Raw genomic sequence first — 144179 nt, 5'->3', positions numbered from 1 at the left:
ATTTTAAATCATAATAAAAAATAATTTTTTAAAAAAAATCAGCAGAAAAATATTTGCTATTGATCCACCAAACAAACATATCATAAGTATCAAAAAAATCATTAACATTGTTGGCTGAGAACAAAAGAAATATTATTTAAGAACAAACCAAATTATATTAATATTATTAATACACAACAATAAGACATTACAATACCTTTTATTACAAATTATTATTTCACCAATTAAAGAAGCTGCAAATAATATCCATTACATTTTCATATATATATTCTAACAAAAAGAAAATGTTAAATTTTTAATAAAACATAAAATAAAAAATACTGACTATAATTTTAAAATAAATTATCAAAAAATATAAATAAAATGCAAGATGTATCAGGATCTTCGTAGACTCTATTGGTGGCCATGTATGAAGAAAGATATTGCCATGTTTATTTCTCAGTGCCTAACTTGTCAGCAGGTGAAGATCGAGCACCAGAGACCTGCTGGGACATTGCTATCATTGCCGAATTCTCAATGGAAATGAGAACATATTACGATGGATTTCGTGACTGGTCTTCCCAGAACGCAGAAAGGTTTTAACTCTATTTGGGTTATTGTTGATCGGTTGACCAAGTCAGCTCATTTTCTTCCAGTCAAGACGACGTATTCTATGAACCAGTATGCCGAAGAGTACATAGCAGAGATTGTTAGACTTCATGGTGTTCCTGTGTCGATCGTGTCTGATCGTGACCCTAGATTTACTTCAGAGTTTTGGAAGAGTTTGCACAGAGCCTTGGGTACACGGTTAGCATTCAGTACAACATATCACCCCCAGAGTGACGGTCAATCAGAGAGAGTTATTCAGATTTTAGAGGATATGCTCAGAACTTGTACTATTGATTATCCTGGTAGCTGGGATTCCAAATTGCCTCTTGTTGAGTTCACGTACAATAACAGTTATCAAGCGACGATTGGCATGGCACCGTATGAAGCACTTTATGGCAGGAAGTGTAGATCTCACTTGTATTGAGACGAGATTGGTGAGAGGAAGATGTTGGGTCCAGAGTTGGTCCAACAGACAACTGATATTGTTGCTGTTATTCGAGAGAGAATGAAGACAGCACAGTCGAGACAGAAGAGTTATGCTGATGTGCGTCGTAGACCATTGCAGTTTGAGGTTGGCGACCATGTGTTCTTGAATATAGCACTTCTTAAGGGTGTGATGTGGTTTGGCAAGAAGAGGAAGTTGAGTCCAAGATTTATTGGCCCATTTGAGATTTTGGATAGAGTTAGTGATCGAGCTTACAGGTTAGCCCTACCGCCAGATCTTGACAGAGTTCATAATGTTTTCCATGCTCAGGAAGTATATTGCGAATCCTTCCCATGTTCTTCGCCACGAGCCATTGGATTTGACGCCGAATTTGACGTACCAAGAACAGTTCAGATTCTGGATCGCAAAGTTAAAGTGTTGAGAAACGAAGAGATCGGCATTGTTAAAGTCCTTTGGAGGAATCATTTGATTGAAGAGGCCACGTGGGAACCAGAAGATGAAATGAAAGAGAAGTATCCTGAGTTTTTTGCGCAGTGACGTCAATTTCGAGGACGAAATTCCTCTAAGGAGAGAATATTATAATAGCCAAGCCTGATGAACGGTACGGTTTAAGATTTCATATGATTATTGACTATTTGGTTAAGTTTAAGTATACTTTGATGTTAAGAGTTGCGATTTATGGTTTATAGTATTGTTGGTGTGAGAGCAAGGTTCTTGTGAGTTCAAGGAGCTAAGGTAAGCTTGTGGGTTGTTATTTCTTGGTTTTTGGTGTTGGGAGAAGTCATGTGTATTTTGATTGTATTGGTTTTATGGACTTTATGATATGGGTTTTTGATTAATAGGTTGTTGATGGTGCAATTTATGGTTTATTGTTGTAGGACTTCATCCAAAAGTTTAGAATCAAGTGCTCCAAGTGTAGTAAGTAGAATTCATTTCCTTGTACTCACATAATAATATATGTATTGTATTTCAATGGTTTTAACATGTTATTCCATTCCATTTGATTCATGCTATGTATTAATACACTTTGTTGTATATTAGAGACATTTTATGTCTCAATTATGTCAAAAGAGAATACAAAAGAAAAAAGTATGCAAAGTGTTTGGTTTAATGCCTAAAAGAGAGTTCAAATGATTTATTGGATTGATAGATACATAGTCAGAGATTGCATGCAATTAGTTGATCAACGACCATATACTTATATCCTAACAGAGTATCGATTCAATATCAAACTTTTCACTTTTTAATGTAATTAACATAAATCAAATTTAAAAAATAAAATAAAATGATTAAATATTACTCATTGTTATACAATATTTTAATAAAAATAATTTTAATAGTTTGTAAAGAATGATATTTAAAAAGTTAAACAATCAAAAAATGAATTCATGGAAGAGATCGAGTAGATTTTTTAATAGAAATTAAACGTAAGTACTATACATTTATATTATTTTTTCATGATTTTATTTTTTATATAATTTTAAAAATAATAAACCGAGAGGACACTGCTTGTGATCTTTGAAGAGGGAAAAAGAATGATCTACAGTTTTTTTATTATTATTAAAAACCTCTACAAATCTTGAGTGGGGAAGAATTTTTAAATTTTCATAGTCGTACCTAAGTTTTCAAAATTTGTTCTAAAGAATTCCATAAGTCATTGGAGATTTATTGAAAGTCATTTACTTTATTTAAATGATAATCAAAACGTAATTACAAAAAATAGTGATAAAATACATTTTAATTTTGATATATGAATTTAAAAAAATAAATAAGAAAAAGAAAAAAAACCAAAGAATCAAACCTACTTGATACTTAAGAAAGCAAGACTCTATCCGTTAAGCTACATGTGATTTGTATTAAAATTTTAATATTTTATTAATATATATATATATATATATATATATATATATATATATATATATATATATATATTAAAACAGACTATAACACCAAAAAATTAATTACTTTAAAAACCTCAATAATATAATATTGATTTTAGATAATTATAGGCTTTTATAAAATTTTAAAAATTCAAATTTGATCCACATGATTTTTAAAACTCTATAAAATTCCATATTGAATAACACTATTTTTCTATATACTATATAAAAATCTAGATTGAATACCTTTAAAATTTTAAACTTTATAAAAATCCAAATTCTAAGGATTTTTTCATTAAAATTTTGACATGCTCAAGCAATTGTATAAATAAATATTCACATACTATACGCTAAAATTTCATAAAATAAAAAAGAACTAAGAAATTTAGAAATAATTTGATTCAGAGATCTCGCACTTTTGCATAAACTTGTCGAGCACCCCTTCCAACCTCCAACATAAAAGATGATAACTCGATACAATTATAATAAAAAAAAATCATTTTAATTAATGTGAAAGAAACTAATCTAAAAAATTTAATTATTTTAATTAAAGTGTTAAACAATGGATTAATGACAGAAAGAAATAAAATAAATAATGCTCAAGAAAGGAAAAAAAAAACGCTGACACTTTTTAGGGTTGACGTCCTTTTCATTTCCAGTAAAATGAAAAACAGTTTGATTCCAACAATGGCTCGTTCGGTGTGTGCCTTTTTTGGTTCAAAATTTACTTTTAAATAATACACCACTTGATGTTCCATGAGAACTCAAAGGACGTACCTAGCTAAATATTTAATCAATAAATCTTGATGCGCATATGAGAGGAATTAATAAATATTTTATAAATGGTTGTATATATCGGCCATTTACGTGTAATATATCCTAACAAATTGAAGTGCATGTACAAAATCAACCTCCATCATATATACACATCATTATAGCACAAATACAGACTCTAGTATCATCACTATCTCGAAAAATTAGTAAAAATGAAAATTAGATTCAATTAAATTAATGGCCGGATTAAAACCCGAATTGAACATGAAGGCATATAAGGACCCCCCACCCCACCCCCACCCCAAAACCAGTCCACCACCCACACAAGTACAACACTTGAACAAAGAATCACGTGTAAATATGAATTACATTAATCAATACCAACCATATTAAAGAAAGTAGTTTTAACTTGGGACCAACTATCCCACGTGAAAGTTCGATACTCAGGATCAGGAACGTATACTTTATTATTCATAAAATGCTTATGAAAGATGGCTTCATAGCCTTCGGGAAATTTAATTTAGCCTCTCAATTTTGGCATGACAAGTCTTGCAAAACTGAAGTATCATCCCAAATCCTACGTTCTCATTAGGACAACAGGTAAGAAAACAACCAGGCAGTCCGGAGTAAAAAACATAAGCTGTACACAGTTTTGATCAAGAATATAAAAGAAACCACCATGGACTTGTACCTTAACATAATGGTTATTACGACGCCATTGACTGCTAACCTCAACTTCAGTAACCAAGTTATATATCAAACCTTATGAACACCGGACACAAGATAAAACGGTATCTTTGACTTCTTCTTTAACAGTATAAGTCAGTGCTCTCCTCTTCTCTGTTCATGTGTTAATTTCGGTATTGACTTCAAGAAACTAGCCTGAAAACCAACCATAGCTTTTAAAACCACTATTATCCTAGATTCGATCTCAACCCCGTTTGGTTCGAGAATTCTTAAACACCTTGCAACTGCCTCCATTGTACTCATACACCCAGAAAACGGTTCTTTTCTAAGAATCAAACCTGAGTTGAAAATACTATCACCCTCAAGCCTTCTATCGAAACCTAGACAAACTTGAATGGCAAACTTGGATAAAAACGGTAGACTTGCCAGCAGCATCTCCTTGGCATGCTTCCAAGTTCCATCAAAAACAATCAAAACATGACTATTTTCATCAGCATAGTCAAGAGAGGGTTGTACCTGACTGACGTCAGCTAAAGCCAAGGCATCTGAACCTGTAAAGTACAATTTATGCAATCAAAACATGTAATTGTTGAGGGAAAAAATAAGAACGATATAGGTAATAACTTCTCATTTGTCCATGATAACTTAGAACCAAAAGATTCACCCACGTATTCATCTCTCAAGGTTAAAGAGAGCACAAATAACTAGAGCTCGAGCTCTTTAGGTAAGTAGAATTCGAAAGACTTTGAAGGAAAAAAATCATTTTTGCTCATCCTTTAAAACTTCTAATTACCATGAACATTTTGCATTCAGACATTCAATTTCCACGCTAATCCATCCCCACCTCTACCGAATGTTCTCAAAACACTAGTTTATACTAAAAAATTCTTCAAGTCACATACTTTAGCCAGATGAGAATTAATTATTCTTTCAAAATTTCCAGAATACAAGGTAATATTGAAAAAAATTAACGAATTGGCAGAGGCGCATAAAAATTTAGTCGTACCAGGGAACAGAAAAAGGGCCCGGCGAAAGGGCTGCGAATGAAGATTTTGATCGTGAAGAGTATCTAGCAGACTGGAGTCTCCATACCTCAATTTTCGTCCCACGATGATGTGGCAGTTGGCTAGGCATTTGGAGAGGAGAGGGACTGTGGCAAGTTTGTGACTTTGCTCGTGTGGGTGATGGAGGATGACGATTTGCGTGACCGTCTCGATGGGACTCGAAGGGAGACTGCGGCAGAGACATACGTTGGCCGGTCTGCCGCACCCGCTGCCGCAGATTCGCCGCCGTGCAGGTGCGATTTTCCCCTCCGATTCCATCAATTAATAATTTTTGGAGTGGTCCGGTCCGTAAAGTAAAATTGAGATGAATTGGGCCTTGTAAGAGGAGAAGCCCATTAATTACCCCTCATTCAGCGAATCATATTTGACCGATCACAACCCCAGCCAGCTATCTGCGGAAGATGGCGGCAAGACAAAGAGCGGTGGCGGCGCTACAGACCCTGATTCAAGCTTTACGAAAAGAAGCACTACCGCACATGCATCGTGATACTCATTTGAAATATAGAGTTCGGTCTCAGTCGTGTATATTCGGAATACAAATCTCGAATTTATTTTAATCCTAAAATCACAAATAAGATGAAATCACAAATAAGATCATTAGAAGAAGACCGAGAGAGTATCTCGACGTAGCCCCTCTGATGATCAAGCTAGATATTGAGAATAGAATGAGAGAGCTAATATAGTGAATGAACGAATTTCAAACATGGTATTTATAGAAGCGTACATGAGATCCATCACGAGCCACTTACCCAGAGTAGGAATGAGCCGGGGGTCCAAAGTCTTTTTTAGGACCTGATCTGGATGGACCCATTCATAGGGTATCACCAGTCTCCCCCTTCCAAGTCGAACTGAATCACAGGTTCGAAGTTCAATTAATTGAGCTACCCGCATCCCTGGGCGTACCTTCCATCAATCACTCTTCGCTCATTAGCTCTCCATTTCGCTTCTTCCTCTAACGCGGTTGCCTTCGCCAGCTCCTCATCCACGACTTCACAACCTTGCACCTACGCCCTTGCAGCCTCATCCAACTTCGCAGCTCCTCCCTCGCCCATGCTACTCGTTCTCGTCTCATCCCCTGGCCTCGCCCTTTCAGCCTTGCCTAGCCTCTCTCCATTTCGCTTCTTCCTCTAACGTGCTTGCCCTCGCCAGCTCTTCATCCACGCCTTCGCAACCTCGCACCCACGCTGCTCGTTCTCACCCCATCCCCTGGCCTCGCCCTTGCAGCCTCGTCAAACTTCGCAGCTCTTCCCTCGCCCACGCAACTCGTCCTCACCTCATCCCCTGGCATCGCCTGGCTTCTCTCCATTTTGCTTCTTCCTCTAATGCGCTTGCCCTCGCCAGCTCCTCATCCACGCCTTCGCAACCTCGCACCCATGCTGCTCATTCTCACCCCATCCCCTGGCCTCGCCCTTGCAGCCTCGCCTGGCCCCACTCTCCTCGCCTTCTCCCCTCGCCTCGCCCTCCATGCCTGCAGCCTCGTCCTCGCCCTATTGCCCTTGCCTCGCCCTCCACGCTTGCAGCCTCGCCCTCACCCTCGCCCTTCCACGCCCACACATCTTTCTCCCCTCGCCTTGCCTACGTTTTTCTCTTCTTCTCCCTCGCCAGCACTTCCGCGAGCCTTACTTTTCTTATACTATACTCAAGATGTTCATCGAAATATTATATTTCAATATTAAAATCCCAAAAGCATCATTTCCTAAATATATTGAACTCAAAGTATGCTAAGCCTTTAAATCCAAATATTAACATTTATGCAGTTCAACTTAAGAGATCTTAGCACCAAAATTTACTACTCGACTTCTGTCCTGGGTAATATACTTAATAGTTAAACCTTATCTCAACCCCATAACAATATTAGCCTAAGATCCTTGAATCGAATGTTTATCTTACTGCGCCAAAATAACGTAACTTAACTATTTACAAGTACATCCCAAATATAATTTTTTTTGCAAATCTTAAATTTCGTGTAACGTTAATCCATAAAACTCCTATAGCATCAATAACATACATAAACTATTTTTCTTCCCAGTTACAAACTTAGTTGAAGCCTAAGACACCCAGACTTTCATCATTGGAACAAATGTCATAATCTGACGTATCTTTAATGTTTAATTAACACTAGGGTATAAAACTTAATAAGTTATTCCATGTTAATGTTAGACTAACTCTAATAATTCGGCTTAACTTAAAATCCGTAGAATTCTAGAATCTACATATCAAGATTTTAGATTATTTACTCGATAAAAAACTTAATATTTATTCATGGGTAACCTATATTGAACACAACTAATTCCTTTTTATTTTTAATTCACCCAAAATCTTCATATGAACAACTATCTCATAAACATAAAATTCAAACTTACCCAACCCAAATAGTCTTAGATAACATAATTCCAACACAAATATCCGCTAAATCTCAAGTTTCTTAATGACTTTAAAAAATTCTCAAGTGCTTTTATTCCTTATAAAACATAACATTTAAATATTCATGAGTATACCATATATATTTACTTCCAAATATCATGATATTACTAGACTTTTAAGAACAAACATTTTTAATTTCCCCTAGACATGATGTCTATCTCACTTCTTACATACGTATTTCAAGTAACCTAACCCTCAATCATACTTAACTTTTTTTTTTTAAAAAAATCTAACAAAGGTAAGATCATGAATAAAACTTATGATACATGTGAATCAAACATTAAGTTTCCGAAAATATGTTCTTAATGTCTAATCTTATAACTTAACTAATTGATCAATTTTATCTTAAATTGTCATCACTATAAATTTTAAATTTGCCACAATATTATTGCACTAATGCTTAGATTTTCAAGTCCAATATTGATTCATTCTACAATATCCTTGATTATCATTCCTTATAGCATTATAATCAAGGTATTACAAGGTTCTAAATATCTCTTCAAGCCTAAATCATCGAAAATTCTTATCATTTAAATCATTCAATTATCACTTATCGCTAAATCAGTCCCCAAATTTCTCAATCATTGCAAGATTAATTCCTAATTTCTTTGAAAATTATCCAACTGGTCCTTAATTTCGAAAATTCTACACTTAACCCATAAGTTCTTGGTATTCCTAATTTCATTCTATAGGTTTTTCGTAGCATAAAGTTCGATAATTTTATGCTTATTAAACTCGAAATCAATTCTCATAACCAATCTTACATTTCCATCAAAACCTAAAATCCAAATTATACATTTTTACACTTCTAAAGACCAGTCGCAGTCTTCGAATTATTATTCCTTATATGTAATTCTAAAAAATTAACTCAATTAGTGTGACGTACAGTATTTTGAACTACTTAAAATTTGCGGAAAATAAAAAAATTCCTTAAATAAGAAATCATCATTCAAAATGCCACATAATAAAAATGTTTGAACAAATATTTGAAATTGTAAACAACTTGCAACAAGTACTTGTTTAAAATATCATAAAGTAAATTCCTTAAAAATCAGAGTAAATGAAACAACATGCATAAAAATCCTTAAAACTAAGGCGATCCTCGGGTTAGTCCACTGCGCAGTCCGAGCCAGCTCACTGATCACCACCTCTCGTCTCCTCATACTCGTCCTCACCTGCATCGATCAAGTCTAGTGAGTTTAAAGACTCGATATGGATAAACTGAGAATAACAAGTAACATATAATAAAACCACATGCATTTTAAAGTAGCGCATACGTAACTTAACTTTGAACATACTTACACAAACATACTTACATAAGCATTGACGTGCCATCATTTCAAACATGCATAGTCATCATCATTTTGCATAGAGATATATTTCAAAGCAAGTGACTCATACATAAATGCGCTTGATCAGACTAAACCACAGTACTAGGCTAGCATGGATGTCCACTACCACATATATAAGATCCCCGGTCATACTTTACCGGGTGGATTGGTCTCTGGTCATACTTTACTGATTTCCAATCCTGATCAAAATTCGGTCATACTTTACCGGCATGTAGAGGTCCTCGACCACGTTCACCGACTTCCAAACCCGTTCATAATTTGGTCACAAGAAAATTAGCATACCTCAAAAATATAAAATATTTTCTTTGCACGTCGAACATACTAATACATTATGTATGCCTGCCCAAGACAATTTTTTCTTTACCACGAATCTATTGTCAAATCAATGGTATTGAAAATTACTACTTTTTATATGTTGAAAACTTTTCCAGAAAATGGACAAAAAAGTACAGTACACGAAATGACAACAATATCCGTTTTTGAGATCTAAAGACTTTCGAGAATCGTTCCAAACGTTTTTGCTCAAACTTTTGCCTAACAAACATGTACTTTTTACACACAATAAACATCAAAACATATATTATGACAAGATCGATGCAAAAATGAAAGAATATACATGCCTTTGCGTCTAAACGCTCGAAGATGACGAATACCGATGCGGTGGACTGTGGGAGATGACCAGGAGACGATGATGCACGATTTTCTTGCACGAAAATGAGCAGAAATCTACAGAACTTAGAAAAAAATGGGGTGGCTGCTGTTGAAAACTCTAAGAACCCTAGTTTTCTCACAAAATAAAGAATTGAAAAGACAATGAAATGTGTGGGTGTGTGTATCGTGAATGTGTGCGTGAGTGTGATAGTGTGTGTGCGTGTGTTTTAAAAATAAATTAAGGATATTTTGGGTCTAATTAGCTTAATTAAATAAATACTAAGCAATTACATGATAGTTAGAATGCTAATACCCCAAATGTAATAAAATACACATGTCACAATTTCAAAGTTTAAAATCTCCAAGAAATCAACTTAATATTTTGAAAGGCTCCAAATCTTAAAATTACATAACAATTAAATTAGGATTTAAACTACTAAAACTAAATAAATCGTTTAAAATGACATTTTCTTGACTTGAAATAAAATACCACATTTTACAAATCGCCCAAATCGTCGTCAGTCTCATTTCCCCGATCCCGCATCGAAAAATCGCCTGAAGCATGAAACTCAACAAAACATTTTAACGTGCATCAAATAAACGTAAATAATTAAAGTAATTAAATTTCATAAATCACGCATCGCTAAAATAATTTTAAAATTAAATAAATGCTTTAACAAGTTAAACGAATGCATGAGTTTCACTTGTCTTGATTTTGGGCTCTACAATTTCTCACCTATTTAAATAAATTTCGTCCTCGAAATTAAATGTTACCAAACAACTCCGGGTAGCGATTCCTCATATCTGCTTCGGCCTCCCAAGTAGCCTCCTTCACTGATTGATTCAGCCACCAGACTTGAACAACTTGGTCACTTTGTTCTGAAGCCTCTGCTTCTGTCTGTCTAGGATTTGGACATGTCTTTTCTTATACGACAGATCTGGAGCCAACTGCAATTGCTCAAAACTCAAAACGTGCGAAGGGTTTGCTATATACTTCCTCAGCGTCGAGACGTGGAATACGTTGTGTACTCCGGCCAGATTCGGTGATAGGGCTACACGTTAAGCAAGTGTCTCAACTCTATCAAGAATCTCGAACAACCCAATAAATATCAGGACTGAGCTTGCCTCTCTTCCCAAACCTCATAATACCCTTCATAGGTGCTATCTTCACGAATACGCGATCTCATACGGCAAATTCAAGATCCCTTCTCCTCTTGTCCGCATAACTCTTTTGATGACTCTGGGCAGTCTTCATCCTGTCTCGAATCTTGACCACCACATCTGTAGTCTGCTGAACAATCTCTGGGCCAAGTTCTGATCTCTCACCGAATTCATCACAGTGAATCGGAGATCTACACTCCTTTCCATACAGTGCCACGTAGGGAGCCATACCTATGGATGATTGGAAACTGCTGTTGTAGGTAAACTCCACTAGGGATAGTTTCGATTCCCAATTCCCATGGAAATCGATCACACAAGCTCGCCAAAAATCTTCCAATATCTGAATCACTAGCTCAAACTTGCCATATGTCTGAGGGTGGAATGCCGTACTGAATAGCAACTTCGTCCCCGTGACTACATGTAAACTCTTCCAAAAAGACAATGTAAATTTCGGGTATCACCAAATTAGTTTCTCTGGGTCCTCCTCTCATTTATTATGTATCATGAGATAGTGGATACTTTTATGTCATCAGATAGTGGATAATTTTATGTTTTTAGTGTTTGCTACATGCATATTGTAGCAGAAACTTGATTTGGTTGGATAATAATTGGAGTCTATGCTTTTGTTTACCCTATTTTCATATTTTTCGTTCTTGTAATGTAGATAAAGGAAGCATCAACTTATAATATATTTAATGATGAAGGAATAATAGTAGACACAACTTTTCTTCTATGTGTATTTTTTTCTCGAAGCTTCACTGTGTAAGTTATATGCACTCATGATTGAAAAATAGTCCAAATAAAAGAAATTGAATAGTTCTTTTAGTGTCCTTGTGATGTGTTAGTAAAGTCAAGAGTTTGAGAAAATAGATATGAGATAAAATGGCTATATTGTTTGGGAGTCACCATCCGTGACATGACTTATTTCAACTGTGGGAAGACTGGTCACTTTATTGCCGATTTTCATGAGCCCAAGAAAGATGATTACAAGAAAAAAAGATGTAAGTGCATTGACAAGAAATCTCGAAAAGATCACATGGCGACGATTGTTGAAGAAAGCAAAAGTACGTGGTCAGATTCTAGTTATGAGTCTTCTTACTCAGAGAGCCAATCCAGTTAAAGTGATGCTGAAAAAGTTCAGTATCTCATTGCAGATACTGATTCAACCTCGACTACTGATGACGTTTTTGATTTTGATTAGGAAGAATTTACACCTAATGACTTAGTTAAAGCATTGTATGACATGGTTGAAGAGTACTCAAAGCTATCTCAATCATTCAAAGAAGTTAAACTGAAAACCAAGGTTTGTTAGATCAAATCAATCAGTTCACATGTTCACAAGAAAGCAGTTGCAATGATCAGAAATCCGAAATGAATAGGTTGAAAATTGAGAGTGAATGAGTGAATGCTGATTACCAAGCACTACTAATTGAGAATAAAAAGTTGTCGCTACTTATAAATGCATATAATAAGTCTTCTGTTTCATTAGAGAAGATGCAAGAGCTACAGAAACAATCTAGAGACAACTGTTCTTGGATTCAGTAGCCATGAAAGCCTTTCCATATCTAATACTCAGTAAAAACTGAATATGCTCAAAGGAAAATGCAATCACTTTGTTAAATTAAGTATTGTATATGAACACAACAAACCTAATGTTCAAGGTGAGAAAATTATAAATCACATAAACAAATGTAGACATGTTGGTCTCAGTTATGTTGAACATGAGAAGAAAGCCCATCTGAACACTAGATCAAGTAAAGTATCTGTTTTAGTAGAACAATCCTCAATGAAGGTTAAAAACAACGATACTATAATTGTATGTTGGTTCAGAAGAGATATAGACTAGAAAACAAGAACAATATGTGAGAACAAAATCCTAAAATTCATTTTGTTAAGAATAAATCATCTGTTGCACACACCCCTAAGGCTACTTGACGTGTAAATTTTTTTAGGATTGTACAAATATGGGTTCCTAATGGACTAACTAGTTTTGAACTCAAATAGATTGTGTACCATTCACTGAACTTTGTGATTACATGAAATGAAGAAAAGAATTACAAACAGTAGCTGCATCTGGTATATGGACATCTGCTGTTCTAGGAATATGACTAGCAATGAAATCTATTTTAAGAAATAATTTGAAACGTCCCATGTTCTTTTGAATTAAAATGTACTAGATTTTTTTTTTCGGTCCTTGAAAAATATTTTAATAAAATATTTTTGTCCATGACCTAGAACATTCTCTAGCTAGCATTTGAAAATCAATTGCAATCGTCATAAAATAAAATAATCGCATGAGTTACCAAACCTAAAACGCAATAATCGTGAAACGTATTTTCCTCTCCAAAACCACTCTAAAGCATAAATAAATGGTTTTAAAAATCTTTTAACGTGAAATCATAATCCATAATCATGAGTGCGGAAAAACAGTAGAAGCGCTGGTCCTCGGGTTGTGTGCACCTTCAGTCCAGTCATCTCATGCGTCAAGTCCTCCCTCAACCTCACCTGCATCCAACACACCTAGTGAGTCTAAAGACTCAACACACCAAATCTTTGTAACGAGTAATACATGTATAAAATCACATGCAACAGTGAAATTACATGTACTTAAAATAACATTTCATGAAAATGCATAAACTTGAGCATGAACATTTTCGTAAATATTTTCATGAAATGCATAACATGAACATGAACCTTTACCTTTTTCCGTGATCATAACATGACATGATAACATGATATAATAACATGACGTGATAACATGACGTGATTCTTTTCATGATCATAACATTATCTTTCTCTTGATTGAATTCAGATCGTTAATTGTGACTTTCCTGACGTGACATTACATGACATGACGATGGTACCATCTACATGAAACCACAGTACTGGACGGCGGGGACATCAGCGACACAAGATCGTCAACTGAGCCTTGGCCTATTCTTGATCATAACCTCAAATCCTCAATTCCTGACATGACATGACATGACGATGGTACCATCTACATGAAACCACAGTACTGGGCGGCGGGGACATCAGCGACACAAGATCGTCAACTGAGCCTTGGCCTATTCTTGATCATAACCTCAAATCCTCGTAGTCACAATTACTTCACTTTCATCAATATTTTCATGTTTTCATCATCTTATAAAATCATGCATGAATGTATTTTCTTTTGAAACCAAACGTGCACCATGTATTTTAAATGTCAATTTTAATCATAAAATTTCATGGACATTTAAAATAAATCATAAATAAATCATGAACATTTCATAAGCATTTAAAAATGCACATAATATCATAAAAACAACATTTAGGGCACTGCCATGACCGTTACTAAGTTTAGGTGTAAAAAGACCGTTTTACCCCTAATCGTGACATTTTACGCTCTTGACCTTTTTCTTGATTTCTTGACTCTAACTTGTCCCAGATAATTATTTAAGCTTACATGAATTTTCTCATATTTTTATTTAGCCTAAATCGAGGACTTTTTAATTTAATCTTGAAACGTGACGCATTAAAGCGTTTAAACCCCGAATTAAACCAAACCTTAGCATAAAATTCCCAAATTAGAAATTTGGACTTATAATAATTATTTAAGATTAAATATAATTTTTCATGATTTTATAAAGCTTAAAAATTATACTTTTCTCAATTATCTTTAAATAACTGTTTTGACGGTGTTTTAATTCCGAAAAATACCAAACTTTAATATAAAATTCCTAAATTCAAAATTTAGTCTTTTTATATTATTTTAGCTTTTATGGACTGCGACCCGACCCCCGTGAGCCATTTTCCAATTTTCTTTACTTTTAAAACTCAAATTGACACCTAAACTTCGACCCCGAGCCATCTCTTAATTTTTGCGAGTTACCCCCAAACCATATCGAGCCAAAAGGTGCCCAACATGTTAATTTAGCCTACTGGACACTTAATTTGCCAAGACCCTGCCCCACACCATAAAAACGTGAACCTCCAATTATACACTATGCTGGCCGAGAGTTCTAAGAGTGGCAGATTTCTTTCTTTTGCTTCCAGGACCCAGCCGACGAGCCCAGGCCCCGAACCAGTCACCCCCACACCTTCCTAAGACTCTAAAGACTCGTCCTAGCCTAGCCCCTGAACCCTGGACCGAGCCCTCACCCCTGGACAGATTCACGACACCTGCACAGATTTGTGCACTTTCTCGGGTGGGAGTCCTTGCTTGCAAGGACTGCTCCCTGCCGTTCCAGACCGAGCCCTAGCATGGCTAGGGTCCTCCCCCTGACACCACCTGACCCTAGGTTAGCCATGAACCACATCCCAGGCCAGCCCTCCGTTCAAATCATGGGACCCGAAACCTTAAAGTTCATGACAGCAAACAAGTTTCCGAAGACAGCTTGCGGTGTAACGTTTTGGGTGTGTTTAGGACTCTCTAAATTCGTGTAAAAACCTCTCTCGATCATGTTCTAACGTCATGGCAGCCCCTTGCATGCAAGAACAATTTATTAGATCCAAAAATCATGAATTAACCACATGTAAGTGCATAAACTCGAAAGTTTCAGAAAGTTTCTTGATGATCTTTATGCATTCAATATTTAAACAATAATATGATATGGTGGATGAGAAAAGGAAGATTTAGGCATGCCTTTGCGTCGTAAACGCACGAAATACCGATGGCGACGAAGAACGGAGAGAACCAAGGCTAGTTTCCCTCAAAACTTGAAAGAAAAGCTGTTGTTTTCTCATGGCCGAAGCCTGCTGCCAGCGCCGAGGAAAGCTTCTGTTTTTTTTTTGTTTCTTTTGAGCGGCGAGAGAATGGGCGCTTAGCATAGGGTTTTACTTGTTTTTATATGCTTAATAATTTGTTAAATAGGCTTAAGGCCTAATAAACTTTTAATTAAGCCCACTAGTGCAAGCTAGGCTTAAATGAACTTAGAAAAATGTTTTCAAAAAAAATAGCTAGTGAATTAAATAGCCGGACCGCTTAAAAGATCGAATTTTAGTTGAAAATCCAACATCGCTAAAAACTAGTCCCGGTGTATAAAATCACCTCGAAATTCCTTGTTTTCAAAAAAAATAAGAAAAGCATTACCCATATTTAAAATAGTTAAAAACAACAATTATTTAATAAAATCATTTTCTATTTTTCATCCATCGGTCTCCGTTCCTCGATCGTCATTTGAATATCTTTTTTTTTTTAAAAATACAGTTTAATGCAACCATGCAGAAAATATATTTTAAACATGTCAAAATGCACCACATAAATAATTCATGCAATTAAAACATTTAATTAAAAATACAAAAGAATTTAATAATTGCATGCACATGGTTTGCGTGGACTTTAAATTTTCGGGGCGTTACAATCTTCCCCCCTTAAATTGAATTTCGTCCTCGAAATTCGCTTATCCTTAATAACCCAAAGATTAGATTTAGTATTAGTGTCTCAAAAATCCACGCTTCCGCTGCGCTACTCTGATAAAACTTATATTCTAGAATGTCCTTACGTCTCTTTGATCCCAATTAATTTATCATCTAAATCCTTATTTGCAAATTGCAACTTAAAAAGACCCATGTTGACTTAGTTCTGTTATTAATATAACCTCGACTTTTAATTTTTCTTAAAATCTCCAATATTAAAATATGAATTCCACACTTATCGTATATTACTTTCCTTAATTTATACCCAAAATTTTCGTTAACTTATCTTACTTTTCATCAACTTAAAACCCCAATTTATATATTTTCTCATTCCCAAAGTCATTGCAATCCTCGAATATTTATTCCTTATGTCAAATTTCCAAAAATTAATTCGACTAGTAAGCATGAAGCATAAATAATTTTCTTTAGAAAATCTACGCGTCCCAAAAAGCTTTCATAATATTCACGATTAACTTATAGCCCAAAAGTAGAACGTCAATAATAAAACCTAAAAATCAAGAGCGTCCAATTCCACCACAAAACCAACATGCGTTAAAATCAAATAATTTTCCATTTCAAAACGTAACACAAATAAAAATTCTAAAGCATATAAATCGTGTATCCTCATAGAGCTAATAAACATGTGACGTAAACATATAATTCATATATCCTCATAAACTTATTAAACATGTGACGTAAACAATTAATTCATGTACTTATGCAGGTAATATCATGAAATCATATAAAGCATGTAGACTTACAAGTTTGAGGCTTGACGACTGATCTTCCCGGCGCTGATGGTGGCACAACCCTTTACAGGACCAAGGCTCTGATACCAACTGAAACGTCCCATGTTCTTTTGAATTAAAATGTACTAGATTTTTTTTTTTCGGTCCTTGAAAAATATTTTAATAAAATATTTTTGTCCATGACCTAGAACATTCTCTAGCTAGCATTTGAAAATCAATTGCAATCGTCATAAAATAAAATAATCGCATGAGTTACCAAACCTAAAACGCAATAATCGTGAAACGTATTTTCCTCTCCAAAACCACTCTAAAGCATAAATAAATGGTTTTAAAAATCTTTTAACGTGAAATCATAATCCATAATCATGAGTGCGGAAAAACAGTAGAAGCGCTGGTCCTCGGGTTGTGTGCACCTTCAGTCCAGTCATCTCATGCGTCAAGTCCTCCCTCAACCTCACCTGCATCCAACACACCTAGTGAGTCTAAAGACTCAACACACCAAATCTTTGTAACGAGTAATACATGTATAAAATCACATGCAACAGTGAAATTACATGTACTTAAAATAACATTTCATGAAAATGCATAAACTTGAGCATGAACATTTTCGTAAATATTTTCATGAAATGCATAACATGAACATGAACCTTTACCTTTTTCCGTGATCATAACATGACATGATAACATGATATAATAACATGACGTGATAACATGACGTGATTCTTTTCATGATCATAACATTATCTTTCTCTTGATTGAATTCAGATCGTTAATTGTGACTTTCCTGACGTGACATTACATGACATGACGATGGTACCATCTACATGAAACCACAGTACTGGGCGGCGGGGACATCAGCGACACAAGATCGTCAACTGAGCCTTGGCCTATTCTTGATCATAACCTCAAATCCTCAATTCCTGACATGACATGACATGACGATGGTACCATCTACATGAAACCACAGTACTGGGCGGCGGGGACATCAGCGACACAAGATCGTCAACTGAGCCTTGGCCTATTCTTGATCATAACCTCAAATCCTCGTAGTCACAATTACTTCACTTTCATCAATATTTTCATGTTTTCATCATCTTATAAAATCATGCATGAATGTATTTTCTTTTGAAACCAAACGTGCACCATGTATTTTAAATGTCAATTTTAATCATAAAATTTCATGGACATTTAAAATAAATCATAAATAAATCATGAACATTTCATAAGCATTTAAAAATGCACATAATATCATAAAAACAACATTTAGGGCACTGCCATGACCGTTACTAAGTTTAGGTGTAAAAAGACCGTTTTACCCCTAATCGTGACATTTTACGCTCTTGACCTTTTTCTTGATTTCTTGACTCTAACTTGTCCCAGATAATTATTTAAGCTTACATGAATTTTCTCATATTTTTATTTAGCCTAAATCGAGGACTTTTTAATTTAATCTTGAAACGTGACGCATTAAAGCGTTTAAACCCCGAATTAAACCAAACCTTAGCATAAAATTCCCAAATTAGAAATTTGGACTTATAATAATTATTTAAGATTAAATATAATTTTTCATGATTTTATAAAGCTTAAAAATTATACTTTTCTCAATTATCTTTAAATAACTGTTTTGACGGTGTTTTAATTCCGAAAAATACCAAACTTTAATATAAAATTCCTAAATTCAAAATTTAGTCTTTTTATATTATTTTAGCTTTTATGGACTGCGACCCGACCCCCGTGAGCCATTTTCCAATTTTCTTTACTTTTAAAACTCAAATTGACACCTAAATTTCGACCCCGAGCCATCTCTTAATTTTTGCGAGTTACCCCCAAACCATATCGAGCCAAAAGGTGCCCAACATGTTAATTTAGCCTACTGGACACTTAATTTGCCAAGACCCTGCCCCACACCATAAAAACGTGAACCTCCAATTATACACTATGCTGGCCGAGAGTTCTAAGAGTGGCAGATTTCTTTCTTTTGCTTCCAGGACCCAGCCGACGAGCCCAGGCCCCGAACCAGTCACCCCCACACCTTCCTAAGACTCTAAAGACTCGTCCTAGCCTAGCCCCTGAACCCTGGACCGAGCCCTCACCCCTGGACAGATTCACGACACCTGCACAGATTTGTGCACTTTCTCGGGTGGGAGTCCTTGCTTGCAAGGACTGCTCCCTGCCGTTCCAGACCGAGCCCTAGCATGGCTAGGGTCCTCCCCCTGACACCACCTGACCCTAGGTTAGCCATGAACCACATCCCAGGCCAGCCCTCCGTTCAAATCATGGGACCCGAAACCTTAAAGTTCATGACAGCAAACAAGTTTCCGAAGACAGCTTGCGGTGTAACGTTTTGGGTGTGTTTAGGACTCTCTAAATTCGTGTAAAAACCTCTCTCGATCATGTTCTAACGTCATGGCAGCCCCTTGCATGCAAGAACAATTTATTAGATCCAAAAATCATGAATTAACCACATGTAAGTGCATAAACTCGAAAGTTTCAGAAAGTTTCTTGATGATCTTTATGCATTCAATATTTAAACAATAATATGATATGGTGGATGAGAAAAGGAAGATTTAGGCGTGCCTTTGCGTCGTAAACGCACGAAATACCGATGGCGACGAAGGACGGAGAGAACCAAGGCTAGTTTCCCTCAAAACTTGAAAGAAAAGCTGTTGTTTTCTCATGGCCGAAGCCTGCTGCCAGCGCCGAGGAAAGCTTCTGTTTTTTTTTTTTTGTTTCTTTTGAGCGGCGAGAGAATGGGCGCTTAGCATAGGGTTTTACTTGTTTTTATATGCTTAATAATTTGTTAAATAGGCTTAAGGCCTAATAAACTTTTAATTAAGCCCACTAGTGCAAGCTAGGCTTAAATGAACTTAGAAAAATGTTTTCAAAAAAAATAGCTAGTGAATTAAATAGCCGGACCGCTTAAAAGATCGAATTTTAGTTGAAAATCCAACATCGCTAAAAACTAGTCCCGGTGTATAAAATCACCTCGAAATTCCTTGTTTTCAAAAAAAATAAGAAAAGCATTACCCATATTTAAAATAGTTAAAAACAACAATTATTTAATAAAATCATTTTCTATTTTTCATCCATCGGTCTCCGTTCCTCGATCGTCATTTGAATATCTTTTTTTTTTTAAAAATTACAGTTTAATGCAACCATGCAGAAAATATATTTTAAACATGTCAAAATGCACCACATAAATAATTCATGCAATTAAAACATTTAATTAAAAATACAAAAGAATTTAATAATTGCATGCACATGGTTTGCGTGGACTTTAAATTTTCGGGGCGTTACATAATTAGTTGCATTGGACCAAAAATAACTTTTGGGGAAACCTCAAAAGGCAAAACTATAGGTAAGGTTAAGACTAACCACAGAAATGTCGTTATCAATGATGTACTTTTGGTAGAGAATCATTGCTATAACCTAATAAGCATTAGTCAGCTATGTGACAATAAATACTTAATAGCTTTCCAAAAGCACTCATGTGCAGTTAAAATATTCATGGTTCTACTGTTTTGCAAAGAACTATACATGGAAACACTTACAAAGTTGATTGGAATATCGGTCTAACTTATCATCCTATATGATTGATGGCATGTCAGAGTGACAAACATTATTTATGGCACAAACGATTAAATCACTTGAATTTCAAATATATCAACAATCTTATAAAAATAACATACTTACCGGTTTACCTGATATTAACTTCATTAAGAATCATGTTTGTTCTACATGTCAGCTAGCTAAATAGGTAAGATCAAGCTTCAAGAACAAAAGAAATAAGTCATCAAGATGCTTAGAACTATTGCATTGGACCTCTTCAGACCTATATCTTTAATGATTTTAGGGGTAATGAACTATACTTTATTTATTATTGATGACTTCTCAAGATTTACTTGAGATGTATTTCTCAATGGTAAAGATCATAATAGTATGCATCTGATCAAGCTTCTAAAATGAATTCAAAATGAAAAATTTGTTCATGTCAATAGAATGAGAAGCGATCGAGGTACTGAGTTTTCTAACCAAACTCTTGAGATATATTTGACTGAACATGTAATACAACATGAATTTTCAGCATCTAGGACTCCCCATCAAAATGGAGTAGTTGATCGAGATTTTCTTGCATTATAAGTTCCCAGTAAAAATTGTTGAAAGATTCAAGTTCAAAATGATCGCAAGTGCATGATGAAACAATTAAATATCTTTAATTAATTATCAATGGTGAATTGCATACACGATCTATGGAATCTCATAGCTTACGAACTATCAAACTATGATTATCAACATGCATTCAATTTCACATATCTATTCAAATTGTAAACCGATTATATTACTAGTTCTTGTTGCAAATTATATTCTCGAACTCACTTGCAATATAAAATATTATCAGAGTTAGTTATACTTCAATAATTCAAGTAAAAGTGATAATATAATTAAGAACGAAGCACAATCGAATATTAAATTAGTTCAAACAATACTTCGGGGTCGGATTCCCTCGATTCCCAACAAAAACAAAATTTAGTTATTAGAATTCATAATAAAAAAGGCAACACACAATTAAATAAAGGTTCGTAAACTAAAAATACTAGCATAGATGAAGAACGATCGACACGCTGCTCGAAAATCCCAAGTCCTCAAGTTTCCTCAACTCCAACTTTCTCTCTTTGCGTGCTGCTGCTCCTCCACATCTCTAAAACTGATGATAAATCTCCAAAATATGTGTGCTAGGGTTTCTATCTAGGCAATCTTCAGAATACATGGAAGGAAATCGAGGGACATATTTTTCTTCTATATCGTGCTGGGGCGGATGAAATTTTCCGACCCCGCACGAGTTTCTCGCAACAAATTTCATCCGGACGCACTAAGGCAGGAAAAATCTTCCGCCCCAGCGCACTTGCCTCGGCTCCGGTGCATTTTTCTTCATATGCATGCTGTGAAGTATGTTTTCACCCGCCCTAGTGCGCATCTCTCAACTTTTGTCTTCCATCCCTCATTTTTTCCTCACACACCTTACAAATCAACCCACACACATGCAAAACACTTTTTAGACATAAATGAAATCTCATGAAATATACATGTCAGTTGACTTGAAATGACATAATAAAAAAACACAAAAGAACGACACCTATCAGTAGCCGAGACAAGAAAAGAAACTCTTAAAAAATCAGCAAGAACAGTGCTTGCAGATGCAAATATATCTCAGTGTTTCTAGGAAAAAGCAATCAACAATGCTTGTTATACACAAAACAGAACGATGATCAACAAAAGACATAGAAAGAATCCATATGAGATATGAAAAAGAATTAAGCCTAATGTATCTTACTTTTATATATTTGGACGCAGATGTTATGTGCATGATAATGGAAAAAATAATCTGTCTGCTTTTGATTCAAAATCAGATGATGAAATTTTCTTGGTTATTCAGCAGTTAGAAAATACTTAAGAATATTTAATAACAGAACTCTTAATGTTGAAGAATCTATACATGGTTTTTTTTATTAAATTAATACTTCTCCTGAAAATTATGATATTTTAACTTTAAGTAACATACTATATATGATTCATCTGGATAAATAGTGAAAACGAAACAACACCAAGAGGAAATGATTCTCAAAATCCAAAACCGCAAGTTCCCGAGAAGGAACCAGTAGCTGAGACTCAAGTTAGTCCATAACATGTTCTAGAAGATCTAGAACTTGCTCGTGACGATGAAATTCCAGAGCAACATGTTGTCCAAACACATCAAGAGACCAATTTTTTAGAACCTAGTTATAAATGGAGCAAGACCCATACGCTCTCATTATTTATTGGTAATCCATGAGCACCTCTCAAAACAGAAAACAAATGATAAATGAATAAGTGCATGCTTCTTTAATCTCTTAGATGGAACCAAAGAAGATTGATAAGCTCTAAATGATCCAAGTTGGATTGAAGAAATGGAACAAGAGTTCAATCAATTCAAAATAAATGAAGTATGACTTCTGGTACCTAGACCAAATCATCAGTCTATTATTGAAACTTGATGAGTTCAAAAACAAGCTAAATGAGGAAGGGATAATAGTTAGAAACAAAACAAGACTAGCGGCTCAAGGATTCAGACAAGAAGAAAGAATAGATTATGATGAAACCTTTGCTCCAATAGCCAGACTTATAACCATCAAAATTTTGCTAGCATATGCAACATTCAAGAACTTTATATTTTTGCAAATGGATGTGAAGAGTGCTTTTCTGAATTGTCTACTATAAGAAGATGTCTGTGTAGAACAACCCTCTGGTTTTGTAGATCATTTATCTCCAAATCATGTTTTTAAAACACAGAAAACTTTGTATGGTCTCAAACAAGTACCAAGGGCGTGATATAATACTCTCTCACAATTTCTTGTCAATCACGACTTCAGTATTGAAATCGTTGATGAAACACTATTTACTTTTGTCAAAAATCAAAATATCATCTTTGTGAGAAATTTTTAAAATGATGAGAGATCATTTTGAAATAAGCATGATGGAGAACTAACATTCTTCCTATGATTACAAGTTAGACAACTCAAGTCTGAAATTTTCATAAACCAAATAAAACACATTAAAGAGCCACCGAAAAGATTTGGCATGGAAACATGCACTGCTGCCTTAATTCCAATGAGTTCTTCATCTAAGCTTGATAAATATGAAAGAGAAATTTCAGTAGAGGTAACCTTGTATCAGGGTTTAACAGGTTCTCTATTGTATTTTATTTCTACTTGATCAGATATATGTTTGCAGCATGCTTCTATGCTAGATTTCAATATGATCCCTAGCAATCTTATTGTATAGCTGCTAATCTTATATTAAAATATTTAAAGGATACTCAAAATGTTGATTTATGGTATCAATAAGACTCTACATTTAATCTTTTGGGTTATTCAGATATAGATTATGCAGATTGCAAGTTGGATAAAAAAAGTACTGCTGGGTGATAGGCAAATCTCCTGGTTTAGTAAAAAATAGACTTCTATTTCCACTTCTACTGTAGAAGTCGAATACTTATGTTAGAATTTATGAGTTTCAGAGTTCGACAAACAAATCTGTAAAAAAACTGAAGAACCAAACTGAATTGACGCAAATGAGAGGTCGAAACTGAAAGAAGACTTATCGGACTTAAATCGATTAATAACTGAAATTAATAAACTAAAGTTTTTATAAGAATAAATAAGTATTAAAACTGATGATCGAAGCTCATTAAACATATTGAAGATCAAAACTGAAGACTTATCAAAACTGAACTGAAAAGGACCTAACTCAACTGAAGTGTTCAAATTGAGAAGACATAAGTTAGAAGTTAGAACTAATGTAGTCCAACTGAACTGATTAATCGACCAGTCTGACTCCTGATCAGTTAGGCACATCATCAGCTGCATTTTGAAATACTCACCAGAAAAATTGACAGTCTGTATCAAAATGGAACAGATGAAACATAACAGTCTGATACATTGTACCTCTATCAGAATAAAGTTGTCTACTTGAACTAGAAGACGATTCAACAGATATTAACCGTTAAATGCATTCAATGTGATTGTTGGAATCGAAGACTATTTATAGCTAATGAGTTCAGTTGAAGAAAGGTTACGAGACGAAACGAAATATTATGAGAATAACTATCAGTTATCTGTGATTTACTTTCAAGTTTATTCAGTTTACAAATCTCAAAATTTAGCTCTTACTTCATTATTGTATTTGTAGCATTCATGATGCTTATTATAGCTATCAATTATCAAACTGATAAGTAAGAAAATAAGCTAAGCGTTTCAGTTTGACATTGTATAAGTCCAACTGAAGTGGGTCATTACAAATTTTTGTAATCAATCACAGTCTTTTAGTGAAATCATATCTTTGAGATAGAAGGGGTGACGTAGTAGTAGTTGAAGACTCCAAACATCCATAAAATTCTCCAACATATTAAATTTATCTTTCAGTTTATTTTTGCACTATAATAATTAGTATTAGTTACTGATTCATATCGACACACAAGATTTCTGAATCAGTTCCTTAAAGAACTGATTTATTCGAAAAAGATTACATAAATCGAATTGTTTATTCAACCCCTCTTCTCTAAACAACTCATTATCCTTAATCGATCCTAAAAATTTAGCTGCTGAAAGTTACTGCTCTCAAATGCTTTGGATTCATCAACATTTGAAATACTATGTGATAAATGCATCTAAGTCACCTTATCTTCTGTGATAATACAAGTGCAATAGTCATAACTTATAATTCAGTATTGCCTCCATAACCAAGCATATTGAAATCAAACACCACTTCATCAGAGATCATGTGCATAAGATGAACATTCGTCTAGAATACGTATTTGCTGATCAACAAACAGTAGACATCTTGCCAAACCATGACCTAACGCTAAATTTTCTTATTTATGTAATATGTTAGGCCTAATTGATTTATCATAAGCATCAGTTCAGAGGGAATATTATTTAGTATGGTTAAGATTATATAAAATCTTTGTATAGTGAATTAAGAATTTATATTGATAAGACAATGTCTCTGATAATTTAACATTGCTATTGGATTTGTTCCATTAGTCTTTTTTTTATACCTTATCATGTAATATCTCAAATTTGTCCTCTCTTATGTTTTTAATAATAACGTTCGTTTGAACATCTTACAAATTTTATAATAAAACAAATTTTACATTATTAGTCACCGCAAACATACCGACACATGTCATAATGTTTCAACCTATGACTGTACATATTTTTCTAAACCGTCGTTTCTTTGTTTTTTTAACTTTGTAACCCTTGCATTCTCGAGCTTTCTGTGTTCTATCTGCAAATCTTAAGATTTTCTGCAAACATCTTTTTTGATTTGAAGGAATGGCCAATACATACACCTTGAATGCTTATCAGGTTTTCTTTGCTTGAGTATACACTGTTCAAAACTATCATCTGGTAGCCATGTTCAAAACCTTGGAGACATATGGTATTCGTACCTTTTCGGAATCACCTATTGTAATCTACAAGACACCATTATTGGAATTCTATGCGACTGCCTCTCTTATAGAGGATAGAAAGATTATCTTCTCTCAATACGACATAACTCTTCTTATTGATGCCAATCTGCTCTGTTCCACCTTCTCTCTTCCCACTTTTGGGATCACTGACTTCTCTACCATCTCCAAAGAAGATATGGTTGCTGCTTTTGAGTCTTTTTATGCTTCAGGGGAAAAGTTATCTAAATATTTTTTCAATTTTCATTCACCTCCCATCTAAACATATTTTCGATCCCAAAAAGTGGTATCAAAATTTTTTTTTCTTGAACTTTAACAACTATATTTTTAAATGACACCGTTTAACAAAATTCCTACATTTTCCAAAGAAAATTATGGCGACTGAAAATACGTATGTAGACACATCTAGCTGCTTAGGATGATGACACGTGGTATGTCATCATTGACAGCTAATGAAGATACTTGAAGCAAATACCATTACAGTATCTGATGGTGCTCACAAGTGATCGAGAAACACCTATCAAAGTGGACAACTGGTGACAAAAAAAACAATATTGACGACATGACCAATGACATCTTATACTAAACTCTGAACGAAAACATATTCAGCAAGTTCAAAACTTATGCAACAACCAAAGAGATATGAGAGAAGCTAACCCAACTATGCGAAGACAATGATCAAATCAAGGAGAACAAGCTGAACCGTTGAAATCCAGAAATTCGACAATGCCAAGATGAAGTCCGACGAGACTCTTAATGAGTTCGATGAGCGGTTTAGTAATATAATTATTGAACTTACTTTTCTTTATAAAGAATATTCTAATCGTGAGAACACATTAAAGATTATGAAAGCACTGCCGAGAGTGCAATGCATGCATTTTAAGTACTCACCCACGAATTCTGTCAAAGCAACCCTCTTCAATCAGGGGTTACTTTCTTGTTCTACGAAGAGCAACGGATTTGGATATTCGGCCAGTCGAGAGTTAGCGAAGAAGCATATGAATTGGTTCACAGCAGCGCCAGATATCAGCCGCTGTTGTCCAGGTGGTGGTGCTCTGCGAAGAGGGTATTGCCTCAAGTACGACCGATATTTAAGAATCAACTGCATTCCATCTCCCAAAATCCACCGTATCGCTCTTCATCCCCAATTCTGTAATTTTGAGCACAGCTGACATAAATCTGGAACCCATCTACAATAACCCACTCAGTGGGATGTGTCTTGAACCCATCAACAATAACCCACAATGGTTGAAATAAAATACTTATCAAAGCCTCAGCACAAATATATGTAAACATTTTTTATCCAAATAAAAACCAAATGGAAATATATAGGATAGTAATTCGATCGCCTTCTTCTGGCAGCATATTTAATCCACAGAAAATAAGCTAAAAAATACACATGTCAAATTCAAGTCGCACTTACAAAAGCAAACTGTCTAAAATATCAATAAAACATGCATAATTTAATTTTGAATCCGTGAAGTAAGTTAATGTAATGTCAACAAATGACAAATCTCTGGAGCCGTTGTTTGCTGAAATTGTAATCTAAATTTCACTTTCCCCTTTCTTTCCCCTCACAAGCAGGTTTGATCAATCTTGTCTCACAACTTCACATGGCCTAAGCCTCCTTTAAATGAACCATAAAGAGGTCGAGATCTTCTGAAACTAAAAATATCTTCTATCTGAACAACGTTTGATTCAGTAGATTGAGAATTATCTGCCTTGTACTCAGAAGAATGCGGGCTCCCATAAACTCGAATGCTCAAACCCTTTTTTTGGGGCGCACCAACTTTGATATATTCGTTAAAGAAATCTATCAGGTCCTTCTGAGTCAGTTGCTTCAGTGCTGCAGCCTATTTTCGCAAAGGTGCAATATGAATTATTGTGAAATCGTGACTCATAATATTAGTCAATTGATTGATGTCCATACCTCGCACTCTCTCCGGTCAAATTTGAAGGTTCCATCGAATATTTCCCTCCAGTAAAAACCAGATTCTTCCTGTAAGTTTTTGTGCTTCTCAAGCTTCATTTCAACAAGTGCATTCACATTGCTCTGTGTCATAGAAACTAAATTTGAATGACCACAGATTTTCTCATAAAAATGCCATTTTGTATTGGCAGACCATTACATATCTTCATTTGAAAATTTCGAAGATAAAAAATAACGAGTATGTCATTAACTGAAGCAGCGGTACAATGTCATTAAACAAAGAAATTTAATTACTAGACAAGAAGGCATCTCTGACAGGTGACACATTAAACTAGCACTGAATATGCTAGGGGCGTCTCAGCTTTCAAGTTGATAAATTCAGAGGTAGCTGTTAGCATAAATATTTTTTACAGAATACCATTAATAGATGTCTAATATGATAATATTTGCTAACTCAAGGTAAGGTTTCCACTCATCACTCAACCTGCTTTCATATGTTTGCAGAAATACTTGCCGATCAACTTTTCAGGTTTCAACATCAAATACATGATCCAAACATCAGTGATTATGATTTCGGTCAAATAAATTCCTGTAAGAACATGTTTGATACCTAAATGTTTAAACTGTCAATTGTGCGACAGCAAGGTATCATAGCCTTTGCTCTACAGCTTCAACAAATCTAGAGGCATGTGCACATAACTATGGCTCCCAGATTGATAAGAGAGGGTTGTTTGTGCCCCCAGAATCCCATATTAAGCCATCAGTCCAGTATCACAGCCTTTCCTCTATAATTCCAACAAATCCAACAAGGCACACGTACATAACTGTTACTCCCAGAAGGATAAGAGATTTGATGTTTGTGCCTCCAGTTAAGCCATTTTCAGTAAACTTCTTCGGAGACATTTATTGCAGGTAAAAGGAGAACACAGAGTCATGAATAACAGCTGGACTACATGGAACAAGTCAAAACATACCTTAAATTCGTCCACAGACATTTCATGGAGCTTAGTTTCAAACATCTTCAGAAACAATTCAACTCTTAAATCAATTTGTCCAGGGCCCTGCCCAGCTCAACAGAAAGAGTGAGATGTCAGTTTACAATGTCACGGATCATGAACTTGTACGATTCATGGATAAAGACAGAAATAAATGATAAACACAAACAATTTGCATCATTTATTCATTTTATACCTTGACAGTGGATTGGATGATAAACTGCAAACCACGAACTCCAGAGTCATTCCTAAAGTAATTCAAGTATTACTTGCCATGGAGTAATAGAGGCAACAAATAATGATTAAAAATGGTTTTGGTGCCATGAAAGAACTAAATGCTTTCTTACCTTTGCATGAGAACAGTAATGTATCCAAGTTGCTCAATAGATCTAAGCTGGTGAAAAGCGGGCTGCTTCGCTGTCAGCGCAAAAAGTTGCAGTTGGGCATTTAACTTAAAGTCATCTTGGTGCACCTGCATGTTTTACCAATTCATTGTACATAAAATCTCGAGCACAGAGGAATTAATAAAATCCATCTTGGCAGTGCAATAAAATTTCAACAACTTTGATAGTATTTAATACCATTTATGATTTACTTGCAAATCTAAGATAAGCAACTCCATCACGTATCTATACGCAACAGAATATATGAAACAACTTATACATTAATCTAGATTTAACTTGAGGCCCTATATTCAAGACATCAAACAGTTGAAACCGAAGCAATTATACTAAAGGGAATCATAAATACGATCAAGAAAAAACACGAATTATGGAGAATCATTATTGGGGCAAGTGGTGTATTGGGACTCGATACTATTGGGGAAAGTGGCGCCTGTCACGGGCCAAAACAAATTGAGCCTGGAAATTTAGCGTTGCCAAGAGTCTTCTAAAGAAATAGGAAAAAGCCTATGCGGGCAAGGGGAAATACAACGTGAAGGAAAGCGAGGAAATGGTCATTCTAAAATTAATTTACGAGTTCAGTTTTCTAGCAATATCTAGGGAATAGAGAGCATCTCTTTGTACAGAGGATATAACTTTAGCCTTACCCACCATCACGGCTACCACGCCAAGGAACAAGGAGAGAGTATTCCTTCCCAGCCTAGGGAAAAATTCCTTTTACCAGCGAAATACACTATTCTCCTGCCTAGCTTCCGCTGCAGATAACTGAAAGAAAACGACGCATATCCCATTCCCTCCAACCACTCCAGCCTAATATCCTCCCTATTTTCAAACTCCTCCCTCTTCAACAAGCAATCGTTTCTGAAATATTTTGGACCTTTAGGATTAGTCCGTAACAATACCGCCTCCTTGAAAATAGCGCTGTCCTTAAGGCCCAAACAAAGAATTTGATTTTCTGCAGATACTAACCCGTCTTTAATATCAAATTGACCCCTCAACGTTGATCCTTCATCCATTGCTTTGTGTTGAGCTCATTGATAATCCACCCAATCCCACAAAATCCTACCCCTTTTGTTTTAATCGGCGAACATACATAATGTATAGGTGTGGGTTTACATGTAATAGGGTAACTCCTCTGAATTGTTGCTTCTTGCCCTTCATACCAAATGCACCGCTTGCCATAACTTGATACCTATTCCCCATCCAAACTCTGAATTATGTTCCCGTCATCAACTAACCACCCCAATCTGTTCATTAAAAATCTTAAAATAAATTTGTGGCTTGCACCATTGCCCATCCCCAAAATATGGGTTATGGTAGATGTAATTGTGTGTGGAACCTCCTCATCATATCATTAAACACAGAGTCACCAAATATACTACTAAAGAGAACCCAAACTCCCGAAGGTTTGAAAGCAGTTGGAGGCTGACGCTTGTGGCAATATTTACTGAACTTAATTGCGTTCCGTAAAGTGATATTAGAACATACAACAGCCTCCCCTTCATCATGTTTAGAGCCGTAAAAACGGGCAAGGCTCTCGGGATAACCCGCACCGTCATAGAAAATAAGTGGGTTGGATTACGATTTTATTGACCCGTTTGAAGGCGGGTCAAAACGGGTAAACTTGTTTGGGTTGCAGGCCGCCAGTTTTTTTAAAATTAAAATTTTTAATTTTCTATTAAATTTTTGTTAATTGATGCATCAAGACACTTACTTTTAAAGAATGCATTTTGAGAATTTGATACTAGTATTTGATGATGTGTTTCAGCGTTCTACTTTTTTATAATTAAGTTTATCTTTATGTTATTCATATTACTTGGGTTGGGTATGTGGTTTTTTAGTCAAAATAAAATCGATGACATTGAAATCTTTATATGATTTGTTTGATTGTATGACATTGCTAATATTTTTGTTTGAAATCCAAACATTGGCATTGCTTTCGTATTTTTAATTGATTAATTTTTTGACGGGTTGACTCGCATATCCCACACCCGCGGAGAGGGCAAGGTGGGTTGAGGATGAGGTTTTTGTAATGACTTGAATCCTTATTTTGAATGAAGTACTAATTAAGAGATAATTAAAGAGTTGTTAATTAATCATTATAAAGAATTGATAATTCGAGATCAACATGTTGGGATTCACCGAGTTTAAAATGGACCACCCAATCTACTTCAGATTACATTATCCCGAGAAATGCAACTAGACGAATGAGATTCTAACACGTGGTAGATAAGATTGATTTCAGATTTTCTGAACTAGTCCGGATGCAGCCTATAAAATGGAAGCTGATTTCATTTGTTTCCTACATCGCTTCCTTTAGCTACTTTCTCTTGAGTTCTAGTCATATACCTTAGGTTTTCTAGTCAGTTTCTAAGGCAGTTTAGTGTCGGGAAGCTTCAGAGCTAATGTTGACTCGAAGAGGGGTCAGTGAACCGGGACATAGATCGAGACATCATCAACAGGCTGAGTGGCTGACGACGAACGCATGTATAATCCTAAAACCTTAAATAATGATTTAAGGATCATTAGAAAAAACTTTGAAGCATGTTTGGCAATTCAGAATCTAGCTTGATAGTGATTTCATTACATTGGTATTGTCTAGGTTCAGACGAGTAAGCTTTCTGTCAGATTGTTTTAGTGATGCACGTGATGTACTGACTGAGATATCCAAGCGTAGTATACACACTTATATGATTTCTTTTAGATTGATTTAGTGAGGTACGTGATGTACTGACTGAGATATCCAAACGTAGTATACACACTTATATGATTTATATTTATATGTTGAATAATACATGTTTTACTAATTTTGGCATATTATGCATGACATATCTCGTTGGGCCTGAAATCTTTTGACATATAACTCGTTTGTTGGGGCCGCTCAAACTTGTTCTGTATTGTGGACGGTTGGGCATCGAGAACTACAATGTTTGAGGGACCCGCAGGCTCTGACGACCCTGGACATTGTAGATCCACGTTTTGATGATGAGTGTGCGAGCCAAAACATGACTAGGGCAGATCAGAGACTACACACTCAGGCGCCTCTAGACTGAGTATGAGATTCTTGACTTGATCCTTGATATCTGAGCATATTGCATTTCACACGCATCATATCAATTTGTATACGAGTACATTCTCGTTTTGAGCGATTGTCGCTCACGTCCTTGTTTTCATCTTCGACACCTCATTCCATGGGGCAGGTCTTAGGTTGGACGGTTCAGACAGCCAGGGCAGTGACTAGAGCAATTGAGTTTTCAGTGGTGATCCAGTGTAGCCTGGAGGTTTTATTTGGTTTTTCGTATTCTCGTGCATGATTATGTTTTCGATATGGTTGCATTAACGTTTAAGACTGAGATTAATTTTCGTTTGGGTTGTAAAATTATCAAGTTATTTGATTTTCGCTGTTTAATTATTGTTATCAAGTTTAAATTTTACATGTTTATCAATCTGTTTAGTAGTGGTTCGGTTAATGACGCTACATTTTTCCAACCTCGCGGGGCGGCCCCGTTAGATATAGACGAGCTAATCCGTTTGACAACTTTAATCTTGTTGGGTAACACATCCAAAATCAGCAAGAATGAGTTTCTTTGCTGTCACCGAGTTATTAAAGAAAAACAATTTTCCGTGGGAAACCAAAGCACAAAAAGATTTTGAGCTTCAACATGTTTTAGTAACAATTCCAGTATTGGGTACTCCTAATTTTCCCAAGAATGCCATCACCATCCCCACCCCCAAATTATATCTCGGCTCCCATACCCACTTCCATCCTCGCTTGTGTCTAAACGGGGAATCCCCATTTTAATAGCCGACAAGTTGGACAATCCTCACCCTATTTTAGTAAATTTTTAGTAAATCAATGTCAGAAAGAGCCTTTACAAAAACAGATAATTGATAAGTTGGAGGTTGAACTAGGGTTCCATCATATATATCTTGGAAGGGCGTTTATTTTCTAAAAGAAGATTGGTAGTTCCACCGGGGCCGGGGCCAAGTTGGGCGAGACGGATGTTGGAGGAGTTTTATACGTTTATTTTATAAAAGAAGATTGGCAGTTCCAATGAGGTCCAGTCGTGCGAGACGGATATTGGAGGAGTTTTATAAAACTCCAATAAGGAGACATACAAGAGCAATCCGGACCATGCATCGGCTATCAACAAAGTTTTTGTATTGGGATGAAACCAGATGTATGTAAATTTGTAGCTGAAAGTGATATTTGTCAGCGAAAAAAATACCAGGCTACTCTGGCATGCTTGCTTCAACATTTGCCAATACCGAAAGTGGTTTGGGAGGACATTGCTATGGTTATTATTATGGGACTTCCAAAATCAAAAAGGTCTGAGGCAATAATGGTGGTAACAGATAGATTGTCCGAGTGTGTTCATTTCATTCTAATGAAACATCCCTGTTCAGCTAGAACTGCCGCAGGATTGTTCGCCAAAGAAATCATATGATTGCATGGGATACCAAAATCAATAGTAAGTGACTATGATCCTAAATTTATAAGTCATTTTTGGTCGCAATATTTTAAGTTGTTCGGGCACAAGTGAGAATGAATTCATCCTACAATCTAGAAACAGATGGGAAAACTGAGGTGTTGAATAAGTATTTGGAGATTTATTTGTGATGACCTCAGAACAACCAAGATTTTGGGCTAAATATATACTCTAGGCTGAATTTTGGTATAACACATCATTTCATACTGCGGCAGGAATGACCCCTTTTGAAATAGTGTATGGAAGGCCCCACCCACCTTTATTCAGTACTTAACCAGTGTTTTAATAGCCCACGCTTTTCGCGGCGCTATTTCTTAAATACCGAATGCTATCTGGGCCATAAATTCAATGGCCATAAATTGGCAGATTTGAGCCAAAAACTACATGTCCAAGCTACGACCCAAAGCTCCCCAAGTCAAGAACTCAACCTCCAAGTATTCAGAATCGATTATAAACTTCAGAGGCGTGCCTTCCATTCCATAGTAGAAATTTTCCAGCCATAGATAGTCTTGATGATGATAGTGACGTAAAGTCAGATGATACCGATTATTTTTAGGTTATGTTGTTTAGTTGTAAGACTTTCTAAATTGATGTTTTTGGTTATTTGGATTAACTTATTTTGGCATGTAAAGATGAATTACTATGGTTTCATCTCTAACTATCTCACTCATTTACTCGTATAAGTATATTTCTATTTCTTTAATTAAATAATTAAATAATTGACATGCGCGAATAGCTTACGCTATACGCTGCACTATTTACGCTATACTATGACAAGACAAAAATGTTACGGGTCTACGCTACGCTTTTTAAAACACTGGTATTTACCCCGTGAAACTTTGGTGGAGGCTGTTTCAAGAAAATTGGTAGAACGGGATGAGTTGTTATGCTAACTCAAATACAATCTATACCGAGCTTAGCAACGAATGGTGCAATATGCTAACGTACATCGTAAAGACATTTCTTTTAAGGTCGGGGATTGGATGTACGTGAAACTACAACCACACCGCCAACAATCGGTAGCCAAAAGAATAAAACTGAAATTATCTGCAAGATATTATGGGCATTTTCCTATTACACAAAATATTGAGGTGGTTTACAAGTTACATGTAATGCCCGAGATTTATATGCTGTTAATCCGAGATTATTGATTTTGAATTGATGTGATTATAGAAGGACCACTCTGAGGCACGAGTCGAGATAGCATGTGCTATTGTATGTGCGAGGGCAGAAGGTCTCGCGCATATGCGCGGCTCATATGCGCGACACGAGCCGCGCATATGCGCGAGATGGGCAGAGAACCTCGCGCATATGCGCTGCCCATCTCGCGCATATGCGCGGCTCGTGTCGCGCATATTCGCAAGCATGTGAAGAAGCCAAGTCCCGAGACAGTAGGTCTCGCGCGCATATGCGCGGAGATGGTGCGCGCATATGCACGAGCTGCTGAGATGGTTAAGCGCCGAGATGATATGTCTCGCGCATATGCGCCGAGGAGGGTCGCGCATATGCGCGAGACGTGCTGCTTAAAGAATAATGCCACGTTTCTTAACCATGCATTCTATATATATATATATAACGAGTCTTCATTCCCTCAGAAACAGCAAGCAAGAACCGAGGAACTCCTAGGAAAGCTCCAAGTTCTTTGAATCGTAAATCGTTGCTTGTACTAGATCCGACCGTTAGAATTTGAATCTGAGTTCAGTACCGTGTTCGTCTCGTTACAGGCTTCGACAAGACGTAAGTTTTCTTATGTTTTGATACGATTTGAAAATATGATATTCAAGGAATCAGATATGATTAATATATGGTGTTCTTGAGATATTAGACATCGTATAATCGAAACCAGTTTGAAGAACGTATACAGTATGGAATTGTTATGATTTTTCAGATTATATCTGATTGAGATTGTACAAAATCTGAGATTATGGATTGTATTGGCTATTTGTTATGAATTGTAATTGATATCTCGTGTTGTTGAGTTACCGGGGATATCGTTATTGTGCCGTTATACCGTTGACATTAATCTAAATCAAGTATTGATCAGAACAGATTGTGATATTAGTTGTATGTTGATATGGTACTTCTCAAATGTTATGCCAGATTGGTATTGAAGATTTCCAAGACAGAACAGAGCCAAAACCCCGATAAAAGAAATGTATAAATCAATGTTAACCGGGAGATACGACTCGAGTTAGATTTGACTCAAGTTTCCCAAAACCACATACTTGTTTGTTATTGTTTTAATACCTTGTATTACTTGAATGTATATGTTTATTCTATTGAATTATAGGATAGCAGAGAATAGAAGATAGATTACGAGAACGAGTCATTGGCAGAGGTGCCAAGTCTTGGGCAGAGGTGCCTAGACATTGGATGTTTGGTTATATCGATGTTGCTTAGGAGTAGATCGACTTCTATTGCAGAGATTCGATATAATGTGCCAACGTCCGGGAACCGGGATCCATAGACTAGAAGTCAGAAATATGAGTTGATTTACAGTTTTATATCATTTTATGTTTTTAGATTTGATACATGTTATTGATAACTGTTATATGCTTATGTATATGTTTCTATGATTGCATGTATACATTGTTTATACTGGGAATATTATTCTCACCGTTGTTATCCGGCTGCTGTTGTGTTTGTATGTGTGCATGACAACATGTGTGACAGGATCAGGTTCGAGAAGACGATGAGAGATCATTATTAGCGTGGAGATTCGGACCCAGAAGTAGAATTTGTTTCAGCACTTGATGTGTAGTGATTGAACCCTAGTTTGACTTTAATGTAATTGTACAAGACTTGTACTTTTATGTTGATGTTTATATCAGACTGATTCTATTATGTTCCGCACTTATATTTTTTTTTTAAAAAAATTTTAGAACCAGTTATTTTAATTGATCCAATTATTCCCAAAAATGATTAAGAAATGAATTAGCGTCCGGGTCCCCACAGCATGTGGTATCAGAGCAATAGGTTCCTTAGACTGAGATAGAAGCTAGTGAGCGGGGTAGATTGAGTTTTCTTCCTTACTTTTGATTGCTAACACGTTTTACTGCTTTAATACATGTTTACCTGATTATCTGATTTGATTGGAAATGTGTATTATTGAGAATGAATCAGAACCGATTCTTGATCAGAGGTAAGATGATCAGAAGGGGACTGAGACAGATTTATCAGATTTGATTGCTAACCCTTTGAATAATCAGATATGCCTCCTCGACGAATCCCAGAACAGGGCAGTACCTCGGCTAATCCGATGGATGTTCAGCAACACCGATGGAAACGCTGCTGAAGAGGTTTCAGTCGTTCAAACCGCCGACTTTGAGAGGCACTGAGACGTCAGTTGACTGTGAGAGCTGGCTAGATGATATAGAGATGTTGTTTGATTCATTGGATTATACAGATGAACGAAGAGTTAGATTGATTGGGCATCAATTGCATGACGTTGCAAAGAATTGGTGGCTCACTACAAAGAGGGCTTTGGAGCATCGAGGTACCGTGATTACTTGGAATATCTTTAAGACTGAATTTTATCAAAGATTTTTCCCAGTGTCGTACCGAAAGGACAAGGGTGCAGAGTTTGCAAATTTGAGACATGGTCAGTTGAATATAGAAGAATATGTGGCCAAGTTCTCTATCTTGTTGCATTTTGCTCCACACGTTGCTGAAAATGACGAAGTTGTTGCTGATCAGTTCATCAATGGGCTGATCCTGAGATCATTACATTGGTGAACACCGGGCGACCGAATAATTTTGCTGATGCTTTGAATAGAGCCAAGGGAGCTGAAGCAGGTCTGATCAGACAGAAAGGAGCTTCGTATGTTGCACCAGCACCGAAACAACAACCATCTTCACCTCAGTTCCACCAACCCCCTCCCAGATTTGATAGCAGCAGTAGCAGCGGTGGAAAGAAAGAATATCTGAAAGCCAGAGGGAAACAGTTTAAGGAGTCAGGGAGCAGTTCATCCAGCTCCAGTGGTTCCCGACAGAGTTATACAGGGGCCTATTGCAGAACTTGTGGCGGAAGACATCCGACTGAGCAATGCCGGGGAGTGTTTGGTAGTTGCAACATCTGCAAACAGCAGGGACATTTTGCCAGAGTCTATCCACAGAAAAGTTACCAAAGATCCCAGGGAGCTGAATCATCTGGATCAGTGGCTCAGCCTGATTGACGATCATCTGCTGTCCACACATTCCAGCCAGCACCAGCCCAGTCACAGCCAAGGCCAGGAGGAAGCCAGACAGTCAGCCAGCCTCCTAGACAGGAGGCCAGGGTATTTGCTTTGACTGAAGAACATACCCAGGAAGCACCAGATGATGATGTTGCAGGTAACTGTTCTCTTTGTGGTTATCCTGCCTATGTATTGATTGATACGGATGCCTCCCATACTTTTATATCTGAAAGATTTGCATTGATACATGCATCGCCTATTGAGTCTTTATCTGCTGTAGTATTTGTCTCTTCTCCTTTAGGGACATGTTTGATATCAGTGAATTTTGTTAAACATTGTGTACTACAGTATGACGAGCATGAGATTGATTCAAATTGTATTGTACTTGGGTTGTCTGATTTTGACTGCATTATTGATATCGATATGCTGACCAAGTACAGAGCTACCGTAGATTGTTTCCATAAGATTGTGAGATTCAGACATGAGATGGCTGAAAAATGGAAATTTTACGGTCTTTGATATCTGCATTGTCTATGACTCGATTATTACAGAAAGGAGCAAAGGGATTCCTTGTGTATTCAGTAGTTGTACTGAAGTCGAGCCCATCACTGGCAGATCTGCCAGTGGTATGTGAGTTTGCTGATGTCTTCCCAGATGAGATTCCGGGGTTGCCTCCAGCCAGAAAGATAGACTTCAGCATTGAATTGGCAACAGGTACGGTTCCTATTTCTAGAGCTCTATACAAAATGACACCGATTGAATTGAAAGAGTTGAAAGAGCAGTTAGAAGATTTACTGGCCAAGGGGTACATCAGACCGAGTGTTTCTCCTTGGGGTGCTCCAGTACTGTTTGTGAGGAAGAAAGATGGTTCAATGAGACTCTGCATTGACTACCGGCAACTGAACGAGGCTACGGTAAAGAACAAATACTCTTTGCCTCGTATCGATGATTTATTTGATCAGTTGCAGGGTTCTTCTGTTTATTCCAAGATCGATATGAGATCTGGATATCATCAGCTGAGAGTCAGAGATTCTGATATCTCGAAGACAACTTTCAGAACCAGGTATGGCCATTATGAGTTTATAGTCATGCCGTTCGGTTTGACGAATGCTCCAGTCGTGTTTATGGGTTTGATGAACCATATATTTCAGAAGTATCTCGATGATTTTGTGATTATCTTTATCGATGATATTTTGATTTATTCAAAGAATTTGAATGATCATGTCGAACATTTGAGAATTGTTTTAAGAACTCTGAGGGCTGAGAAATTATATGCCAAGTTTTCGAAATGAGAATTTTGGCTGAGACATGTTGTATTTCTGGGTCACATTATATCTGGAGATGGGATTTCTGTCGGTCCTAGTAAAGTTGAAGCCGTGCTCAGTTGGCCGAGACCGACATCAGTGCCAAAGATGCGCAGTTTTATGCGTTTAGCAGGCTATTACCGACGATTCATCAAAGATTTTTCCAATATTGCTAAACCTATTACGCAGCTGACTCAGAAGAATGCTCCGTTTGTTTGGTCAGAGGAGTGTGAGTCCAGTTTCTTAGAGTTGAACAAGAGATTAACCAGTGCTCCGATGTTGACTATCCAATCAGACAACTGAAGCCACATGAGACTCGCTACCCAATTCATGATCTTGAATGGCGGCCATTGTTTTTGTACTGAAGATATGGCGACATTACCTATACGGTGAGAAGTTTGAGATTTATTCTGATCATAAAAGCTTGAAATATCTGTTTTCACAGTCAGAGCTGAATATGAGGCAACGAAGATGCTTGATTTGCTTAAAGATTTTGATTGTGAAATCAAGTACTATCCGGGAAAGTCGAATGCAGCAGCTGATGCACTGAGTCGAAAGATTGTAAACCGTTGAGACTTTATACTGTTCAAGTTGAACCAGAGCTGATTTTGAGAATTAAAGAAGCTAAGAAAGTTAATCAGAATGTTCAGAACTCCATTGCGATGGTAAGAACAGGGCATCGATCAGAATATTAGGTTCGTGACAGTGTATTATATGTGAATAATCGTCTTGTTGTGCCAGATGTTTCAGATTTGAAACGACAGATATTGTCAGAAGCGCACAGTAGTCGATTCAGTATTCATCCTAGTGGCAGAAAAATGTCCAATGATTTGAAAAGACAGTTCTATTGGAAACAGATGAAAGCAGATATTGCAGAGTTTGTATCCAAATGTCTGAATTGCCAACAGGTGAAAGCCGAAAGAAAGAAACCAGAAGGTCTGTTGCATAGCTTATCGATTCCTGAATGGAAATGTGATCACATTTCTATGGACTTTGTGACGAAGCTACCACGTTCCTCCAGAGGTTGTGATGCGATTTGAGTCGTGATTGACAGATTGACCTAATCAGCATGTTTTATTCTGTACAAGATGACGTACAGACACGACCAGATGGCAGAGTTTATGTCAGAGAAGTGGTCAGATTGCATGGAGTGCCAAAGTCGATTGTATCAGACCGTGATCCTAGGTTTACTTCGCACTTTTGGCACAGTTTGCAGCAAGCTCTAGGTACGAAGTTACATCTGAGTACTGCATATCATCCTCAGACAGACGGATAGTCAGAGCGGACTATCAAGACACTAGAGGATATGCTTAGAGCTGTAATGCTAAATTTTGGCACTAGTTGACAAGATTTTTTGCCACTTTGTGAGTTTTCTTACAACAACAACTATCAGACGAGTATAGAGATGGCTCCGTTTGAGGCGTTGTATGGTAAGAAATTCAGATCCCTTTGTATTGGGACGATATTTCTGAGGTACCTGAGATTGGACAAAGTAAAGCTGATTCAGAAGAGAATGAAGACAGCTCAAGACAGACATGCCAAATATGCCAATGTTCGACGTAGACCGTTGGTATTTGAGGCAGAAGACAGAATATTTTTGAAGATTTCTCCTTTCAGAAGCGTTATCAGATTTGGCAAGAAAGGGAAATTGTCTCCACGATACATTAGGCCGTACGAGATTCTCGAGAAGATAGGAGATCGTGCCTATGGACTCGCATTACCGCCTTCTTTATCTGGAATACATGATGTCTTTTATGTATCTTTATTACGGAAGTATATTCCCGATACTTCACATATTCTTCAGCCAGATGAGGTAGAATTGGATGAAACTCTGAGTTATTTTGAGAAGCCGATTCAAATTCTCGATCGTAAAGAAAAGCAACTCAGAACGAAGACTATGCCGCTTGTGAAAGTTCAGTGGAGTCGTCATGGCATTTAAGAAGCTACCTCGGAGACTGAATCAGATATGAGACAGAGATTCCCAGAGTTATTTCAATGATGCGAGTTTTCTATTCAGCTTCTGTTATACATTTCTTATTTGATATGATTTGACTGCCTGTGATTTCGGGGACGAAATCGTGTCTTAGGGGGGAGAAATGTAATGCCCGAGATTTATATTCTGTTAATCCAAGATTATTGATTTTGAATTGATGTGATTATAGAAGGCACCACTCTGAGGCACGAGTCGAGATAGCATGTGATATGGTATGTGCGAGGGCAGAAGGTCTGGGCAGAGAACCTCGCGCATATGCGCGAGCATGTGAAGAAGCCAAGTGCCGAGACAGTAGGTCTTGCGCATATGCGCGGAGATGGTGCGCGCATATGCGCGAGCTGCTGTGATGGTTAACCGCCAAGGAGGGTCGCGCATATGCGCCGAGGAGGGTCGCACATATGCGCGAGACGTGCTGCTTAAAGAATAATGCCACGTTTCTTAACCATGCATTCTATATATATAACGAGTCTTGATTCCCTCAGAAACAGCAAGCAAGAACCGAGGAACACCTAGGAAAGCTCCAAGTTCTTTGAATCGTAAATCGTTGCTCGTACGAGATCCGACCGTTAGAATTTGAATCTGAGTTCAGTACCATGTTCCTCTCGTTACAGGCTTCGACAAGACATAAGTTTTCTTATGTTTTGATACGATTTGAAAATATGATATTGAAGGAATCAAATATGATTAATATATGGTGTTCTTGAGATATTAGACATCGTATAATCGAAACCAGATTGAAGAACGGATACAATATGGAATTGTTATGATTTTTTAGATTATATCTGATTGAGATTGTACAGAATCTGAGATTATGGATTGTATTGGCTATTGGTTATGAATTGTAATTGATATCTCGTGTTGTTGAGTTACCGGGGATATCGTTATTGTGCCGTTATACCATTGACATTAATCTAAATCAAGTATTGATCAGAACAGATTGTGATATGAGTTGTATATTGATATGGTACTTCTCAAATGTTATGCCAGATCGAAACCCCGATAAAAGAAATGTATAAATCAATTTTAACCGGGAGATACGACTCGAATTAGATTTGACTCGAGTTTCCCAAAACCACATACTTGTTTATTATTGTTTTAATACCTTGTACTACTTGAATGTATATGCTTATTCTATTGAATTATAGAATAACAGAGAATAGAAGATAGATTACGAGAACGAGTCATTGGCAGAGGTGCCAAGTCTTGGGCAGAGGTTCCTAGACATTGGATGTTTGGTTATATCGATGTTGCTTAGGAGTAGATCGACTTCTATTGCAGAGATTCGATATAATGTGCCAACGTCCGGGAACCGGGATCCAAAGACTAGACTAGATCAGAGTCGAGTCAGAAATATGAGTTGATTTACAGTTTTATATCATATCATGTTTTCAGATTTGATACATGTTATTGATAACTGTTATATGCTTATGTATATATTTATATGATTGCATGTATACATTGTTTATACTGGGAATATTATTCTCACCGGAATTATCTGGCTGTTGTTGTGTTTGTATGTGTGCATGACAACAGGTGGGACAGGATCATGGTCGAGAAGAGGATGATAGATCATTATTAGCGTGGAGATTCGGACTCAGAAGTAGAATAGGTTTCAGCACTTGATTGTAGTGATTCAACCCTAGTTTGACTTTAATGTAATTGTACAAGACTTGTACTTTTATGTTGATGTTTATATCAGACTGATTCTATTATGTTCTGCACTTGTATTGAATTGATCCAATTATTCCCAAAAATGATTAAGAAATGAATTAGCGTCCGGGTCCCCACATTACAGTTGCCAGAAGAATCCAGGGTGCATCCCGTGTTCCATGCTTCACAACTTAAACAATCACGACGAGTGATGCAAGCCGAGAAAAAGTTACCAGAAGACTTGGAGGTAGAAATGGAACATGTGTACAATCCGGAGCAGGTTTTGGGAATGCGGGTGACATAGCACAAAGGGTATTTTATGAAGCAGGTCTTATTAAAATGGAAAGGGTGATCCATGGACAAAGCTAGAGGCAAAGAAGATATACGTCGTCAATTTCCCACTTCTAGCATTGAGGACAAGGCTAACGTTCGGGAAGAGGTAATGTTATGGATTTGGGTTTGGGGGGTTTTATTAAGTTGGGCCAAGACCAAGGTGTAAACAAACTGAATCGGTTCATGAGCTTTTCGAGAATATTTGATTCATATTCGAGTTTATCGAATTTGAGCCGAACTCGAACACGTTCAAACTTTTTTGAGACGAAATCGGGCCCAAATTATTTTGTTCGATAATTTGCAAGCTTCTCGCGAGCCTTTATATTTTATCAATATAATATAATTTTATATTAGATAAATCAATTTCGAGCCTTTGTAGTACTTGTTTTCGAGCAATAGTTCAAATAGTTCGCGAACATGTTCGAATCTTTCAAGTCGAACTCTAACTTTAATTCGAACGGCATTCGAGCCAAAAAATTTAAAATTTTGAGCTTCGAATTGAGCTGGAACTCGAATAAAACTGATTCGAGCCAAATTCGAGCCTTAATTTTTCGTCATATTTGGCTCGATCTGGTTCGTTTACACCCCTAGCCAAGACTGTCAAAATAATTCCAAACCACCTATATTGAATGTTCACGCTAAAAGGGTTAAAAAAGGGGGAATATAGAGTTCGAATGGACTGGATAACGGAATTGAGAAATAGTACATTACTGTAGTTATAGTGGGAAAGAGGGAAAAACATAGGCAGTTATGGAATTTGTATCTTCTTCGGGTGAAGGACTTTGGTCATAATTATATGTAAAAGACTCCTGTTTTTATTGTAATAAATTCCTTAGGACTTTGGTCATAATTATATGTAAAAGACTCCTGTTTTTATTGTAATAAATTCCTTATCATTTCATTTCCATTATTTGATCTTGCTTATTGTCAATACTTGAAGTTAAGATTGTCGTTTCTATCATATATTATTTACATTCTACTCAATACTATAGATGGGTGATTAATATGGAGGCAACAGTTCCTAGATTATCTCCACTAGCCTGGGGGTTACATAACTATTCAAAAATAAAAAAATACAACAATCCTATCTATAAATAAATTTATCTATTGCTACAACCATCCTTTCAGCTTGCTTCTGACCGTCTCCGTGGAAAGACACGAGCTCATTAAGAAATGAAAAAAAAAAAACCAGAACACGTGCAGCCCCATAAAATATGTAGTATCGTGCTAAGCTAACACGGAACAGTGACAAATATTAAATAACAGATATCGAGATCACTTGCATTGGTTCTACTTCACAAAATCTCACCATTTTCTACAAACTTTAAAGCATACCTGAATGTAATGGACTAGAGCGGAATTTTCATCGCTTGGATTTAGTCCTTCAGCACTGTAGAAGTAATTTAATCCTCTCTCAAGCTTAATAATTCTATTTGCCATGTATTGAGATCTAAACAAAGCCTGAGATATGGGATTAGGAGCCTTAAAGAACACATCTTCAATATGCTGCATCATTGTCTCCGCTTCATGTGGCTCAAGATTTCCTTTATGTGAGCAATGGTTAAAATAAATAGGAAATGAGTAAGAAACCGAACCTAAGGTGCAGCAAAAAAAACAAAGGATCAAGCACACTTGAGGATAGAGGACCTGCCGCATAGCATTCCAAGAAGGTCCTTGACATCATTAAAGGGTAAAATTTAACAAGATTATCAGCTTTGAGAAGAGGAAGAACTTCAAGTTCATCAGTCCAGGGCCATGATTGTTCTTGCAGTATTAACAAGCAGTAGTACATAGCTTGCTGATATGGCTGTTGGAACTTCATATTCTGGTACTCTTTTGTGATCAGTTCCTGTTCAAATGCGCACCAGATGGGATAATCAACAAACAGCTTCTGGTCATATATGATTCAGAAGATATGAATGCCCCCAATTCCTAACTCTATAATCCATCTGCTGCTTTTTTGAAAAGAATACCACCGACACCTGACAGCATGTTAGAGAGTAGAGACATACTTTCCTCTCTAATCACTTGAGATATTAGATGAGATGGTCTTTGTTAAAGTTTTTAAAACCAGCCCGGACATTGACAAATCAAAGTAGTGTTAACAGTGGTCGAATCGTCGGCTAAATTCTTGTCAAATATGGAATTAAATATTTTATTATATTAGTACAAAAACTTGTAAAAGCACGTAAAAGTCATAATTTATACTCTAAAAATTATTTTATGAGAATATTTACAACAACTATTATCGATAAATCAAGCATTTAAATATAACATAGTTTGATCGTTATTTATGCTCTAATATATTTCTATCGCAAAAATTTGATAATTCAACAAGAATTTAAATGCATCCACGTAAAGTATCAATCGCAAAGCTTTCAACTCCTAAAAACATATATAGTAATACTCTTTATGTATGTACCAACAAAATCATGTTCTATGATAAAAGATTTTTATACTATCTTGTACATATTCACACATATTAAAAATTTGAAATGAATTATTTTAATCAAATAAATAAATTATTAACACTAAAATTTTACAATCAAATTCATGCCAAACGCTGATGAGAGAAGAAATAAGTGATTTTTATTCCAAGGTTTTCAATTAAAAATCGAATGGATGAAGGAATATGAATGTAAATAAGTGAAATAATTTTAAAAAATGCTTAAAATACAGACCAATCAAAACAATAGGAATTCACCTGGTGCAATTTTCACAATTGGGTCATTGGTTGGTTCCAACACAAAACCACCGGTTTATTCAGGTTTCTCATGGTTCAATTGAAAGCTGGTTAATTGAAAGACTGTCAAATTAACATCCGGGTCACCAGTTACTGACTGAACCGGCAGTCTGGTTTAAGTTTTAAATTTATTCAATACCTTTTGATAAAGAAGGCCAAACTTGATCTGAAAATGCACCCGTCAAAGGGAAAGAAACATATACTCTAAATGCGACCTTGCTCATTTTAACATGGACCGAACTAAACTTAAAAAATGAAAATAGTAATAAGTTGTATGTGAGAAGTAAAAGGCAAAGCAAAACCGTTAAGAAGTAAATAAAAAACTGTGTAGCTTATCAGCCAAAATCCGTAGTTGGTCATGCAAAAGGAAGACTTCAAACAAGTTTGTAGCCATGGAGTAGTGGCTTTGGATTGCTTAAGAAAAAGGGAAAGAGAATCCAAAACACCTACTACAAAATGTAATAAGATAAATAAATGTTCTAATCAATAAGTTTGGTCCTGAGTTCACTTTGTCCAAGTTGTCCACAATATAACGATTGTGCAATTTCAGGTAGGGAAGGGAGTGGGGGTTATAATTCCTTTGTCACCTTCCCTTTTTGGCTTCGAGCCACAAAAAGCATCCTAATAAACTCAACATCGCTCTAATAACTGCTTTCTACCTGCAAAAGTCTTTCCTATAAGAAGGGGAACTATGGCAAACCAAGAAAGTTATTTCAAACAACACAGAGAAGGAATAAGACTACCCTGGAAAAAAAAAAACTAAAATTACAGAATGAGCTCTGTCACATGAATAATTTTGAGATTTATTTAATTTTTTATAGAAATCATCACATACAGATTTGAAAGGCTCCCAATTCACCGTGATCAGAACAAAAGAGCAAGGGATTGGAAGAATCAGTGATGCTAGGTGTCACACAAGGGCAGTGTAATGGTGATCCGGGCAAATAACCTAGAGAGTTGAACTTTTAAGAATATTTTGACCATATGATTCATCATACCTTCATAACTGCGAATCTTTCAGGTTTCACTTCAAAGTTAGCAATCCGTTGAATGACGGTATCCAGTAAGATCTTCAGTTTATGATTGTATCCAACCACAGTGACCTATGAAGGGAAGGAATTATGATGGATAAAAACAATAAGTTCCAGTTGAAGTTGCACAGATGATGGTTAACTTGATATGGTATAGGGAATCAAAGAATTTGTTAAAAAGATAGGAATAACTGGCACAGTGATCATAATACAAATCCAATAATTCAAAAAACTTGACCAGAACATCACTCATTTAGGAAATGATATCACATTGTACTAAAACTTTGAATCAATGTGTTTAAACACTAGACAGTTTGAACTTGTCATGGGCCTCGTACGCAATAATACACTACAACAAGATGAAAAGTTCAAGCCCAATGAATTACTTTGCTGTCATCTTTTATTAAGAAATAGGATTTGCTGTTATCTTATCTTATCTTTTGTTTTGTTGTTACAACTTTCCATTTTGTTGTAGTATATTATTGTGTCTAAGGGGCCCATGTCAGAACTCAATACAGTTTAGCGTATCCATGAATTGAATGGGTAAAATAAAGAACCACAGACTATCCTAGAGGTTATTCTTTCCAAATTCCTCCGTCAATAAGAATAATACTCAATGAGTGGAAGGTGCCACCAATAGCATGCAGTAAAATATAGAAAAAAAGCACCTGAAAGCCATGTTCCGTGTTGTTAACTCCATAATAAAGACCGGCAACCTGTGCATCATATGCTGACACAAGCCAGAAAAACAAAACATTGGCTTCATGATCTTGGACTTGACACGAGGGAAGATGTCAAAGGGAGAACTAGCATCCAATGCATGAAGAAATACATGCATGAAGAAATACAGTATGCATTTGGGTTTCTTATAGTCACAAGCAGTTTAATGAATTAAGGTCGCGCCCATTTAATTCTCAGCAATCAGAAACTTACCATATTCATTTAGGTAGTCCATCAATAAACGTGTAAATATTTCCGTAAGGACTTCTGCTTCAGGGGAACTTCCAGAAAAGGGACAGTTGAAATCAATCTTGAGGTATGCCTTAGGAGTGGCAAATGCTGTATCTGGCTTGTACCACAACCTTGAGTGTGTTGTTTCCCTCAAAAGAACTGGCAACTTTATCTGTTACAGTGATTGGATCAACCAGGAACATAAAAAATTCAGTGTAAATGCCAAATAACTCAAGAATCTCTTAATGTCATCTTGTGAAGCTATATGTTAACATACCTGCTCAGAGACAGTTTTAAGTGACAAATCCGTTGGAATAAATATATTAGGGCAAGGCAGATGAAGATTTTCTTTAGGAGCTCTGTTAATCCATAGCTGCAAATCAAAACAGATGGAACACCTCAAGTGAAACACACTACAAAGATAGAAGAAAAGAATGCTTCATAACATAAACAAATACCAACCTCCACAGTTGATCCAGCCAATCGCTCCACGGTATATGCAGTTCCATACCAAGGCTCTATTGAATCTGTGAATCCTTCAAACTTTGTCGACTCCCAAAATATTCTATATGAATAAATCACCGTTAAAGTAAAAAAAAGTAAATGATCCATCATAAATTCAAAGCAAGAGAACATTTAAAATTAAGTATTTTATCACAATGAGACATCTAAATATATTTGAACATGCAAGATTCCAAGCTTCTAGTCCAAGCAGAGGGATGGCGCAGAGGAAAACATTTGTTTACGATTTGAAAATGTATACAATTGGAACGCTCGTCAAATCTTTCCTTTTATTCCTACTCTCTTCTTTTTTTGTTACCTGTGGCCACTCCTCTAACACGGAATGGAATAGAGTCTGAGATGATACTGTATTCAGTCGAGATAGAATAGATTCATTGGTACCACATGCATTTTATTACAGAAGTTAAAAGTAACAAAGTTCCACAAAAAAATACTGATGCAGCTTATAAACAACTATATGAACTGGCAAATAACTCGAAAACTCACCTAACATTATATGGGCTGAGCTCCTTCAATGCCGACTGAATAATATCCGGATTGAACTTTGACGGTAAAGAAGATCCGACCAGCCAATCTTTTGAAGGATAAAACTGATACATTTTTTAAAAGGTTGACATGGAAAGGTAAACATTTGGATGAGAGAGAGAGAAAGAAAGAAATTCTACAAATAAACCATAATTCCAAACTAATTCAGAAGCTGCATTAATATAGCGAATTTCTAATATCAAACCCCATAGTTTCATAATCTTTTCATGCATAGTAGAAAAGGGATTATTATCAAGTATCATGTTAAGGTTTTGTTTATCGCAAAAAAATTCTTCATAAATTGTTGTTCCTTCAATCATACATATATATATATATATGTGTGTGTGTGTGTGTGTGTGTGTGTGTGTGTGTGTGTGTAACAAAAATACTTTTCTAGTTATTAATTAGAATCTAATGTTTTAAATACTGTCCAAAAATAAATAAATGGTTTATCGCAAAATATTGGCAATTAACTGTGCAAGCATATATAAAGATGATTTGAGCTACCTGCATGTTAAATGCAACATTAACCACATAATCTATAGGACGGATCTTGTCCTGATAATGGAAGGCAGTCGCACAAATGGCTGCAAGCTTCATTAACAAGTTATAATGGAAGATGTTAGAATTTCAGACAAACAATGTAAAAAGAACATGCTTACCAAATCAGTATGGAGGTAGTAGCATTTTAAAAAATGGAGACATCAAATGCGTTAAGAAAACTACTTTCATGCAAGGATACCTACGCTCTAGTAAATAAAAGAGAATAGCAAGACATATCATGATCATATTTCATAACCGAATATTGTATGCCTCCAAAATAATGAAATTTCTCAGTGTAAGCTTAATTTGGAATCGGCTCTTCCAAAAGATATTATTTCATGTAAACCCAAACAAATATCTTTGAAATACAAAGAAAAGGAAATTTAACTATCTATCAAGATAGCTAAGAGTTTGCTAATAAAGGAGCAGTGTACAGGTACGTCAGAAGGAATGAGATGGTCAACAGGAACATTGACTACATTCCCTAAATGTAGTTCACTAAATGTGCTCCCATGGCCGTATGGGACAAATTTTTTATATGTATGATAGCTTTCCTTTTCACAACACCAGTCAAGAAACAAAAGGACCATAGAAACTATAATTATCAGATTTGGGATCTGTTCCGCATAAATTGATTGGCGATGTATATTTTTTATAAATTCACAGTTCATGATTCAAGCAAAGTGATAATTCAGATGTCGATTCAAGCAATACAGAAAACCATGTTTTTCAGCACTGTTTTGACTGAGTGCATCACGAGCTTATAAGGAAAAACATAATATATTGGTGGTAAGGTAGAAAGAAGACAGTTTAATGAAGAAGTAAAAGAAATCATCAGTGTTACCTCATCAAATATCCACTTGCAGGGTTCAGACCGCTGCAAGAGATGAATATACTCGAATAATAGAGCCACGATATCCTCAAAATGCTCTGATATAACATAAAATTTTGAAAAATGCACGATGGTAAGAAGAATAAAAACACATACCCAAACCTTAAAAAAGCCTAATTCCATCCATCTGAAAGCAAAAGGATAAAAAAATGAGAAGAAAATAACATCACTTACTGTGGCCAGCGTCAGTCAAATCAATAACCACTTTGAAAAAAGAGAAGTCATAAGTCCAATCTGATTCACCGGCAGATAAACTTGTAACCCAGCCTGCACAAATCATGGATGAAATAACTGTAGCCTCTGAAAACAAAGAATTCATTAACTTTCCACTATATGATGCCACACCAAGAACAGCGATTCTCCTGAACTATGTAATCCATCACATTGGGTTGTTAATTCATTTTCTATTTTTCATCCTATCATCTAAAGAACATGTCGATTAATGTTGTGTTTTTTGTGATGCCATCATGGGAACGAAATATCATATTCATTAGCATTTTCCATCAAATTATGCATAAAAATATAAGACATTGTATACCTGTTCATGGAAAAAGAAACATTGTATTCATGTGCATTTTCCATCAAATTATGCAGAAAATGTAAGACAATGTATACAACTAGAAAAGCATCCAAAGGCAGTAGAGATGAATGACAACATCAGAGTTGGTTAGAATTTACACTATATAGCACGGACACCTTAAAAAAATTCTGAAGTATTGGACATGGATACGACATGCACGCGGATGTGGCAAAATCCGTGTTGCTGACTTTTTTACAGATGACCAGTCGGACAAGGTGAGGACACGCTGCAGACACGTTTCGCCTTCGGATCAATGCTCTGAAGATGCACGTTGTATATATTTACATAAATATGTATACATATTACTACTATATATTTATATAAATATTTATATCTCTACAATTTTTTATTTTTAATACTAAATATATATATATATATATATATATATATAATATTTATACATTTTTTTAATAATTGTCGTATCCTAGCCATGTAGTATCTTATATTTTCAAAATTCAACATAGAATTTAAATTATCTGAAACTGAACTAAGAATTCAACATAATGCAGAACAGTGGCACATTAAGGTAAGGGAAGTTCCATATAATTATCGTCAATAATTACATGAAAATATACTTTTCAAAATTGGACTTAATTGCTAAATATTCATTTTACTGTTGGTGGTAAAAAAAGCCAATCCAACTCAAGAATACTGTTCAAAGAGCCAAGTCCTCTAACGGCTATAAATTAGACAATAGCGTGGCATCTCCTTCATTTTACAGTTACATATATATCTAAGCACATCAAGACATGAAACATGTTTCCAAAAATTAATTTTGAAACCAGAAAGTAGGCAAGCAGTGGAATTGAGGACTCTGCATAGTAAGAAAGTTCAACACCCACCCAACTTTTTCAGCACGTAAAACAAAGATCCTTCTCCTTCATGGCCAATCAAATGACCCAGATACCTGCTCGGCCCTTCCTTGTAATAACGAATTCCAGGAGTCAATGGCCATACAAATCTCAACTTGTGACCTTGTTTAATTGGGACAGCTTTGACAATAATCTATTAAAAATATTCAGATTGAGGGAACCAACATCAGTATCTTACTTTCACTTTTTTAAAACTTTTTTCATATCAATGGTGAAATGAAGCAGCTAAAATGTGTTTTGCACCATAATAACTCCTTAATCTAACTCAAAGCATATAAGAAAAGATTTATTACCTGAAGATTTTCTGAATCACAAGGCTGACCAGTAAAATTGACACAACCTAAATCTGTATTTCGTATTTTCTCAAACTTGTTCTTCACCAGGCTTTCAGATTTATCAAGGTCATCTGATATTCATATGAATAAGTTGTAATCATATAACACCAAGGTCAATAACATCTGTAATAGATCCTAATCATTACCTTTAGCATATATTACCAGATGCATGCGATTGGCTGAATAATTTTCGTTATAAAATTGGAGAAGCTTCTGCCTGGTATCCAACCCTCTCTCTTTTGGTCGGACCTCCAATGTATCCCAGTTCCCTATCAACACACAAAGGATACACAGAGTAGATAAGGGAACAACATTTCGGAACAAACCAATGCATCTCATTTTACAACCAACAGACATTCCCAACATATCATGGATCATCAACACAAAATTGTACAAGTAATTCTATATGAGAAAATAACCCAGTACAATGAGGTTTTTAGCAATACGTGTAATCAAGAATTCATAAGCTGTATTGAGTAATTGAAACCGAAAAAAGCCCTAGAGAGAGAATTTTTTAAAAATGCTCTCTCCATCCTTTGTTCTCTTTTCAAACGGTCTTAACCTTTCACCTTTCATCTTCCATCGAGGTTCCTTCTCCGACGACCGCTTCTAATTATTCCGACGTCACCGTCGGCCGGTCGTCGGTTTCACCTTCTCATCAGTTTCGTTAGTTTTAGCCAGAGATTTCTCGATCCTTCTCGTTGTTTAGGTTTTGTCCAGTTTTTCTTCGGGCCTTGGCGCGTTAGTTTTCTTCGGTATTGATATGGCTGTGAGCAACAACAGATATCGTCGGTTTGTTTTAACGGAAAATAGGGTACCAAACAGGGATGAAACGATTAAGATTGAATTTAAAATCTTTACTCTAAGGTTGGGGATTGAAGGCCGGTCGATATGGTGGTCTGAGAAAACCAGGACTTCATGCTACATGTTGGATTTCGATTGCGAGGAGGCGCGCTGGATTAGCCTTAGGATTAAGGATTACATTGCATCACCCCATGCAGGCTCGGTATTTCATCGCTTTAGAGGCAGAAACACAGTATTTACAATCCAGAGTTTTGCCAACAAACGTGGAAGATTTCTAGAATTGTCCAAATACAACAAGCAGGGCACGAACCACACTACAATTGTGCCTAGTGGATTCAATTCAGAGGGGTGGATTAAAATATCAAGTGCAATGGATAAGCTGATGACAAGGGGGTCAACAGAAGAGGAGATTACAGCAAAACAATTTAAACGGTGCAGCCCCGTTGAAGACAGATGAGAGTTCTTTGGTGCGGAAATTTAATGGTGGGACGATGCTACTTCCGGAAACTCGTGACAAGACCAGTGTTCAGAAGAAATGGAACGACACCATAGTAGTCACCAGAGGCAGAGTAAATTCTTCATGGGAGCTAATCGAAGAAGTTCTCCTGAAGGTTACAAACAGAAAAGTTGAACTCTTCCCGTTTCAATCAAACAAAGCCTTATGGTGGCCTCTCAATGCGGCTGAATATTCTTTCTACATCAATTTGAAAAGAGGATTCTTTGATTTTGGTGTGACTTTGTTATTTGAACGGTGGTCATCAGATATCAACACGATGGATCCGGTGGAAAATTGCTGTAATAGTTGGATATGGATTTGTGGACTACCTTGGGAACTTTGGTCACCGGCTACGTTCAAAATTATTGGCGAGCATTGTGGGGGCCTACTGGCAATTAGTGCTGACACCCTTCATTTCCGAGTGCTTGGAGCAGCGAAGATCAAGGTGAAGGGAACTGATGGAGGTTTTATTCACACCAAGATGATTATTCCACTGGAAGGGAGAAGTACCGAGATCAAAATTAGGGTCGAAACTTTTGATCCTAATGGGTACGAGCAGTATGTTCGGCAGATTTAGGCACAAGTCGTAGTGAATGGAAAGAAAATATTGGCGGGGTGGGGAAACAACAATCTTTATAGGACACTATCGGAGAAGGATGAATCAATTAGCAAATCTAATAAAGGAAAATCGGTTCTCGAGGTACTACCTGTCCAAGAAACAAACATGGCAGATGACAGAGTTGGAGTTGAATCAAGGTGCTCGGGAGAAAAAAATGGATGAGAAACAGGGGTCCATAATATCAAAAGATCAACCAAAGAGTCCAGCAGGGAGGAGTGCGGCCCCGATACATCAAATTGAGAAAAATGTATTGAAGATCTTGAGGAAAATCGATCCAAAAGAAACAGAAAAATTCAGAAGCTCTTCTATAGAATCTATGAACAGCAAGCAGGACGATGTCCAAGATAATAGGGTGGGCCTCGACAGAAACAGCAAAATTATGACAAAATTTGGGAAGACCTACAGTAGAAGAACTAAAAAATTTGTTGAAGGAGGAAATGAAGAGCAAGCCAAACGGGGAAATGAAGATAACAACATTCTCAACAGGGGGATCTGGAGGAATTCAGGGGTTGTCGGTTCGGAAGATTTCGAGGAAACGGAGTTTGATGATTCTCAAGATGATTTGCTAGAAGTGGGGTTTGAGTCCTCGGATTCTGATAGCATCGATTTCCTCAGCTCTGATAACTTAGCAACATCTGAAGAAGAAGAAGCAGCTATGGACTGGTTGTTCTCACCAGAAAAAGGAAAAAAATAAAATCACAAATGCCATTCTAACGGAAAATATGAAACCTTTTGTGGGACATGCATTTAACGGTATTCAATCTTCCTTTCTTAATCATTCTTTCTCGTTAAATTGTATTCTACCGTCATCTTTTTCAGCACTGGGTCTGTCTAGTGGTTTCTTGGGGGGGGGAGAGGGGGTTAGGAAGGATTGATGAAAAGCAGGGTAAAGAGAGAGGTATTCAAACAGGGAAGGTGGTGGAGGAAAAGAATTGTGTTGAAAGACAGGTGGCGGGTAGTGATCCAGTGGGCAAATGTGGAGAAGGGAACAAGATTTCGAATGATAGTTTGAAGAGGGAAATGTATAGATTACAAAGTGGAATCAACTATGAGTGAGGTTCATCTTCGAAGGGCCCCAGTGTGTTCATATGAAAATTTGTTCTTGGAATATAAGAGGTGGAGGGATAGTGAGAAGAAGACAATTGGTTAGGACGATCAGTCTTAACGAAAAACCAGACATTGTGGCTCTTTTGGAAACTAAAAGAGAAAAGGTGGAAAGAAAATTCGTTGCAAGCGTTTGGAAGTCAAGTTTTGTCGATTGGGTTTGTCTGCCATCAGTTGGAAGTTCTGAAGGAATTCTTGTGATGTGGGATCCCCGAGCGGTGTTAGTCAAGAATAATTTGATTGGGGAATTCTCGGTGTCGATTGAGATTAGTTGGAAAGATGAGACAACTTGGTGGTTTTCAGCAATTTACGGACCAGTTAAGCCGAGATTGAGAGAATTATTTTGGGGCGAGTTTTTTATTTTTGATAGGAAACTAAATTTATTAAAATATTATGAAATTACAATATGAGCGTGGATGAGCATTCCACGACAACAGTACAGCTACATCAACTCGAAAGTACCCCGTCGTTACAAGGAAACACTGATTTCATGACCAAATAAATTTGAAGTCCCTCAATAAATCTGAAATGCACAAGTGGTCGAACTTTTGCAAGGTAGTTGTCCAAGTTGCGACTCTCAATTTGATGTTTTCCCATAATTTGTCAACAGATTCTGCTGTTTCTTCAAAAATTCTTCGATTTCTCTCCAACCATATCGACCAATATATGCCGTGAACGATCATGTACCAGAAATCGCTGTTTTTTTTGTTGAATGAGCCTCCTGAATTCCAATGAAAGAGATCTTTAGCATGCCGCGGCATAACCCATTGTATCCCCAGCTCGTTGCAAACTTTAGCCCAAATCGTTGTAGTGAAGGAGCAGTGTAGAAGTATATGATCTTGATTCTCCTCGTGCTGTCGACATAAGCAACACCACTGCGGTCTTAAAACACGAGTCTTCCACCTTCTTTGCACTGAATCACACGTAGGCAACTTCCCCAAGGCGACGATCTACGAGAAAATCTTAATCTTGTGTGGGACAGAAACTTTCCAGATGGTATTACAGAAATCGAACAATGAGAAGGTGGAGAAAGGGAAGAATGAGCAATAAAAAGAGCTAACAGAGAACAAACCTGAAGGGTCCCCCCTCCAAACTCTAACATCCTTCGTACCCCTCTCCAGTCTGACCCTGTCTAATACTCGAAGCAAGTTAGTGAACTCTAGAACCTCAACCTCACTAAGATCTCTTCTAAATCTGACATCCCAAATGGTGGAAAGACTATCCCCACTATTGACAACATCAATGAAATGACGAATGGGTTCATTGGTAGAAGTACAAATACGAAACAAAGATGGAAATCTTAATTTAAATGACGTATCTCCCTCCCAGACATCCTCCCAGAACCGAATGATATTCCCCTGTTTAGGCACCCCCCTGATAAGTTGATGAAAAGCCAGGTAAGACCGAGAAATACACTTCCAAGGACTTCTAAATGTCGCCTTCTCCGCCAACCCCAAGTCCCACTTGTTTTCCTGTATGCCATATAAACTCTGAATAATTTTTTTTCCACAAAGACCCCGTTTCCACTGAGCTTCTCCATCACCATTTGCCAAGAAGAGCCTTATTCCTGAGAGTAACATTCCCCAATCCCAAACCTCCTTTTTCCTTTGGTTTACACACTTGTTTCCATCCGACGACATGACAATGGTTTTCCCCGTCACCACCATCCCACAAAAAATCTCTCATAGTTTTTTCCATTTTACTGGCAACATTTACCGGCACATTGAAAAGGGACATGAAATAGGACGGCATCGCACTTAGCACGGCCTTTATCAAAGTTAGACGGCCTCCTCTCGATAGAAAAGCTTTTTCCAAGTCGCTAATTTCTTTGACATCTTCGAGAGGACGGGTTCCCAGAACTCCTTCTTAGTTGGATTACCTCCCAGCGGTAGCCCAAGATAATTAATAGGCCAGCTATTTTTTTTGCGCCCAACACGTTCTGCCAACTCTTCCACTTCCTCTTCCAAGCAATTCAATCCAAGCACAACACTTTTGCCCAAATTTATTTTCAACCCAGAGTAGTTGCCGAACATTTTTATAATGTTCATTATCGCCATCACATCGCTTATTGATTTCGCAAAGAAAAGAATATCATGATACAAGAGTTGGAACTTTTCGATATTCTCGGGGGGATGGAGAAATTTGTTCCCCAATTTTAGAGAAAAGGTGCTTCCAAGAATTACTTCAGACCATTCTCCTATTTTTCTTGATTCCGCTAAGTTGAGATGGGGTCCAGCTCCCTTCAGATTCGAGAATGCATGGTTGTCACACAGAAACTTCAAAGAGTTAGTAAAGACATGGTGGGACAAGGGGGGGATCTAGGGGTGGGAAGGATACGAATTTATGGAGAAACTGAAAATGATTAAAACAGATGTGTCCAAATGGAACAGAGAGGTGTTTGGCGACGTGGGAGTCAAAATCAAAGAGTTGAGTAACAAGATTAAGCTGTTGGATGAGATGGAGACATGTGGTTTTTGGTCGGAAGAGCTCGAGAATTTGATTAGGAAATCGGAGGGTGTAGGGGAGAGTTTGGATGAGGTGGGGAGGGGTTTTAATGGGCTGGATTGGACTCCTATACAGAGGGGTGAGGCGGAGGAATTGGAAAAACCATTTGAGGAGGAGGAAATAAAAAAGGCAGTGTTTAATTGTGATGGCTCAAAAGCGCCGGGGCCGGATGGTTTCACAATGGCTTTCTTTCAAAATAATTGGGATACAATGCGAATGGATTTGGTAAAGGTGTTCGCTGAATTTTTCGCCGATGGGATTGTAAATGGAATTACAAATGAAACATATATCTGTCTCATACCAAAGAAAAACGATGCGCGGAAAGTTAAAGATTTTAGACCAATCAGTTTGATCAAGAGCATGTATAAGATATTGGCTAAAGTCTTGAGAACTAGACTAAAGAAAGTTTTGTGTAATGCCATCGCAGAGAACCAGTGTGCTTTTATTCAAGGTAGACAGATACTGGGTTGCTGCCTAATCTCAAATGAGTTAGTGGAAGAGTATCGACGGAAGAAAAAGAAAGGATGGGTGCTCAAAATAGACTTGGAAAAGGTATATGACAATGTATATTGGAGTTTTCTGGACTTCGTGTTAAGTAGTAAAGGATTTGGCGAGAGGTGGAGGAAGTGGATCAGGGGATGTGTATCAAATGTATCTTTCTCGATTTTCATAAATGGAAGACCGTGTGGGAAAATAAAAGGGGAGAGAGGATTAAGATAATGAGATCCATTATCGCCATTCCTATTCAATCTAGTAGTCGATGTGTTGGGAAGGATGATGGATAAGGCAAGGGCAGTTAATGAAGTTATGGGGCTCGAAGTTGGGAGAGATAAAATTCACATTTACAGTTTGCTGATGATATTCTGTTCTTTGTAAAATCGCAAGAAGATGTGTTGGCAATTGTGAATATAGTAAATCTGTTTGGTAATAAGTCAGGGTTGAAAATAAATTTCGGAAAATCTGTAGTGCTGGGATTGAACTGCTCGGAAGAGGAGGTCGATGATTTGACAAACACAATTGGGTGCAATAAAGAGAGGTGACCTATTAAGTACTTTGGGGTACCGTTGGGAGGCAACCCCATAAAAACTGAATTCTAGGAACCAGTGCTCTCGAAGATGTCCAAGAAATTAGCAAGTTGGAAAAAATCATTCTTATCACGAGGGGGTCGCCTTACTTTGATAAAGGCTGTGCTTGTGCGATGCCATCTTATTTCATGTCCCTTTTCAAAGTGCCAATAACGGTGACTAGTCGAATGGAAAAACTGATGAGGGATTTTTTGTGGGATGGTGAAGAAGGGGAGAAACATTGCCATGTGGTCGGATGGAAGCGGGTATGCAAACCAAAGGAAAAAAGAGGTTTGGGATTGTGGAATATTAGTCTCAGGAAAGGCTCTTCTTGGTAAATGGTGGTGGAGATGTTCTGTGGAAAAAGGGTCGTCGTGGAAAAAAGTCATGAAGAGTATATATGGGTTACAGGAAAATGGGTGGGACATGGGGTTGGCGGATAAGACGACTTACAGAAGTCCTTGGAAGTTTATTTCTCGATCTTACCGGGCTTTTCATCAACTTATTAGTGTGGTGCCTAGAGAGGGTAATTTAATTCAATTTTGGGAGGATGTTTGGGAGGGAGGTGTCTCTTTTAAAAGCAGATTCCTGTATTTGTTTCGTATCTGCATTTTAAAGAATAAACCTATTCGTCACTTCATAGAGGTCGTCAATAGGGGAGCTCTACTTTCGTTTGGGATGTGAGGTTTAGAAGAGATCTTAATGAGGGTGAGTCAATTGAGTTCACTATTTTGTTAGGAGTCTTATAGTCTGTCAGACTGCAATTGGGTATTGAGGATTTCAGAGTTTGGTTGGAAGATCCTTTGGGCTTTTTCTCTGTCAAATCTTTTTATGACTCTTTCTTCCCTATTTCTAATTTTCCTACATTCAATTATTACGATAACATCAGGAAAGTACAAGTCCCACAAAAGATTAAGATTTTCTCGTGGATTGTGGCATTGGGGAATCTGCCAACATGCGAATCGATGCAAAGAAGGTGGAAGGATTGCGTGCTAAGGCCACAATGGTGTTGCTTATGTCGAAAAAATGAGGAGAATCAAGATCATCTTCTTCTGCACTGCGAGTTCTCGAGAGGTATTTGGACTAATGTTCTCAAAGAGCTGGGATTTCAATGGGCTTTCCCGAGGCAAGCGAAAGAACTTTTCCTTTTAGATTCTATGTGTCCCATAGGGAACAAACTCAAAGAATTCTGGTATTTGACGGTTCAATGCATTTACTGGTCCTTATGGTTGGAAAGAAATAGCAGGATATTTGAAGATGTCTCGGAGTCCGTCGATCAAGTCTGAGATAAAATAAAATTCAGAGTGGCTACTTGGACGATCAACTTGCAAGTTTACAAACACTTGCACATTTCAGATCTTGTTAGGGATTGGAAATTTGTATGGTTGTGAGATGATTGTTATGATGTCGTTTTGATATGCATTTTACTTTTTGTTGTTTGTAACTTTCCAGCGGATTACTCATCCGCGTAAATGGTGTAACCTCTGATTATTATAATAAAGTTAGTTTTCTATCAAAAAACAAAGAATTCATAAGTTGTAACTCCCATTAGAATGTGAAAAAAAAACACTATATCATGTGTAATCATTGTCCTCTATTTCGACATCTGAATGGATCATGTTTACCTCACAGACACCAAGGTTATTTGTGAAAAACTCAACCACTGGGTACCAAACTTATGAGAGACAAGTACTAGCTACTTTTTTTTTATATAAGAAACGTTATTTTATTAATGATATGATAAGAACAAATTACATCAGTGGACTAGTGGTCCACTACATCATGAAGTACATATGACGAAGGTTAATGATACATAAAAGCCCAATCTCGCAATATATCTAATATCGAGACATTTTTGAATTCATCATGAGTGCCGATCCACATAGCTACTGTGATCTTGAATTTTTCCCAACAAAGTTCTCTAGGGAGCGGCTAGTTTGTTAAGCGTGGGAGAAAGGAATAAAATGAGCGGCGAGGGCTGTAGTGAGGCATACCAGAATTTTTTCATGTAAGGTCTAGCTTAGCTAGAGCAAGAGGGAAAAATTCCTCTCGAATGGAGCGAGGAGAGCATATTTCTCTGTCTTTTTCTATAATGTCAAATTTATCAATCAGTATAAACATAATTTTACTTCTCTTGATTCATAGTTCTTGATTCAGTGTTTCCTCTAATTGGGTTATCATTTGTGGCTGTAACAATTGGTCCGACCTCTCGACTCAAAAATAAGAGGGCAAGCGACATGGCTATTACTAAGAAAGATGAGAGATGGGAGGCAAGGGAGAATATAGTGATGTGCAAGGAGGAGGGAGATCAAACCTTCGAAGAGAAATTGGAATTTGTGCTACAAACTCTATGGGAGCTGAAGACGATGTTGAGAAAGCAAACCAAGCCTGTTGCAAGGAGCTTCAACGGAGTTTTCCAAATTGTCAGCAAAGATGAGACCCTCACCAATATTAAAAAATATGTCAACAACGTTGAAGAAGAAACCACCAGTTATGAAGAAAATAAGTGGAAACGAAGAGCAAAACATCAGCTCTAGAGAAGAAGCGAATATCAAAACCCAAAGTAAAAATAATGGGGAATTAGAATTGAAGAAGAGATGCACAACAAACACCCAAGGTAGAATTATGGAGTCCGTGAAATGAAGCATAAGCGGAAGGAACGATCTGCCTAATTGTGAAGGCAATACCGCAGAAGAAGACCTAGCCATGGGCGTGATGAAAAGAAGCATGCTATCGGGCGATTGGCTTTTCCTTAGATCTATGTAGCAATGATACTCCTAAATTTTTTTACCGATACACGTGTCGGATACAGCAAAATAGGGCACAAAAAGATCATTGAAGGGTGGGTAAGAGGAAATTACAGGAATCTGAGGTGATGGGATCTCCGACGAGAGGTAGCCAGTGGGCCGCCGACAGTTGGTCGTGGTGGTGGTGGTGGCACCATTAGCAACACAACTTCGAAGTATTCCGAGCATTAGAAAGTGAGGACAAGGGTAGATGAAAGGGCAAAATGGTTAGGTCAAGTGGGTTTTCATGTGTTGGGCTTGGATGGGTCTTTCAACCCAGCCATGTAATTGGTACGTCCAATGATCCCTAACAATTAGCATCGTTATAGTTTATCACACTGACATAAGCGAAGACGAGGAAGGAATGGTCAAGTCAACATTGCATAGATCCCTCAGTCGACGTATTACGAGGTTAAAGGAACAAGTGCAGGACCGAGTGCTCACCGTTTTACCAAAAACTATAGCTGGTGGTAATGGTGCAACTCAAATTTTTTAAACCGCACAACAGCCCAAGCACCACAGTTAATTCGCTCTACCAAGCAGGGACAATATTGTACCCAACAATCTCCCTCCCAATAATTACACTCCTTGCAATTAATGGGAATCGAACCCGTGAACTTGGCTCTGATACCAATTGTAGGACCGAGTGCTTACCGCTTTACCAAAAGTTTATAGTTGGTGGTAATGGTGCAACTCAAATCTTTTGAACTGCACAGCAGCTCAAGCACCACGGTTCAATCACTCTACCAAGCAGAGACAATTATTGCATCCAACAAGAAGGATTGTTGGTTCAGTGATATGGCTATTCTTTCACTCAGTAGAAGCAAGGGGCAACATACTTACTAGACTTCAATTAGTTACTTCGAAGGAGATAACGAGGGTTTGGAGTTCGAATAGTTATTTATTTTCTTTGAAGAGTATTTGGGAGAGTAAATGGGGGCAACAAATAGACAAAATGGGAAAAAAAGGCTCGAATAATGGCATATGGGGAATTAAATTGATAAAGTAGTTGGTGTGTGGGGCCAAGGGCAAAAGACCTGATTCTTGTTGATGTTGAACATGGAACCATGCAAGATATGGAGATTGTGGAGTTGTAGTATTCCTCTAACATCTTTATTTTCTTGAAAACACGTGTTACGGACCCAATAGTTGAAGGCCCAAATAGTGAGAATGAGAAGCCCATAATTAAAAATGCCTACACTAGGAAAAACATAAGTGGAATCTATGGAAAAATGCTGGAAAAAAAAGATCAACATTGCAATGTGGATTGGAACTCATCAAGATTTTAAGAATATTTCGATTTTAGATTTGATGAGAGATTGGAAATATGTGTATCATTAAAAGAGAACTTATATCATGTATTTCTTGATGTCAGTGGACCACTAGTCCACTCATGAACCTTGTTTTTAGTTATTATTAATAAAATATTGTTTCTTATAAAAAAAAAAGTATTTGTATTTCATCGTGTTTGTAATGTTCATTCCAATTCCTTAGTGTTATATAAATACGGCAAGGATTTTCTTCTGTTAAAATTGTGGCTAGAAACAATCAAACCTAACAATACGTTTCGAGAAGAATAAAGGCTCTTGAATTTGAATCAAAATTGCACATTTATACTATGATTAAATCATTAGCTCGTGAGTACCTTGATTTTCTGTATCTTGGTACTATGTACTACAACCTTGGTTTTGAGTTAGTTATCTTTGACTATGATGTTGGATGGAACGATGATGAATTCATAGAAGATCAAGTTTCAAGTCTCAACCTTGAGGACAAGGCTGATTTTCAAGAGGGCGATATTGTTACCGTAAAAATAGTATTAAGCCCATCTATGAGGGTGGTGGTTAGAAGTGGAAATATGGTAAGGTTTTGGGAGGATAAGTGGTGGGGGTTTCTTCCTTTAAGGATTTTTATCCTATTTTATTCCAACTTTAATCGGTTCATAATGACACCATTCCTAATTTTGTCCAGATGAAGGAATATTCCTCCGGTTCTTCTATATCTTGGGACCTGCATCAGTGGAGAGATTTGAGGGATGTAAAGTTAACGAACTGAGTTCTTCGCTAGGAACTTTGGAGTGTCAGTTTGGTTGAGGGAGTTGAAGATACCGGAGTTTGGGATGGAGATCCTTAAGGAGTTTTCTCGGTCAAATCATCATGTGATGAGTCTTTCTTTCCAATTAAGGATTTTCCTTGCAGAAGCATGCAGCTTTAAATAAGTGAACTGATATTTTGTAGGTAAATAAAAATTAATTCGAGCCCAACCAATTTTGAAGCCCAATTAGCGAAGTTCATGGCTATTTAATGATAAAAAAATCCTATTGTCACTCATTTATGCAAGAATTTTTTATTAGAAAGTTCAGAAGTCATCTATGCAAACTTTTCCTGTAATCTTCCCCTTATGATGATGATAATGCCATAGTTGAGGAGGATGAAGAAGAACTTGATGATTTAGATGATATTATAATCTTCTACGCAAACTTTTACTCTAATTTCTTCTAAACTCATGACTCACTATTATTTTGGAAGATGATGTTGATGACATAGTTGAGGTAGATGAATAGGAATTTGATGTTTAGATATTTAAACCTTTTTGATTAATATACTATGAAATGATGACTTAATAATGAAAGTTTTTTTCCCTGGTTATGATTTATGTTGCATTATCTATTAATGAATTTTTATTTATAATATTTGTTATCTTTGTGAAAAATATTATTTTATGTAATATTATAAATAACTCACTTTATATATATTGAATTTTAAAATGACAAATGCGCTTTATTTCGATAAAGTGTGCGCTTCGCCTTGCGTCTCAGGCTCCAGGGTACCCTAACGCTTTAGCGCCGCCTAAATAACTATGAACTGCCTATTTTTTTTTTGAGATGATGCAAAAGAAATGGCCTTTGTGTGCTCTGTATTCTAAATGTTGTGCTTTTTGTTGGAAGGAGGTGGAGAATCGGGATCATATGCTTATTCAGTGTTCTTTCAATTTGGAATATTTTTTTTCTTTTTGATAAAAAACTATGATTTATTATAATAGAGATATAGTTTACAAAATCAGTGGACGAGCGATCCACAAAACATAACCGTAATAAAAAACAGCCATATCGCTAGCAACAAATAAATCTCCAATCCCTAACTAGGTCCGATATTAGCATATGCTGAAACTGCGGTAATGTTGAGCGTCTAACTCGTCACTCTGAATTTGATCTTGTACCATAGTTCCTCCCACGAATCCTCTTTGTCTCGGAAAATTCTACTGTTGCGTTCCATCCAGATTGACCAAAAAATGCACTGAACCACTAAGTACCAAAAATCCGTGAGACCCTTCCCCTTTAGGAATCCCGGTTCTATGAGCAACATGTCTTTCGATCTGCATGGAAAAGTCCATTGGAAGCCCAAATGCTGCATAACTCTGATCCATATGGTAGTCGTGAAAGAACAGTGTAGCAAGATGTGGTCCTGAGTTTCCCCACTTTTCTTGCATAAGCAACACCACTGAGGACTTAAAACTTTGCCCGGCCTTAGCACCGTGCCAATCAACTGATGACAAGTCGTGTGAGAACGAGAGATGAACTTCCAAGGGCTTCTCAATATCGATGTCTTGGCCAACCTTACATCCCACCCATTTTCTTCTTCCCCATAGATGCTTCCCAACACTTTTTTCCGCAAAGAGTCTTTTTCTACCGCGCATCTCCACCACCATTTACCTAAAAGAGCCTTATTCGTAAGCGAATGTTACCCAATCCAAGATCCTCCCCTGTCTTTCGGCTTGCAAACTTGTTCCCAACTAACAACATGGCAATGCGTCTCTCCATCGGCTCCATCCCATAGAAAATCCCTCATCAATTTTTCCATACACTTAGCCACTCGAATCGGTACCTTGAAAAGACACATATAGTAGTTGGCATTGCGCTTAGCACCGCTTTTATCATTGTCAAACGACCCCCTCTTGATAGAAACAACTTCTTCCAACTTGCAACTTTTTCGACATGTTTGACACCACAGGTGCCAAAATTTCCATTTTCTTCGGATTCCTTACCAACGGTGCTCCGAAGTACGTAATCGGCCACTGCTCTTTCTTGCACCCAATTAAGCCAATCATCCGAATAATTCAATCCCAAAACAACACTTTTATCAAAGTTAATCTTCATTCCAGATCTGCTGCAAAACAATTTTAAAAGTTCCACCACCTACAACATATGTCTCTCTGATTGGGTACGAAACAATGTATCATCCGCGAATTGAATGTGCGAAATTTCTATGTTATCCCTTCCAACCACAAGTCCTCTCACAACATTTGCCGCCTTGGCCTTATCCACCAACCGCTCCAACCCATCAATCACTAGATTAAAGAGGAAGGGGGATAAAGGGTCTCCTTGTCTGAGCCCTCATTCCCCTTTAAACTTCCCCCTCGGTTTTCCATTGATTAAAATCGAAAATGAAACATTTGAAACGCACCCGTTAATCCACTTCCTCCACTTCTCGCCAAACCCTTTCTTTTGGAGCACAAAATCTAAAAATCTCCAGTCGACATTGTCGTAGGCTTTTTCGAAATCAACTTTTAATATCAAACCTTTTTTCTTTTTCTTTCTATGCTCCTCTACAACTTCATTGGCAATGAGGCAACAATCCGTTATCTGCCTTCCTTTGATGAATGCACATTGATTTTCCGCAATTGTTTTGCTCATCACCGTTTTCAATCTATTTGTCAGAACTTTTGCCAAAATTTTATACAGACTCGTTATCAAGCTAATCGGTCTAAAATTTTTAATCTTCATCGCTTCTTTCTTCTTTGGTACAAGGCATATGTACGTTTCATTCGTAATTCCATTGACAATCCTCCCTCGAAGAATTCAGCGAACAACTTAGTAAGATCGGCTTTAATTGTTTCCCAATTCTTTTGATAGAAAGCCATTGTAAAACCATCCGGCCCCGGAGCTTTTGATCCATCACATTCCAACACTGCTCCTCTTATCTCTTCCTCCGAAAAAGGCATTTCCAGCTGTTCGGCATCTACCGAATCTATTGGATTCCACTATAACCCTTCGAGACCCAATCCTTCTCCTTCTGATTTTTTGTATAAATTTTTGTAGAAACCAACTATTTTGTTCTCAATCTCTTCTTCTTCTAAAATCATTGACCCATCCTCCAACTTTTTTTTTTGATAAGAAACTATTTTATTGAATTAGGAAACAGTTACAACATATGTGCGGCCGCAACAATGTTACAAAAAGACTTTTTTAAGGAACTGATGAAATAGAACAAAATACAATACTCAAGACCATACGAACTTCCAATCCCTAAATAACTCTGACACACTTAAATTAGTAATTTGAAACAAGTTGACAGTCCAAGTGGCGACCCTTAATTTTATTCTCTCCCGGACTTGATCATTTGACTAGGACACATCTTCAAAAATCCTTCTATTCCTTTCCAACCAAATGGTCCAGAACGTGCAATGGATGATGATAAACCAAAACTTTCTGAATTTTTTGTCGAACGGGTACCATGATTTGGCATGAAGTAGGTCAAAGGCTTGCCTAGGTACAGCCCATTGAATTCCTAGCTCTGTTAATACTTTGATCCAAATATCTCCCGCGAAAGAGCAATGTAAAAGTATATGATCTTGACTCTCCTCATGATTTCGACATAGGCAACACCACTGTGGTTTTAAAACACAGTTCTTCCATCTTCTTTGCACGAAGTCGCATGTCGGCAACTGTTGAAGAATATCGACGAAAAAAAAAGAAGGGATGGGTCCTCAAAATTCACTTGGAGAAAGCTTATGACAATGTCGATTGCAAATTTTTAGACTTCGCGATGCTTAAAAAAGGATTCGGTGACAGATGGAGGAGGTGGATAAGAGGTTGTGTTTCTAACGTGTGACTTTCTCTTTTTTTTTTATAAGAAACGATATATTATTGATATTAAAGTGTCAAATTACATTAGTGGACTAGTGGTCCACTAAATCAAGAAGTGCAAGTAATTCTAATCTCTAATGATAAATAAAAGACCAATCTCTCAAGATATCAAATATGGAGACATTCTTGAAATCTTCATGTGTGCCAATCCACAAAGCCATCGCTATCTTGATTCTTTCCCAGCATTGTTCTCGTGATTCGTTCTTGCCTTCAAAAAGTCTTCGGTTTCTTTCAAGCCATATGTACCAGCAGATGCATTGTACCACGACACGCCAAAAAGTTCTTCCTCTTGATCCTTTCTGCTGCCCCAAATCCATCGCAAATAAGTCTTTTGTTGTTGCCGGCTTAACCCACACCAACTGAAGATCTTCCAACGCCTTAGCCCACAAACCACTCGAAAATGAACAATGTATGAGCATATGATCTTGGCTTTCTGAGTCATTCCTACACAAAACACACCAATTCGGGCAAAAATTCATCGAGGGCCACTTTTTTTGCATCATATCCGAGGTTGGTAACTTCCACTGAGTAGCAATCCATGAGAACACCTTTATCTTTATCGGTACCGGAACCTTCCAAATGATGTGAAGAAAGGGATAAGGTGGAAAAAGTGTAAGTGGGAAAAACGACTCGAAGAATGATTTGATTGTAAAGACCCCAGATGAATCCCCCTGCCACACTCGATAATCCTGCATCCCCTCCACCAACCTAACACTCTCTATCAACCCTAATAACTCTGTCAACTGATTAAACTCCTCATCTCTCACTGCCCTCCTGAAATGAAAATCCCAAGATTGAGTTGAGAGTTGTTTGTCTATGCAATAGAAATGAGAAATTGGCATGTTGTGAACTGTGGACAATTGAAATAATGTAGGAAATAGCTCTTTGAAAGGAGACTCCCCCACCCACCTATCTTCCCAAAATCTAACCTTATCACCCCCCCTAACCCTTGTCGACACAAGTTGCTGAAAAGTCGGGTAAACTCGTGAAATAAACTTCCAAGGGCACTTAAACGTCACATTTCTTGCCAAACCCGCGTCCCAACCATTGTCTTGCATTCCATATAAACTCACAATAATTTTCTTCCAAAGAGTTCCATCTTCGGTGCAAAATCTCCACCACCACTTTCCCATCATGGTCTTATTTCGCAAGACAATATTTCCAATGCCCAACCCCCTTTTATCCTTCGGTTTGCACACATGTTTCCACGCCACCAAATGACTTTGAACATCTCCATCCGCTCCATCCCATAAGAAAGTTTTTGAAATCCTCTCAATCAACTTTGCAATGTGTTTTGGCATTCTAAAGAGGGACAAGTAATATATCGGAATAGAATTCAAAACCGACGATATCAAAGTCAATCTTCCTCCTCGCGACAAAAAAGATTTTTTCCAACTTGCCAATTTCTTGGACACCTTAGTCACAACCGGTTCCCAAAACGCAGCTTTCAACGGATTTCCCCCTAGGGGCATTCCCAAGTATGTAATAGGCCAACTCTCCTTTCCACATCCAACTTCTTGTGCCAACAACTCAACCTCACTTGTTTCACAATTGATACCCATCAATGCACTTTTTTCCAGATTTATTTTCAAGCCAGACATTAACCCAAAGGATCTCACGATTTGGACCAAAAATCTGATGTCCTCCTCGTTCCTTGCGAAGAATAGTGTGTCGTCCGCGAATTGGATGTGAGAGATCTCTATCTTGTCTCTACCAACCTCAATCCCCTTTATCATATTTGTTACTTTTGCCTTGTCAATCAATCTTCCCAAAACGTCCACAACCAAATTAAACAATAGCGGAGACAAAGGATCACCCTGTCGAAGACCTTTTGCGCCCTAATTTTTCCCCTTGGCCTCCCATTAATCATAACCGAGAATGAAACGTTCGACACACATCCTTTAATCCATTTTCTCCATGTTTCTCCGAACCCTTTTTTTCCAAGCACAAAATCGAGGAACTCCCAACTTACATTGTCATAAGCCTTTTCGAAGTCCACCTTAAATACCCATCCTCTCTTCTTCTTTCGCCTTCCTTCTTCTATCAACTCATTCGCTATAAGACCACAATCAAGTATCTGTCTTCCTTCTACAAAAGCATTTTGGGATTCCGAGATCGTATCCGATATAACATCTTTTAGCCTTGTAGTTAAGACTTTAGCTATAATCTTATACAGGCTCGTGGTTAGGCTAATCGGTCTCAAATCTTTAACTTGGATAGATTCACTTTTTTTCCTTATCAAACAAATATAAGTTTCATTGGTAACCCCATTTACGATTCCCGTGCGATGGAACTCTTCAAAAACTTTCATAATGTCTCCCTTGACTATATCCCAACATTCTTGGTAGAAGGCCAATGTAAATCCGTCTGCCCCTGGGCTCTTACCACCCTCACATTCGAACACCACTTTTTTTACTTCATTTTCTGTAAAAGCACTCTCTAATTCGCGGCTCATAAACTCATCAATGGGACACCACTCCACACCTTCAATCCCCCAACTTCTCTCATTTGGCTTTCCATACAACTCCTCGAAAAATCTCAAAATAATGGATACAATTTCATCTTCATCACTTGTGATCGATCCATCCTCCCTTTCCAATCTGTTTATGGTTGTCCTACTCCTCCTTTGATTTAGCAGTGAGTGGAAAAACTTTGAATTTTGATCTCCCTCTTTGACCCATTTGATCTTGGCCTTTTGATAATTGATTTGATTCTTTCGACACATTAAATCTTCCAGCATCATCTTGTTTTCCTTTCTCTCATTTGCTACCTCTTCCGTCCCCAATCCCTCACTCTCCATCTCATCCAACATGCTGATTTTTCGTTTCAACTCCCCCATTCTCATATCTATCATCCCGTAAACTTCCTCATTCCACCTCTTAATTTCCACCTTTATCGATCTTAATTTCATCATGAATTTATATCCCTCCCAACCTCGAACCGCTGCATTTTCCCACCACACCGCTGCCGAAGATTTGAAATTTTTGTCCCTCAACCATACATTTTCGAATCGGAACGGTGTCGGACCCCTCTTAATTTTTTCCATATCCAGAATGACTGGGAAGTGATCTGATGTGATTCGAGGCAAGATTGATTGCCTATAGAATGGATAAACCTCAGTCCAACCAGTCGTGAACATGAATCTATCCAATCTACAGCAAATCGGCATATCCCTTAAGTTCGACCACGTGAACTTTCCATTGAGTAACGGTGGATCACATAATGCAAGCTCTTGTATCAGTGAGTCGAAGTTCCTCATGCTTGAAGTTTGTGATTGACTGTTCATTTTCTCGCTCAAATTTCTAACCACATTGAAGTCACCCCCCAAACACCATCTCTCTCCACATAAAACCCTTAACCCGCCATTTCATCCCAGAAATTATTTCTCAGGCTCGGTCTACATGGCCCATAAACAGCCGTAAACCACCAATCAATGGACACATCCTTCTGAATTTTTATCGAAACCGAAAACTCCCCTATCAAGTTGTCCTTAACCGAGATGAATCTAGGATCCCACATAATCAAAATCCCTCCCGACCTACCCAATGCAGGTAGATTCACCCATTCCACAAACCTTGATTTCCATAAACTTGAAACGAATCTCCTATCAACTACGTCCCTCTTAATTTCCTGCAACACTATTAAATCTGGTTTTTCTTTAACAATGACGGCCCGAATCAACCCCCGACGTCTTGCTGAACCGCCTCCTCTGATATTCCATGACAGTATTTTCATTGCTTTGACCTTATCACCCTTGACTTTCATTGGATCTCTATTTCTCTTTCACTCCATCAGCCTGAATTCCATCTTGATTGTCCGAGAGATCCACTCTATCCACCCCCATCTTTATTAAACAAGCATTTTCAGTCTCCCACTCAATTTTTTTCCCTTCGAGTACTCCATCACCCACTTCTCCTACTTTCCCAGAATGGTGCCCTAAGAAGAGTCTCCCCGACAAACCCGACTTTTCAGCAGAATGCGTTGACCCCCCCCTCACTGAACTATGATACTCTCCCTCCACTCCCTCCCCCGAGACTGACACAAGAATTGAAGAGAAAGATTTTTGATTAAGAAAAACAGAAGGGGAATGGGTTAGGGTGTTTACCTTCCTCGGAGATAATGCAAAAAAATCACTTAAACCTTCGAGTTCAATTGAATGCGGAGAAGACTCATCTGAATTTATTGAAATATGACTGCTCCCATCGCTGATGTTGCCTTCTTCCTCTGACTTTTCATCCATTTCCTCATTTGATATTGTGTTATCCCATTTCCCATCTTCCGCCTCATGCATATGATTCCCATTCTCGATGACTTTAAGAGTTGGATCTCCTCGCTGTGTGTACTCGGCTGACTCTTTCTTTGACCTCAACAGCTTTCTCTGATAAACAAATTCAAATGTTCTCTCTATTGGGATGTTATATTCCTCTATGTTTTTGATTGTCCCTTTGAGAAATTCTTCCTTCTCTTTCGGCCTCAATTTCTTAAGAATCTTAACTTGCTTGCCTCGAAACAATGGATCTGAAAAGCAGCCTCTTTCTTCCGTATCATTTCCGGTGACCTCGGCATCATGTACTTTGAGAAGAGGTATGTTGGCCGAACCTCTTTTATGAGAATTATGCTCTGTCTCGTAGTATCCTTCTTTCATTGAATGATTCTGATGATTGAAGTTTCCCGAATCCATCTTCTTCTTGTCACCGTCCTGAACAATATAACTGCCATTTCCACCAGCTTTATTCGATGAACCCCAACCCGCCAACACTCTAGCACCACTGACTACCACTTGAGCATACGATCTTTTTTCATATGTTGCATAAGCGTGTAAATCGACAGAATCCACTAGCACTCGAATATCCATCATTCTTTTGTTGTTTGAATTTTCATAGTTCTGTTAATGAAACCACCTTCCAATCCCACCACTTTAATTTTTGCCGCTGACAAATCTTTAAGGTGCAATGTGTCATAACTGATGCTCAATAATCCCCCACATTTTTCTCCTATGCTTTGGAAAATTTCGGTTGTCCACAAATCCCAGGGTAACCCAAATAATCGCACCCAACTATTGCAGCATTCAAACACCTCTTCTTCACAATTGATTTGCGGCATCCATCTTTCAAAATATAAAGTAACTTGTTTCTCCATAAAGCATTTTTCCATTCGCAAGTAGAAATCAGCTTCCTCCTCGTTATGCGGCCACCACACTGCTTTATTTGCCTGAAATGGAAAGATTTGAATACCTCTCTGAACTGCCTTTCCAAGCGTGATTCGCACCAAATCCCATGAAGTATTCACACTTTCCTTTGTTATGATGAGTGATTTACTCCAGTCTTTAACCATGCATGGTAACTTTTGCTTCACCATATCATCTGCCTGGTTTCTCTGGTTGTCTTGATTGTACGCTGCCCATTTCCAACCCCATTCTCCACGCCCACTTGGAATGATAATGCGCTGCCTATTGCCGTTTCCTCCAAACTTAGTAATCTCGAGATAACTTCCTCGGCCATTGACGTATTTCTGCATGATAATCACCGATTGTCTGCCTCTGAACCTGTTAAACCCGTTGCAACGTTGAGGTCTGCTAATGTATTCTCCCAATTTCAGCAAGATCCACCCTAAGCTTTCCAAATCCACTTCCAGTACATACGTCGCATTTCTGGTTCTTTCCTTCAAGCACACAGATAGACCCGTCCTCCCCCTACTGATGATGAACAATTTCTGCTCTATTTTAGCCTCACATAAAGTCGTGAGATTGTTTCTTAGCATCCCTCTGTTCATGGCTGAAGAATCCCGAGAAGCTTTGCAATTTCGGTCCTAAATAAATTTAAAAAACGAGCCCGTCGGCTTTCCTCCGACGGCCGAGTTCCGGCGCCGGTCGGTACTAAAGGTGCAGTCGGTTGAAATTAGTACTTGAGGTCAATGGACGAAAGATGGGTAAGTCCGATTGAAATTTGGTGGAGACGTTTGAAAGGGGGAGAGAGCATTTTTAAAAAATTCTCTCACTAGGGTTAATTAAGGGAGAGAGAGGTTTACGACAGGGGGATCCATTATCACCGTTCTTGTTCAATATTGTAGTCGATGTGTTGGGGAGGATGGTGGACAAGGCAAGGGAAAATAATGAGGTCAGGGGACTCACAGTTGGGAAAGACGAAATCGAGATATCGCATTTACAGTTTGCGGATGATACTCTATTCTTTGCAAAATCAAGAGAGGATGTGAAGGCAATAGTGGACTTAATTCAGCTGTTTGGAAGCAGTTCAGGGCTGAAAATTAACTTGGGAAAAAGTGTGGTGTTGAGATTAAACTGTTTGGAAGAGGAAGTAGATGATATGGCATTTATTTGTGGGTGCAAAAAAGAAACGTGGCCAATTAAGTATCTTGGGCTACCATTGGGAGGAAACCCCACGAAACTGGAATTTTGGGAACCGGTACTTTCGAAAATGTATAACAAATTAGCAATCTGGAAAAAATCTTTCCTGTCAAGGGGAGGAAGACCCACGTTGATAAAATCTGTGATTTGTGCGATGCCATCGTATTTCATGTCATTGTTCATGGTGCCGACTACGGTGGCAAATAAAATGGAAAAAATGATGAGGGACTTCTTGTGGGATGGTGCTGACGGGAAGAACCATTCCCACGTGGTCGGATGGAAGCAAGCACGCAAACCTAAGGACAAAGGAGGGTTGAATGTGGAATGTGTGTCTCAGGAATAAGGCACTTCTTGGCAAGTGGTGGTGGAGAGGTTCTGTGGAAAGGGAGTCATTGTGGAAAAAAGTGATTAGGAGTATCTATGGGCTTCAGGATAACGGGTGGGATTTGGGTTTGGCGGAGAAGGGGACATTCAGAAGTCCTTGGAAGTGTATATGGTGGGCTGAAAGAAATAGGAAATCGACTTATTTGATGGATTTCAAAGGTGAGGAGGCGCGTTGGTTCAATCTCCGGCTCAAGGAATTTATTGGCGCACCAAACACAGGATCGGTTTCTCAACATTTCAGAGGAAAGAATGCAGTCTTCATTATACAGAGCATTGCTAACAAATGCGGAAGATTTCTAGAGTTGTCCAAATTTAACAAGAACGGCAGAAAACAGATTACCATTGTACCCAGTGGACTAAAAGCAGAAGGATGGATTAATATTTCAAGAGCATTGGACAAGTTGATGACAAGCTGGTACCGGAGGAGATCAAGCAACTTTCATCATGGTGTTGCCCAGCTGAAGCACAAAATAGTCCCTCAAGATAGCAGAATATTGACAAGGAAATCCGTCGGTGGAATGCCAAGTAATGCGGAAGTATTTGATAAGCAGCGGGTTCAGAAAAACTGGAACGACGCAATAGTAGTAACCAGAAGTAAAGTAAATGTTTCATGGCAGCGTATTGAAGGGGTTCTAGGGATTTCAACAGACAGAAAGGTCGAACTCTTTCCGTTCCAGGCTAATAAAGCTCTATGGTGGCCTTACGACGCGGATGAAGCTTCTTTCTACATTAACCTGAAAAAGGGCTTCTTTGACTTTGGTGTGACATTACTATTTGAAGGATGGTCAAAAGACATTGATACTCTGCACACGGTAGAAGCATGTTGTAATAGTTGGATTTCCATCCATGGACTACCTTGGGAGTTATGGTCCCCAGCAACATTCAATATCATTGGCGAACAATGCGGGGGTCTGTTCGCCATAAGCGATGAAACCTTACATTTTCGAGTACTCGATGCGGCAAAGATCAAGGTGAAAGGGAATGAAGGAGGGTTTATCCACACTAAGATGAAATTTACACTGCAAGGGAGTAATACAGAAATAAGAATTAAGGTGGATACTTTTGATTCTAATGGCTACGAGAAGTACGAGAAGCAGACTTACGCTCAAGCAGTAGTGAATGGAAAGAAAATCTTAGCGGGGTGGGGTAACAATAATATTTACATGACATTAGCAGGAGAGGTGGAATTCACAAGCACTCGCGACAAAGAAAAAGATGCTCAAGGAGCTCAATCTGTACAAGAAACATTTTTTTTTTGATAGGAAACATAATTATATTAAATTAAAATAAGTCTTACAGTAGCGGATAAGCAATCCGCAGAGTCAATTAAAAGATTACAATATTAAATCTCCAAAATCATAACAACACATATTTCCAATCTCTAACCAAATCCGATATATGAAGGCAAATTGGGGGATAAGATGGTAGAGGAACATGGTTTAAGATCTCCAACAGATCAGGAAATAGTTCCTAAAACAATTGCTGCAACAATGAAGCAATCAATCGAGGCAAAGGCATTCAAGATACTGAGGAACCTTGTTCCAAAAGACCCAAGCACATTCAGATGTTTTTCTATTGACTCATTGAATAGCAATCAAGCCGATGAACTTTACAGCAGAGAGGGATCAGACAGGAATATCAAAAATAGTAATAAGTTTGGGAAAACGTATTACAGAACAAGGATCAAAGAAGCTAAAGAGACTGCCGAAGGAAAAAATATTTGGTGGAATTCCGGAAAAGACATCCATGATAGGGGGATCTGTAGGAATACGGAAGTTGGTGATGCTGAAGATTCAGAGGAGATCGCACTTGAAGATTCACAAGATGATTTAACTGGAGAGGAATTTGATCCCTCGGATACTGGCAGCATGGGTTTCGACAGTTCGGAAGTTCCAGAAACAGATGAAGATGAGTCAATTGATTTGGACACATTGTTTTCATCACCAAAAGGTAAAAATAATTTCACAAGCTCCGTTTCACCAGAAAATCCAAAACCTTCGGTGGGACAGGTTCTTAAACACAATCATTCTACCTTTACAACCACTCTTTGTCTTTAACTGTTCTTTTACCATCTTCTTTCACATATTTGGGATTGTCTAGTGGTTTTATATGTGGGGGGCTAGGAAGAGTTGATGAAAAGCCGGGTAAAGGGACATGTATACTTACAAGGAATGTGGTGGAGGAAAAGCATGTTGAAACAGGGGAGGTGACGATACCTGACAGTGTTGTCAGGTGTGGACAAGGGGTTAAGATGTCGAAGGATCTCTTAAAGAAGGAAATGTATAGGTTACATAGTGGTATAAATTATGATAGAGGCTCAACTTCGAAGGGTTACAGCGCTTTCAAATGAAAATATTTTCTTGGAATATAAGAGGAGGAGAGGCTCTACGAAGAAGACAGTTGGTAAGGACAATTATCCGTAAAGAAAAACCAGATATTGTGATCCTTTTGTAAACAAAACTTGAGAAGGTGGATAGAAAATTAGTGGCAAATGTGTGGAAGTTAAGATTTGTTGACTGGGTCTGTCTACCATCAGTGGGAAGGTCGGGGGCGATTCTTGTGATTGGTACCGATTTGTTGTCGATTGGATAGATTTCTCTTCTCCAGGGGATGGTCGAATTTATTCCCTAATTTCAGACAAAATGTGCTATCGAGAATCACATCAGATCACTGCCGTATTGTGCTTGACGCAAAAATGCGCCGGGGGCCAGTTCCTTTCAGATTTGAAAATGTGTGGATGACACATTGACAATTCAAACAGCTAGTGAGTATTTGGTGGACCAAGGGTGGAAAGGTTACAAATTTATGCAAAAACTAAAGGTGATCAAGGCAGAGGTGTCCAAATGAAATAAAGATGTGTTCGGAGACGTGGGAGTGAGAATTAATGAGTTAAGTGACAAGATTAGGCGACAAGACAGGACTGAGGCAGATGGATTATGGTCGGAAGCATTAAACGATTATTCAATAAAGAGTGGAAAAACTGAGTTTTGATCCCCGTCTTTTAGCCACTTCAATTTCGCTTTTTGGCTCTCAATTTGTAGTTTTCAAATGGCCATAGTTTGCAAATCACATCGTGCCTCCCTTCTCTTCTCTTGTAAACTTTGGGACCAGATCCCCCCGCCTCTCTCATGTCCATCTGCTCAATTGAGTTTTCCAGCTCCGAAATTCTGAGATTTACATCTCCAAAGACCTCGACATTCCATTTTTTAACCTCATTTTTTATTTGTTTGAGTTACTCATGAACCTATATCCTTCCCACCCATGAGAATTGCTATTCCACCATGCCGCGACCGAATCTTTAAAGAGTTTGGTATGGGTAGTTTCAAGATCATTGCCCTAGCTTTTTGAAGCAGATTGATAAGGGCATATTTTTGCACGTATATTACCCAATTAATAAGCATGAATCGTGTTAGTTTCGAACGGAATTATGCATTTTTGGGTTGTTTTGAACGTCAATACAGGAAGGGGAAAAATGATGTACATGCATCAACATCGATTCGAAAAAAAAGACGGAAGAGTGCGCGCACCAGCGCCAGTTCACACGCAGCAGCGCGCGCAAGGCCGAAGCAAAAAAACATCCAGAATTATGAGCGTGGTGGAACCGGTTCTCGAGCACCAGCACGCATGAGGCGTGCAGAAGTACAACTCCAGTGTACACATGTGTATAAAAAGGAAGAAAACCCGTAGAACATGACACAGAGCCACAAGGACATAAAAGGGGCAAGAACAACACATAATAACAGCAACGGAAGAAACTCGAAGACGATGACCACATCATCTGGGGACGGAGTCTCGTGTTTAGATTTAAGTGTTCTTTTCTGCTCTCCCAACAATCTCTTAGATATTTTGGCGATGTCGAAAAACATGAAATTGTTTTGTCGTTTTTCTGTTAAATCTAGAGGACGACGTAGCTTGATCAAATCTTTATTTATGAATTGTTGACTGTTATATGCGAAACTCTCCTTGTTTTATTCATATTTTCTGAAGTTTATTGCTTTCAATTACTTGATCACTAATTGGGGATTGTCATATTTATTTGAGATCCATCACTCGGGAGAGGGGATTTTGATTAGGACCAGAAGAAAATATATCGTTGGTGTTTATAGAGCTCGAGAGGCCTATAACACCACTGAACTCATTAAAAGAATTGTAGTACTATCGAAGTTATTTAATGTTTGCATTTCAATCGGGATATTAAATTCGAAGTTAGATAATTAATATCACTTGGGAAAGGGAGTAAGGAAATTCGAGAATTCTGGATATTAAACGGTGGAATTTTGTAATATAAAAGTCGATGATAAGTCAATACAGTATAGACCAAGTGAAATCACATCTCTAGATTCTTTGTCTCATTGATTTAAAAGCTTTGTGTGCTTGAATTAGTTTTTTTTATGAGTAATCACGAAATTTACTTTAATATCTAAATAGAGGTGGACTATTTTAACTACGGTAGTTAATATAGTATTAAATTACACTCCCTATGGGAACGATATATGTACTCAACCAAGTACTAAACCTTGACACCGTACACTTGTGGATAGCAAATATTGCAACACAGATCGTGGACGCGATCTGGGTAAGAGGGGTAGAATTATTTTGACAGTAATAGTACACTGTATTTGTTGTGGTTGTAGCGGAATAGACGGATTTTTAATGCTTTAGAAGATTCGGCTGAAGATGTATGGGAAAAGATTAAGATTCATTAATCTAGTTGGATACGGAAGCATGCAAATTCTAACAACTCGATTTCAGAGCTAGTGAGAAATGGAGTTTTATTTGTGTTTGAGTTGTCAAGAATTTTTCTTGTTTTTTCCTGTTGTGCGGATCTCTAGTCAGTCTTTGTAATTTGTGTTTCTGTTTAGTGGATATATTATAGCTTCTTATCAAAAATATATATATAACTCGTCAATTTCGAGACTTCCAACCTATACTTTCTATCTGCTCATATATATACATAGATATTAAAAAAAATATATAGAACTCATCAATTTCGAGACTTCCAACCTATACTTAGTTATAGTTATATATATATATATATATATATATATATATATATATATAACTAAGCCCGAGCCCATAAGAGATTGGGCTAGTGTCAACAACACATGGAAAAAGACCACCAATTCATAATGCATATCAGAGCAGCAAGTGAGAAGGCTAGTTTGTCAGGCATAGCCGCATAGATCAAGGGAATAAAATGAGGGGTTAGGGTTGTCGTGAGGCATACCAGAATTTTGTTACGTAAGATCTAGCTTAGCTAGGGAAAGAGGGAATACTTCTCAAGTGGAGTAGGAAGGGCATATTTTTGGATAGCTTGCTTCCCTTGATTCAGAGGTCTTGCTTCTGTGTTTCCTGGAATTGTGTTATACATTGTTGCAACATCAGCATTCTTTTTCTAAGCTAAACCGATAGTGCTATTCACAGTGCCATGGCAGCATCAGAAACGCAATAACTACGCTTTTTACCACGCATGTGATTCTTTATCCAACGGAGTCCTGGTCTTTTTTCCCATTAGTGTCTGGTGGTATTGGGGGTGGGTGGAAGGAGGCTATTGCAGCTTAACTAAGTTAACCAATAGTTAATCGAGTTTATAGATAACAAGTTTTCATCAACGAGATGAGAAAATGCAGATGATCTTCAGAACTCTCATTATATTTGAAGGATGAATCGTAACAACATTAATCAAAACGATGAAATGTTTAAAGCATAACATAGCATCAAGCATGAGAAGGAAATGATACTTGTCAACCTGTGCTGAATTTGTGGTATGGATGATCTTTAACACTTAAATGTTTCTGAAGCTGCACAGACAAACAACTCAAAAGGATTAATTTTAATCACTACAGATGATTTCTGATGGCGAAGATAGGTAATATATGCTCACAATAAATAAGATACAATCGGTTCCTCAAGATAAAGAAAAGTACTTATTCTAATAGCTTATTATTCATTTTGTTCCTCACCGCTTGTGTTTTCGGTCTTAATTTCTAAAGAAAATTTAAATTTACATTTGATTTGAGTTGCAGTTCCACTAGCTTAAAGTCTAAAGCATTTAATTTGCAGAATATCAACAAAAAGAATAATGAAGTTAACTTAAAAAGGCTAGATCAGTAATACTTTCTTACAAGACAAAGGCAACCTCCTGATTATGCGCAGAACAAAATTTGCAATAAAATAAAGCACAAGGTATCCTCCCCGGAAAATCTTCTCCATCAGAAGAATGTTCTGATTGCCTCTCAAATAAGAATGGTAAACCTAGATATTTTCCCTTTGGCAGTTATCTAAGAAATTAGAACCATAATGGAGAAAAGAAATTCTACATCTGCAGAGGGAAAGAAGCACGAGAATTCAAGTAATCAAGTGATTATAGGGGTTGATAAATAGGCTAGTTTACACGCAAACATTAAAAAAATACATAATCGATGGGAACCGAAGTCTGTTTTAAACCATAAAGGGTTACCTCTTTAAACTAACAAGTAAACAGAGAATCAAAACACACATAAAAAAAGGTGCATTTTTTCCACTTTAATAAAGGAGAAAGAGCACGCTTTTGGCTTTCATCATTAACTTTTTAGAACTTATAGAACAGAAAGAATAGTTTCCTTAAGTAAGCATGTGGAAGGAAAGAACCTGGTTCATCCTCCAAACATCAGATAGCAAATTCTTTTGATTCTCTGAAGACGGGAAAAAAAAAGAAGAGTTGGGGGGTCAATAAGATGCAAAGAAAATTATGCACTAGCTGCAAAACAATATTCTAACCAGAATCGACAGCTTTTATTTCCCTTGTGGTAGCATCAGCTGACATCAGTGGTTTGATGAAAAACTGACTAAATCTGAAAAAGAAGTCACAATTACCCTTACTCTCAGAAAAAAATGAAACTAAAAACAGCCAAAAGAGTTCCTGGATATAAAGTTTTACCGATCCAAGGCTTCTTCAAAACAGTCAGGATTAACATCAAAGTAGTAGTTGGTGTGCTCAGATGATGTAAACGCATTTGTGCTACCTCCATGCTAAAAAAAGACATGAATAACGTAGAAACAAATTATTTTTGGACTAAATATACTTGATCATCTCTCTGGTGCATCAGGTATCAAAAGCAAATTCATGGTTTACTGCCATAGAAAAAAATGACAATAATTTAATCTCGAGGATATACAAAGAAAAGTTAATCAAGTACCTCACTGATGTATTTAGAGTAACTATCCTCCTCTGGATACTTTTCACTTGCGTAAAAAAGCATATGCTCTGAGCCATATTATATTTAAAAAAAAAAAGTTATCATAAACACATAATGGAATAATATAATCATAAGAGTTTCATAGTCCAAAGAATGCAAATAATAATGTTATGTTAACTGGAAAATGTGCTTCTCTGAGCATGAATGTTCAAAAGATGAAGAAAAAACCACAAAAAAACATTTCTTACTAACTGAATGCAAGTGTAACCTGACTCTTTAGATGCCATTACCATCCTGAATGCTTCAAATTACAACAAAGAGACTGAATAAAACAGAAAGACTTGTACTCGACTGGAGACACTGAGTTAAATTAAAATATAACATATTCATGATGCTTCGAACTAACAAACAAAATACGCACAAGGTTCTCTCCCTATTTTCTCTAGAAATACCTCTCTTTTCTCCAAAGATTTCCCGCATCCCACAAATCTGTTATGTTTCTTAACAATGTTTCACACAAGCCAAAAAGAAGATAGATAATGTTTTACTAATTAGTTTCTCATAAAAAAAATAAAGGTTTCTCATGATTTGCGGCATTTGCCTTTTCTTTTGATTATTGAAATCGACAAATGCAGCAGGGAAACTCAAATAATCATCCTTCACAAGACAGAGAATATCATTCAATCTTTATTACCCAGAAAATGTGCCAGGCCTTCGAGTCCTTCGGGATCACTGAAAGAACCAACACGAACGTCCATCGACGCAGCGCACTGCACCCAAATAAGACCAAAAGATCAGTAATTTTAAATTTAAAAATTTGAACAGACGAATTGATTGGTTTCAATAATATAAAGTAAAACCCAGATAAATTCAACCAAAGAATTAACAAAAACTCCATTAAATTTCCGAAAAAATAACAAAACCCAGATAAATTCAACCAAATAATTAAACAGAAAAAACAATTGAATTTCACAAAATAGAAAAAATAACAGACAAATTTTAAGTCAAAAAAGAACATACTTTATCGGTTTCTGTGTCGCTAATGAGAAGAACTTCAAGATTATTCTGCAGAACTATTCTTCTATACTCCCTTTCGTCATTTCGCGGCTTAATTATATCTGATTCCTCTTCTGTTATCGCTCCCATCGCCACCATTTTTTCTGTTTATCACAATGAGAGAGCGTCTGTGTGAAAGATTGACTTTCTAGGAAATACTTGAAGGGGATACTGTATTTTGCCGTTGAGGAACTATTTAGTTATTATTATATTCAGTAAATGGACGTCTATCATTGTTCCGAAATTTATAACTATTTTTCTTTTTTGAATATAAGTTTATAACTATTTTTAGATCAAGTAAAAAACTCGTAACTATAACTAAAAAAATCCATCTAATATCATCACATCTCATATTAAAAAGTTTACATTCTTTTTTCTTTAGGATAGTTCAATATTTTTCACTTGAAATGACATGGATTTTGATGATACCAAAATTTTACAATGGGTTCGATCTGGAGAGCGAGTCTTCAAATTCCAAAGCTGAACGGGTCGGGTTGGAATCCAGGGTTCTGCACAGACGAAAATAAGGTTAGAGGGCATCAGAGTTTTTTTCCGACGTGACTCATCTGATGCTTATATCAGTCCGGGGAGCAAACTTAAGGACGAAATATGATAGTGCTAGATAAATGAGAGAATGTGAATGAATAAAACCGTAGCACGTACCTAATATTTATAGATGAGGGTTTAGTTACCTTACTGGTATAGGACTCCTGTCGAGATAGAGTCCTACCTAGGCTAGCTGACTTCAAACACTAGGACTCCATCCTTGCGACGGCTAGGATTCTTGCCTTATCCAGGATAGATTTACTCGAATCCCAGATTCATCGGGACCCTTGTCTATCTTCATATCCTTTAGTTGCGTCGGGGCTCACGGTTCCCACCCTTTTGATGGGCTCGGGCTTTCTGGCCCCTTCATGAGCTTGACATCCTGATAGTGGGCTCGGAATTATGGACTTGACCTCCTGATTGTGGGCTCGGAATTATGGGCTTGGACTCTTGATAGTGGGCTCGGATCCGCCCAAGTGTACCAAATTTAGGGGTATCAATAGTATCTCCCCGCATTTAATATAAAAGAAGTATGAAGTTTAGACTAAGAAGTTTGATCGGACTCCGAGCCTTTCTCCTCCGTTCTCCTTCCCCTATTTTTATTTTTTATTATAATTTGTTATATTTTTTTATTTCGAAGTGTGTTTCTTCATTCCCACGTCGTATATCGGACGGTCCTAGAGTCGATCCGCATGAAGCCTAAACAGACTGCTGAGATTTTCTGACAGCTCGATTTCCGAGGCGCCAGTACGTCTGCCCGAGAGAATCCGGACCCTTGGTCTTAGGTGATCGGACAGTCGTCATGAGACTCATGTCTCCTATAAATATGGGGTCTCCTGAGTTCATTTTCACATTTCTTTCATCCGAGCTGTTACTCTGCTGAAATTCATAGGGAATTCTTGACCAGCCACCTTCGTTTCCGAGCCCTTAAAATCCGACCCTTTCTTCGTAATTTTATTCATTCTAACGTGTTATTTAAGATGTCTTCTCTTGATGAGTCCAATATCCAAGAGCTATTAAACTACCTAGACGAGGCCTTGTTCCCTATCAATGAGTCCGAACCCCCTAGATTCGAGCCAAGGCCCTCTGCACCCTTAGAATCCGAGGATCGGAGTGGTGGTGTGTAAAGTACAGGAAATGTAAATTTACGTAACTTGAATGCATGCAATCTAGGGTTTTATTTAAATTATATGTTTATTGATTTTTATGCATTCCATGCATGCTTATTGCATGGGTATGGTTATGTCATGATTATTTGTAAAGTTTCATGCATTAAGGATTTTAAATTGCATTTCGCGCTCGAACGAGGAACGGAGGCCGGAGAAAAAAGTAAGAATTTTTTTTTATTGAATGATTAATTTTAATAATTAATATGAAGTGTTTTAAGGTTGTTTTTTTTCTTGTAAAGAGTGCCTTGGTGGATATTTCTACTCGTCGGGTCGTATTTTTAATCGGTATGCAAATTTTATCGAATCGAGGGACTTTTTGAGGGTTCAGACAATATTTTCAAAAATTTATCTAAACGAAATATTTTTCAAGGGTGTTTTTGGGCTTTTTGGGTTGGTTTTATTGCTTAATAGGGCTCAAAACCTTTTTAAACATTTTAAAATATAATTAAGGGCCAATTAGTGATTTGTAGTCTAACTAAATACACCTTAAAACAAGCCTAAACCTAATTTATTAAAAGTGTCCGCCCCTCACCCTCCTTCAGCAGCCCTCCCATGTGAAAAACCAGCAGCAACTTGCTGCAAGTCGGCCCCCTCCATTTTTCTTTCTAACAAGCTTTCTCCTCGCTCCTCAAGTGCTTCTCCAATGCGCGTTTCTTCGAGTTTTTGAGCATCTACACATCAAGGCACGCCATGTATCTTTATTTTTGCATCATTCACGATACTTGCTGTTATGTGTGATGTAAATGAAGGCTACATAATCCTTGCATGATTGTTACGTTTTTTCTTTGAAGGTTCATGAAAACGATTTCTTCTTGTGCATAACTCATGCTTTCATGAATTTCGTGCAAGGGGCTGTCGTGTTGTCGAGGCTAAAAGGGTTGTGCATGAGGGTAAAGGGTTGTCATAAGGCTGGAGTAGAGGGTTGGCATGTCAAGCTAAGAGCCAATGGGTGTTGTGTTGAGGGGACTGGTTTATTGAGAACATCGAGTTCTTTCAAGTATTCTTTCAATTCCTGGAAGGCTTCCTCACTTTGCTCATTACACTCAAAATTTTTTGTTTTTTGGAGCACCTTAAAGAAAGGGAAGCTCCGGTAGCCGACCTAGCTATAAATCGGGCTAAGACGCCTATCCTTCCAGTCAATCTCTGGACGTCTTGCAGATTGCGGGGAGAGCTCATAGTGTCCAGGGCCTGGATTTTCTGGGGGTTAGCTTCAATACTCTTCTCGTGACCATGTAGCTCAAGAATTTTCTGGTCCGGACTCTTAGTGTGCATTTGCTGGGGTTGAGCTTGAGCCTGTAATCGCGAAGTGTCTCGAAAGTCTGCTCTATGTCGGCTATAAACTGATCAACTGCCTTTGTTTTAATGAGGAATGTCGTCCACATATACTTCAATATTTTTCCCTATCTTCTCTTTGCACACCCGATCCATCAGACTTTGATAAGTAGCCCTAGCATTTTTAAGGCCGAATGTCGCAATAGGTTCTCTTTGATGTAACAAAACTCATTTGTTCTGGTCTTCCCTAGCCAGCAGAATTTGACGGTATTCCTGATAAACATCCAAGAAACTTATCAATTCATGGCCTCCTGTGGAATCCACTAATTGATCTATCCTCGGGAGGGGATATCAGTCCTTGGGGCATGTTTTGTTTTGGTCACGAAAGTCGACGCACATCCACCATTTCCATGAGGACAACGTTTGACAACCAGGTCGGGAAATGCACTTCCTGGATGTTCTCGGCTTTTTTAGCTGATCTTCCACTTGTTCTTGAATGATGGCACCTTTTTCGGCTCAAAATGACGTTTCTTTTGGATGACTAGTTGGAATTTATTTGAGATGTTCAATTTATGCTCCATGATCTCTCTTCGGACCCCGTGAGGTCAGCCACAGACCAATCAAAGACGTCCTTGTTCTTATGCAAGAATGTTATCACCCGAGCTCTTAGGGATTCTTCCAATGTTTTTTCTATCTTAACCGCCCCTGCAGGAGGAGAGATGATGATTTCTTCACTTTCTTCCTTTGAGGTTACCTGTTCGGTTTCTTCTATCAAATTTAAATGGTCATGTTCCTGGGGCCCGGGTCGGCCTGGGTGCTCGGTTTTGGTGGCCTTTTGTTCAACCCGCACTTCTTACCACATTCTCATATGCTCCAAGTTTCCTTCTGTAAATTCATTTGCATCTTATAGGAACAATTCCCTCAGGTGGATATACTAAGGGCCATACTTGGTTCGAATATACTAAGGGCCATACTTGGTTCGAATACATGGAGTTCATCTCGGACTATATGGCTGTAAGTCATTTAGATGAATCAACATCAGACAATGCTTCCTTGAAGTTTCTTGGATCACATCTGTGAATGGGCTCATCTTTGCCCTCTTCAAGAAGCAGGCTCATCCTGTTAGGCTTCCTTGAGACCCTTTCGGGTCTTCTAGGAGCTTGTGTTTCTTCGATTGTCTGCTGGAATGTGGGATTTACTATTTGTGTAGTGAATGGTTCCCGAATCTCATCGAGTTCTATGATCTCTCCCTTTCTATCCAATATAAATTTATTCTCTAAGAAGGTTGCATTACTTGAAACAAACACATTCGTTTCGTTGGATCATAGAAGTAATATCCAACAGAGTTCTTTGGATATCCCACAAAGTAGCACAAATTGGCTCTACTGTTCAATTTTTCTCCCACTGTCTGCTTCACGTAAGCATGACATCTCCTTATTCTCAAGTAAGAATATTTGGGTGGCTTTCCCATCCATATCTCATTTAGAGTTTTATCCACTGTCTTTGTATGGACTTGGTTCAACAACTTTTTCCGTTATTTCAAGCGCAAATCCCCATATGTATGGCGAAAATTTAGCGAATTTCATCATAGATCGAACCATCTCCATCAATGTACGATTACGACGTTCTGACACACCTTCCAATTGGAGTGTGGCTGGTGGAGTCCACATTTAATTTATATAAATAACTCATTAGGTAATTAATTCTAGATCTCTCTAGAAAATTTTATGAGAATTTGTACATATTAGTAGTCACCACTACTAGTACTAGTATTTAATTAGTAAATTCCAAATTCACTAAATAAATGAACTCCTTCAGCAAAACAGGTAGTTCCACTCTTCTTCCTTAACTAGTAATTAAACTAACTTTCATTTCTTCAATCCTATGGAATCATCTTATAAACTCCTTTACAAGCATTCTATTCAATCTCCATCAAACTATGGTTGCCAAATCAATTATTTGAATTTTGACGTTCTCAACGGGAACATAGAATCTGATACTTATGTGATCCTCAATAGTTTAGGGATATAGCTAGCCGTGAGTTCACATCTCCATGTGATTCAAAATAATATTTATTCTTATTCGACCTTATCCTAATTAGTCTCATTCTTTTCATCATTTCCTTGAACAAGAATGTCAGAAATCATTCTGATTGCATCCATTGGATAATGGTAAGAGCGTCTAGTAGCATCGCCTCATGATCCCTAGGTATCACTGATGGTGTCTGTAAGAACATTAAGTCATGGTTAGCATAGAGTACGGTCCATTCAACACATATATCCCGATCGAATATGCAACCATTAGTGTATATATCGAGAGTCGCTTATGAATTTGATAAGGATGTGATTTATCTTTGAGTACTAATAGTGGTATGGTATGTGCAACTAGGAAAGACACTTTTTCCTAATGAACATTTCTTGCTATGGCCAGAGACTCCTTGCACTATTAACTCATCATATCACATATGATATCTTCATCTATAGGTAAACGGTGAATCCTTGAATACGAAGCATTTGCTCCTACATAATTCGAAACTAAACCTAACATTGCCACTTAATGACTCTAAACGGAGTCGGTAAATGGATCAAAGTGTATGCTATTATGAATAGCCTCTACATTGTCCTCGGGTCAAAGGACTAATAGTGTACAATCATAACTACAGATTATTCCACTCGATAAGTGAGAACCACTTGGACAGTCGAAGGGATGGTTGTTCAACACATCATCATATAATCACGTATCTGTGGACATATCCATGCCCTTGCAAATGAAACATGACGTTTGTATTACATATACTAATCTCAAGCTCAAGCGATCTTTATCCTTATTTTAGGCGACTGATTCGAATAGAAACTTTTTTAGAATATACGGTACACTTCCTAATGAGTTTCATGATCTTATATTGCGAGACAGACATCATGATACCTATTGTATATTTAAGGACTTTATCTATACAGCTTGCATGGGTATACATGTAAAACATAATGCCATAATTGAATAAAATCGTAAAATATTTTTAAAATAAATACCATTTAACATTAGAGTCAATAAAAGCCCAAGCCACAAGCTGGTCTTCTATTAGATGTTATATGAGGAAGGCGCACTCACCACTGTGAAGGTTGCCATGACTGTTTTCCTAAACTTCTTGGACCCGAATGTTAAGGGAAGCACTATTTTTCCTGGTGGTTCACTGTGTGACTCGCAAAGCCAAAGAGAGCTATTTATACTTGTTCAAACTTGTAGCCCTTCAAGTTCATTTGGTCAAGGGCTTCCTAAAAGATGACGTTTACCGAGCTCCCTGAGTCTACGAACACCCGCTTCACGTCATAGTTAGAAATCTTGGCTTTTATGACTAGTACATCATTGTGAGGTATGTTGATGCCCTCCAGATCTTGGGGTCCAAAGCTTATCATCGGTCCCTGGAGGGGACATGCCCCATGATTATTGGTAAAAAAAAGTTAATGATAAATCGAATTAGTTTTTTTGTCTTGCTCGATTGAGGCCATGGGATTGGGCTAGCTAGTACAAATTGGTAGGGGTCCGATAGATTTCCTGTGTTGATGCATGCCCATCGTGGTTTAAACATGGTGCTCTTTCTTTACTCAGTCTAGCTTCGATCTTGTCTTCTATTAGTTTCTAGGGACCAGCTTTGGGTTCTTGGTCTTTCTTCCCCCGTCTGAGTCCAAAGAGGACTCGGGCCCGGAAGGGTATCACTATATTAATTGCACCAGTGATTAAATCAAATATTTTATTTATTAAATTAGATTTTTCCACAATATATATATGTCCAATATAAATTTACAAACACATCATGGGAAACATTTTACAATTGACGACAAACAACCCAATGATTATTGCATACGTATCATTTATTTTACAAAGAATCATTTATTATGTTAATTTCTAAGGAATAAACAAATAACTATGATCATGTTTATAAATTCAAAATATGACTTGAGAATTTACTTTTTAGGGCATCGCGGTGAAACTGTCCCCACATTTCTTACGTTAACGTTGTTGCAAACTGCTGTAACTTTTTCAACACCAATATCTTCATTGCCCGCCAAATTCACATTTTGCAGCACTATCCCTTGGCATGGATGGCTTTGACTGCAGTCGAAGTCGATAGCTACTTTGGATGCACTTGTTCCGGTGATGTTTCGATAGACGATATTTTTTACTTGTACGGCGGAGCTCTGAAAATGAATTAAATATATATGCATGGTGATACTTATAATTTTCTTCGGGTTTTAATTATATATATGCATGGTGATACTTATAATTTTTTAATTTACCTGTTGTTTGCAAGGACCATCTTGATCACAATAATTTTGGTCTATGATTATTGGGTCTTTCACATCTTTCATCTCCACGTTTTGAAAAGTGATGTTGCTTGAACTTCCCGACCCACCCTATATATATATATATATATATATATATATATATATATATATATATATAGGAATTAATCGATATAGCTAGTAATACATGATCACAAAAAAGCTATATATACACATGCATGCATGGTTTGGCAATTCGCGGCTCGGTGCATACTTATACTAACTAGGTTCAAGTATATTATATATGCACCTGCCATGTTTTAATTCTAACCCCGTTTGTGGTTCCAAAAATCTTTGCTCCATTAACCACGACATCTGAGACTTGAGCTTTTGAATTTCTCGAACCTAAGCTTCCAATACTGATTTCAATTAATCGGTACTCAAGTCAATGCACGTACGTCGATATTTATGCTGAACACTAAATTAAAATAATGGTGGATATTGACTCCCATCGAACCTGATGCCATGGCCAGGTCCACATGTGATGTTGGTGGCTTGAATCTTCTCCGATCTATTCGCTACGGAAATGCAGTCATCACCTTAATTTATCCAAGAAAGAAATTATTCAGTTTCAAATAGGATCAAATGTGGCATGACACGTCAATAATACAATATTAATGGAACTTATAATCTTCCAAGTTTCAATTTGCCAGCCGATTGTGATTACAGATATATACTATATTAATTAATGATCTTGTGAGATCAAATTAATGTTGACGAAATACGTACGTACCTGTGGCTATGGTGGTATTTGTGATTTGAATGTTTTGAGTGGCAGTGATATGGATTCCATCAGTATTAGGACTTCCCTCTGGAGCATGTACCACAAGATTGGAAGCTTCCACATATGTACAATTTTGAAAGGACACATGCATTTGTTGGGCATTTTGGATCCTCAGATCCTTCACCACTAAATTTTTGCACTTGTAGAAGGTTAAAGCCTGCACTTAATTCATCTATATGAGACCAATCGAGGGCACACGCACATACACACACATGTTTTAATTTAAGATACTGGATCTACCTATTTCAATCTGCAAAAAAATTATGTTAACCAAATATGAAATATTACTCCTGAAAATTAGGGTAAATAGTCAATTTAGTCTACTAAGCTATCATATTTTTCGTTTTCATATTCTAACTTATCAAAGTTGGTTTTTATTCATATAACTTTGTTTTTTGTTCGTTTTTAGATATATTTTGTCAGAGTGCTGACATGACATCAGACATGTAATCATTTTATGGTACTGTACATGTAAGTATTTTTCGGCTCCACATTAGTTATCCGGTGAAATAAGGCTAAAAATAAATTAAAAAAAATTAGATCCAACTTTGATACATTAGAACATGACAATTTACATGATGGATTTGACAATTTTTCCTAAATTATTTACTATAATTTTATGGGACTAATTAGATTGATCGGCCACTGGCAAAACAGGTAGTTCCACTCTTCTTCCTTAACTAGTAATTAAACTAACTTTCATTTCTTCAATCCTATGGAATCATCTTATAAACTCCTTTACAAGCATTCTATTCAATCTCCATCAAACTATGGTTGCCAAATTCAATTATTTGAATTTTGACGTTCTCAACGGGAACATAGAATATGATACTTATGTGATCCTCAATAGTTTAGGGATATAGCTAGCCGTGAGTTCACATCTCCATGTGATTCAAAATAATATTTATTCTTATTCGACCTTATCCTAATTAGTCTCATTCTTTTCATCATTTCCTTGAACAAGAATGTCAGAAATCATTCTGATTGCATCCATTGGATAATGGTAAGAGCGTCTAGTAGCATCGCCTCATGATCCCTAGGTATCACTGATGGTGTCTGTAAGAACATTAAGTCATGGTTAGCATAGAGTACGGTCCATTCAACACATATATCCCGATCGAATATGCAACCATTAGTGTATATATCGAGAGTCGCTTATGAATTTGATAAGGATGTGATTTATCTTTGAGTACTAATAGTGGTATGGTATGTGCAACTAGGAAAGACACTTTTTTCCTAATGAACATTTCTTGCTATGGCCAGAGACTCCTTGCACTATTAACTCATCATATCACATATGATATCTTCATCTATAGGTAAACGGTGAATCCTTGAATACGAAGCATTTGCTCCTACATAATTCGAAACTAAACCTAACATTGCCACTTAATGACTCTAAACGGAGTCGGTAAATGGATCAAAGTGTATGCTATTATGAATAGCCTCTACATTGTCCTCGGGTCAAAGGACTAATGGTGTACAATCATAACTACAGATTATTCCACTCGATAAGTGAGAACCACTTGGACAGTCGAAGGGATGGTTGTTCAACGCATCATCATATAATCACGTATCTGTGGACATATCCATGCCCTTGCAAATGAAACATGACGTTTGTATTACATATACTAATCTCAAGCTCAAGCGATCTTTATCCTTATTTTAGGCGACTGATTCGAATAGAAACTTTTTTAGAATATACGGTACACTTCCTAATGAGTTTCATGATCTTATATTGCGAGACAGACATCATGATACCTATTGTATATTTAAGGACTTTATCTATACAGCTTGCATGGGTATACATGTAAAACATAATGCCATAATTGAATAAAATCGTAAAATATTTTTAAAATAAAGACCATTTAACATTAGAGTCAATAAAAGCCCAAGCCACAAGCTGGTCTTCTATTAGATGTTATATGAGGAAGGCGCACTCACCACTGTGAAGGTTGCCATGACTGTTTTCCTAAACTTCTTGGACCCGAATGTTAAGGGAAGCACTATTTTTCCTGGAGGGTTCACTGTGTGACTCGCAAAGCCAAAGAGAGCTATTTATACTTGTTCAAACTTGTAGCCCTTCAAGTTCATTTGGTCAAGGGCTTCCTAAAAGATGACGTTTACCGAGCTCCCTGAGTCTACGAACACCCGCTTCACGTCATAGTTAGAAATCTTGGCTTTTATGACTAGTACATCATTGTGAGGTATGTTGATGCCCTCCAGATCTTGGGGTCCAAAGCTTATCATTGGTCCCTGGAGGGGACATGCCCCATGATTATTGGTAAAAAAAAGTTAATGATAAATCGAATTAGTTTTTTTGTCTTGCTCGATTGAGGCCATGGGATTGGGCTAGCTAGTACAAATTGGTAGGGGTCCGATAGATTTCCTGGGTTGATGCATGCCCATCGTGGTTTAAACATGGTGCTCTTTCTTTACTCAGTCTAGCTTCGATCTTGTCTTCTATTAGTTTCTAGGGACCAGCTTTGGGTTCTTGGTCTTTCTTCCCCCGTCTGAGTCCAAAGAGGACTCGGGCCCGGAAGGGTATCACTATATTAATTGCACCAGTGATTAAATCAAATAATTTATTTATTAAATTAGATTTTTCCACAATATATATATGTCCAATATAAATTTACAAACACATCATGGGAAACATTTTACAATTGACGACAAACAACCCAATGATTATTGCATACGTATCATTTATTTTACAAGGAATCATTTATTATGTTAATTTCTAAGGAATAAACAAATAACTATGATCATGTTTATAAATTCAAAATATGACTTGAGAATTTACTTTTTAGGGCATCGCGGTGAAACTGTCCCCACATTTCTTACGTTAACGTTGTTGCAAACTGCTGTAACTTTTTCAACACCAATATCTTCATTGCCCGCCAAATTCACATTTTGCAGCACTATCCCTTGGCATGGATGGCTTTGACTGCAGTCGAAGTCGATAGCTACTTTGGATGCACTTGTTCCGGTGATGTTTCGATAGACGATATTTTTTACTTGTACGGCGGAGCTCTGAAAATGAATTAAATATATATGCATGGTGATACTTATAATTTTCTTCGGGTTTTAATTATATATATGCATGGTGATACTTATAATTTTTTAATTTACCTGTTGTTTGCAAGGACCATCTTGATCACAATAATTTTGGTCTATGATTATTGGGTCTTTCACATCTTTCATCTCCACGTTTTGAAAAGTGATGTTGCTTGAACTTCCCGACCCACCCTATATATATATATATATATATATATATATATATATATATATATATATATATATATATATATATATAGGAATTAATCGATATAACTAGTAATACATGATCACAAAAAAGCTATATATACACATGCATGCATGGTTTGGCAATTCGCGGCTCGGTGCATACTTATACTAACTAGGTTCAAGTATATTATATATGCACCTGCCATGTTTTAATTCTAACCCCGTTTGTGGTTCCAAAAATCTTTGCTCCATTAACCACGACATCTGAGACTTGAGCTTTTGAATTTCTCGAACCTAAGCTTCCAATACTGATTTCAATTAATCGGTACTCAAGTCAATGCACGTACGTCGATATTTATGCTGAACACTAAATTAAAATAATGGTGGATATTGACTCCCATCGAACCTGATGCCATGGCCAGGTCCACATGTGATGTTGGTGGCTTGAATCTTCTCCGATCTATTCGCTACGGAAATGCAGTCATCACCTTAATTTATCCAAGAAAGAAATTATTCAGTTTCAAATAGGATCAAATGTGGCATGACACGTCAATAATACAATATTAATGGAACTTATAATCTTCCAAGTTTCAATTTGCCAGCCGATTGTGATTACAGATATATACTATATTAATTAATGATCTTGTGAGATCAAATTAATGTTGACGAAATACGTACGTACCTGTGGCTATGGTGGTATTTGTGATTTGAATGTTTTGAGTGGCAGTGATATGGATTCCATCAGTATTAGGACTTCCCTCTGGAGCATGTACCACAAGATTGGAAGCTTCCACATATGTACAATTTTGAAAGGACACATGCATTTGTTGGGCATTTTGGATCCTCAGATCCTTCACCACTAAATTTTTGCACTTGTAGAAGGTTAAAGCCTGCACTTAATTCATCTATATGAGACCAATCGAGGGCACACGCACATACACACACATGTTTTAATTTAAGATACTGGATCTACCTATTTCAATCTGCAAAAAAATTATGTTAACCAAATATGAAATATTACTCCTGAAAATTAGGGTAAATAGTCAATTTAGTCTACTAAGCTATCATATTTTTCGTTTTCATATTCTAACTTATCAAAGTTGGTTTTTATTCATATAACTTTGTTTTTTGTTCGTTTTTAGATATATTTTGTCAGAGTGCTGACATGACATCAGACATGTAATCATTTTATGGTACTGTACACGTAAGTATTTTTCGGCTCCACATTAGCTATCCGGTGAAATAAGGCTAAAAATAAATTAAAAAAAATTAGATCCAACTTTGATACATTAGAACATGACAATTTACATGATGGATTTGACAATTTTTCCTAAATTATTTACTATAATTTTATGGGACTAATTAGATTGATCGGCCACTGTCAAAAATCTAAAATTTCATATATATAGTAAAATGGCAACATAAGTAAACCCTTTTAAATTTATATTTAGATGAATAAGAAGAAAAATGAAGACGTGTGAAACAGTACCGTTGGAGCACCCTTGCATGGCTGCAAATTAAAAGAAAAAATGGAAAGAAAAGGAAAAAAGATACAGAATCGTTAGTTCAAGCTATATAATAGCAAGTGATCATGTATGTGATATAAAAGGATTGAATATATAATGCATGAACTTTTTTTTAAAAAATAAAAAATTGTCACCTTCTTCTTATTTATTTTGCAAGAATTCTCCCACCAAACATTTCCATTTCCATCAATGGTTCCACCTCCTCCAACCGACAGATTAGTCACTTTTTCAAAAACAAGCCAATGTCTGGCATCTTTCTTATAGTTGGAACGATCATCTGATGCGATTATGGTTCCAGCAATCTGTATGCATATGTGTATAAAGTAATTTTGAATAAAGTTTGTAGCACATGTATCCATATATTTAAATTGTTCTTGCCTGCACTGTAATGTCTGATTTGCAAGGGCCTTTAAACCTTATCGGTTTCAAACGATAAGAATTGGATTTTGTACTTGGCACCACAAATTTAACTTTTGATGACAATGAACAAGCTTCTTTCCACGCCTTCTGAAATGCCTGATCACATGCATGTATATAACAAATGCGTGTATTATTTTCAGCATATATTTAAACAAAGGAGGGCATGCAGGTTCAGCACTTTACCTTACTATCATCAGTTTTTCCATCACCTTTAGCTCCATAATTGAGTACATCAACTGTTTTATCTGATGACACAAGTCTTGTCAGCTTCTTGAAATAGGGAAAGTTCCCTGAGTTACAAAATTTGACACCTCTTATCGGGTTATAGTATGAAGAATAAGCTCCACCATGATCTACTTCTTCAATGTAATTGTCGTGTAAATCTTTATGAATTCTAGAAATGCAACATGGGCTTAAAGACAAAAGCATAATGATTAAGTATGGCAAATTATAATGATCTTCAGGACTCATATTTTTGTAGAAAAAATTCCTCGTATATTTATAGAAAAGAACAATCAATGATATCTAAAAATGAACTTTGTTGGATATGATTGATTAATATTATTAATTGTGGTGCAAGAGGCATGAATATAGGATGCAATAAAAATTAATTAAAATTTGTGTATTTATAGAATTAAGAGGGGTTGTGCTCATTTGTTTTACGACTCTTTTAGTATGGGAATGAATATAATGGGGTTGGCAAGGTTTAAGCGTAAGGGTCTCTAAAGCATACAGTTGCTTACTTTTACTCCCTGCTTGCATAATTATAATTTTCCTCACACCTACCCACGGAATTTTAAAATAATCATCGTATATTATTATTTTATTTTATAATTAACTTCTAATCACTTCAATTAATATGGATTTGGATATATTGACACGCATGCATATATATAAATTTGTGGTGTGTGGATCCGTCAATTATGTCATGATTAGTTTTACTCCGAAATAAAGCACTTTGATTCTCGTAATCATCAAATTGAAATGATAACCACTAAAATGTTACAATAATTGTCATGGTCAATCATATTTACGTGTAATTATAAAGTTTTACTACGTACGTGTCATCAATAGTTGCCAATACGCTCTAAGTTTGTAATTGATTAGGCTGTAATTCATCATAAGCTTGTCGAAAAAATGGGTGTTAATTGGATTAATGTGTAATTAAGTCATCATAACAAAGATAGTGATGCGTTCGATGTGCTTGGGAGCGAATGAAATGTTAGGGCAGGTGAGTCTTCTGTGTCATAATGAATTTGTTGTTTGCACAATTAGCCTATAATTTCTTTATTTTAAATGATTAAAATTTAATTACGTGGAGGCATCCCTAGGCATATAATTTCTATTTTCGTGATAATTTTTTTTAAAAAAAATACCAAACGAATTGGTCTACAATGTTAATACACAAAATAATTTAATTGCTGGGATGAAAACAAATGACAAATTAAAGCAAATGTTGAAAACAAAAATATATAAAAAAAATTTGAACAGTGAGGGGCCACTATTACAAACTCCGACCCTCATTCCATTTTTAAAATTATACAATGCGGAGCTGGGATAACCAAACTTAGCCCTGTTTGATTATTTTACATAATTTAATTAATTATGATTAAATATTGATTAACATATTTAATTAAATAAGATAAATCAAGAATATTATCTGGATTAAGATAATAAATATTTTGAGATTATCATATCCTGGATAAATATTATCAAGATAAGTTATAATAAATTCAAACTCTCTCGATGATTGTCAGAGAACATCTATAAATAATGTCATACATGGTCCTTAAATATATATAGCTATTCAGAAATACATCTTCTCATAAATTGAATAAAGATTCATAAGACCTATATTTTCGGTGTTCGTGTGATATCATTAGTTGCAGTCTCAAATTCAATATTAATGGTTGAAGGTAACAATTCGTTCACGTTTATATTTGTGCATATCGATCTTTAATATTATGTTTGTCTGTATGTAGATCAAATTGAGTTATTTAGTATGTTAAATTTCAAATCATTGGTATGACAGCGATTTTGCCTCCGCTTCGATATTTTCGAGATTTTAAATTGGGAAAAAATTTCGAAAAGTTATATTGATAACCCCCATTTCTAACCCGCCAACGAATAACATACTCTGTCCTAGGCCGAATCTGGAGCATCTTGCTCGTATGGGGATTAAGACGGATGCCCAGCCCTACAATACTTATTCAGGAGGATTTTTGCCCAAAGGGAAATTCCCTACCTGAAACTAAACCATAAATTGATCGAGAAACTATCAACCAAGTCTTTCAACCTGCGGAAATGGAGGCCCCCTTCAGAGACGAGGAGGCAGGCACGAGACCACCTGGCCCAATGCCATTTTTTTCAAGGGGTCGAGACCCCCATAAGAAGACATTGAAAATCAGCAAAAATCTCTCAATGACAGCCAAAGGAGGCTGAATCATTTGAAAGAGAAAAATTATAAGAGAAAGGAGCACACTGTGAATAAGATTCATACGACTCCTGGGAGATAGGGTGTGGGGACCCGGACGCTAATCATTTTCTTAATCATCGTTGGGATTTAATTATCAATTTTATCAATTAAGATAAAACAAGGTCTAAAAATTTTTCTTTTTAATATACAATAGCGGAAGGTAATGGAATCTAAATACTACACATATCTGTATAAAATACATTTCAGTATTAAAAGTACAATAATCTAATCTAAAGTTCCACTACTAACGTCAAGTAATAAAACCCAGTCTACTGTAAGTCCGGAATCACCACGCTAACTCGTCTTCTCTCATCGTCATCTCGACCCTGATCCTGCCCCACCTGTCGTCATGCACACATACAAAACAAGACGACAGCCGGATAACTCCGGTGAGAAATAAATCCCAGTATAAAACATGGTAAACATGTATATACATAAAATAATTCATGAAACATGCTGTCACGACTAAAATCAAAACATTAGATTTCATAAGCTATGAAATCTAATCACAACAAGCATGCACTTCAAATCAGCTAAACATACATATAACCCATCTAAATCATAAAAACATGCTAGCACAACTGGAAGCAATAACGATGGGTCCCATGATCTAGGAGCCACATCTATATAAGCATGCAGTCCTAAATAAATCATGTCTAGACTTGACTCGATCTGAAACTCTAGGGATCCCGGGGTGAATAAGACATCACTGGCTGTCACCTACCCTACCAATCGAGGTGCTGTACGTCTTATTCCTAGACTTCGGCCTGATCTGTATCCGCATCTACAAAGGGGCGGTGATCTTCCCCAGAGCTGAGATATCGCCGAACGTCTAGAGTCTGCCTGATCTCCAGACTGTCCTATCTTAATGCATGAATAACAATCTATAATCATAGCATAATCATATAAAAACATAACAAGAGTATAGTATGTGATTTAGTGGGCAACTCAACGCGATCTCAATTGAGTTGTTCTTCCCAAATATCACATGAATTATACCTTTGTCTTCCTGATCTGATGAAGACGACGTCTCGAAGTCGAATTTGTCCATATCTGATCTGAAATGACAATAACCAATACACTGTATCAATGTGTAGTTCAAATCACAATCTGTTCTGAACAATACCCAATTCAATACATAATCTGATCAATATCTGAACAAAATACTATCTGATCACATCATCAATATCACAAGATAACAGAAACCAATACTGAATCTGATCAATCTGCACTAACTGATGTTTCAACGGCATAACAATACAGTCTTGTAACCCCGTCAGTCTTAACATCACAATTATAATACCAGAATTCCTAATAAATTTCGGTACAATCTATAACTTCAGTATCTGTACATTGTAAAATGAATAACAGCATAATTCTGATAGCAATCTCAATCAAATCAACTCTACAATTCATAACAATTCCATAAACAATCTGTTTCTAAATCTGACTTCGATTCTACAATATCTACGGTAGCAGAAACACCATATCTGAATCATATGTAATTCTGACAATATCATAAAATCAAATCTTGTCTAAACGTAATAAAACTTACGTCCAATCGTAGCCTGCGTTGATACGAACACAGTATCGAAGTCGGATTTCAATTCAGATATACGGTTCGCACACAAATCGATTTACAAACTCACGAAGGCAAGTATTCCCCAAACCTCTCGATTTTCTCTGAAGAATGAAGAAGATTTCGAGTTTTACACATATATATATCATGCATGTAACTCGTACGTGTCATCTCCAAAAATTGCCACAAAACGACTCGCGCATATGCGCGCTCATTCTCGCGCATATGCGCGAGACTCTCGGCCTCGACAATCGCTGCTGGTCCTCGCGCGCATATGCGCGTTATCACATCGCGCATGTGCGCCCCGCCTCGCGCATGTGCGCGCACCCCTATCGCGCATGTGCGCGAGACTTTCTGCTCGGCACTAATGATTCTCGCGCATATGCGCCCACTCGCCCGCGCATATGCGCCCATGGTGCTGGGCGCTACGCGCATATGCGCGAAGTCCGTTCGCGCATGGCTCGGCCGCCTCCGCGCATGTGCGCGACTTCATCCGCGCATGTGCGCGAAAGGTGCTGCCCATCTCGTGCTAGACTCGCGCACCTCCACGCACATGTGCGCCCTCTCACTTCTTGCACACACATTTCACACCTTTAACATGTGTTCTAGTCCGATCCGTTCCGTCTATAATCATCTCGATTAATTCTATAATTCATTTCAGATTAATCTTTGATTACAGTAATCATATCCAAATCATTCCAAACTACGGTAATTAAATTCTCGGGCATTACATTTCTCCCCCTCTTAGATTTGAGTTCGTCCTCGAACTCACCAATCATCTCTATCAGAAGAACTGTATAACAGAGTTTAACATCCGAACTCATTTCACTAGCCGAATCAATCCTATATTACTGGCTATACAATACCCATATACTGGCTATACAATACCCGTATATGCCAATTGCAATGCGTAACAAAGCAATACCACCTGTAGTTGTTATTCCATCTGTTTATTCCAATTAAGGACATATTCCATCTTCGGCTCCAAATACCAATCGTCATCATCCGACATTGGTTTCTTATTTCATTCTGCACTAGAGTTCTATCAATATCTTTCAATATCTGACTACTACACGCTGACTACCTGTCAATCTGTAACAATTCTGAGAGAAACAAAAACTTATGATATAATCTACCACAAGTGCAAACTTCACCACAATCACAATCTGATATCCTCTAAGGCAGTATTCTAATCCATCTGATTAGTTCTTGAACATCGACCTATGTCTGCTAGTTCTGTTTGTACGAAATCTGGTACAACTGCTAGGTCTAGATTGAGAAATCTGTCAATCCTAATCATATTAGATCATAAGTTGTAGAAATGACGGTACTTTCATATCGAAAGCCATACTCCCATTTCTTCCAACCTTACAACATAAATTGCTGTCCCAACTGATCTTATCTGTCTATACCAACACTATCTGTTCGAATATCATACATTCTGAACCATCTGAATGAAACTGAATCCCTTACTGTGCATTTCTGACACTACCTGTGGCTTCAGCTTCGAACTATCCGGTATAAACAACCAGTTAATAACATAAAATAAATAAGAAATACCTACCTGGTATTCGGCTCTGACTATCAATACCAAAAGCTGTAACAATTCTGAAACATTCTGATATAACACGATAATCGGTCTTATACAAAACACAAATTACATAGCCGTTATACTGATCTGATCAACAAAATACAGTTCTGAACATTCTGATTACATTTCTGAACTGTTTACACTAGTCTGCATCACACACTGACTCCCAATAACATCAAATTCTGAATAGAAAGAACCTATACAGATCTAGTGAGTTTAAGAAAACTCATAACATAATAGATTCTGGCTGGCTGACTAATCTTCATACTGCCCAGATCAACTGCTATATCTTATCTGCAAATAGAATATACTCCCAACCAATATAAGATGTCTCAAATACTGATTTAGAATCATAACAATACTCAGCAGATGTAAAGCAACACAAGAAAAAGATAATCAGAATAAGATAATCTGTCCAAATCAGGTAAGAAAAATTCTGACATATCTGACATTCTGCTAATTCTGACATTCCTGATACCGCATAGTCTGAATATAAACCTGTGTCAATAACTGCATTCGGATCCATACCTGACCCATTGCTGTATACAATAATCACAGTTCTCGGAATATTTAACCCAATCTTCAAATATTCAATATACACAATCAGATACTGTGGATATATCCCGGAATCATGGATATAACAAGCATAATTCTTCAAAATACCCCTGAACACATAATCTTTCAATCTAGAAACAGAACTAAAATGTCTTCAAGAGAAATACACAATCAACTGGATTCTTTAGCCCATACTTTAATCTGTCAATTCTTTCAATTCTTTTCTGATAGAGAACCCATCTGACATCTTATCTAAGCAAACACCAGTCAATTATGATATTACTATCAAATTTTAGGCTCGATTTCAGTGGATCTACTGAATACATAAGGTTACCATCTGTTCCTTTCTGTAATAATCGAGTCCTAAATCCTAAACTTTTCTAAGGACTTCTGAATCTAAAATCCTCATTTATCAACTAAATCTGGTCGTACTTTTACTATTTCTGGAACACATGCTACGACATTTCAGTACTTGTTTAGCATTATATATCCATACTGAGATCGAAATCATATAACACAAGTACATCATAATCTAACCCAATCCCGGGTTCACCTCACTGTAGTATATAACATGTCACAGAAATCTCTGATATCAACATATTCCTCCAAACAGTAAGGAAATCAATACTACAGCACAAACAGACCCCATAAAGATAGCATATCACCATGCTACTCAATCACAGATACTCATGGAGAATGCCTTAGTATATATCAATACATCTGCAATATAATCATAAAGAATAGTACCTGTTGTAGTTTCTGGGTTTGTTTCTCACGCATTGCCACCCGATGGTCCTGCTCCCTGGAATCTTTGTGAACCCTTCCGAGGACATACTCTAGCAAAATGCCCATGTTGTCCGCAGAGATTGCATCTACCAGTCACTCCCTGGCATTGTTCGGTGGGGTGTCTCTGTAGTAGCCTGAATTCCAAATTGGGTAATTAACGGATTAATGGTGATTAAGAAGGTTTAATGTGTAATTTTGACCATGGTCATGATCGGACGGACCGAAGATGGTTCGGTAGCACCGAAGAGTTCGGACGATCCGAAGTGGGTTCGGTGGATCCGATCATGAGGTGTCAAGAGTTGATCGACACGTCAGTTTGCATGCAAGTTCGGATGATCCGAAGTGTAGGTTCGGTGGATCCGATCATGAGGTGTCAAGAGCCGATGGACACGTAGGAGTTCGGACGTTCCGAAGTGTGTTCGGTGGATCCGAACATAGCCTATAAATAGTGCTCGGAATTCCTCATTTTGGATTGCAAATTCTTGAAGTTGTGTCTCCTAGTTGAGAGGTTTGGAAGGTTTCTAGGGTTAGTTGATTGGTCGAGCGATAGCCAAGAGCTGCCAGGATTGGTAGCGTAGCGACGCCTGAGTTACGAGGCAATCGACATCAAAGGGCTGTCGACGGACGAAGGTAAACCCTAAACCTTTGGTAGTACTGGTTTTGCTAGTCTAGCATGGTAGTATTGTTCATTGGGTATGCTTTTGATGCGTAGGCTTGTTCTAGACCTGATTAGCGGTGTTGCGTAAGGCTAGGCTTGCTGTGATAGAGGTACGAAAGTACTATCCGAGATATCCTGGTCGAGTATACATTCTTATATGTGTTGCATGATTATATGGTGCATTGATATATGTCATATGATGCATGCTATTATGTCACGTTTATTACTGCATGTTGCATTTCATGTTGAGCCGTATCTCCTTCGAGATAGCCTTTACTGTTGAGCTGTATCTCTTTCGAGATAAGCTATATCTTGTGGGGCCGCTCAGCCCTATCTTGTGGACGCATGGACACCGAGAGTACACAGTGGCCGACGGGTCGGGAGGGCTTCGGTGATCCGGGATATTTTAGGTCCACGTCTGATCTTGTAGTGGATGCAGTGACCCAGAGGAGTACCGCGCGGCACTATCCACTTGGCGCCTCTAGACTGAGCATATTGAGATCCTTTGTTACTCCTGTTTCTTGACTACCCTGGTATCATATCATAGCATGTGCATTTCATATAGGTTTGTATACTCATGCTTTTGTACTGGGCGTTCTTATCGCTCACGTCCTCGGTTTTGTTTATCTTGGACACCCCATTCCCACGGGGCAGGCCTCAGGTTGGACAGCTCAGGAGGAGGAGGAGGAGGACGTGAGTAGCTGGTTGGTTTAGTTTTCAGTACTATTCTATTCAATATGGTTGTACCGAATATATTTTGAGTTGTTCTGATTTCGATTGGGTTGTATAACTATTGTCGTCGGCCATATTTTCCGCTGTTATCTCTGATTATTATTAATTAAGTTAATTGCATGCTTAGTTTCTTGATTAGTAGGTGATTCTGGAACGGGTCACTACATTTATGGTATCAGAGAATGCTTACGAATTTGGGATATAGATTTCTGTTTTGGGATTTTCGTTGACCATTTTACCATTTTCCCCATTCTATCTTGTAGCGATGGCTGACCACTTTGGTGATGAGAGTAGTCAGGGAAGTGTAGGTCGTTGGGGTGACCAGGACGATCGTAGGCGTCATCGTGAACATCGTCATCGTCGGGATGGTCCTAGGCGTTTTGATTTGCACCGTTTCATTCAGATGGGGCCTAAGCCTTTAGTCGGCGGTGAGACTCCCGATGATGCTGAGGATTGGTTAGAGCGCATGGAGAGTTGTTTCCGTGCATTCCAGTGCACCGAGGAGCAGAAGATGGAAACCCTTAGTTTTCTTCTCGAGGGCCGTGCGTGCAAGTGGTGGCGATCGACTTCTGCGCCGATAGTCCAGTCCCAGGGTAGGGTGACTTGGGCCGATTTCCGTGCAGCTTTCATGCAGCTGTATTTTCCTCCAGCCCTTCGTCAGGCAAAGACGATTGAGCTCCTGAATCTTAAGCAGGGTAGTATGTCTGTTGACGAATATCAGCAGAAGTTCTTTGAGTTGTTACCTTTTGCTCCTCATATCAGTGGCAGTTCTGAGGCCAAGTATGACCATTTCCTCCAGGGTCTTAACCAGGAGATTTTTGATCGAGTCACTGTCTGTGATAATCCTACTTCGTATGATGGATTAGTGAACCGGTGTCGCCAGACAGAGATCAGTCTCCAGCGTGGTAGGGCTATTCTTTCTTCCAGACCTCCGAGTACTTTGAGCCCTCGATCTCAGTCTTTCAAGAAGTCAGGTTCTTCTTCTTCTGGATCTGGATCACGGTCTAGCGGTGTGTTCCGCTTTGGTAAGAAGAAGGTTTCTTGTGTGCATTGCGGGAAGAACCATCCATCGGAGCAATGCCGATCAGCCGCGGGAGCTTGTTTTCAGTGCGGAGAGATGGGTCATATTAAGAAGAATTGTCCTCAGTTGCGGGGTGGAGCAGGATCTGGTTCCGGATCTCAGACGACTGTGCAGCAGAGGAGGCAGGGTCAGGCTGTGGGTAGTTCGAATCTTCGACCTCGTGCCCAAGGTCAGGTTTTTGCGTTGAACCAGGATCAGGCTGCAGATGAGACAGAGAGAGTCATAGCAGGTACTTTTTGTTTATGCGGTATTCCTGCTTTTGTTCTTATTGATACCGGAGCATCGCATTCATTCATTTCTGCACGATTTGTTAAGCGTCATAAGTTACCGTATGTTTCTCTAGACGTCATTCTTTCCATTTCTACCCCGATGGGTCATTCGGTGTTAGCAAAGCGTCTAGTGATGGGTTGTCCCTTAGATTTTGAGGGTAACGAATTGATTGCGAATCTTATGATCCTGGAGATGGAGGATTTTGATTGTATTCTAGGTATAGACCTATTGACTACCTACCGAGCTACCGTGGATTGTTACCAGAAGCTTGTTCAGTTTCGTACGACTGAGAGCTCTAGTTGGTTTTTCTATGGTGAGGGAGCGCGACCTCCGATGCCAGTGGTATCTGCTCTGAAAGCCTGTCGTGCTTTAGAGTCGGGCGGGGAAGGCTACCTCATCTATGCGATTGATTCGTCCACAGGTAGTGTTGGTATAGAGGATATTCCAGTGGTTTGTGAATTTCCTGATGTCTTCCCAGATGAGATTCCTGGTTTTCCTCCGGTTAGAGAGGTGGAATTTGGCATTGAGTTAATGCCAGGGACTGCACCGATTTCTCGTGCCCCCTATCGTCTTGCTCCGTCAGAGATGAGAGAATTGAAGCAGCAATTGCAGGATCTTCTTGATAAAGGTTATATTCGCCCAAGTGTTTCACCTTGGGGAGCTCCAGTCTTGTTTGTCAAGAAAAAGGATGGGTCGATGCGATTGTGCATTGATTATCGCCAGCTGAATCGTGTGACGATTAAAAACAAGTATCCATTACCCCGTATCGATGACTTGTTTGATCAGCTTCAGGGTACCTCTGTTTACTCCAAGATTGACTTGCGATCGGGTTATCATCAGATGAGAGTCAGAGATGATGATATTTCCAAGACTGCATTTCGTACTCGATATGGGCATTACGAGTTTCTAGTTATGCCATTTGGATTGACGAATGCGCCAGCGGTGTTCATGGATCTGATGAATCGAGTCTTTCGGGATTTTCTAGATCAGTTTGTTGTGGTTTTCATCGACGATATCTTGATTTATTCTCACAGTGTGGAAGAGCATATCCAGCACTTGAGGATTGTGTTGCAGATTCTTCGCGAGAAGCAATTGTATGCTAAGCTGAGTAAGTGCGAGTTCTGGATTGATCGTGTAGTATTCCTTGGTCATGTGATTTCCAAGGAAGGAATTTCTGTGGATCCCAGCAAGATCGAAGCAGTGCTGAATTGGTCACGTCCTACGACGGTGGCTGAGATCCGTAGTTTTCTAGGTCTGGCAGGGTATTATCGTCGCTTCATCATGAATTTCTCTCAGATAGCTAGACCATTGACGCAACTTACTCGGAAGGATGTTCCATTTGAGTGGTCATCTGAGTGCGAAGATAGTTTCAGAGAGCTTCGTCGACTTCTGACTTCTGCACCTGTTTTGGCGTTACCGTCAGGATCTGATGGTTTCAGTGTTTACACCGATGCCTCTTTTCAAGGCTTAGGGTGTGTGTTGACGCAGAATGGTCATGTGATCGCTTACGCTTCTAGGCAGCTGAAACCTCACGAGGAGAAGTACCCTATTCATGATCTAGAATTAGCTGCTATTGTGTTCGCGCTGAAGATCTGGCGTCATTACTTGTACGGGGTTAAGTTTGAAATTTTTACTGATCATAAGAGTCTGAAGTATCTGTTCACTCAGGCTGAGTTGAACATGAGACAACGTCGTTGGATGGATCTACTTAAAGATTATGACTGCGAGATCAAATACCATCCAAGTTCTGCGAATCTCACAGCCGATGCTCTTAGTCGCAAGGTGAGAGCCTCTGCACTTCAGACCAGTGCTATGATTAGTACTATCCAGGATTGTTGTTCATTGGGATTTAATTTCAAACATCGGAAAGGTATGGAGAGCATTCGTGTTGCTACCATTTTATCTGAGCCAGCTTTGTTCGCTCGGATTCGAGATGCTCAGATGTCTGATCTCAAGACTCAGAGATTAGCTCGGTTGGCTGGTGGAGATAGTAATTTCCATTATCAGTCTAATGGTCTTCTGTGTTTGTCTAATCGGGTTGTAGTACCAGAAGATGATACTTTGAGGGAAGAGATTTTATCTCAGGCCCATCGAAACAAGTTGAGTGTCCATCCAGGAAGCAACAAAATGTATAAAGATTTGAGGACACGATTTTGGTGGAAAGGGATGAAGCGCAGCGTTTATCAGTTTGTTTCCAAGTGTCTTGTTTGTCAGCAGGTTAAGGCAGAGCACCGTCGACCGGGAGGATTATTGCTGAACTTACCTATTCCTGAATGGAAGTGGGAGCATATTGCGATGGACTTCATTACTCACTTACCATTGTCTTCGAGGAATAGTGATGCTATTTGGGTAGTGGTGGATCGACTCACCAAGTCTGCTCATTTTCTGCCATATAACCGTGATTTCACTTTCGATCGTATGGCTCGATTGTACATTCAAGAGATTGTACGTTTGCATGGGGTGCCAGTTAGTATTGTCAGTGACAGAGATCCTCGTTTTACCTCACGATTTTGGGGTAGTTTCCAGTCAGCATTGGGCACTTCACTAAGTTTGAGTACAGCTTATCATCCAGAGACCGACGGTCAGACGGAGAGGACTATCCGTACACTTGAGGATATGATGCGAGCTTGTGTGATGGATTTCGGAACCGCTTGGCAGGATCATTTGCCTTTGATTGAGTTCGCGTACAACAACAGCTATCATCGTAGTATTGGTATGGCACCATTTGAGGCGTTGTATGGGCGACGTTGTCGTACTCCATTATTTTGGGATGAAGTTGGGGAACGACATGTTGAGGGACCGGAGTTATTCCAGCAGGCTATTGATAAGGTTGCAGTAATCAAGAAGCGGATTAAGATCGCTCAGGATCGACAGGCTAGTTATGCGAACACCAAGCGGCGACCTCTTTATTTTCAGCCAGGTGAGAAAGTGTTTCTCCGAGTTTCGCCTTTTCGCAGGATTTTGAGATTTGGTCTCAAGGGTAAGCTATCTCCGAGATTTATTGGTCCTTTTGAGATTCTGGAATGTGTGGGAGATTTGGCTTACAGGTTAGCATTACCTCCGTATCTGTCTGGGATTCATGATGTGTTCCACGTATCTTTGTTGAGACGATATGTAGCAGATGAGTCTCACATCTTGCATCCATCTGAAGTTCAACTAAATACGGATTTGTCTTACGTGGAACGACCAGTGCGGATTCTCGATCGCAAAGACAAGGTATTGCGGAATAAGATCATTCCTCTTGTCTTAGTTCAGTGGCAGCGCAGAGGCACTGAAGAAGCCACTTGGGAGCTAGAGAGTCGTATGCGTTCGGAGCATCCAGAGCTCTTTTGAGTTGTACTATGGTTGTAATATGGATGTGTGTGTGTTTTCCGTTGTAATCTAAATATCAGTTGTGTTTAGCAACAATTGAGATATAATAACAAGGTTGTTACTCCTTTTTGTTCATCCTCTAAACTTGATTTCGAGGACGAAATCTTTTTAAGGGGGGGAGAATGTAGTAGCCTGAATTCCAAATTGGGTAATTAACGGATTAATGGTGATTAAGAAGGTTTAATGTGTAATTTTGACCATGGTCATGATCGGACGGACCGAAGATGGTTCGGTAGCACCGAAGAGTTCGGACGATCCGAAGTGGGTTCGGTGGATCCGATCATGAGGTGTCAAGAGTTGATCGACACGTCAGTTTGCATGCAAGTTCGGATGATCCGAAGTGTAGGTTCGGTGGATCCGATCATGAGGTGTCAAGAGCCGATGGACACGTAGGAGTTCGGACGTTCCGAAGTGTGTTCGGTGGATCCGAACATAGCCTATAAATAGTGCTCGGAATTCCTCATTTTGGATTGCAAATTCTTGAAGTTGTGTCTCCTAGTTGAGAGGTTTGGAAGGTTTCTAGGGTTAGTTGATTGGTCGAGCGATAGCCAAGAGCTGCCAGGATTGGTAGCGTAGCGACGCCTGAGTTACGAGGCAATCGACATCAAAGGGCTGTCGACGGACGAAGGTAAACCCTAAACCTTTGGTAGTACTGGTTTTGCTAGTCTAGCATGGTAGTATTGTTCATTGGGTATGCTTTTGATGCGTAGGCTTGTTCTAGACCTGATTAGCGGTGTTGCGTAAGGCTAGGCTTGCTGTGATAGAGGTACGAAAGTACTATCCGAGATATCCTGGTCGAGTATACATTCTTATATGTGTTGCATGATTATATGGTGCATTGATATATGTCATATGATGCATGCTATTATGTCACGTTTATTACTGCATGTTGCATTTCATGTTGAGCCGTATCTCCTTCGAGATAGCCTTTACTGTTGAGCTGTATCTCTTTCGAGATAAGCTATATCTTGTGGGGCCGCTCAGCCCTATCTTGTGGACGCATGGACACCGAGAGTACACAGTGGCCGACGGGTCGGGAGGGCTTCGGTGATCCGGGACATTTTAGATCCACGTCTGATCTTGTAGTGGATGCAGTGACCCAGAGGAGTACCGCGCGGCACTATCCACTTGGCGCCTCTAGACTGAGCATATTGAGATCCTTTGTTACTCCTGTTTCTTGACTACCCTGGTATCATATCATAGCATGTGCATTTCATATAGGTTTGTATACTCATGCTTTTGTACTGGGCGTTCTTATCGCTCACGTCCTCGGTTTTGTTTATCTTGGACACCCCATTCCCACGGGGCAGGCCTCAGGTTGGACAGCTCAGGAGGAGGAGGAGGAGGACGTGAGTAGCTGGTTGGTTTAGTTTTCAGTACTATTCTATTCAATATGGTTGTACCGAATATATTTTGAGTTGTTCTGATTTCGATTGGGTTGTATAACTATTGTCGTCGGCCATATTTTCCGCTGTTATCTCTGATTATTATTAATTAAGTTAATTGCATGCTTAGTTTCTTGATTAGTAGGTGATTCTGGAACGGGTCACTACAGTCTCCCTCCACACCTAGCGCAATAAATTCCAGTATAATTCGGACTGGACCCACTGGAACTGGAGGAACCACTGCCTAACTTCTTGAACTGTTTCTTCCGAGCTTTCAGCAAATCTTGCTTTCCACTCGTACTGCCACATTCGAATGTCGAAGGGGATTGTGGTGTCTGGGGTTGCTTCACACACAACCTTGCTAATTGTCGAATCAGACTCTCTTCTGCTCTCTTCGCTTTACTCAAAACACCAGCAAAGTGATAGGGTCGCTGTAGATTCATGAATGCAACTATCTCCGAATTCAATCCTCTAATGAATTGATTCACTACAGCTTCATCATCCCTAGCCATATGAGGAGCAAAACGTAACAGAGTAGAAAATTTAGCAGCATAATCATCAATATTCAATTGACCTTGACTTAAATTCTCAAATTCTGCTTTCTTGTCTTCTCGGTATGAGGCGGAGAAAAATCTTTGATAGAATTCAGTCTTGAAGACTTCCCACGTGATCACAGTACCACGTAGTGCCAATACTCTTTGGATTGTAATCCACCAACTTCTGGCAGCCTCTTGTAATTGGTGAAATACCAATTTAACTCTTTGGTCATTTGTACAATCTAGTAGATCAAACAATATCTCTACGTCCTCAACCCAGTGCTGACACGTTTCAGGCGTCTCTGTACCACTCAGAATCGGCGGCTGAAATAACTGAAATTCTGCCAACTTGGTTTCCATCGAAGTCACTGACACATCTATCTGCGGTGCTGGTATATATGGCTGTTCATACGAAGTACTGCCTGTTTCCAAAATCCTTCGGGGAGGTACATCTGATTACCACACACATTAGTAACCCAATAATACAAATCTGTGCCAATCTTTTCTGATCATGATCATCTTACTGCTGATCATGAATCCGATCTGATTCATACTCAAGAATACATAATACCAATTTAAATCAAATAGTCAGGTAGCCATGTATCTTAAAGCAGTAACACATAGTCTCATGCTAGCATCACAATGTCAATCAACATGAAAATCAATCTCATGCTAGCACAGACATGCAAGGAAAGAAAATTCATCTACCCCGCTCAATCCTTTCTATCTCAATTTAATTCAATCTAAAAGATCTATTAGTTTTGACTATCTCAATCTAAAGGATCTATCTCTAAAAGAACTATCGCTAAAGGAACTATCGGCTCTGATACCACCTGTTGTGGGGACCCGGACGCTAATCATTTTCTTAATCATCGTTGGGATTTAATTATCAATTTTATCAATTAAGATAAAACAGGGTCTAAAAATTTTTCTTTTTAATATACAATAGCGGAAGGTAATGGAATCTAAATACTACACATATCTGTATAAAATACATTTCAGTATTAAAAGTACAATAATCTAATCTAAAGTTCCACTACTAACGTCAAGTAATAAAACCCAGTCTACTGTAAGTCCGGAATCACCACGCTAACTCGTCTTCTCTCATCGTCATCTCGACCCTGATCCTGCCCCACCTGTCGTCATGCACACATACAAAACAAGACGACAGCCGGATAACTCCGGTGAGAAATAAATCCCAGTATAAAACATGGTAAACATGTATATACATAAAATAATTCATGAAACATGCTGTCACGACTAAAATCAAAACATTAGATTTCATAAGCTATGAAATCTAATCACAACAAGCATGCACTTCAAATCAGCTAAACATACATATAACCCATCTAAATCATAAAAACATGCTAGCACAACTGGAAGCAATAACGATGGGTCCCATGATCTAGGAGCCACATCTATATAAGCATGCAGTCCTAAATAAATCATGTCTAGACTTGACTCGATCTGAAACTCTAGGGATCCCGGGGTGAATAAGACGTCACTGGCTGTCACCTACCCTACCAATCGAGGTGCTGTACGTCTTATTCCTAGACTTCGGCCTGATCTGTATCCGCATCTACAAAGGGGCGGTGATCTTCCCCAGAGCTGAGATATCGCCGAACGTCTAGAGTCTGCCTGATCTCCAGACTGTCCTATCTTAATGCATGAATAACAATCTATAATCATAGCATAATCATATAAAAACATAACAAGAGTATAGTATGTGATTTAGTGGGCAACTCAACGCGATCTCAATTGAGTTGTTCTTCCCAAATATCACATGAATTATACCTTTGTCTTCCTGATCTGATGAAGACGACGTCTCGAAGTCGAATTTGTCCATATCTGATCTGAAATGACAATAACCAATACACTGTATCAATGTGTAGTTCAAATCACAATCTGTTCTGAACAATACCCAATTCAATACATAATCTGATCAATATCTGAACAAAATACTATCTGATCACATCATCAATATCACAAGATAACAGAAACCAATACTGAATCTGATCAATCTGCACTAACTGATGTTTCAACGGCATAACAATACAGTCTTGTAACCCCGTCAGTCTTAACATCACAATTATAATACCAGAATTCCTAATAAATTTCGGTACAATCTATAACTTCAGTATCTGTACATTGTAAAATGAATAACAGCATAATTCTGATAGCAATCTCAATCAAATCAACTCTACAATTCATAACAATTCCATAAACAATCTGTTTCTAAATCTGACTTCGATTCTACAATATCTACGGTAGCAGAAACACCATATCTGAATCATATGTAATTCTGACAATATCATAAAATCAAATCTTGTCTAAACGTAATAAAACTTACGTCCAATCGTAGCCTGCGTTGATACGAACACAGTATCGAAGTCGGATTTCAATTCAGATATACGGTTCGCACACAAATCGATTTACAAACTCACGAAGGCAAGTATTCCCCAAACCTCTCGATTTTCTCTGAAGAATGAAGAAGATTTCGAGTTTTACACATATATATATCATGCATGTAACTCGTACGTGTCATCTCCAAAAATTGCCACAAAACGACTCGCGCATATGCGCGCTCATTCTCGCGCATATGCGCGAGACTCTCGGCCTCGACAATCGCTGCTGGTCCTCGCGCGCATATGCGCGTTATCACATCGCGCATGTGCGCCCCGCCTCGCGCATGTGCGCGCACCCCTATCGCGCATGTGCGCGAGACTTTCTGCTCGGCACTAATGATTCTCGCGCATATGCGCCCACTCGCCCGCGCATATGCGCCCATGGTGCTGGGCGCTACGCGCATATGCGCGAAGTCCGTTCGCGCATGGCTCGGCCGCCTCCGCGCATGTGCGCGACTTCATCCGCGCATGTGCGCGAAAGGTGCTGCCCATCTCGTGCTAGACTCGCGCACCTCCACGCACATGTGCGCCCTCTCACTTCTTGCACACACATTTCACACCTTTAACATGTGTTCTAGTCCGATCTGTTCCGTCTATAATCATCTCGATTAATTCTATAATTCATTTCAGATTAATCTTTGATTACAGTAATCATATCCAAATCATTCCAAACTACGGTAATTAAATTCTCGGGCATTACATAGGGTCCCAACCTTCTAATTTCTTCCTGAAAACTTTAAAAATGAGCTTAAAAAGAGAACACTTGCGATTCTCTCGAAAAAGAGAGACTCCAAGGTATATGTTGCGAAGCTATCCTTCCATAAAACAAGTCAGATGAAGGAGTTGAAGTCTAGAATGTGTAGGGCAAGTAGGAGGAAGGAAGATATCGCTCTTGGATGAATTAACCACTTGGTCTGAGAACATCTCATAGTGCCGAAGAAAATCAATAATCCCAATTTTTTTTAAAAAAATAATGACATCATCTGCATAGGCTAAATGGGAGACCAAGGTGGCCAAACCCACTCATCACTCAATCGATAAGAATTTTCTCATGCCATGATAAAAGCTGCAGCCATGATGATATAAATCCCACACTCACCACTGCAGTAAAAAAAATAAATTTTTTGTATCATAAAACATAAATTACATAAAATTAATAAAAATTATAATAAATTTAAACCTGATCTTTTGCGTTGGGAACTCATTTGTCCGAATTATGTTCCATTCTGTAGTCAAATCTGTACTAATAGCCAACTCAACTATAATGTGTGGGATCATATGAGCAACATGCTTAATATGCTCAAATAATTGTTGCCACTCCGGCCTGCACTATGATTGGAATCCATAAAAGTGATATTTCTTATTTTAGGCAATTATTTCAAAAAAACTCAATGACTGGGAACATGAAAAAGGGATCAAATAAGCTTATCTATAATTCTGTGGGCCACTCACTATATTCTGCTTTTGCATACTGCATCAAAATTTCTATATTGCTTTGTCCTCACTCATTGAAAGAACTCGAAATAAGCTGACGGAAATTGGGGTCCATCAATGACTCATCATGTGAATAGAAAACGTGTAAGTCTTTTGTAATTCAATCAATCTCCGTGAGCATTTTTGGATATTTACATTGTGCCCATGATCTACTAATGAATCATCTTAATTCTTTTCTCCAAGGACAATGAACATACATCTCAAAATTTTTCATGCGCCTGATGAAGTCTCTCGAACACCTCTTCCCCTTCTTCTTTGTATATAATAAATAACGTCTCATCTCCACCAGCTTCTTCCGTACCTCTATCTCTCATTATCGTATCCACCACCCCCTCTACTCTCTTAGCCCTCTCAAACGACTGTGAATAAGATTCATACGACTCCTGGGAGATAGGGTCCCGACCTTCTAATTTCTTCCTGAAAACTTTAAAAATGAGCTTAAAAAGAGAACACTTGCGATTCTCTCGAAAAAGAGAGACTCCAAGGTATATGTTGCGAAGCTATCCTTCCATAAAACAAGTCAGATGAAGGAGTTGAAGTCTAGAATGTGTAGGGCAAGTAGGAGGAAGGAAGATATCGCTCTTGGATGAATTAACCATTTGGTCTGAGAACATCTCATAATGCCGAAGAAAATCAATAATCCCAATTTTTTTTAAAAAATAATGACATCATCAGCATAGGCTAAATGGGAGACCAAGGTGGCCAAACCCACTCATCACTCAATCGATAAGAATTTTCTCATGCCATGATAAAAGCTGCAGCCATGATGATATAAATCCCACACTCACCACTGCAGTAAAAAAAATAAATTTTTTGTATCATAAAACATAAATTACATAAAATTAATAAAAAGTATAATAAATTTAAACCTGATCTTTTGCGTTGGGAACTCATTTGTCCGAATTATGTTCCATTCTGTAGTCAAATCTGTATTAATAGCCAACTCAACTATAATGTGTGGGATCATATGAGCAACATGCTTAATATGCTCAAATAATTGTTGCCACTCCGGCCTGCACTATGATTGGAATCCATAAAAGTGATATTTCTTATTTTAGGCAATTATTTCAAAAAAACTCAATGACTGGGAACATGAAAAAGGGATCAAATAAGCTTATCTATAATTCTGTGGGCCACTCACTATATTCTGCTTTTGCATACTGCATCAAAATTTCTATATTGCTTTGTCCTCACTCATTGAAAGAACTCGAAATAAGCTGACGGAAATTGGGGTCCATCAATGACTCATCATGTGAATAGAAAACGTGTAAGTCTTTTGTAATTCAATCAATCTCCGTGAGCATTTTTGGATATTTACATTGTGCCCATGATCTACTAATGAATCATCTTAATTCTTTTCTCCAAGGACAATGAACATACATCTCAAAATTTTTCATGCGCCTGATGAAGTCTCTCGAACACCTCTTCCCCTTCTTCTTTGTGTATAATAAATAACGTCTCATCTCCACCAGCTTCTTCCGCACCTCTATCTCTCATTATCATATCCACCACCCCCTCTACTCTCTTAGCCCTCTCAAACGACTCTTCCCCCTCTTCTTCGTGTATAGTAAATAATGTCTCATCTCCATCAGGTGCTTCTGCACCTCTATCTCTCATCATCGTATCCACCTCCTCTTCTACTCTCTCTGCCATTTCAAACAGCCTTTCCCTTTCAAACGACTCTTCCCCCTCTTCTTCGTGTATTAAAAATAATGTTTGCACCTCTATTTCTCACTGTCGTATCCATCTCCTCCTTTACTCTCTCAGCCATCTTAAACAGTCTGCCCCTCTCAATAGACCTCTCTTCATGTGATCTAAATGATGTATTGTCATTTTCCACTATCTGATAAACAATATTGTTACAAAATTAAATATATACAATATAGAATGCAACAATATTGGTAAAATATTTTAAGCTAAACATATAGTTCATGATACCAATATCGGTAAAACTTACCACCAGCAACAGTCTCCACCTGTAGTCTCACCATCACCTGTTTCAAGCTCGATATATCTTTCTGGATGTGTCTCAGTACATCCATGATATGTGAAAATCCATCGGCTTGATCCTTTTGTAGCAATGTAATTCTGTCATCCATCATACATATGTGCACGAGATGAATGAGTTCTATCTGTGAGTGGGGGAGATACACAAGTCCTATCTGTACAAAATGGAGACAGAGTGGGCCATGTCAGCCTCTAATATTCATCAACTTCGTGGTGCAAATGGTCACAACACCAGGAGTTGAATCAACAAAATCACCAGACAAATAGTGCACATACAATAGCCCTGCCGGAGTCGGAGTAAGCATGTCCACGATAGCTTACATTTTTTTTAACATTAGCTTGCAAAGAATATATTTGCTAATGCAAAAGTAAATTTGGATTCTTTGTTTTTACCTTGTCCAGAACAACAGTGAATGACTTGGTTACATCATACATCGATGCCATTTCTTTTTCACACAATGACACATCCAATATATCGGGATATTTGCACCCTCTTTACGGGCGACAAATATTTCACCAATAGATGGAAAACATTCATATGCCAAAATCTAGGGCTTGCTCAATTTTTGATAATCTAGAAGTCAAGTTTTAGAACACGACTCAATTTCAAAATATAAATTTACTGTAATAAGATCAACAAATTGATATGTTTGAGGTTGTAACAATACATGATCTCTCACTGTCTTATCTTCCAACTCAATCTCGAAAAATTTTATCTTCAATTTTCTCGATGTAAATAGTTAAAATTGGGGATCATTCACATTCGACTTGGAAATAAGCTTCGGGATAGTGAAGAACAACTACAAATGGTGCTTTCTGGAATGTGATGGATTTCAAGAATGGAAAGAAGCCGGGAAGACTCAATAATGACCCAAGAAACTTAACGGTTGGTTTATGTAATTTTTTTTTTATGTTTTGAAGAAATTAAGTTTTGGTTTTTTTATTAAATTATATTTTAGTTGTCTCATAATTATATTGTTATCGTTAAACTGAATTTTAATTTTTATGGACAAAATATTAAATACATACGCTTTTTTTTTTGAATTAATATGTATGGGACTCTGGATTTCCTAATTTTCCCCGTATTTTGGACCCTGTGTAGCGCTCTAAATCTCCTTGTCCTCGGTACCTCCAAATCTCCGCCATCAGAGTCCACATAATCCCTAAATTTGGCCGTTGTATACTACAATTCTTATGTATGAATAATGGATCTACGAGTGAAGATTTATTATCCAATCGTTACATGTATGTAGCTTTTAGGCTTTAGGGTTTTTTTAGGGTTTGGGGTTTAGGGCTCTAGAAACTCAGAATCAAGATCACTGGACAAGACCAGATCAAAAGTAGCACCCTGTTATGAACCACTATGTGAGACGGGAACAATAGGGAGATCATTAAGTGGAACCTGGGGCTGCTGATAAGAAGACGTATGAGCATGCGTAGCCCGACGCTGAGTCCCACTTCACCTCAACCTAGAAGGCTTAACCGTCCTATAACAAAAATAAGAGAATGAGTTAGCAATTTACAGTGAGAGCAGAAATGGGGAACTTTCTCATATATAACCTCAACAGGTTTAGGGTTTAGGGGCTTGTTGCATGAGAAACACTGCCGGAAGCGAGGGGTTTAGAGTTTGGGGTTTGGGGGTTTTTTTTTCCAGTAAACACCACCGGAAGCTGGGGGGAGGGGTTAGGCGGACCCCTACCTTTATAAAACAACAAAATAATATATTATAGTGTAAAAACCTAGAAGAGAGGATGACTATTCCAAAACCTCTTCAAAAAAAGCGATTACAAAACAACATACAAACATATTAACCTAAGGTAGCAAATACAACGTCAAGAGCTAAACCCTAGGAGAAGAGCATAAAAACTAAGCAACGTAGATCATCGCAAAAGGGCATGCGACTATGATAAGTCAAAAGATGTACGAGACCACAAAGCCACGTAGAAGCTCGGCAGTGGTATAGAAGAGGTGGTGGGCAAGGAGATACCTGCAGTGAACGCCCACCTGGAACCAGATGGAACCAAGAAAGTACCAAATCAGATGGTACAGGAATCCATCTCACGAGAGGCCAAAGACCGCAAAAACGTGCAAGTGTCTGACCCCACTCGCACTGAAGAATGCCTACCTGTCACCGGGTGGAGACCCAAAGAAGATACCAAAAGATAAGGTACCAGTATCCAAACCATAAAAACCAGGAGCCGCAGAAAGTTCCAGTGTTTAGGCCCACTAGCCCTGAAGTAGCCAAACAAAGTGAAAAACAACTCATCAAGAGAGCTCAGTGGGCAAGGAGAAGCCTGCAGTAAGCACCCGCCTGAAACTGGGGTAGGGCCGAAGAGAGGCACCAACCGAGAAGGTGCTGGGGCCCACCCTGAACTAAAAGAAGAAAAACAAGAAGAGCGCAAGTGTCTGTGCCAACTTACACAAAATCTAGCAAGGAGGAGGAAATACAACCCCCTGATATCGAAGTACCTGCAAAGGAAAAAATACATATATATATAGATACCAATATGGAAAGAGAGTCAAAAAATAGAATGGGATGCAAAGGGCTAAGAAAATCTGGATCTCAGGTAAAGGAGCCCTGATATATCAGAATGGGCAAGATGGATATGTGGCTAGAAAGGAAATGACCTAACTCTAAGGTATACTGCCTAAGGGTATAAGCCCTCGCCGCCAAAGCATCCGCCACCGAATTACCTTTCCAAAAAATATGCAAGATATGAACCGCCTGAGAAACGGTATGATCCAAACCCCGACAGCACCGACAAAAGCGGAGGATATGAATGGAAGTTTGAGAGTCAAGCTCGATCCAAAAGGGATAAAGAGAATGATCGGAACAAAGGAGAAGACCCTCCAAACCGCCAAAAGTTGTGTTCGGAGAGTAGACCCAGCTCCTATGAAATCCATGAGGGAAAAAAGGACCCGCCCAGAGTCATCAAGAACCACGCCCCCAATAATAAAATTTCCAGGATTGTCTCTCGAGCTCTCATCAACATTCAGCTTAAAACACCCCGAAGATGGCCAAAGCCAATGGACAATCGCCGTCCTATGAACTCTATGAAAAAAAATCGAGATGTCCAGCGATCTCGTCGCATGATAGACACCTACCCAATGGTGGGACTTGAAAATACGCGCAGCATGGGCAAGACGCAGGTAAGACAGAATCTGAGACTTCACAGTCTCCCCTGAAATGTGCAAATGATGATGCTTCGCATCATAATGAGCCGTCCAGAGAAACCACGATACAATAAAAGGAAGAAACTCCTTCACATGTCCCCCGTGTGTCCAGAAAGGATTCCTCTTCCAAGAACTGAGGAACAATTTAAAATCCCCAGTGTGAGGAATCCGGACACGAAAAATAGTTCCAAAGAAATGCCAGACAGATCGAGCAATCGGGCTATCGAGGAAAATGTGAGTGAATGTCTCCGACATATCACAACACTGGCATTTGGAAGCTAACTTAAAACCACGATGCTGAATCATATCATCAACCGGGAGCCAGTGATTCCAAAACCTCCAAAGGAAGAATGACATAATAGGCCGCAACCAGCTGCCCCAGCAAGGAGTCAAGATATCAGATGGATGGTCTCTCAAATAGAAAAAATCCCACATAGCTTTCAATAAAAAAAACACCATCAGAACTATGAATCCAACGACCCACATCAGGCTCACCAGAGGCGATTGGAACCAGATAAATCACCTCAGCCACAGAGGGGGCAACCACCGAGCAAAGGAGATCAATATCCCAAGCCCTCTTTGAAAGAAAGTGTAAATACACGAGCATCACGAGCCTTTCTAACCTCACTCTTGCTCGACAAAGGAGAGTCCTCGAACCAGATATCATCCCAAAAAGAAAAATCACCCAAACCAACCCGCCAACGGATACCAAGCTCCGCACGTGGTTGAATATGAAGTAGGCGACACCAAGTAGGGGATATAGAACCACGAGAGGGGGCGCAGGCAAGGTGCTCCAGCCGACGGTATTTATGCATCAAAAAATTTGGCTCAGAGGGAAGAACCCTGTCTTAACCGAAACCACAGTTTGATGGAGAAGCTATCCACAAGATCTTTCAATATTTTGAAGCCAAGACCCCACTCAACCATAAGGAGGCAGGACCGAGACCATCGAGCCCAATGCCATTTCTTCTCCAAGGGCCGAGACCCCCAGAAAAAGGCATTAAAGGCACGCTCAAGCTTCTCAATAACTGCCAATGGTGGCTGAACCACTAAAAAAATAAATCGGTGTCGAGAGGAGTACGCTACGAATGAGGGTCATGCGGCTCCCCGAAGAAAGTGTCCTGATCTCCCAACCCTGACGCCGTCTTTTAACCGACTGTAAAAGGGGATCAAAAAGAGAACACACCATGTTACCCCAAAACAAGGGAACTCCGAGGTACTTGGGCGGCAAGTGACCATCCGCAAACCCAGTGATACGCAAAAGCCGAGAGCGGTGGCGCTCATGGCACCCTAGAGGCAAAATCAGAGAACTCTTGATAGCGTTAACCAGCTACCCAGAACAATTCTCATAGTGATGCAGAAATCGATGAGTCTCTGTATCCCACGAGACCCACAATTGGCAAAAATAATGATATCATTAGCATATGTCAGGTGGGAAATCAAAATATCACAGCCAGAACGGTACCTGATGATAGGATACTGCAGGTATAGGCGGTGAAGGCCACGCGAAAGGTACTCCGCCCCCAAAATGAAAAGGGGACAATTGATCTCCCTGCCGTAGGCCGTAGTAGAACCAAAGAACCCCGAAAGAGACCCATTGATATTCACGGAGAAATGAAAATGAGAGATGCAGGCCGAGACCATCGCCACAACCCTCTCCGAGAAACCAAAATGGCGCAAAACATGAAGAGGAAAGGCCATTAGACCCGATCATATGCATTAGCCATATCCAAATTCAAGATAACATTACCACCACGAGTGGGGAGAGTGAGACTGTGAGTGAGCTCCTGAGGATATTATCAAAAATCATCTGTCCTGGAACAAAGCCAATCTGATTCAATGAAATAGGTCTCTCCACCATAGCCCGCAAGCGAGAGTACAACAACTTAGAAATAATCTTGTTCGTGACATTACACAGACTGATCGAACGGAAGTCCAATCAAGCATGTGCACCCTCGACTTTAGGGATCAAAGTGATCACGGTGGCGGTAAAAATCTGAGGCATTGGAGAGCCTCTGAAAAAATCCAAAACCGCATCCAACACATCCTAATGAACAATCTCCCAGCAATGCTAAAAAAACGCCGAAGAGAAGCCATCAGGGCCTGCCTTACTGTCAAGATGAATGGATAAAACAATTGCGTAGGATCTCCTCTAACGAGGGGGTAACATCAATACCATTATTCTCCACATCGGAAATCACTGAAGAGAAGCTCAAAAAATCAGGACGATCAAGCACAAAGGGATCCCCGGTAAGCAAGTCTTGAAATAACGAGGCTCCCGACTGCTAAATCAGCTCAGGAGACGTTTGGAAAACCCCTTTATCCCAGATGGGGAATATCTTGTTCGCCACACGCTTCTTCTTAACCATGTTATGAAAGAGTTTAGTGTTCCGCTAACCATCATCAAGCAAGTTGGATGCGCTTTTTGTTTCCAAAAATCCACCTCCATGGCGGTGACACGGGCCCGATCCGTATTGTGATTAGACAGGGCAGTCCAATTCGAATTAGAAGGATCGGCCTCACAGGCAGCCTCGACAGACCGAACAACCATCTCTGCCTTAGTGAGTCTATCAAAGATGTTACCAAAAACATCCCGATTCCACCACTTGAGGTGATGTTTAAGGTGCTTCAACTTGGCAAAAAGGCGAGGCACGCCAACAAGACTACAAGGCCATGCCCAATTAAGCCTGACCGTCTGCAAAATATTATGGTGCCTAAGCCACATATGCTGGAAGCGAAACGAGCTCAGTCCACGGGCAAAAACTGGAGCGGTAACAAAAAGAGGACAAGGGTCTGATACTGTATGACTAAGATGTTCAACCCAAATAGAACTGAAATGATCGTCCCAATCAACAGACACCATAACCCTATCCAACCACTTCAAAATGGTCTTATTTGTCCACGAGAACGAAGACCCCTCAAAACCAGGGCCAACCAAGCCAGAGTCTATAATGAAAGAGTTGAACTCCTCCCTGGGGAGCAACCTGCCACCACGGGTGCCCAGACACTCAGAAGCATATCTGACGACATTAAAATCACCACCGACAAGCCAAAGATTCTGAACAGGCTTAACCTGAAGTAATGAAGCCCAAAGATCCACGCGCTCAACGTAATCACAGCTGGCATACACAAAAGAACAAAAAACCTCAACTGGCAAAAAAATGGACAGACAACTTGATGTGAAGAAACTGCGCATGGTCAAAGACGCACTCAGGCTGCACATTGGCAGCAAAAAAGCTCAAATATGACCATAGAGATTTGAAATAACTCTAGAAAAACCCAAACGACAAGTCATGAATCTCTGATCGAAAGAAATCATCGGCTATAAAAATAGCCAAAACCTTGAATTGTGTCATCTTCACAAAGGCATGAAGCCTCTGTTGGGACTCCGAGTTTCAAAGTCCACAGATATTCCAGATTAGGTAATTCATGGGGAATGAGCCGCAGAAGTGCTTAAATTCTTCTTGGACAACCTACGAGGATCATCCTGTTTTCTTTTCTTCACATCGGCCATATCTACGTCTGGAGCACACTCCTCATATACACGACCATCCCAAGACTCAGAATGTCTATCAAAATCCAAATCAGGGTCATCTGCAGACACCTTTCGAACAATCATCTCACAAACAGGGGATACCTGTCGAGCAACCATGTCCTCAAACGTAGATGAAACCTCTGAGGAGGAAGGAATGTAGGGGATCGAATGGCTACTCTGATTCTCGACACAAAGAGCAGGTACACTAGCTGGAGATCTCAGATTATCTGCACAAACCTCAAATGAACCAATATCTTCTCCTCCACACCACGAGCCCAAGAGTGTGTTGACACACTGTCCGTACCGAGAAATAAGACCTCGATAGTGGATGGACCCACCCGACTAGGATCAACATCCACAACGGGAGTCGTATCTACAAGAGTGTCTCCAGGGAGACCGACACCCACATCCCCCAAGTAGGATCCAGAATTAGGATTGTGACCAACTAATCCACTAGCATCAAAGCGCAGGTTCTCATCATGCCAGGGTGACAGGACTGGAAAGGCATTTGAGGAAATCATTGGCGGTGAAACAGTAGGACATGAAGGGGAAACTCTAGTTGGAGGACCACGACGCACTGACCGCCTCCAACTTTTTCAACTGGGACCGTCACCAATTTAATGAAGCTTGGGCTGTGGTCCTGGATGGAATACATGAGTGGCACTCCATGGGGGTTTTGGACTGTAGGAGCATCCGAATGCTGAGGATTATGAGCAGCCTGCGTGCCTAGAAGGCCCGGGGTTCTTCTCGTGGGAGTAACACACGTTAGTCGAATGTCCCAGCATCTTGCAATTTATGCAATACACAGGGATTTTCTCATAGATTACATCAATTTCTTTGGTTTTGTTCACCCCAACCAACCCAAACATGCTTAATGGGAGGCTCCAGAACATTAACCTCCACACAGACTCTAGCAAAAGCACCTCGAGAGGCATTGGTTCTGTGGTCGTCCATTTTCACCAGCTTATCCACAATTTGAGCAAGAGCAAAAAAAATATGTTTATCAAACAAATGCAGGGGTAAATCTGGAAAAAGGATCCATACTGGAGCAATGAGAGATTCCTCGTGCAGCTTAAATTCAGGGGTCCACTTATAGAATCGGATCCCCAATGGTCCCACAAACTATTCCCTCACGTACATATACGCACATAATCCAAGAGAGGGAAAGAACAAGAAAACCTTCGGGCAATAATTTTGAATCAAAAGATCGCACTAGTCTCATTTTGGCAAAAACTGCAGAAATCTGAGAATTGGGGACTAGTGATCTGTTGCCTGAGATTTTACTAACCAAAGCATACTTGAAGGGCTCAATTAAAGAATAAATTACCTCATCCGAGGATCAATTACCTAGCTTACCATCCTAAACATATGGTCGGGCATCTCGTCCATAGAATTGCACACGTCTTAAAAGCTTTTCTTCAACGTGCGCGGAGATGGTGGAGACAAGGCATCACGGAAAAACACCAGAAGCAGAACAGAAATGCTCGGACCAGATTTGACCGCAGATTTCAATATATTGACTGTCGAGTTGACCCGAGTGGATCGACAGAGTCAACAAGCGAGTCAACGGCCGGAGTAGTAGAGGTCGACGGTGAAGTCATGGGGAGCTTAAAACCAGGCTTCAATCCAGCAGACTCGGGTACCTGAGGGATCAATTGATCAAAAATCAGAGATGAAAATCGAGGAAGAACATGAATTTGTGCGTTTACGATCGGAGATGGATTTCTAGAAATTGATGATACTGGAAGATTACCCATAGTCTATGGAGCAACCTGTAAGGAGGAATTGAAAAACGAAGACCCGAAATAATCGGGACCAAAACAATCTCTTCCGCAAGAGAAGGAGAAACTACGGTGCAAAGAAGATAAAAATCCCAGGCTCCCTCAGAAAGGATATTATATAAACATATTTTATATCTCCATATAAAATATATACATGTATATTAATTAAATTAAATAACCATTATTTAATTAATAAATTAACTCCTTGGTTAATTTAATTCTAGACTCCTCTAGAACATATATGAGAACTTGTGCAAGTTAGTAGTCACCACTACTAGCACAATCATTTAATTAGTAAATTCCAAATTCACTAAAAAAAATGATTCCGAACTCATTATAACTCCGAACGACGATCCGAGAGCGCCGATGTACCAAGGATACAAATCTTGTTCATATAATGAAAATAAAAAATTTCGAAGATCAAAATTTTCATTTACTAAATTTAGAACTTTCCATATATGACAGTTACCATATTTGGCAGCTGCCAGTTTTAGTGAACTCCTTCACAAAATAGGCAGTTCCACTCTCCTTCCTTATTTAGAAATCATGCTAACTTCCAATTCTTCCATCATATGGAATCAGCTCATAAACTCCTTTATAAGCATCTTTTTTGATCTCCATCAAACTATAGTCGCCAAATTCTAGCTCCTTGAAATTTGACTATCTCAATGGGAACACAGAATCCGATACTTGTGTGACCCTCAATGGTTCAGGGATACAGCTAGCCGTGAGATCACATCAACATGTGATTCAGAATAACATTTATTATTATTCGGGTTTACCCTAGTTAACCCCATTCTTTTCATCAACTCCTTGATCAAGAATGTCAGAACTTATTTCTGATTGCACCCTCGGATCATGGTAAGAGCGTCTAGTAGCATCGCCCTATGATCCCCTAGGTATCACTGATAGTGCCTGCAAGAACCTTTAGTCATGGTTAGCGTACAGTACGGTCCCTTCAACACATATATCCCGATCGAATCTACAACCATTGGTATATCGAGAGTTGCATATGAATTCGATAACGATGTGATTTATCTTTGAGTACTAATAGTGTCATGGCATGTGCAACTTGGAAAACACCTTTCCCTAAAGCACATTTCTTGCTCTGGCCAGAGACTCCTTGCACTATTAACTCATCAGATCACATAGGATATCTTCACCCGTAGGCGAACGGTGAATCCCCGACTACAATGCATTTGCTCCTACGTATTTCGAAACTACACCCAACCTCGCCACCTGATGACCCTCGATAGAGTCGATAAACGGTTCAAAGTGCATGCTAGTACGTATAGCCCCTACATTGTCCCGAATCAAAGGACTAATGGTGTACAACCATAGCTGCGAACTATTCCACTCGATAAGTGGGAACCACTTGGATAGTCCGAGGGAGGGTTGTTCAGTGCATCATCATATGATCACCCATCTGTGTGAATGGACATCTCCATGCCCTTGCCAATGAAACATGGCGTTTACACCACAAATGCTAGTCTCATGCTCGAGCGACCTTTATCCATTTGGATAGTCCGAGGGAGGGTTGTTCAGTGCATAAACATATGATCACCCATCTGTGTGAATGGACATCTCCATGCCCTTGCCAATGAAACATGGCGTTTACACCACAAATGCTAGTCACATGCTCGAGCGACCTTTATCCTTCTTTTAGGCGGTTGAATCGACTAGAAACATGTTTAGAATATACGGTACGCTTCCTAATGATTTTCATGATCTTACGTTGAGACGCAGACCTCATGGTACCGATTGTATATTCAAGGACTTTATCTATGCAGCTTGTATGGGTATACAAATAAAGTATAATGCCATAATCGAATAAAATCGTAAAATATTATTAAAATAAAGATTGTTTTACATTAGAGTCAATAAAGCCCAAGCCACAAGTTGGCTTATCGGGCACATACTCTAACAATCTCCCACTTGCCCTATAGCCAACTACCCATAGATCTTAGACCCATTGTGTAAGGACCGTGCATCGTATTATCGTAAATCCTACGTGATTATCGATAATTAATGAAATTGTCATATGATTAGGTATTTGATGTATCTTATGACAATGGAATTGAGAAATGAATATTGTATATGAATTGATGTTGTAAGAATTTGATTTGAGAAGCCGGACGCCAAAATAGTACAAAACCAATATTTTGTACAGAACAGGTGGCGCCCGAGCGGTAGGAAATTACCGCCCGAGCGCCAAGGAATGAAAACTTGATACTCGGGCAGAAAGTTCCGCGCTCGAGCGGTAACTTTCGACCGCCCGAGCGCGGTGTACTTAAAGTTCGAGGCAGAACCTCTCGCGCTCGAGCGCGAGAAGTTTACCGCCCGAGCGCCGAATCGGTGAGGTGATAAGTACGGGTTTTGTCTTCATTTCATTCATTTTCCTTTTATTTCCTACGAAGATAACCGAGAGAATTTGATTTTCTTTCGTCCGAATCGACTTCGAAACGCTGTCTAAACGCGAAACAAATTATATATTTGTTATCTGCGCGTCGAGGGCTTCAGACTGAGGTAATTTTCTTCGAGTTCCAGCAGCTTTAAATATCATAGTGCTGGAATAGCATGTATTTGAAGTTGAATTTCTGATATGTAGTAGAATAACCGACAAGAAACTAGTATTCGAAGTCGGAATTAAATTATGATATGATTTTGATTTGATATGAATTTGTGAAGTTTCAAATGATATTTGAAACTCATATTAATGATTTTGGAGTATGTTATTGATTTGAATGAATATGTTATTGATATAGATAGATTATTATACTGCAATCTAAAGCTACATCAACTGGAAACGAAGAATTGAGGTATGTTGCGATCGGGTAACATACGACAGGTATCTGTATTATATGATATATGATTGGATTGATTTGATTGGATTGGATTGGAATACGTGTCTATGTGCCTATTTGATGATTTGATGTGGCATACATGACATTGAGATTTGAGTATCGATGTATAAAATAAATGTTTTGTTAACACACATCATTTTATGCATACATCGATACATGACATGCACGTTGAGCTATGATCCTTGGATACCCTGATATGATTTGATTGGATTCCGGGGTTTGTGAACACAATCGCTATGCCGGTATTATATGACCCGTAAAGCATAGAAAATTGTGGCCCCATATGATTGGATATGAGATGTGGGATTGACGACGCTTCGTCGACGTTGTCATATGTATATTCCCATATCGGCCGGTGTGCCAGCTCGAGCATTGATTTGATTTGATAGCGATTCGATTGATTCTGACATGTGCTCAGTGGATGGGCATTTGACCCTATACCTCCACGACATACATGCATTGCATACCATATATCATTGTTTAGATATCTGTGGTATATATGATTGGTTGTTCCATACGGAGCTTTGCTCACCCCCAAGGGGGGCTGTTGTTGTCTTTGTGTGTGGACAATGGCAGGTACTCCAGGATATCAGGAGACCGGAGAGGGTACTTCTGGTGGGAGCCACAGCTTGGGCTGAGGTTTTATGTTTATGTCTGATTCCCAGTATATATGTATATGTATCTATATACGGGGGCATGTCCCGAGGATATGAGATGTTTGTATGTGATTGGTTTTGATTATGTGTGGGCGTGTTTATGATTTGAATTTAGATACTATTTTTAGTATTTAAATATCAGAAGAGATATTTTGGGCTCATTGTAAAGAAATTTTAAACCCGTTTTCCGCTGTGATTAATTAAACCCTAATCTGATTGCATTGTAATAACGATTAGGAGTTAAGGGCCCCACACAGAGTGGTATCAGAGCATAGCTGGGGATGCTCTATTGAGTCTTGTGTACACTTGAATAGGCACAAATGAATTGTGCGTATGTGGTTGATTTATTTGTATTACTTGCTCTTACTTGATTTGATTTGAGTAAGTATATGATGAGATTGATGATATGAGATGATGAGATTATGAATTGATATGAAATTGTGATATTCATCTTTTGATTTGTAGATGGATCACACAAATGAAACTGCGAGTAGCAGTACTGAGAGGATTGTTGGGCAATTTGAAGGATTGTCCATGGATGTTGTGATGGCTCGATTCCAGGATCTGAAACCACCGAAGTTCTTTGGCACCGAGAGTGCTGAAAGAGCTGAGGCCTGGCTGAAGGATATCGAGCACTTGTTTAATATTGTTGAGTATTCCAAGGCTCGGAGACTGAAACTTGCTTTGTATCAGCTGAAAGACCGAGCTAAATCTTGGTGGGAAGCCGCTGAGATTGGACTGAAAGAAGCCGGGACTGAAGTCACATGGGATGTCTTCAAGGCCCAGTTTTTAGAGCAGTATTCTCCTCTTTCTTATTATACTGCCCAGGAGAATGAATTTAATAATCTGCAGCAGGGAACGATGTCTGTTGCGGAGTATGCTTCAAAATTTTCTACTCTGTTGAAGTATGCACCTCACGTAGCTGGAAATGCGAGGGCAAAATATAACAGGTTTGTAAATGGTTTACATCCTGTCTTGTATACATATGTTGTTTCTGGATTGCCTACCAGCTACGCAGAGGCAGTTGAACGAGCCAAGGCAGCCGAGGCTGGACTTAGGCGGGGAGGTCCACAGTATACTCCTCCACCACCGGTGTCAGCTCAGCAGCCTACTTTGAGGCCGAGAGGTAAGAAGTTCAAGAAGATTGGTTCTGTTTCTTCGTCTTCTTCGAGCTCTAGTGGATCTCAGAGAGGGAGTCCTGTGATTGCTCCCTATTGTAGTCATTGTGGCGGCAAACATACTATCGATCAGTGTCGAGGTATGTCTGGTACTTGTTATCAATGTGGGCAGGAAGGCCATTTCTCTCGAGTATGTCCGAACAGGGGTACGACTTCTGCTCAACCCCAGCCAGGATTTAGAGGTGGCCCTAGTATGATGAGACCTGCTGTTCCTGTTCCATCTTTTCAGCAGTCGAATGTACCAAGAGCTCGAGGACCTGGTGGTCAGACTGCTCAAGGCCCTCAGCAAGTTAGAGTGTATGCCATGACTGAGGATCAGGTGAGAGAAGCTCCTGGTGGTGTGATTGCAGGTATTTGCACGCTTTGCGATTATCCTGCACGTGTTTTATTTGATACAGGAGCATCTCATTCATTCATATCTCATGCATTTGTTGCATCTCACGATATTGAATGTACCCCGTTGTATGATACTTTGTCGATAGCCACGCCAGCAGGGAAGATTATTTTGTCTGAGAAAATTGTGCATAATTGTGTATTGATATATGAGGATAATGTGATATTTCTGAATTTGATTGTCCTCCCTATGCACGACTTCGATTGTATTGTTGGCATGGATATCTTGATGACGAATCGAGCTACCGTTGATTGTTGTCACGGAGTGGTTCGATTTCGACCTATTGATGGACCCAAGTGGAATTTTTATGGCAAGGGTTCCCAAGCCAAAATTCCATTGGTATCTTCCTTGGAGATGTCTCGGTTGTTGAATAGCGGAGATGAGGGTTATCTTATCTACGCTATTGATATTTCGAAGAAGGAGTCTTCTTTATCTGAGATTCCTGTTGCGAAAGAGTTTCCGGATGTATTTCCCGATGAGATTCCTGATTTTCCTCCTCATCGAGAAGTTGAATTTGGTATTGATCTTGTGCCGGGGACTGCGCCTATATCTAAAGCTCCCTATCGCATGGCACCACTGGAACTGAAAGAATTGAAAGAACAATTACAGGATCTTCTCGATAAGGGATATATTCGACCGAGTGTATCACCTTGGGGAGCTCCAGTTTTATTTGTTCGAAAGAAAGATGGTACGATGCGAATGTGTATCGACTATAGACAACTGAATCGGGCTACTGTGAATAACAAGTACCCACTTCCGCGTATTGATGATTTATTTGATCAGCTTCAGGGTACTTCTGTTTACTCGAAGATTGATCTTCGTTCTGGGTATCATCAAGTACGTGTTCGAGACGAAGATGTACCCAAGACTGTATGGCCATTATGAATTCTTGGTTATGCCTTTTGGTCTTACGAATGCTCCTGCTATCTTCATGGATTTAATGAATCGTGTCTTCCGAGATTATCTAGACCGATTCGTTATTGTATTTATCGATGATATTCTCGTGTATTCGAAATCGAAGAAGGAGCATGCTGAACATCTGAGACTGGTACTTCAGACTCTTCGTACTAGTCATTTGTATGCCAAATTGTCCAAATGTGAATTCTGGATGGACAAGGTGGTATTTTTGGGCCATGTCATTTCGAAACATGGTATATCTGTTGATCCTTCAAAGGTCGAAGCTGTATTGAATTGGCCAAGACCTACGAATGTTCCTGAGCTCCGAAGCTTCATGGGTTTAGCTGGTTATTATCGTCGTTTTATCGAAGGATTTTCGAAGATAGCTAAACCTATTACTCAACTGACACAGAAGAATCAGCGATTCATTTGGTCAGATGAATGTGAAGCTAGTTTTCTTGAATTGAAGACGAGATTAACCACAGCACCTGTGCTTACTATTCCCTCAGGTACCGGAGGATTTGTGGTTTGTACAGATGCGTCTGGTAAAGGGTTGGGCTGTGTTCTGATGCAACATGGCAAAGTGGTTGCTTATGCATCTCGTCAATTAAAATCTCATGAAACTCGTTATCCTGTTCATGATCTCGAATTGGCCGCCATTGTGTTTGCTTTGAAGATTTGGCGCCATTATTTGTACGGAGAAAAGTTTGTTATCTATTCGGACCATAAAAGTCTGAAATATCTCTTTTCTCAATCTGATTTGAATATGAGGCAACGCAGGTGGATGGATCTCCTGAAAGATTTTGATTGTGAGATTCAATATCACCCTGGATCGGTGAATGTTACTGCGGATGCCCTGAGCCGTAAAGTTTATGATTCTGTTCTAGCTTCTGTTAGTGTCGCCAAGGTACATGAGGATATATGTACTTCTGGTTGGACTTTTCACTCGAATTGGAATTCTGTCACTGTCTCAGCATTGCAAATTGAGCCGAATTTGATATCGAAGATTCGAAAGGCCCAACGAAGCGATGCTCAGATCCAAAAGTCGAAAGAACTGGTATCTGCTGGACATCAGTCTGGATTTCAGATTTCTTCTGATGGTTCTTTACGACTTAATGGTCGGCTGGTAGTTCCTGACGACTTTGATTTGAGATCCGCCCTTCTTCGTGAAGCACATTGTAGCAAATACAGTATTCACCCGGGAGGCCGGAAGATGTATTTGACATTGAGACCTCAATTCTGGTGGAGACGTATGAAGAAGGACATTGCTGAATTTATTTCGAAATGTCTTGTCTGCCAGCAAGTGAAAGCCGAGAGAATGAAACCTGGAGGTTTACTCCATAGTCTTGAAATCCCGAAATGGAATTGGGAGCATATTGCTATGGATTTTGTGACTCATTTACCTCGTTCGCCCAAGGGCTGTGATGCTATTTGGGTTATTATTGATCGGCTTTCGAAATCTGCACATTTTATTCCGTATGAGCGGACTTATCCTTATAAAAGAATGGCCCGTTTATACATTGAGAATGTTGTGAGACTGCACGGGGTGCCAGTCTCAATTGTATCTGATCGTGATCCCAGGTTTGCTTCTAAATTCTGGGGTAGTTTTCAGGAAGCGATGGGTACGCGTTTGGCTATGAGTACTGCTTATCATCCTCAAACTGATGGTCAGACTGAGCGTACGATTCAGACTTTAGAGGATATGTTACGTGCGATTGTGATGGATTTCAGAATGGGATGGCAAGATGCCTTACCATTGGTTGAATTTTCATATAATAATAGCTTTCAGACGAGTATCGGTATGGCACCGTTTGAAGCTTTATATGGGAGACGATGTAGATCACCGTTATTCTGGGATGAGATTGGTGAGAGACAGTTGACTGGACCTGAAATGATACAGGAAATGAACGATAAGGTTCAGTTGATTCGGCAGCGGATGAAAGCTGCTCAGGATCGTCAAACGAGTTATGCGAATAAACGAAGACGACCCTTGGAATTCCAGAAAGGTGACAGAGTGTTTTTGAAAATATCTCCCTTTAGAGGCACTGCAGTGACCCGTTCCAGAATCACCTACTAGTTGAGAACTAAGCATGCAATTAACTTAATTAATAAAAATCAGAGATAACAGCGGAAATACCAACAAATGATAGTTATACAACCCAATCGAAATCAGAACAACTCAAAATATATTCGGTACAACCATATCGAAATAGAATAGTACTGAAAACTAAACCAACAAGATACTCACTGTCCTCCTCCTGCTCTTCCCGAGCTGTCCAACCTGAGGCCTGCCCCATGGGAATGGGGTGTCCAAGATAAACAAAAACCGAGGACGTGAGCGATAAGAACGCCCAGTACAAAAGCATGAGTATACAAACCTATATGAAATGCACATGCTATGATATGATACCAGGGTAGTCAAGGAACAGGAGTAACAAAGGATCTCAAAATGCTCAGTCTAGAGGCGCCAAGTGGATAGTGCCGCGCGGTCCTACCTCTGGGTCACTGCATCCACTGCAAGAACAGACGTGGACCTAAAATGTCCCGGATCACCGAAGCCCTCCCGACCCGTCGGCCACTGTGTACTCTCGGTGTCCATGCGTCCACAAGACAAGACAGGGCTGAGCGGCCCCACAAGATATAGCTTATCTCGAAAGAGATACAGCTCAACAGTAAAGGCTATCTCGAAGGAGATACGGCTCAACATGAAATGCAACATGCAGTAATAAACGTGACATAATAGCATGCATCATATGACATATATCAATGCACCACATAATCATGCAACACATATAAGAATGTATACTCGACCAGGATATCTCGGATAGTACTTTCGTACCTCTATCACAGCAAGCCTAATCCACTGGAATAACCAGACAACAGGTCTAGTCCAAGCCTATTCATCAAGTGAAAACCATCACTAAAACTTATCTACCAGACTTAACTAGATAATCCTGAGATAATACTGATACAATTCCAAACCTTCGTCCGTCGCTAGCCCACTGATGCCGCTAGCTCCCAACTAGAGCACAGCTCCGCTACAAGACCAGCAGCTCCCCGCTAGTGCCCGAACATCGGAAAAAGACTAGAATCTCACAGAAACGACTGAAATGCTATGGAACTCTCTGAATTGGCGAGTCACAATTGAAGCCTCGCGCCTCTATTTATAGCCAATGTTCGGACGATCCGAACCATTTCGGAAGCTCCGATCCGGCACACTTCGGACGGTCCGAACTCTGATCGGACGATCCGATCCTTGCATGACTTCCACGAGTACAGCCACCTGTCTCGGACGATCCGAACCTCAATCGGATTTCCGAACCTTACCACGTGTCCAGAACCCTTCCACGTGTCCAGCCACCTGTCTCGGACGGTCCGACACCTGACTCGGACGATCCGAACTCATCGGACGATCCGAACTCATCGGACGATCCGAACTTCCATGTGTCCATCGGCTCTTGACACCTCATGATCGGATCCACCGAACTCACTTCGGAACGTCCGAACTCTTCGGTGCTACCGAACCATCTTCGGTCCGTCCGATCATGACCACGGTCAAAATTACACATTAAACCTTCTTAATCACCATTAATCCGTTAATTACCCAATTTGGAATTCGGGCTACTACATTCTCCCCCCCTTAAAAAGATTTCGTCCTCGAAATCAAGTTTAGAGGATGAACAAAACGAAATAACAACATCGTTACCCTCAAAATCTAAGGGACAACCCATCACTAGACGCTTAGCTAACACCGAATGACCCATCGGGGTAGAAACAGAAAGAATAACGTCTAGAGAAACATACGGTAACTTATGACGCTTAACAAATCGTGCAGAAATGAATGAATGAGATGCTCCGGTATCAATAAGAACAAAAGCAGGAATACCGCATAAACGAAAAGTACCTGCTATGACTCTCTCAGTCATCTGCAGCCTGATCCTGGTTCAGCGCAAATACCTGACCTTGGGCACGAGGTCGAAGATTCGAACTACCCACTGCCTGACCCTGCCTCCTCTGCTGAACAGTCGTCTGTGATCCGGAACCAGATCCTGCTCCACCTCGCAACTGAGGACAATACTTCTTAATATGCCCCATCTCTCCGCACTGAAAACAAGCTCCCGCGACTGATCGGCATTGCTCCGAGGGATGGTTCTTCCCACAATGCACACAAGCATCCTTTTTATCACCAAAGCGGAAAACACCGCTAGACCGTGATCCAGATCCAGAAGAAGAAGAACCAGATTTCTTGAACGACTGAGACCTAGGGCTCAAAGTACTCGGAGGTCTAGAAGAAAAAATAGCCCTACCACGCTGGAGACTGATCTCTGCCTGGCGACACCGGTTCACTAATCCATCATACGAAGTAGGATTATCACAGACAGTGACTCGATCAAAGATCTCCTGGTTAAGGCCCTGAAGGAAATGATCATACTTGGCCTCAGAACTGCCACTGATATGAGGGGCAAAGGGTAACAACTCGAAGAATTTCTGCTGATACTCATCAACAGACATACTCCCCTGCTTAAGGTTCAGGAGCTCAATCGTCTTCGCCTGGCGAAGGGCTGGAGGAAAATACAGCTGCATGAAAGCCGCACGGAAATCGGCCCAAGTCACCCTACCCTGGGACTGGACTATCGGCACAGAAGTCGATCGCCACCACTTGCGCGCACGGCCCTCGAGAAGAAAACTAAGGGTCTCTATCTTCTGCTCCTCGGTGCACTGGAATGCACGGAAACAACTCTCCATGCGCTCTAACCAATCCTCAGCATCATCGGGAGTCTCACCACCAACTAAAGGCTTAGGCCCCATCTGAATAAAACGATGCAAATCAAAACGCCTAGGACCATCCCGACGATGACGATGTTCACGGTGACGCCTACGATCGTCCTGATTACCCCAACGACCTACACTCCCCTGACTACTCTCATCACCAAAGTGGTCAGCCATCGCTACAAGATAGAATGGGGAAAATGGTAAAATGGTCAACGAAAATCCCAAAACAGAAATCTATATCCCAAAATCGTAAGCATGCTCTGATACCATAAATGTAGTGACCCGTTCCAGAATCACCTACTAGTTGAGAACTAAGCATGCAATTAACTTAATTAATAAAAATCAGAGATAACAGCGGAAATACCAACAAATGATAGTTATACAACCCAATCGAAATCAGAACAACTCAAAATATATTCGGTACAACCATATCGAAATAGAATAGTACTGAAAACTAAACCAACCAGATACTCACTGTCCTCCTCCTGCTCTTCCCGAGCTGTCCAACCTGAGGCCTGCCCCGTGGGAATGGGGTGTCCAAGATAAACAAAAACCGAGGACGTGAGCGATAAGAACGCCCAGTACAAAAGCATGAGTATACAAACCTATATGAAATGCACATGCTATGATATGATACCAGGGTAGTCAAGGAACAGGAGTAACAAAGGATCTCAAAATGCTCAGTCTAGAGGCGCCAAGTGGATAGTGCCGCGCGGTCCTACCTCTGGGTCACTGCATCCACTGCAAGAACAGACGTGGACCTAAAATGTCCCGGATCACCGAAGCCCTCCCGACCCGTCGGCCACTGTGTACTCTCGGTGTCCATGCGTCCACAAGACAAGACAGGGCTGAGCGGCCCACAAGATATAGCTTATCTCGAAAGAGATACAGCTCAACAGTAAAGGCTATCTCGAAGGAGATACGGCTCAACATGAAATGCAACATGCAGTAATAAACGTGACATAATAGCATGCATCATATGACATATATCAATGCACCACATAATCATGCAACACATATAAGAATGTATACTCGACCAGAATATCTCGGATAGTACTTTCGTACCTCTATCACAGCAAGCCTAATCCACTGGAATAACCAGACAACAGGTCTAGTCCAAGCCTATTCATCAAGTGAAAACCATCACTAAAACTTATCTACCAGACTTAACTAGATAATCCTGAGATAATACTGATACAATTCCAAACCTTCGTCCGTCGCTAGCCCACTGATGCCGCTAGCTCCCAACTAGAGCACAGCTCCGCTACAAGACCAGCAGCTCCCCGCTAGTGCCCGAACCTCGGAAAAAGACTAGAATCTCACAGAAACGACTGAAATGCTATGGAACTCTCTAAATTGGCGAGTCACAATTGAAGCCTCGCGCCTCTATTTATAGCCAATGTTCGGACGATCCGAACCATTTCGGAAGCTCCGATCCGGCACACTTCGGACGGTCCGAACTCTGATCGGACGATCCGATCCTTGCATGACTTCCACGAGTACAGCCACCTGTCTCGGACGATCCGAACCTCAATCGGATGATCCGAACCTTACCACGTGTCCAAAACCCTTCCACGTGTCCAGCCACCTGTCTCGGACGGTCCGACACCTGACTCGGACGATCCGAACTCATCGGACGATCCGAACTCATCGGACGATCCGAACTTCCATGTGTCCATCGGCTCTTGACACCTCATGATCGGATCCACCGAACTCACTTCGGAACGTCCGAACTCTTCGGTGCTACCGAACCATCTTCGGTCCGTCCGATCATGACCACGGTCAAAATTACACATTAAACCTTCTTAATCACCATTAATCCGTTAATTACCCAATTTGGAATTCGGGCTACTACAGGCACTGTTCGATTCGGCATGCGAGGGAAGTTATCTCCTCGTTATGTTGGTCCATACGAGATTCTGGATCGAGTTGGTGATCTTGCGTATCGATTGGCATTGCCACCAGCTCTATCTGCTATTCACGATGTGTTTCATGTTTCTATGTTGAGGACCGTGCATCGTATTATCGTAAATCCTACGTGATTATCGATAATTAATGAAATTGTCATATGATTAGGTATTTGATGTATCTTATGACAATGGAATTGAGAAATGAATATTGTATATGAATTGATGTTGTAAGAATTTGATTTGAGAAGCCGGACGCCAAAATAGTACAAAACCAATATTTTGTACAGAACAGGTGGCGCCCGAGCGGTAGGAAATTACCGCCCGAGCGCCAAGGAATGAAAACTTGATACTCGGGCAGAAAGTTCCGCGCTCGAGCGGTAACTTTCGACCGCCCGAGCGCGGTGTACTTAAAGTTCGAGGCAGAACCTCTCGCGCTCGAGCGCGAGAAGTTTACCGCCCGAGCGCCGAATCGGTGAGGTGATAAGTACGGGTTTTGTCTTCATTTCATTCATTTCCCTTTTATTTCCTACGAAGATAACCGAGAGAATTTGATTTTCTTTCGTCCGAATCGACTTCGAAACGCTGTCTAAACGCGAAACAAATTATATATTTGTTATCTGCGCGTCGAGGGCTTCAGACTGAGGTAATTTTCTTCGAGTTCCAGCAGCTTTAAATATCATAGTGCTGGAATAGCATGTATTTGAAGTTGAATTTCTGATATGTAGTAGAATAACCGACAAGAAACTAGTATTCGAAGTCGGAATTAAATTATGATATGATTTTGATTTGATATGAATTTGTGAAGTTTCAAATGATATTTGAAACTCATATTAATGATTTTGGAGTATGTTATTGATTTGAATGAATATGTTATTGATGTAGATAGATTATTATACTGCAATCTAAAGCTACATCAACTGGAAACGAAGAATTGAGGTATGTTGCGACCGGGTAACATACGACAGGTATCTGTATTATATGATATATGATTGGATTGATTTGATTGGATTGGATTGGAATACGTGTCTATGTGCCTATTTGATGATTTGATGTGGCATACATGACATTGAGATTTGAGTATCGATGTATAAAATAAATGTTTTGTTAACACACATCATTTTATGCATACATCGATACATGACATGCACGTTGAGCTATGATCCTTGGATACCCTGATATGATTTGATTGGATTCCGGGGTTTGTGAACACAATCGCTATGCCGGTATTATATGACCCGTAAAGCATAGACAATTGTGGCCCCATATGATTGGATATGAGATGTGGGATTGACGACGCTTCGTCGACGTTGTCATATGTATATTCCCATATCGGCCGGTGTGCCAGCTCGAGCATTGATTTGATTTGATAGCGATTCGATTGATTCTGACATGTGCTCAGTGGATGGGCATTTGACCCTATACCTCCACGACATACATGCATTGCATACCATATATCATTGTTTAGATATCTGTGGTATATATGATTGGTTGTTCCATACGGAGCTTTGCTCACCCCCAAGGGGGGCTGTTGTTGTCTTTGTGTGTGGACAATGGCAGGTACTCCAGGATATCAGGAGACCGGAGAGGGTACTTCTGGTGGGAGCCACAGCTTGGGCTGAGGTTTTATGTTTATGTCTGATTCCCAGTATATATGTATATGTATCTATATACGGGGGCATGTCCCGAGGATATGAGATGTTTGTATGTGATTGGTTTTGATTATGTGTGGGCGTGTTTATGATTTGAATTTAGATATTATTTTTAGTATCAGAAGAGATATTTTGGGCTCATTGTAAAGAAATTTTAAACCCGTTTTCCGCTGTGATTAATTAAACCCTAATCTGATTGCATTATAATAACGATTAGGAGTTAAGGGCCCCACACATTGCTTCGCGATGCTTCTCAAACAATGGTCCTGGCAGGGGCTTCGTCAGTGGATCAACAACGTTATTTGCGGAGACGACTCTCTCTACCGAAATGTCTCCCTTCCCACAATCTCTCGGATTATGTGGAACTTCCTCAGTATATGTTTGGATCGCTGATGAGACCTTGGTTCCTTTGCTTGCGCAATGGCACCGGTGTTGTCACAGTAGACCGGGACTGGTTCAACTGTTTGAGAAATGATATCCAATTCTTGGATGAAATTCCTCATCCAAACGCCCTCCTTTACTGCAGCCAATGCAGCTATGTATTCGGTCTTGGTGGTTGAATCCGCTGTGGTGTCTTTCTTGGAACTCTTCCAAGAGACAACACCACCATTGATCTTGAATACAAATCCAGGGTTCGATTTCGAATTATCCACATTTAGGGTTTAGGGTTTTTTTTCCCGAAAAACATCGCCGGATACGGGGGTTTAAGCAGACCCCTACCTGTATATATCCACAAAATAAACAGTAATATAATACAGAATAAAAACCTAAAAGAGGAGGTGGATAAAACCAAAACCTCATCAAAAAGGCTAAAGCAGTAAAAACGTAAAAACAAAGCAATCTAGGGAAGTAAATACAAAAGCAAAACTAACCCTAGAATAATACTAATGAGCGCCAAAAACTAAACAAAGACAAGCAGCGCTAATGACCCCACATGCTGAGGAAGACAAAACGATGACTGCGAGATGAAAACAGAAGCCAAGCAAAAACTCTCAGCCCATAGCCATCACCCTGGTAAATCCAATCTGTCAAAACGAAACTAATCTGATAGGATAGCTGACTAGAGTAGCCATCACCCTGGTAAGTCCAATCTGTCAAAATCAAGATTCTGCCAACTGTACAAGAACCCATGAACAAAATACTATCCGGCTGAAAATCCACTGTGCAAATGCAGTCAAAACACAAAATGGAGACCACGATCCAGCCCAAGTCAAAAGCCCTAATGTGAATAGAACCCTGAAGCAACAAGCTGCGAGGATGTTGCGTCCCGGGAAACAAACACACACCGCAAAAATATAGATCTTGTAAAGCCCAACATGAATGGAGCTCTGTCCAATAGAAGCACTGAGACATGGCATCCAGAGCGACCAAATCTTGACGAAGACGCCCTCCAGAAAATATGAGAGGACCAAAGAAAAACACCAATAGGGTGAGTGCAAGAGCCCACCCAATCCCGAGGAGACCAAATATGTAGTGTGCGAGTGTCTGAGCCCACTCACCAGACTAGCAAAACGGGAAAAAGAGAAACCCCCTAAATAAAAGTACCTGCAAAGAAAAAATATACATATACATATATAAAGATAGAAGAAATGGATCCAAGTGAAGGGAAGGGCTGCAAAAAGCTAAGAGGATCTATATCTCAGGTAGGGAAGCCCTGAGGTATCCAAGCGAGCAAGTATGGAAATGTGCCTAGGGAAGGAAGGACCTAACTCTAAGGTAAAGTGCCTAAGGGTATGGGCCCTCGCCGCCAACGCATCTGCCACCGAATTACCCTCCTGGAATATATGCAAAATATGAACAGACCGCCCCCTCAAAAGGACCAGAATCCTGCATACAATGTGATCAAGACCTCAGCAACATCAACGGGAACGAATGAGCTGAATAGAAGTCAGAGAGTCAAGCTCAATCCAAAGAGGGAAAAAAGAATGATCGGAACAAAGGAGAAGACCCCTCCAAACCGCCCAAAGCTCATCCCGGATAGAAGACCCAGCTCCAATGAACTCGCTGAATGAGAGCACAACCCTCCCGGAATCATCCCGAACAACGCCACCAGGAGCAGAGTCCCATATATACCACACGAGCTCCCATCCACATTAAGCTTGAAGCACCCGAACGGCGGTTGCAGCCAGCGAACAATCGCCGTCCTATGTAATCTGTGGAGAGCAACCGAAATACACATCGATCTCGCCACATGAAACACACCCAGCCAATGTCTGGGCTTGACAGTATGCGCAGAGTGGGCGAGACGCAGGTAAGAAAAAATCTGGTACTTCACCCTCTCCCCAGAGAAGGGGAGATGAGGCTGCTTATCATCGTTCCGCGCAGTCCAGAGGAACAACAGAACAATGCAGGGGAGAAACTCCCGTACATGGCCCCCTGGGACCAGACCAAGTCTCTTTTCCACGCACTGAGGAACAAACTGAAATCCTCAGTGTCAGGAATACGGACCCGAAAAACGGCGCCAAAGAAAAGCCAAACAGACCGAGCAACCAGGCTGCGAAGGAATATGTGTGTGAATGTCTCGTACTTATCACAACACTGAAATCTCGAAGCTAACGCAAAACCCCGGCGCTGGAGTACCTCATCAATTGGGAGCCACTGATGCCAGAATCTCCAGAGGAAGAACGACATGGTAGGCCTCAACCAGCTCCCCCAACACGGGCAGAAGATATCAGAAGACGGAGCACGCTGACGGATCAGCTCCCAAGCATATCTCCCTGAAAGAGCACCATTAGAGCTATGGATCCAGCGTGCCAGATCGGGCTCTCCCGAAAGAACAGGAATCAAAACGATCTCCTCGGCAACCGAAGGAGAAACTACCGCACAAAGGCGATCAAAATCCCAGGACCCCTCAGACAAAAACTGATATATCCGGACATCACGGACCCCACGGAGCACACACCGGGAGGACAAGGGAGCGTCCCCGAGCCAAGTGTGATCCCAAAAGGATACATCTCCAAGACCAACGCGCCAGCGAATGCCAGGCTCCGCACGAGGGCAGATCCTAAGGAGACGACGCCAAATGGGGGATATAGAACCACGGGCGGGGACACAGGCAGGAGCATCCAGCAGGCAATACTTCCGGAAAATAAATCTCGCCCATAGAGAATAGCCTTGCCGAAATTTGAACATAATTTTATTGAAAAACATTCCACGAGATCTTTCAATCTGCGGAATCCAAGGCCCCCCTCAAGCACGGGGAGGCAAGCCTGGGACCACCGGGCCCAGTGCCACTTCTTTTCCAAGGGTCTCGACCCCCAAAGGACGGCATTGAATGCCCGCTCAAGCTTCTCCATGACAGCCAGAGGTGGCTGAACCACCTGAAACAGATAAATCGGCATGGAGAGGAGTACGCTACGTATCAGGGTCATGCAGCTACCTGGGGAGAGGGTCCGAATCTCCCAACCCTCTAACTTCCTACGAACAGACTGTAGGAGGAGCTCAAAAAGGGAGCATGTGCGATTACCTCGATAAAGGGGAACTCCGAGGTACTTTAGGGGCAGATGACCCTCGGCGAACCCGATGATGCGCAAAAGCTGGGAGCGGAGGCGGCCAGAGCACTTCGGAGGCAAAATCAAAGAACTCTTGGCAGCATTCATACGCTGCTCCGAACAATTCTCGTAGTGATGCAGAAAATCGACAAGGCGCTGCATACTACGAGACCCACCACTAGCAAAAATAATGACATCATCAGCGTAAGCCAGATGGAAAATCAAAATATCACAATCAGAGCGGTATCTAAGCACAGGATGCTGCAGGTAGAGGCGGTCAAGGCCACGAGAAAGATACTCCCCACCAAAATGAAGAGAAGGGGAGACAATGGATCGCCCTGCCGGAGGACTCTGGTGGAACCAAAAAACTCCGATAGAGAGCCATTGATGTTCACGGAGAAATGACAATGAGAAATACACGCCGAGAACAAAGCCACAACACGCTCTGAAAAACCAAAATGTCTCAAAACATCAAATAGAAAATGCCAGTGGACCCTATCATAGGCCTTGGCCATATCCAACTTCAAGATGACATTACCACCACGAGTGGGGAGAGTAATGCTGTGAGTGAGCTCCTGGGCAAGGACAATATTATCAGATATCATCCTCCCTAGAACGAAGCCACTCTGATTCGGAGAAACAAGTCTCTCCACCACATCCCTCATCCGAGAGTACAACAGCTTCGAGAGGATCTTGTTCGTGACATTGCACAGACTGATCGGACGGAAGTCCGACCAAGCACATGCACCCTCGACTTTGGGAATCATAGTGATCGTGGTGGAGGTAAAACCCTGAGGCAGAGGAGAACCCTGGAAAAAATCAAGAACAACACCAAAAACATCCTGATGGACAATCTCCCAGCAATGCTGAAAGAACGCCGAAGAGAAGCCATCAGGGCGAGCAACGCTATCAGGGTGAATGGA

The 144179-nt window shown here is 39.0% G+C and overlaps 5 protein-coding genes across 5 annotated transcripts; all 5 read right to left on the bottom strand.

Moving 5' to 3' along the window:
• Positions 1–4194: 4194 nt before the first annotated feature.
• On the bottom strand, positions 4195–5923 carry LOC140805205 (tRNA-uridine aminocarboxypropyltransferase A). The gene is made up of 2 exons (XM_073161434.1): positions 5381–5923; positions 4195–4925 (listed from the first exon to the last, which is right to left on the bottom strand). Exons 1-2 carry the CDS (start codon positions 5694–5696, stop codon positions 4510–4512), a joined length of 732 nt encoding a protein of 243 aa, XP_073017535.1. The 5' UTR covers positions 5697–5923; the 3' UTR covers positions 4195–4509.
• Positions 5924–27484: 21561 nt separating this feature from the next.
• Positions 27485–82910, bottom strand: LOC140804152 (insulin-degrading enzyme-like 1, peroxisomal). The gene is made up of 26 exons (XM_073159986.1): positions 82692–82910; positions 82366–82441; positions 81672–81739; positions 81413–81504; positions 81253–81326; positions 81124–81167; positions 80243–80294; positions 52588–52710; positions 52400–52512; positions 52077–52239; positions 50829–50921; positions 50607–50692; positions 49727–49813; positions 49181–49284; positions 48635–48737; positions 48450–48545; positions 48155–48344; positions 47890–47951; positions 47189–47293; positions 45095–45296; positions 44783–44991; positions 29449–29573; positions 29298–29349; positions 29081–29167; positions 28107–28229; positions 27485–28029 (listed from the first exon to the last, which is right to left on the bottom strand). The coding sequence occupies exons 1-26, from the start codon at positions 82824–82826 to the stop codon at positions 27778–27780; spliced, it is 2916 nt and encodes a 971-aa protein (XP_073016087.1). The 5' UTR covers positions 82827–82910; the 3' UTR covers positions 27485–27777.
• A 6618-nt stretch (positions 82911–89528) lies between these two features.
• Positions 89529–91257, bottom strand: LOC140805213 (polygalacturonase-like). The gene is made up of 5 exons (XM_073161441.1): positions 90788–91257; positions 90512–90593; positions 90326–90413; positions 90010–90126; positions 89529–89910 (listed from the first exon to the last, which is right to left on the bottom strand). The coding sequence occupies exons 1-5, from the start codon at positions 90927–90929 to the stop codon at positions 89677–89679; spliced, it is 663 nt and encodes a 220-aa protein (XP_073017542.1). The 5' UTR covers positions 90930–91257; the 3' UTR covers positions 89529–89676.
• A 2229-nt stretch (positions 91258–93486) lies between these two features.
• On the bottom strand, positions 93487–95233 carry LOC140804906 (polygalacturonase-like). Its single transcript, XM_073161063.1, has 5 exons — positions 94764–95233; positions 94488–94569; positions 94302–94389; positions 93968–94084; positions 93487–93868 (listed from the first exon to the last, which is right to left on the bottom strand). Exons 1-5 carry the CDS (start codon positions 94903–94905, stop codon positions 93635–93637), a joined length of 663 nt encoding a protein of 220 aa, XP_073017164.1. The 5' UTR covers positions 94906–95233; the 3' UTR covers positions 93487–93634.
• A 25723-nt stretch (positions 95234–120956) lies between these two features.
• LOC140804447 (uncharacterized) lies at positions 120957–121829 on the bottom strand. Its single transcript, XM_073160483.1, has 3 exons — positions 121463–121829; positions 121263–121418; positions 120957–121177 (listed from the first exon to the last, which is right to left on the bottom strand). Exons 1-3 carry the CDS (start codon positions 121827–121829, stop codon positions 120957–120959), a joined length of 744 nt encoding a protein of 247 aa, XP_073016584.1.
• Positions 121830–144179: the final 22350 nt, after the last annotated feature.

Source organism: Primulina eburnea, chromosome 11 (assembly GCF_022965805.1).
Source record: "Primulina eburnea isolate SZY01 chromosome 11, ASM2296580v1, whole genome shotgun sequence".
Taxonomy (NCBI): domain Eukaryota; kingdom Viridiplantae; phylum Streptophyta; class Magnoliopsida; order Lamiales; family Gesneriaceae; genus Primulina; species Primulina eburnea.
The sequence above is the reverse complement of the archived record's forward strand: the minus strand, read 5'-3'. Positions and strand labels throughout refer to the sequence as shown.

Excerpts from the sequence above, each read along its gene's own strand:
- LOC140804447 (XM_073160483.1), bottom strand. The coding sequence starts at position 121,829 with ATGGCCTTTCCTCTTCATGTTTTGCGCCATTTTGGTTTCTCGGAGAGG. Across the intron at positions 121,419-121,462 it reads CACTATGAGAATTGTTCTGG|GGTGCCATGAGCGCCACCGC; the intron begins GTAGCTGGTTAA and ends TTTTGCCTCTAG. Across the intron at positions 121,178-121,262 it reads GGTTAAAAGACGGCGTCAGG|TGGTTCAGCCACCATTGGCA; the intron begins GTTGGGAGATCA and ends TTATTTTTTTAG.
- LOC140805213 (XM_073161441.1), bottom strand. The coding sequence starts at position 90,929 with ATGCATGTGTCCTTTCAAAATTGTACATATGTGGAAGCTTCCAATCTT. Across the intron at positions 90,414-90,511 it reads GGACCTGGCCATGGCATCAG|TATTGGAAGCTTAGGTTCGA; the intron begins GTTCGATGGGAG and ends AATTGAAATCAG. Across the intron at positions 90,127-90,325 it reads TTTTTGGAACCACAAACGGG|GGTGGGTCGGGAAGTTCAAG; the intron begins GTTAGAATTAAA and ends ATATATATATAG.
- LOC140804152 (XM_073159986.1), bottom strand. The coding sequence starts at position 82,826 with ATGGTGGCGATGGGAGCGATAACAGAAGAGGAATCAGATATAATTAAG. Across the intron at positions 52,240-52,399 it reads GTGATTCAGAAAATCTTCAG|ATTATTGTCAAAGCTGTCCC; the intron begins GTAATAAATCTT and ends TATTTTTAATAG. Across the intron at positions 50,922-52,076 it reads TTACGTGCTGAAAAAGTTGG|GCTGGGTTACAAGTTTATCT; the intron begins GTGGGTGTTGAA and ends TGATTTGTGCAG.
- LOC140805205 (XM_073161434.1), bottom strand. The coding sequence starts at position 5,696 with ATGGAATCGGAGGGGAAAATCGCACCTGCACGGCGGCGAATCTGCGGC. Across the intron at positions 4,926-5,380 it reads GGCCCTTTTTCTGTTCCCTG|GTTCAGATGCCTTGGCTTTA; the intron begins GTACGACTAAAT and ends TGTACTTTACAG.
- LOC140804906 (XM_073161063.1), bottom strand. The coding sequence starts at position 94,905 with ATGCATGTGTCCTTTCAAAATTGTACATATGTGGAAGCTTCCAATCTT. Across the intron at positions 94,390-94,487 it reads GGACCTGGCCATGGCATCAG|TATTGGAAGCTTAGGTTCGA; the intron begins GTTCGATGGGAG and ends AATTGAAATCAG. Across the intron at positions 94,085-94,301 it reads TTTTTGGAACCACAAACGGG|GGTGGGTCGGGAAGTTCAAG; the intron begins GTTAGAATTAAA and ends ATATATATATAG.